Here is a 138,450-nt window from a genome sequence, read left to right on the forward strand (position 1 = left end):
TTGGTCTTGCGTTGATTTGGAGGCTTGGAGAGGTTCACATACACATCTCAGGTAACTGGTGGACACTCAGCAGGTGTGAGGACAGGAACAAACAGGCATATATGGCACGCAGCAGTTTCTCTGTAAAATGCATGGGGGTGAATAAGGATGATGGAGGGATGAAAGGACGAGTGGAGGATAGGGGGATGAGTGGAGAGAGGTTAATTGTGGCTGAATTATTTACATTGGTTGAATGGGTGAAATGTGATGGTTGGAAAGCTAAAAGTGTGACTTGTTGCTCTGTAAAATGCATGGGAATGAATGGGAGGATGGAGTGATAAAGGAGCAGTGTGGGAGAAAAGTGAAAGAGAAAATTAAGTTGACTTCAGATGTGAGGAACGGAGGACAGGTGAAATTTGTGTTCTGGTGTGGCCATTTGGGGGAAAAGTGAGTGAATGCAAAGAGGGTGTAATGGAGATGCGTTTTTTTTTTAGCTACAAGTGTCTACCATAAAAACTGTAGATGTGAGAGCTTGTCAAAAAATTGTCATATGTAAAATTTTAGCCCCGCCCTCTACCATTTAACCCCGCCCTACTGACACATATTCCCAGCCTACCTTCTAACCCCGCCCCTCTAACTCACATTCCCAGCCTACCTTCTATTCCCGCCCTCTACCTTCTAACCCCGCCCTCCTAACGCACATTCCCAGCCTACCTTCTAACCCCGCCCTCTACCTTCTAACCCCGCCCTCCTAACACACATTCCCAACCTACCTTCTAACCCCGCCCTCTACCTTCTAACTCCGCCCTCCTATCACACGTTCTCAACCTACCTTCTAACCCCGCCCTCTACCTTCTAACCCCGCCCTCCTAACGCACATTCCCAGCATACCTTCTAACCCCGCCCTCTACATTCTAACCCCGCCCTCCTAACACACATTCCCAACCTACCTTCTAACCCCGCCCTCTACCTTCTAAATCCGCCCTCCTATCACACGTTCTCAACCTACCTTCTAACCCCGCCCTCTACCTTCTAACCCCGCCCTCCTAACACACATTCCCAACCTACCTTCTAACCCCGCCCTCTACCTTCTAAATCCGCCCTCCTATCACACGTTCTCAACCTACCTTCTAACCCCGCCCTCTACATTCTAACCCCGCCCTCCTAACGCACATTCCCAGCCTACCTTCTAACCCCGCCCTCTACCTTCTAACCCCGCCCTCCTAACGCACATTCCCAGCCTCGGCCACGACTCCTAATAATGCACCGCGGGTCCTCATTACCAGCCAGTGGCGGATATGGATCTTCTGCAACAGTTACAGGAAACTGACCAATCAGCGCTCAGGACGCCCGCCCTTCTCTAACCCGCCAGTAAAAATGATCAGTAAAGATAAAGAAGTGGCGTGGGCGGTCTGGAGCGGGTCTGGATCCTAAACCCGACCCACCCGACGGGGACTATAAGACGGGTTCCGTCCAGCCGCACGGAGCTGCGCGCACCATGGAGCTCCTGTTCCGGGCTGCGGGGAGCGTCGGCTCCTTCGTGGCCGAAACCCTGCGCTCCTTCACCGAGCTGTTCCTGGCGCAGCCCCTGGGGGCCAGTCCGGTTCTCCTGGAGGAGGCCGACCTGAAGACCCTGGACGGAGGTCGGGATTTCTGCCTGGTCAGGTTCTGCGCTTCAGTCCGAAAGTGACGTGGCTTGTAAAATCGCCCTTTTCCCCCCTCGGTCGCGCAGAACGGCGGGTTTTTAAGGCGAAGCGCCTGTGGACGCGATCCGGAGCGGTGATCATGGCCGTGCGCCGACCCGGATGATTCTTGTGCAGAGAGGTAGGCTGGAAAAAACTGATCCCAGATCAGCGTGGTTTCCCTCCGTAAACTGTTCCCAATCAGAATGGCGTTTATAATATAATCCAAATCTTTTTTTATACACGAAGATTACCGAAACGGCGATATACGATGTAATCCAAATATTTTATACACAAATATTACCTAAACGAAGATATACAATATAATCCAAATCTTTTATACACGAAGATTACCGAAACAAAGATGTACAATAAAATCCAATTTTTTTTTTATACATGAAGATTACGGAAATAAGTAGCACAAGTGCACATAACGAGTGACCGTTCCGCTGTTTAGGAGGATGATGGCGACGGGATAGAAGTGCTTCCATCATCCATGTGGCCTGTAGGTGTTTCTAACTGAAAGGTGTGTGTATGTGTGTTTTCTTGCAGGAAGCCTCTGAGCTGTCCTCTCTGTGTCCCCAGCTTGACGAGTTGGGTGTCCCCCTGTACGCCGTGGTGAAAGAGGACGTCGGCACAGAGGTCCAGAACTTCAGGCCGTATTTCAACGGGGAGGTCTATCTTGACGAGAAGGTCCGTCCTGTGTGCTGGACCTCTTGGAATCTTGGGAATGTCCTAAATAACAGTGCTTCCAAATCTCCTTCCAGACTCGTAAGCCGGTTTAGTCGGTTTGGGAATAACGGCTGTAATTATTTCTCCCGGCAGAGGTGCTTCTACGGGCCGCGCGAGCGTAAAATGGGCCTGACCGGGTTCCTCCGGGTCGGGGTGTGGAAGAGCGGCCTGCGGGCCTTCAACAACGGCTTCCTGGGAAACGTGTTCGGCGAGGGGTTTATCCTCGGAGCGGTGTACGTCATCGGACCAGGACAGGAAGTATGTCCCCCTGCTGTCTAGCTGTCTGATGGTAATTTGCGCTTTTGGTGCTGAATGGTGTTGGTTTCTCAGGGAATACTGTTCGAGCACCGGGAAATGGAGTTTGGCGACAAAGTCAACGTCCAGGATGTGCTGCACGCCGCTCGGAGGATAAACTCCCAGCTCCAGCTGGCGTCCTAAACTCCGGGGGACGATGAAGAAACCCGGAGCCTTTACTCCACCGCTTCCGGAATGTTGTTGAGAAACTCCTGCAGTTACGAAACCAGAAATGTCCATTTTCCCCTTTATCAGGAGTGTGGTGTGGGGGGTTAATGATGGTCTGTCCCTGAACTCTGACGGAGGGGACAGTCCGGATGTTCTGCCCTCTCACCGCTCCGGTCGGCACGGACATAAAATGCATCCTTGTTCAATAAATACCACGTTAAATCGCTAAGGCTGCATTAGTCTTTTATTTATCTTTTGCTGGAGATCAATATTACGACAGCAATTCGAAGGTTGTTAATTTGGAATATTAAAGGACCGTGATTGGCTGAAAATCTCCCTTCTACCAACCGCCAAGTGTTGATTCACAATCATCCTGTGAGCGACGCCGTAATGTACAGAACCGCCAGCGTGGCATTAATCAGAAACAGACCCACGGTTTGTACTTTTGCCATTAATTTGATTTTAGGCCTCATTTTGCGTGACTGAGATTATTTGCAGTCTGTGTGTCGGTTATGGGAATTATTTTCTCCAAAACCCTTCACTGTGTCTAAATCTGTTCTTGTAATGGAAGGAACACAGACCTCTGAACTACAAATCCCGAGATGGTTCCATATGTGGCGCGGACAGCCACGCCCGTCAGGCCGTGACCCGTTCCCTGACAGATTTAGTAGGATTTCCAAATTCAGAAGAGTCCATTTTCGGCAAGATGTGCTTCCCATGTTGTCATCTAACGGTCCATATCGATGAGTAAATTGTGCTTGTGAGAGACTCGGGGTTCAGTGTCTCACAATTCTAGTAAGAGGGGTTCGAATCTGGGACTTCTGGTTCTCACGTGCTCGTCTACTCCCCCTAATGTCTGTGTACACAAGAAACCGACCTTTAGTCTCGACATGAGACCAGCGCAGAGGGAAATACCCTCTGTATTATGTATGTGTGTATATATGTATATATATATATATATATATATATAAGGGTTTGGTTCTGAGTTATGTGTATTTGAAGATCGGGTTCTAGTGAACCAAATGGACGATTTCAAGGATTTTAAAGCACTTTCGTAAGTCAGTCTGGATAAGATCATCTGCCAAATGCTGTAAATGTAACAGTCGCTAAGATATGACATTCGCTTTGCATTTGTTAATTAATCTCATATAAAGTTTAATTGCATTGTAGTTTGCAATCTGCAGCATGTTATATTGCCAGTCGTGTAAGGAGACCCTAAAATGATGTGTACTTCATTTACACATGTCCCTTCTGTCGCTGCTGTTCATCAAACCGGCCACTAGGTGGCATCCACGATGTTGGGAACAAGACATCGTTTTTAATTAATTATTTTTTGGGTTTAGGGGGGAAAAAAATGAAAATGGTGTCTTGTCCTAGCTTGTGTATTACTTATTGATCCAGGGCCAGTGAACAAAGGGTGAAAATGAAGAAATCTAACGATCAGTTTAAACATTCGTTAACGTGATTTGACACCATGCTTATTACATTGCGAACGTTTACGAGTTATCTTGGCTGTAAAGGCTGTGGGCGGAGCCGTCTGCGTAGCGGCGAATATTAATTAGCAGGGGGCGTGGCCGCCACACCTGGGACGGGGCCACGCGGTGGAGAATCAGAATCGGCGATCCGGACCGACGGCCAGGTACCGGCTCCCACCCGACTCCCGCAAGGCTCCGCCCGGACCCGGAACGCCGCCGCAAGAAGGTGACTCGGGACTCTGGACTCGGGATCTGTTCCCCGAGGTGCCCTTTAAAATACCGCAGTGTCCGTCCGGAGCGGCGCAAGGTCTGTTCCCGACGGCGGGGCGAAGTTGCATCGTCTTCTGCGTTCCGGCGCACGTACGTACGTACACGCAGGGATGCTGCAGTGCCCGTCCGATCGCTGCCACCGCGCCTTCCGATCCATTTATATTATTATACTTTTATTATACGCCGAGGTGTGCATAAGTTCATGCAAGTTTCTTTTTCTTTTTTTTTTTACCGAACGTCCCAGAGTCTCGGGTGTCGGTCACAGTCGTCGTCGTGGGTCGTTTGCGCCACCATTCGGGGTATTTTAGCAGAAAGGAATCCTCTGCTCGGCTTTCGGTGCCCAGCGTTCGTGTTTTGCACGAAGTGTGTTCGCACAGAAGCAGACTTTGCTTTGGGGACAGGAGGGGACATGGCGTGTTTGAACAGAACTGGGGCTGATGCTCCTGGTGATAAGGGAGTCATTCTGTCGTCGTTTTTGGCCTGAGACTCCCCTTTACTCTCTTTTCACACCACCAAAGCCTAATCCACGCCTGGGACCGCGCCACACGGTGAAACATCACGTCACGTCACGGCGGCGACAGATTGAAGCCATTCAAGCCCGTATCCAGAGCGACTTACAACGTGCTTCCATGTCACCATGGATGAAGTGGTCAGTTCTGGTTCACTAGGACCCCAACTATGAATACATATTCTTATATTCACTCTTTTCTAGTTTCTATACATAATTCAGGCAATAAGAAGGTTACAAGATCATCTAAATATTCTCAATAATAAAGCTGGTGAGCCGGCGGCCACGGGATCGAAGTGGCCTGTGTGTTTCCCGTTCTCGCTTTTAACTTGGTTCTGTGCTCCGGACTGAGAAATGGCTGCGGACTTGGCGTGTTTTTAGGGCCATCTGCAGACATGTCTGGCCCAATAATCCCGCACCGGTTACGCTTTACTTGATAGATGGGTTTACTTCTCTTTTTTTTTAGGGGGGGGGGGTTATTTCAGGCTTAAACAGGCTATGAAATAATAGGCCATCTGATCACTAGTAGCTCTGAAAATCCTGTCTAGAGTCCAGAATGAAGTTCCCACAGCAGACTGTGGCGTACCTGGAATCCATGAACTAAGAGACTCATCCGTCCCTAACAGATTGATAATTATTAATATTTCCAATATTTCTAGTGGGTAACACACTCGCCTACGAACCATAAGACCAAGGTTCAAACCCCACTTACTACCATCGTGTCCCTGAGCAGGACACTTAGGGGGGGACTGTCCCTGTAACTACTGATTGTAAGCCGCTCTGGATAAGGCCGTCTGGTAAATGACATAAATGTAAATGTCTCTGTGATCTTTTTGGTTTTCTGGTTTAGTCCAGAGGTATTTCGAATAACTAAAATATTCACGTGGCACAGTTCAATTCAAAGAGTGAATGAGAGTTGTGGATGCATGTCACAACCACAAACGTCACATCAGAACTTCGGAACAGTAATAGGTTGCTCTGAATCGTTACGCTAAATTCTTTTATGTTGATAGAACATTTCTATCCCCACCTTAAAACTTAAAATCTAAAATTTATTGCATAATTAAATTGGAAGAAGCGAGTCTTATTATTGTACAGTTGTTATTTTAGGTTCCACATTGTCAGTGGTGCATCGCATGCATATTCAAATTAAGCCCGATGCGCTATTCAATATACCGTACAAATTGCATGGCCAGTACAGGGATTGAACCCGCGACCTTGCCGTTGTCAGCACCAAATATTAGGACACGTAAAAGTGCAATTATTACAGAATTTTTTTTTAGCATTTTGGTTTAATTTTCCAGAGCTGAATTGAATTAGAATTTGATTTAGTGATGAGTGATCATTTTAGCGCCCAGCGCGGTGGAGGACAGTCCCGAATGTGAATTATGTAAAATATATTTTACAACTCTAAATGCAAAGCTGCTTTCTGAGACGTTCTCTCCCTCAACGCAGAGCCAGTCCCTCAACGCCGGGCGGGCGAGCTGCTGCTGAAGACGAGCGGGGAGATGACGGCTCCCGTGCTGCCTGCCTCGCTGCTGGTGGCGTGGCTGCCATTGGCTCTGCTGGGCTTCCCATTCGGCCCGGGCCTCGACCGGGACGCCACGCCCAGAACCACTGTCCTGTTCGACCGTAAGTCTCATTCCCTCAGCTTCTCCTTGGGAAGCTAATAGGTCTCCAAGGCATTCCAACTCCAACGAATTGACCTCCCTGGGTTGGGGTTCCTCTGGGTTCATCGGTTCTTCTTGTCCTGTCGTATGGCGACGGTTGTTGGGTGCACTTTCGTGGTGCTGTTCTTCAGGAACCCAGTGCTGAGCCCTCCGGTCCCCTTTAAACACGGTGGCACACTTCTGGATCCGCTCAACCAGCTTGGCAGCAGGCGGCGTGGTTATTAATGGCCCATCTGAAGTCCTGGCCTATTTCACGCAGCTCGCAGGGCCCCGGCACCGCGGAAACGGCTCCCGAGCCGGGGCCCGAACAGCTCGGCGTGGGAGAAGAGTGCTGAGCGTGGCGCTTCGGCAGCGTCGCTTTTAAGCGAATTCCCAGCAGGACGCTGTCTAGCTGTTGGACTGGGTTGCCGCTGCAATGAACAGTTCCGGAATCTCCGTAGCTCTCGCCGGTTCCGTACCAAAATCAGTCATTTAATAAATAAGTGCAATTATTTCGGTGTCATTTAAACCCTTATTATAAGTAAGACTCATGAGAGGGATTGGGATTTTGAACTAAAATTTTACAATATTTTGAACATCTTTATTGTCACTGTAACAAGTTTATTGAGATTAGGTGCAGTCCACATGTCAGAGTGATCTCTATAAAAAGAGAAACGTACCCCTAAATACTAATATAATAGAAAAAAAGAATGAAGTCCGTCTGCTTGAGACCTTGAAGTGGAATAAAATTAGAGATTGCAACGGTGTAGAAGCTGTCTGTCCTGGTTTTTTTATGCTCCTGGATCTTTTGCCTGATTGGGGTGAGAAGAGTCTTTTAAGATAATAGCATATAAAGAGATATTTAAAGAGACCCCTAATCTACATATTAGGTGAGATTGTTCATCTGAAGTAGATGTAAATGTAGATGTAGTTGTGGACAGCAGGTCTGGTTGTACGTTCCTGGTCTGCTGTGGTCAGTACCCACCAGCTGGAGAACTTTGGGACTTTTTGAGGGTCAGAACTGCACCATGAAACAGAAGAAGGAAGAGCCCAGGATAAGTCGCCTTTAGTCTTGAGTATGATTGCGTATGCGTTTCTCTTACTGGGTGAAGACAAGGCATCTGGATGGATTATCAGGACGGCAGTTTTTTTTTTTTACAATGCTTCATATGCTAGTCACCAGGAATCTTCTCCTCTCCTTTAATATCTTATTTAGCCTCAGAAGTGACTTGAAGTCCTTGACCTACATTCCTTTCCACATGGGAGGCTGTGTGGTTGGATAAACGTGCCGCTTTACAGTCAGTCAGTCGGCCCATATAACACACATGCATCATCTTCTCAGAGGCTGATGGTGTTGGTCAGTGTGAACTCTGCTGAGATTCTAGTGGGTTTAGTGGTCGTTGGTGCTCGATGAGGTCTGATTTTGACGCACGGTGTGAGGTATAATAAGGATGGCGAAACCCCATGTTTGGCTTTGTAGGCATTCAGAGGCAGACCCGCTGGTCGTGAGATTAGTAGGGACTGAAGGTAATGACCTTTTAAGTGGACAGCTTGTAGCGTGCACAAGAGTTGGAGAGAAAGCGTGACCTCTTGAACCCTGACTTAAGTGTGGGTTGAGGCACTTGTCTGCAAGTTAGAGGAGTGCGCCAGACCTGCAGTAACGCGGTCCTGAAATATTGATGCAGGCGTAACACGTCTGCTGCAGCGAGCGCCCGGAGACGAGTGGATAAAAAACTGGGCTACTTTCATTGGCTGAACAGGATTCGTCTCTTTGAGAAGAAGACTTCGTTGGGGGATAAAACATCAATTTGTCACAGTGAATGTATGCGTGTGGCCACCGTTAGTGCTTATCATTGGTATCAAGTATCAGTGCTTATTCTGGAAAGCGAACACCAAGATGTGTTTAAAGGTCCAATGACATGAAAATGTCCCTTTGTGGGATTATTTTTCATTATTCCCCCAGCCTGTCCTGCAGTGGCTGGAAATGCCGATGGGTGTAAAGAGTGTTTGGTTATTCTGCTTCACCGTCGCTCTGGATAAGCGGCACCTCCACACCTGCAGGTGGCACTGTGACTCCCTGCTCGCCTTGTTTGGCATCTAGCTGTCCTCCGCGAGAGGAGTTAAACACGTCATTCTTCCCCAGCCTTGGCTTTTCATTGGAAATGTGCGCCGTAGAGGGGGTTTGGTAGGAGCCTAGTGGGTAACCAGAAGACCCGGGTTCAAACCCCACTTACTACCATCGTGTCCCTGAGCAGGACACTTAACCCTGAGTGTCTCCAGGGGGGGACTGTCCCTGTCACTACTGATTGTAAGTCACTCTGGATAAGGGCATCTGGTAAATGCTGTAAATGGTTTGGGGTACGGCCGTTTTACGTGCGGCTGGATAGATCAGATAGAAATGTTCACGATTTCGGGAAAAAACGTTCTCATGTGGCTGTGTTCGGGGAGTCACCAAAAGTCACCAGCTCACAAAACCCTTTATATTCTCGTTTTTGTACAGGCAACCAAAGGTCCAGAAATGATGGTAAAAAATGAAAACCTCTTCCGTTGTTTGAGGACTTGTGTTGATATGATGTTTAGTTGTACGAGTCCACACATCGTGCCGAGTGGCCGCCAGGCCGTGAGCCGTGAGCGGGAGGCGCCCGTTTCCGGAGGATGACGGTCGCGGTCAACGTTCAGCACTGGATGGGTAAACAGCAGCATTGTGGGCAGGAAGCCCGGCGCTCGCCGCGCTCTGTTTATTTTGCCGGCGTGTTAACAGCCCTGGCTGCCGTACTGTGTGTGTGTGTGTGTGTGTGTGTGTGTGTGTCCATTCTTTCCCCTGAATGGCAGGGTATTTCTCATGATTAGCGGGCTGTAAGGCCGGTGACATTTCGAAAGCGTTGCTCAGCACATTTTTCCCCGCCGTCACCGTCGGCCTGTGAACACAGAGCCGGTTATCGGCAGCCGTGGGCGGCGGCCCGGGTCGGATTTAGCCCGAATGAAGGCGGCCTGTTGCGTCCTCCATGTTTTGTTGACCCGATATAGAATGTAGTACACGCCTGCCCCCTTTCTACCGGAGGGACCCTCTTCAGGGAGACAGCAGGGCTCTGCTGGTGTGCGTGTCCTAAATAGAGCTGGACAGCTTAAAAACAATGCGAATTCATGGCAGTATATGTAAATAAAACGGTGTCAGTGCCTGTTTAAAAAATCAGTGGGGTGGTAGTGGCCTAGCGGGTAACACACTCGCCTGTGAACCAGAAGACCCGGGTTCAAATCCCACTTACTACCATCGTGTCCCTGAACAAGACACTTAACCTTGAGTGTCCCCAGGGGGGGGACTGTCCCTGTAACTACTGATTGTAACTCGCACTGGATAAGGGTTACGGAGACTAAGATGGAGCCATTTTGAAGAGTCCACTGCAAGAAACATATTTCGTATCTGTTGTTTCGGGAGAAAGTGAAGTACGTTTGATGAATCTGTTTGTGCCTCTTTTTACCTTCATGGCTGATTCACTATTGTTCATCCTCTAATGTTGATGCTGGAACAGTGGGGCTGAGGAAGCGGCCCCGTAATCCGCCGAGGTGCCACTGAGCAAAGGCATGTCATGGCTGCCCACTCTTCACCAAGGGCGATGGTTAAATACAGAGGACACGTTTAAACGTGTCACCGTGTGCTGCGCTGCAGTGCTTCACAATGACAATCAGGTCAATTTCACTTGAGAGGCTTCATGAGTTGAATGGGACGGTTCCAATTAAAAGAGTGGCGCCAGAACGTGGCCCGCGGAGTTCTAGAACGAACTTTTTAATGCATAAATATGTGCACTAGATTGTATCATTCTAGCCAAGTTCTCACGACACCCGTCCCAGTCCCAATGGCCTCGTCTCCGTCTCACGTGTCCTGCCTTGGCTGCCGCGCTGGACACTCACGTGTTCGTTTGAGCCACAAGAGCTCTGCCGGGCCTGGAGTGTTGCCGAAGTTGTGTTTACATTTCCTCGCTGGCGAAACGTGAGTCACCGTCCGCGGGTGACGAGTGACGGGCACGCGCCCGCACCCACCCCCTCTCCCCAGCAGAGGTCCTCGGGGCTGTGACAGGGCCCTCTCTGATTGGAGGATCTTCTGGAGCGAGAACATGCGTGCACTGCCCTCAGAAGAAGTCATCATGTGTCAGAAAGACTTCGGCTCAAAGACTTCAGTTTTTGCATCAATTTATTAATAGACTCATGCTTTATTTATCAATTATAAATATATGAATTATAGTTATAATAAATACTTTTGTAAAAAAAAGGAAACTCCAACTCATCATAGACTGCGTTGACCTTGTCAATTCGACCAATTAATTGTGTATTTCAACTCGTTACCTGGACATACAGAGGCGTGGCACAATGGAGGTTACAGGAATTAACCGTTTAAATCCACAGTGTGCCGCTGATATTGTTGCTTATGGGTTAGAGTGTGGAAGAGCTGGGGGTTCGGATGTCTAATGTCCACGATTTGATCTTTATTGTTTTATTGGTTGGAATAAATGGACTTTTGTGAAACACAGTGACCTCTTGAGATCCAGATTGCATTTTATTCACTGCAGTAATTAAGCAACACAACGCGTGACACAACGCATGTGCTGCGTCTCTAAGGGCCATCTGTGCAATTAACATGCAGCACCGGTCCGAGTCCAGACGTGTCCCCGGCCATCATCTCCAGAAATAGCTACAAACATCCTCATCTTGGTGGCTCCGGAACACCATGAGATGTTTTTTTTTTTTTTTTCTCTCTCTCTCCTGTCAGTCGCCAGCTCACTGACTCCGGATCAGATATGTGTTTCCACCAAGGAGGGGGGGGGGCAACTATAAATAATTCACAACGAGAGAGAGGCCCTGGACCTAATAAAAAGATTTTTTAAAAAAGAGTTTGTGAAAACCAGCAGTTTTGCCCAGAAGTGGGCGGTGATGCGGCTTTGTCAGCTGCCTGCAAGGTCCAGAGTACGTCCTCATTTACTTCATTCTCACCTTACATAATGCTGCAAGTTTTTTCGCTCCGTCAGCTTTTTCTGAATCTTCCCTTGGCGAGTGTGGTGGTTTGGTGGGCACGGTGTGGGGGACGGCACGTTGCTGTATTGGAAGAAGGGCATCGGAAGGTTGGCCTACTCCTGCCAGCTCGCATCACAACCCCCAACTGAGCATCCACATGCATCGTGCGCGTGTGTTAATATGACCCAGCAGTGTTCGTCCCTAATCTGCGGCGACGAGTTGCCATGGTGGCCGTGAGCGGGAGAGCACATTTCATTTATTTCATTTCATCACAGCCACTGACCGACTTCATTCCGTCGATCTCCTTAAAGGGCCGGTCTTGCCTTTTTGCCCATTGCTGCACGTTGTCTAGCTCCACCCACTGCTGTATCGCTGGTCCTGGCGGGGTTGCCAGGTTCTGTCCAGAGGTGTGAACCTTCCCTGGTCTCACGATCCGGTTCGGTTATGATTATATCACGGTGCATCCCATACATATTTCTACATGCTTTCAAATATGTCAGTGAGGTGATGGTTAAACCCTCCCCTCCACTAAAGTATCCCCTTCCGGAACTTTTTTTTGTTATAATCGATTACCGCACTGGCCCGCATATAATAAATGCTGCAAAAAATATATATATATATATATTAGATCACGAAACGCTGGTAACAGAATATTGCCGTCAACTGGTGTTTTGCATCTTTTGGTCACGACTGTGAACGTAAGACGACGTGCGCTAATGGGGGGCTGGGGTGACTTGTTTGGAGAGAGGAGATCCGAACCTAGCGGCGCTATGCTAACTCCACACAACTTACTCAAATCATTTAAAACAAAATATTCAAATTCAAATTTTATTTGTCACATACATAGTCATACACGGTATGATATGCAGTAAAATGCTTTTTGCAACCGCTACAGACCACAGTATTGCAAATATACAATGAACCAATAAACAAATATTGCAAATATTACACTTGTATGTCTTTAACATAAAATATGTGTAACAGGTAAGGTGAAGGTGTGCAAATGAGTGAAGTCAATGTATAAGATTAAAAAAAGCAAACAAAAGAGTAAAAAGAGCAGAGATTTTGTGCAAATTGAGTTTATGCAAAGAGTCCAGAGAGGTTGAGAGTGAAAGTGCTGGAGAGTGTATTGGAGTTCTATGTAGTGTTGTTCGTATAACCTGCGGGAAGAAGCTCCTCCTTGTCCTCTCTGTGTTGGACTTCAGGGAGAAGAGTCCATTGTTGGGGTGGCTGAGGTCCTTCACCATCTTCCTGGCCCTGGTCCAGCACCGTTCGCTGAAGATGCATTGAAGGTCAGGGAGCTTGGTACGGATGATGCGTTCGGCTGATCGAAGCACCCTCCGAACGCATCATCCGTACCAAGCTCCCTGACCTTCAATCCATCTACAGCGAACGGTGCTGGACCTATTGCCAACAGGAGTCAGATTTGGAGACGCTGATTAACAGCTCTGCTGGGGGTGGCGGCCATGTAGGCATACAAAAAATTTAACGTATTGCATTTTAATATGACAAGATCATAATAATCTTCAAATTTAAGGCTACAATGGAAGAAAAAAAACCATACAATCCAATTGTTGTTTAATAAGATGTATTTTTGTCAGAGCGCTTGTGAAAGTCCTTCTTCCTTCTGTCAGGCCTGCTGCGCTGTAACCGCCTCCCGGCTTCGGCGGCGGTGGGCTACAGCTCGCTGCTGCTGGAGGAGGACATTCTGTACGTGGGCGCCAGGGAGGCGCTGTATGCCGTGGACGCCCACAACGTCTCCTCCGTCTCGCGGAGCCGCATGGTGAGCGCAACGGGAAACCGGTCCCTCTGGTCTCCATCCGACACTGGGGCAGTGGCGGCCTAGTTTGGGGCAGTGGCGGCCTAGCGGTTAAGGAAGCGGCCCCGTAATCAGAAGGTTGCCGGTTCGAATCCCGGTCCGCCAAAGTGCCACTGAGCAAAGCCGTCCCCACACACTGCTCACACCCTCCGCCTGTCATGGCTGCCCACTGCTCACTCAGGGTGATGGTTAAATACAGAGGACACATTTCACTGTGTGCACCGTGTGCTGTGCAGCGGTGTATCACATGTGACAAAGAAGATAAAATAAAAGAAATTCTGGTACAAGCCAGGAGCGTAGAACGTAGTGGCAGCCATGTTAAAAAGCGATAGTTAGTGGCTGAACGTACGGCTCCTGCTCCCGTTCGGGTGTGTCAGTGATGGTAAGAAAGCGATTAATCCCGCTGTCTTTTTGTACAGATCGACTGGCCGGCTTCAGCAGACCAGAGGCGACTGTGTCTCAACAAGGGAAGAAACAATCAGGTAGCAGCTGCTGGGTTCTGAATGAGGAGAACGTCAGTAAGATTCCACAGTTGAGAAGAAAGCGTGGGGACGTGCTAAAAGATTTAATAAAAGATTTAATCAAAGAAACGATTGAAATGCATTACGAAAGGCAATGCTCAGTTGTGGTGGATGGACTGAGTGAGCCTGTCCAATGTCCCCGTTGTTCGCAGACAGAGTGCTACAACCACGTTCGGTTCCTGCAGCGGCTGAACGAGACTCACCTGTACGCCTGCGGGACCAATGCCTTCAGGCCGCTCTGCTCCTACATCGTAAGGGCCCTCCGATTCCTCGTTTTAACACTCGACGGAACGCTGCACCGCAACGGAACCGAATCTCTTTCTTCGTTCCTGCCAGGACGTGGAGCGGTTCGCGCTCTCGCGCTCGGAGGACGGCCGTGAGCGATGCCCCTACGACCCGGCCAAGCCATACACCGCCCTTCTCGTAGGTAAGACGCGTTCGGCTCGACACGCGGATCTAATGCTCTACGGGCCGAGGGCATCAAGGATGAGGACATCTCTGTATCTCACCACAGACGGGGACATGTTCTCCGCCACCCAGTACGAGTTCCGGAGCACCTCGGACATCCGGAGGAACTTTCCCTTTCCTGTGCTGAAGACGGAGGAGGCGCCCACCAGGTGGCTCGTGGGTAAGATTACTTCTCACCTAACAAAAAGAGTACCAGCCTAGTAGGGTGGTAGTAGCCTAGTGGGTAACACACTCGCCTGTGAACCAGAAGACCCAGGTTCAAACCCCACTTACTACCATTCTGTCCCTGAGCAAGACACTTAACCCTGAGTGTCTCCAGGGGGGGACTGTCCCTGGAACTACTGATGGTAAGTCGCTCTGGTAAATGCTGTCAATGTAAATGTAAGTATAAATAATTACAAAAAGGTCACCGTAACAATTATCTGTTTTCAAAGAGATGCCTGGCTTTCAGATTCTGTGTTGTATGTAGTTAGTAAATGAGAGAATTGAGGTGTGCAAGCGAGGAAAGGGCGGGTCTTTGGTAAACCGTGGCTTTCTTGCCGACAGAGGCGGAGTTTGTGGGCTCGGCCCTGCTGAGGGAGAGCGCGAACAGCTCGGTTGGGGACGACGACAAAATCTACTTTTTCTTCACTGAGAAGAACCAGGAGCAGGCGCCGTACTCCACCCACACCAGGGTGGCGAGGGTGGCGCGAGTGTGTAAGGTGAGCCGCGTGATGAACCCACGCTTGTATGCCGTCGCCAACACAAGCTATGTTGCACTTCTGCACATGTACACTTGTGATTGTTTGTAAGGACTGAAGGCTGTTTATGATGAATCCAGTTTAATCTCAAATCAACTCTACTTTACTGCAGTCCTTACTGCAGTGTTGCCAGATATATAATTTTTTCAGGCAAAATTGTCAAAAGAATGGTGTAAATTGCACACATAAAACCACCAAAATTCAAGTTTTTATGTTCAGCATTTCAACTGTATTTATTTCTTAGTGGGAATACACATGCTCCTTTTATACGTGTTTTAAAAATGTTTTAATTTAAACGTGTCCAATCTGGCAACCGCGTATTTGACTACACAGCCTGAATACATGTATCCTGCTGGGTACAAAACACATAATTATTATTGAAGATTTTGAGGCTTCAAGACATGTGAGTAGAATAAAACATAAAATAAAAACGACCAAATACATACATACATACATTTATATATATATTTAATTAATTATATCAAAATCATTATTTCACTCTTGTATACCCTCCTGTTTTATAAACTAATCTTATTCCACTTTCTTAGTTTGACGCCACCATTAAAAATGAATGTGTCTGTGAACCAGGTCAGGTCCTCTTGCTCTGGTTGTATGATGTGTTATGGTGTGTGTGTGTGGGGGGGTGTGTGGGGGAGCCATGAGGCTCCCCAGCTCAAACTAGGCCACAGAGCCGCGTGGGAGCTGAAACGCCTGCAGACGCCAGGCAGGGACTAGTGCTCTCTCCCCCGTGACGGTCGAGGCCACCAATCTGTGTCCAGAACCCACAGACGTGGGATTAGCGTTGCCAGATCTGTTCTCAGAGCTGCCGCCTCTGTCTTGGTGCCACTGGCACCCGCGTACCATCCTCCCTCCGCATTAGTCACACGTCCAGAACGTGCGGTACTTTAAATCTCATTTTTGAGATTATGATGCTCTTAATGGATGCTTTATAGCTTATTAATTTAAACAGAAAATATCAACCCCCTGTAGAATTGTGTCTGTTGGGGTCATTTGGCATGTTGGGGTCACATGTCTCCTGCATGCTGCATTTTGAATTACAATTTATCATTTTGCGTTCATCAAATTAGCTCATAGTGTGTGAGAGTTATGGTGCGTTTTTGTCATTTTTTTTTGTAATGCCACATTCGCCTCCCCCGTCTCCCAGCGTGGTCTTTATGGTGATAGAATGCGAAGTGACAGCGCAATTTCCTGCCGGCGCTCGCTTCTCGGCGGCTGGCAAGACGGGCCTTTCAGCCCCCTCCCACAAGGGGTTGTGGCTTTTGAGCCCCTCCCACAAAAGCCTCTGGCTCTGAAGGAGGATTCTTCTGGAGCGCAGCCATGGCCGCTGTCTTGTGGGTGTGCCAGCAGAGAGTGGGTTCTTAATTCACCTTGCGGTGTGTCGGCACTCTGGACGCTGGTGAGGTCAGGACCCACAGGAGAGCAGCGCCATCACCGATAATTAGAATGGCGATTTGGTTCTTATCCAGGGTCCTGGATAAAGATTCCAATTCGCCTGTTCTGGATGTTCTGTGGCAGGCTGCATGCGTATGTACAGAGGTGGGTAGAGTAGCAAGAATTTTAACTCACGTATGAGTAGCATTACTCAGGAAAAAATTAAACGAACCCGCTGGTTCTTCAGAGTGTCACGTCCAATCACCGAGCAAGTGCAATGCTTCACACCCATGACGGTCGGTGGAGAAAATGTTTTAGAAGAGGGGTATAAAATTCTCCGGAGGGAAAAATCATGAGAAAGGGGAGTTAACCTTTGACATCATAAGGGGACAACTTCCAGATCAGACCGCCTGAGCTGCCGCTCTCTGAACAATGAAGCAGAATGGCCAAAACACTCTTTACACCCATCGCCATTTCTAGCCACTGCAGGTCCAAATAATCTCACAGTGGTGGAGCAGTGGTGGCCTAGCGGTTAATGAAGCGGCCAGTAATCAGAAGGTTGTCTGTTCGAATCCCGATCCGCCAAGGTGCCACTGAGGTGCCACTGAGCAAAGCAGCAAAAGGGCGCCTGTCATGGTGCCCACTGCTCACTCAGGGTGATGGTTAACAGAGGACAAATTTCACTCTGTGCACCGTGTGCTGAAGGACTTCTCAATGACAATCACTTCACTTTAACTTCACTTTCAAAGTCACATTTTCATAATAGGGGACCTTTAAAGTACAATTTGTAGTAATAAATAAATTAAACCTTATATATGCTAATTATAGTCAATGAAGTAAATGTATAGAACTATGTATGATAAGCAGAGGATTAACTGTGATCATTTTAATGTCTGGCCAGGGGGACATCGGTGGCCAGAGGACACTGCAGAAGAAGTGGACGTCGTTCCTGAAGGCGCGGCTGCTGTGTTCCGTCCCGGATTACGGCCTGCAGTTTAACGTGCTGCGCAGCGTCGCCGTGCTACATGCCCCCAGCGTTCATGACAGCGTTCTGTACGGCGTCTTCAGCCTCGAGTGGTGAGGAGAATAAACGCTGGTGCCCGAGCTGCACGATCGTTTTTCAATGTCATCATCCCTGAAATATAAAACTCCTTGCATGATCAGTGGAAGTTGCTGCTCTGGGTCTGTGTAGAGTTGTAGAAAACATTTGTGCATCGCACAAGTGAAAGTGACGTGATTGTCATTGTGAAACACGGCAGCACAGCACCCTTGGTGAGCAGTGGGCAGCAGTGTGTGGGGACGGCAACACCCCATAATGACAACATGAAAAAAGTTTAGTTGAGGTTTTGGCAATTTTATAAAAAAAATAAAATAAATGAGGAAACACATGTATATAAGTATTTACAGCCTTCGCCATGAAGCTCAAAATCGAGCTCAGGTGCCTCCTGTACCCCCGGATCATCCTCGAGATGTTACTGCATCTTAATTGGAGTCCACCTGTGGAGAAAACAGTTGGTTGGACATGATTTGGAAAGGCACACACTGTCTATATAAGGTCCCGCAGTGGACCGTTCACGTCAGAGCACAAAACAAGCATGACGTCAAAGGAATTGTCTGTAGACCTCATAGACAGGATTGTATTGGGGAGGGTTACAGAAAAAATTCTGCTGCTTTGAAGGTCCCACTGATAAAGTGTTAAAGTGAGGTGATTGACAGCAGCACAGCACACGGTGCACACAGTGAAATGCGTCCTCTGTATTTCACCATCACCCTTGGTGAGCAGTGGGCAGCCATGACGGGCGCCCGGGGAGCAGTGTGTGGGGACGGTGCTTTGCTCAGTGGCACCTTGGCGGATCGGCAACCTTCTGATTACGGGGCCGCTTCCTTAACCAGTAGGCCACCACTGCCCCCAAAAAGGCCACTAAGCACAGTGACCTCCATCATCTGTGAGAGGAAGAAGTTCAAAACCACCAGGACACTTCCTAGAGCTGGCCGGCCACCTAGGACCCGATGGTCACTCTATCAGAGCTCCAGAGGTCTTATGTGGACAGAGGAGAACCTTCTAGAAGGACAACCATCTCCGCAGCAATCCACTAATCAGGCCTGTATGGAAGCCACACAGAAGCCACTCCGTAGTAAAAGGCACATGGCAGCCCACCTGGACTTCGCCAAAATGCTCCTGAAGAACGCTCAGATCATGAGAAACACAATTCTCTGATCTGATGAGAATTGGTGTGAATGCCAGGCATCACGTTTGGAGGAAACCAGGCACTGCTCATCACCAGGCCAATACCACACCTACAGTGAAGCATACTGGATAAGGACAACTGTCCTTGAGTGGCCCATCCAGAGCCTAGACTTGAATTTGATTGAACATCCCTGGAGAGATCTTAAAACGGCTCCACTGACGCTTCCCATCTAACCTGATGGAGCTTGAGAGGTGCTGCAAAGAGGAATGGGCGAAACTGGCCAAGGATCGGTGTGCCAAGCATATTCAAAAACACTTGAGGCTGTAGAAGAAGTTCAAAACCACCAGGACTCTTCCTAGAGCTGGCCGGCCACCTAGGACCCGATGGTCACTCTATTAGGGTGACCATTTCTGCCAAAGGTGCATCGGCAAAGTCTTGAGCAAAGGCTGCGAAGTAGTGATGTTACGGGACGTACCGGGGCTTCGGAGCGTGTATCGAGTAGTGGAGGGGGCGTTTCCGCGAAGTGCGTGTCGAGGCTTGCTTCGTTTAGGGGAGGAGCCTAAAACGATGACGTCCAAAGCCTCGCTGCCAGCTGTACCACGTGACCGCTTCGCGAAGCGGTTCAGATTTTGCCACGAGGCTCGAGGCAATATAAACCCCTCAGGCTCCATTTAAAATGTGGGGTTTTCGATTGAGATTTCTGGTCAGTTGAGAGTTTGGATAGTTTTTGGAGATATTTTGGGGAGTTTAGAGAGAAAGAGAGAGTTTGAAGATTTATAAGAGTGAGGAGAGAAGGAGAGGTGCGAGGATGGAGCCAGCTCGGAAGAGGAGGATTTCCCCTGTGTGGGAACATTTTGAGCAGATAAGGTAAGCTAAATTTAACATCATTTCAGGTGCATTGTTTTTGCTTTTCAAGAACTGTACTTTTCTCTGATTCTTGTTTCATTCAAAGGTGAGGTGCTTATTGTGTTCCGAGGAGTTATAATAACAACACCTCATCCATGCTGAGGCATTATCGTGCCTCGCATGAGAGTAAGGAGGAACCTGGAGCTTCACCCACACAAGGGAAGTAATTACAATATTTCAAATGCACAATTTGTCCATGTTTACTTTTGTTTATTGTGCAAAAAAAAAAAAAACTTTATTCTCAGCCAGCAGGAAACAAGAGCTGGATAAAGCCCTTGTCTCCATGATAGTGAAGGATACACAGGCCTTCAGTATTGTGGATGATATTGGATTCGGGACATTTGTTTCCAAACTGGATCCCTATTATGTTCTCCCTGCAAGGCAGGTATGTATGGGTGCATGCATGAAATACATCAGTGCTTTTCAGCACTATATACAGGGAGTGCAGAATTATTAGGCAAATGAGTATTTTGTCCACATCATCCTCTTCATGCATGTTGTCTTACTCCAAGCTGTATAGGCTCGAAAGCCTACTACCAATTAAGCATATTAGGTGATGTGCATCTCTGTAATGAGAAGGGGTGTGGTCTAATGACATCAACACCCTATATCAGGTGTGCATAATTATTGATTTGTTTTTGAATGTCAGAAATGTATATTTGTGAATGTGGAGATGTTATATTGGTTTCACTGGTAAAAAAAAATAATTGAAATGGGCATATATTTGTTTTTTGTTAAGTTGCCTAATAATTATGCACCGTAATAGTCACCTGCACACACAGATATCCCCCTAAAATAGCTCAAAATAAAAACAAACTAAAAACTACTTCCAAAAACATTCAGCTTTGATATTAATTAGTTTTTTGGGTTCATTGAGAACATGGTTGTTGTTCAATAATAAAATTATTCCTCAAAAATACAACTTGCCTAATAATTCTGCACTCCCTGTATTTATTTCCTTTAGGCTCTGAAGGCCCTGGTGGAGGCCAAGGAGAAGGCTAAAGTGGAAAAGGTGGCTGCTGTTAGCCTTACGTCTGACATGTGGCCATCCATCAACATGGATGCCTACCTGGCTGTAACATGCCATTTTGTGGGTGAGAAAACCAGGCCCAGTTCAGTGCTGTCGGTAGTGCAGGCATTCCCCCGATCACACACTGCAGAAAATATTCCCCCTGATGGAGGAATGGGGAATCAGTAATAAGGTGACGGGTATGGTCACTGATGGTGCTCCCAGTTGATTTGCTGGTGTGAGAGAGCTGAAACTGGAGCATCATAAATGCATTGCACACACGCTTAACCTGCTTGTGAAGAAGGCTGTAGACCAACACCCTGTGCTCATTGGCGTCCGGGCCAAAGCAAGGAAGCTGGTTGGCTACTTTAGAAGCAGCACCACTGCTAACATATGCTCTTTCCCTTTATTCCAATTTATAAGAACGCTAACAGTTTGTATGTGTTCCTACTGCAGTGATTTAATGGCCTACTCATATTTACAGGAGAAGATTACACGAGTGCAGCTTGAGCAAACCCTTCAGGGTTGCATTGGAAAAGGGAGGCCAGCTCATCCGGCAACCCCCGGGAGAAGCTGCACACATTGCAGTCCATGAGCATCATGTCCCTGGCTACACTCCTGGACCCACGATTTAATGTCACTGGAGGTCATATATTATTTTACATTTTGAGATCAATTATTCCTATTAGAACAGTTTCTAACATGATCTGTGGTTTCCTCTTAGGTAGCAGACTGTGGCATCGTTTAGACACCAGCGTCATGGAGGCATGGAGGACACAGAATGTAACGGCAGATGCCACTGTGGAGGTCCAGTGCTACCTTTCCAAAACAAATATACACAGGCTGGAGAACCCTCTGGAGTACTGGGAGAGGCAAAAGGACCGTACCCCAATTTGTATAATCTTGCTCTTGCGTTTTTGTGCAAGCTGGCATCTCCTGTGCCAGGTGAAAGGGTGTTTTCAAAGGCCGGAGAGGTTGTGTCAAAAGAAAGGAATAGTTTAAAACCAAAAACTGTTGAGAAACTGTTATCTCCTAATAAAAATTCATAAAAAAATTCCCCTGTTCTGTACATCATTGTCCACGTTACACAAGCCATATAATATAACAGTATTTTATTATTTATATAATTTATGTAGAACAATTATTTGGTCATACATGCTTTGCAATTATACACCTGGCCAGTAGAAATGAACCCTTTCTCGAACCATTTGGCTCAAGTGGTGCGATGCCTCATGAGGCTTCATCTCACCATCACTACTGCGAATACTTATATACATGTGATTTAAAAAAAAATGTATTTTATTTTTAATAAATAATAAAAAAAACCTGAAGTAACTTTTTTTTTTTTACGTTTTCATCAAGGGCTGTTGTTGTGTGAAGAATTCTGAGGGAAAACATGAATTTAATCCATTTGGGAATAAGGCTGTAAAAAAAAAAAAGAGATGCACTGTATATACTTCTGTAATTACAATTGTACAATTGTTAATGTATATATTTGTAAAATAATAATATAAAAAAAAACCTTAAAGATCAGCTAGGAGGAACTGAATCAGATGCCTTTGTTCTAATCCAGTGTCGTAAATGACCCCAGAAAAAGAAAGAAATCCTGATCTACTCTGCTTCTTTCATCCTGTAGGAAAAGTGTGAAGGTGTCTGCCATGTGCAAATACACCCTGTCCGACATCCAGAGGGCCTTTGAGGGTCCATATATGGAGAACCAGGACTCCAGATGGCGAGAATACACTGGGAAGGTTCCAGAACCAAGACCTGGCTCGGTGAGATGCTGAAGTTTCTATGCTGTCGCAATTTTCTGTTTTCTGAGTATCATTATAGTTTTTTATTTTTTTATTTTTATAAGTTATAAGCACACAATGACACGGTGAAACGTGTCCTCTGTATTTAACCCATCACCCTTGGTGAGCAGTGGGCAGCCATGACAGGCGCCCGGGGAGCAGTGTGTGGGGACGGTGCTTTGATCAAGGGGACCTCAGTGGCACCTTGGCGGTTCGGGATTGGAACCCGCAACCCTCCAGTTACAAGCTTGCTTCCTTACCAGTCCAAACGTACCGCGTAGTAACCATGACTCGTCCCTCGGACAGTGCATCACAGATGAACACCGCAGCCAGCAAATCAACTCGTCCCGAGATCTCCCCGACAGCGTGCTCGCCTTCGCCCGCCGCCACCCGCTCATGGCCACCCAGATCCAGCCGGCCGGAGGGCGCCCCCTGGCGGTCAAGAAGAGCACGGACTACACCAGGCTCGGCGTCCTGCCGGTGGTTGCCCTGGATGGGAAAACGTACACCGTCCTCTTCATGACCACCGGTACCGCCTGCTGCCCCCCAAACATATTGACTAATGGTTTTATCCAATAATTATTTACTAGAAGCTCCAACTACTCAGTACAAGTACATCATCCTTAAGATGGGGCCAAATTATTTGAACAGTTTTAAATCAGATTGCACAATATATATACATATATATACGTATATAGCAGCTTGGTAGTAGCCTAGTGGGTAACACACTCGCCTATGAACAGAAGACGCAGGTTCAAATCCCACTTACTACCATCGTGTCCCTGAGCAGGACACTTTACCCTGAATGTCTCCAGGGGGGGACTGTCCCTGTAACTACTGACTGTAAGTCGCTCTGGATAAGGGTGTCTGGTAAATGCTGTAAATATACAGTACAGGCTGAAAGTTTGGACAAACCTTCTCATTCAACGTGTTTTCTTTATCTTCATGACCATTTACGTTGGTAGATTCTCACTGAAGGCATCAAAACTATGAATGAACACATGTGGAGTTATGGACTTAACAAAAAAAGGTGAAATAAGTGAGAACATGTTTTATATTCTAGTTTCTTTGCTCTGATTACTGCTTTACACACTCTTGGCATTCTCTCGATGAGATTCAAGAGGTCGTCACCTGAAATGCTTCTCCAACAGTCTTGAAGGAGTTCCCAGAGGTGTTTAGCACTTGTTGGTCCAGCTCACCCCAAACCATCTGGATCGGGTTCAGGTCCGGTGACTGTGGAGGCCAGGTCTCCACTTTTTGTTAAGTACAGAACTCCACATGTGTTCATTCATAGTTTTGATGCCTTCAGTGAGAATCTACCAACTTAAATGGTCATGAAAATAAAGATAATGAAAAATAATGTCCAAACTTTTGACCTGTACTGTATTTTTATCTGAATTATCGTTATATTTGATAAGTACCGATTAAATCTTGTTGAATTGTTGCATTTGTAGTATTAGCGTTACAGTAGATATATAAATGTGTGTGTGTGTGTGTGTGTGTGTGTGTGTGTGTGTTTAGATGAAGGCTGGCTGCACAGGGCAGTGGAAGTTGAGGAGCGCCTCCACATCATCGAGGAGCTGCAGCTGTTTAAAGAGCCTCAGGAGATCTACAGTATGGTGGTGTCTCCACAGCAGGTCGGGCCTGGGTGCAGCACCCATCCGTGATCCCGCGGCTGCAGTGGTCACGTGACCCATGTCTGTTTCCTTCGTTACAGAGGAGCGTGTACCTGAGCGCCCAGACGGGCGTGGTGCAGGTGCCCCTGTCTGCCTGCGAGCGCTACACCTCATGTTGGGACTGCGTGTTCGCGCGGGACCCCTTCTGTGGGTGGGACGGAAGGGTGTGTGTCGAGGCGCGTCAGCGCTCAGGCAGGTGAGGAGCCTTTTTTTTGGGGGGGGGTCAGAATTTCCTCTTCAGATCTTTCCAAAACAAAATTCCTTTTCTTTCGTCCTGCAGGTCTAATCTGATCCAAGATGTCCAGACAGGGAACAGGGGATGTGAGAAGAGCTCGGGCGATGGTAAGCGCAACTGGGTAATAAATAAATGTTACCAATAATGTCACAAATATGCTTTCATGAACAAATAAATTACTTTTTTTTTTTGAGATGACATATTTTTGTATTCTGTTTTTCATGTAATCGTTTGAAACGAAATACAACCCTAAATGCAGAGATGCTTCATTTTGAGGTGACGTGAAAGTGAAGTGATTGTCACTTGTGATGCACAGCACACGGTGCACACGGTGAAATTTGTCCTCTGCATTTAACCCATCACCCTGAGTGAGCCATGACAGGCGCCCGGGGAGCAGTGTGTGGGGACGGTGCTTTGCTCAGTGGCACCTTCTGATTACGGGGCCGCTTCCTTAACCGCTAGGCCACCACTGCCCCCTTATGTCGAGATTTTAGACATAAGATGACTAAAATGAGTTATTATGAATTTCGGCATTCTTGAGACGAGGAATTTATTTCCTTGCAGCGCACGTCGCCCACCGCACGCGCTCGGTGACGGCTGGAAACGACATCCTGCTGAGGTGCGAGCTGCGCTCCAACCTGGCAACCCCCCGCTGGACACTGAACGGCAGGGACCTGCAGGGCTACGGCCTGGACTCCGGGTACCGCGTCGGCACCGACGGCCTTCTCGTCATCGGCGCCCGGGTTCGCCAGAGCGGCCAGTACCGCTGCTTTGCCCTGGAGAACGGCGTGCAGGTTCCGCTGCGGAGATACACGGTGAGCGTCCGGGCGTCGGCTCCGGACTCGCCCAGCGCCGCCCCGCCCTCCGAGGACCCGGCGGAGCGGCCGCTGCCGTCGCCCCCCGTCCCCCTGCCGGTGGGCCCGGAGTTCCACTCCTACCGGCACATGGAGGCCCTGTACATGTCCCTGGTGGCGGTGTTGGGCGGGCTGTGCTTGGTGCTGACGGTGGTGCTGCTGTACGTCAGCTTCTGCGCCCGCCACGCCCGCCACAGCAGGAAGTTCTCGCAGCAGGGCCTGTGGGTCACCGCGGCGGCGGAGAGGAAGAGGAGCTCCCTCCTGGAGCTGAACACCGTCTCCAGCCACTGCAACGGCAGGATGGACGGCCTCCCGGCCAGAGAGAGGCAGACCGTGGTCCGCGAGGAGAGCAGCTTCCTGCAGCTCGTCCCCGGAGACGGCCAGTCGACGCGCAGCAAAGATGCCCCGCCCCCGGCTCCGCCTCTGCCCATGCCTCCGCCCCTCCCGGACGCGGAGTACGCCAACGGGCTGTCGGCCGCGCTGCCCAACATGCTGCGCAAGATGAACGGCAACAGCTACGTCCTGCTGGGACAGCCGGAGGCGGAGACGACGTCGCCGCTGTGCCACTCCTTCGCCGAGGAGCTGAACCGGATCCTGGAGAAGAGGAAACACACGTCGCTGGACCCGGAGCCGGACGAGAGCTCGGTGTAGGCCCCATCCATCCATCCCTCCCTCCCTCTGTCGCCCCCTTGTGGTGGACGCTGGTGCAGTACGCCGTTGTTTTTGGACGTTTACAGCAACATCTAACCCAGGACGCTGCTCTGAAGGCTTCTTCTGGAGACAGAGGTTGACCGTAGTCTGGTGACGCGCACCAAGGGGGAGCTGAGTGCCAAATAATTTGGACGAGACCCCGTTTCTTTTGTCACTTCACACTTTAAAGCATTTTTTGGGGCACAAGGTTCACGTCTTCTTTGTCGTCACAACGTAGCTCAAAACCGACATGAACTGCGCAGGAGATTGGCGGAGGAACGTAGATCCAAGCCATATAGATCCTGGTGAGCTGGTCACCGTGGCCATTCCATCAGAAGACGACCGTGGACGGGAGCACCAGCCCGTTTATATAACCACCTTCCTGCGTCACTTGCGTTATAAATGTCATGGCCTGTTTCAGCTGACTTGGGACATCTCGTTATCATGGAACGTTCTTACACAAAGTGGATGAAGAAGTTCGGCGTTCCATAGCTGTACTTAGCTGCTGCTTTTTTGGGGGGTTTTGTGGTCCTTTTCCCCACATTCCACCAAGTGTGTGTGTGTGTGTGTGTGTTTTGTAGGCGCATGACCTGAACGTTCTTCTGCAGGACATAACAACCGCGCTCACGCCTCCACCCCCAGGGACGCGTTTCCCTCTTTTTAACGAAGACTCCGCCTTTTTAGGCCGAGACAGGAAGTGACCGATTACGGCTCGCCGCCCCGCCCTCGTTACTCCGGAAGGGCCAGTTCAGGACCCCGCAGGGTCGACGCAGGGGCCCCACGTTCATGCTGCCGTTTCTGAACATGGACAGAGCGTCGCTGCAGCTGTTGCTACCGTCCAGCAAATAGAGCCAATACGCACAAACATATAGAGCATATTCAAATAGAAAAAATGTCAATCATTTCAGTGGGTGGGGGCATATTTTCCTTTTGGAATATCCTTATGGCCGGAACTGTACCAACTGGCAGATTTCGTTATTGATTATTGCTAAATTAAGTATCTTGACTGCCGGTAATGTTTAATACAGGCGAGCGCGACTGTGGCAATAAATCCACAGAAACTTTCACCCGTTCGTATCTGCAATAAAGATGTGTTTTTTTTTTTTTAAACGAGCGTGTTCTTCAGTAGAACTCTCAGAAATGTTTAATGATATTTTACAGTGTGTAGCCTTATAGAATTAAAGAATTTGATGTTTACCCCCCCAACACCGAGGCCGCCAGCGCCGGGTTACGCTCTTCCTCTTCCCTCCCGTTTGTACTAAATGTATAATGTTTCTACATGTAACCGATTGTGATATTTATTGCAATAAGCACATAAACCTGTGTAGCCAACGCAAGTTGTTCCGAAGTGATGTTTATTTTCGCGCTCCGGACCGGAGCTCATTGGGAAAAGATGCCAGCCGGTTCCGCGGTGGCTGATCCGGGCCGGATTCCCAGCCTCTGGGGACGCGTGCACGGAGCTGGCAGTCCCTTAAAAAACCTGTTACTTAGCAACAGGGTTCCGCTTTTAGACATGCGCTCCGATGCAGATGACAGGGCCAGCTTTTTGTTTTTATTTTTTTACATTTTTTATTTCTTTTTGAGAACTTCGCTGCTGGTCCTAAAATGAAAAACCCAAATTCTCAATTAATGATGCTGCCTAAAGCTATCATGCCATTCCACTTTCGGTCAGTTTTTATCCCAGTTTTACAGAACGCGGTTCATAACGGCCAGCGTCCCTGGCTCCAGATTCGTCATTTGTCCTCTCGGCCGCCGTGCCGGATGGGGCCGACCGAGGGCGGCCTGTTGGTGAAGGGGTGCCACTGGCCCTGAATGCTGGGACTGTCCGTGTGGAAGGGCTTGCGGATGCGGATGATGTCCAGTCCGGACTGGTTGGCCAGTTTGGTCACCAGGTCACCGATCTCCCGTGCAGTCTTACAGGTGACGACCTCCTCCTTCACGTTACCGTTCACTATGTGAGGAAATATAACGGTTAATGTCTAATAATAATGACACAGTATGGGTGTCAGAGTCGTGTATATCACTTACGGTACTCCGCTACAATTTTGGGGATCCTGCAGGACTCGGGGGAGACGTACACCACGGTGCCTGGATGCTTCTTTGCAAAATCTACCACTCCTTCTTCGATGAAGCCTCTGAGAACATACGACATAAGGACACCGGCGTTTCACGTTCCCATAATACCGATCTTCACCAATTACAAACCGGGATATTGTAGCAGGGCTCTTACACAGTCTTTACTGAAGAATTTCCATGACTTCTCAATCACTCTAAGGCAAAGTGTCATGATCACATGTTCTCTGAAACATCTGTGCAGATGTGTTAAAAAATGAATATAAAAAAGTACCAAAATACTGTTAAATACTGTCCCTGTAACTACTGACTGTAAGTCGCTCTGGATAAGGGCGTCTTTTAAATGCGGTAAATGTTGGTGAGAGTGCAGCCTCCATCCTGGACAGCAATACGGACTTTCAATTAAGGAAACTCGAAGTGAAATCGTAAAACATAGATATACATTACATTTACAGCATTTATCAGACGCCCTTATCCAGAGCGACTTACAATCAGTAGTTACAGGGACAGTCTCCCTGGAGCAACTTAGGGTTAAGTGTCTTGCTCAGGGACACAATGGTAGTAAGTGGGATTCGAACCCGGGTCTTCTGGTTCATAGGCGAGTGTCTTACCCACTAGGCTACTACCACCCTATATATCGTGACGAGTATCGTATCGTATCGTGAGAACCCTACGTGATCATTTCAGTGGCTGAACAGCATATGAGATATTAGACTAGCGGCAGGAGCTCCGTGAACGGGGTTCACCGGCACCTCGCCTCGCCTCACCTCACCCCCAGCGAGCTCTGGCCGCTCCGGGAGAAGACGAGCGACAGCCGCTTCAGCTGGCACACGTAGCGGCCCACGCCGTTGCGCAGGACGCCCTGCAGGAAGCGACTCGCGGTCCCCCGGGCCGTCATGCTGCAGGCGCGGAGCAAACGACGCTCTTGGGCGGCGGCGAGACAAGGACGCTGCCGGTGCGCCGCTGGAACGCTTCCGACGGGCGACAGACGCTCGGCGGCGACCGTTCCGCCCCCACCGATTTAAAACCCGCCCGACCGTCGACGTCTCACGCCACATCTTGATTCGATTCCACTTGTTTTCGTCGTCAATTCAGCCGCCTCGGTGTGCCGTCCGCACTATTCCGGTGCCGTTTGGTGTTGACGTGCCACCCGGACGTATTTTCCGGGTGCACCGCGGAGATGGCGCGCAGGTCGGCGAAGCTGTCGACACGTGGTGCGGTTTTTCCGATACTACGCTGATTTATTATTTTTTTTTACATTTTTTTTATCGTTCGCGATGTGCATGTTATGCATGCGCTCAGCAATACGGCATCCGAAGCAAACGAACGCCGGCAAAAATGTTTAAAACGGTGCACAGTCTACGCACGGTGATTACTTGCAGTCTGCATGCGTGGAGATCTGCCTGAGGAAGGCTGGAGTGACTTTGAAGAGGACATGCTTCCTTTCCTGTCTGTTTTGAGCAGGAGTGCTGAATGAGTTCCAGGCTGAGGGCCGCAGCCGGTGTGCTGCGGGTGGCAGGCCGCTGTTCCTCCAGGTCGCCTCGAAGACCCCTCTCCTGTCTGGCTCGCGCTCGGCCGCCACCATGGCACTCGGGTGCGAAGGCCGCCCCGCCACGACACACCCTGAACCCGGCCCGGCGCTTCAAAAAGGACGCCAAGTCCACGCTGGACCTCCTCGCCCCTCCTGTCACCGTGACGGACATCAAGCAGTACCTCCGTTCCAAGGACATCCAGTTCCACGACGGGTACAGCTGCCTCCACGTGCCCAGTGCCGGGCAGGAGAGGGTGTCGGTGTTCATCAACAAGACCACCGGCCAGTTCCTGTGCCCGGACAGCCGGGCGGAGGGCAGCTGGGAGGACCTGCGGGACTGCCTGGACGGCCACCCCGGCGCGCTGCTGGCCTACGGCGAGGGCGCGGAGGATGAGGAGGAGCGGGAGGAGACGCGGCGGGAGCTGAGCGAGGCGCAGAGGATCTGGTCCGGCGCCGCGCCCCTCTCGGACCTCGACGACGAGGAGGCGCGGCTCGTCAAGGCCATGTACCAGATTCCCAAGATCAGCAACGGCACGCTAAACAAGTTCGGCGTCCGGTACTTCAAGCCGACCAGGAGCCTGGTGTTCCCGTGGTTCAGCGGCCAAGACTGCGGCCTGCGTGGCCTGAAGCTGCTCTCGGCCGGCACCGAGGGGGATGGCCAGGTGGTTTACGCCGAAGCCACCATTCCCAAGGTCGCCAGGTACCACAACCTGTTCGGACTGCCCCTGCTGGGCCGGAAGGACGCGGAAGTGGTGCTGACCGGGTGCGAGCGGGACAGCTTGGCCGTCAGCCAGGCCACCGGCCTGCCCACGGTGGCGCTGCCGAGGGGCGTCGGCTGCCTGCCCCCCGCCCTCCTGCCCTACCTGGAGCAGTTCAGGCGGGTGACGCTGTGGCTCGGGGGTGACATGCGCTCCTGGGAGGCCTCCAAGATCTTCGCCCGGAAGCTGGGGCTGAAGCGGTGCTCCTTGGTGCGGCCCGGGTCCACCCAGCCCTGCCCGAAGCAGGCTCTGGCCCAGGGGAAGAACCTGGCGCGCGTCGTGAGGGCCGCCATCCCCGCCGCGCACAAGTCCATCGTGTCGTTCAAGCAGCTGCGCGAGGACGTGTACGGGGAGCTGGCCAACACGGAGCAGGTGGCCGGCGTCCAGTGGACGCGCTTTCCCGAGATGAACAAGATCCTCAAGGGTCACCGCAAAGGAGAGCTCACCGTCTTCACGGGTATGATGCTCGTCCTCCTAGAACCAAAAGCACCAGAAAGACAGGCAGGCCGGGAGGCAGGGGCCGTGGTGGCCCAGTGGTTAAGGAAGTGGCCCCGTAATCTGGTTCGAATCCCGATCAACCGAGGTGCCACTGAGCAAAGCACCGTCCCCACACACTGCTCCCCGGGCGCCTGTCATGGTGTCCACTGCTCACCAAGGGTGATGGGTTAAATGCAGAGGACAAATTTCACTGTGCTGTGTGCTGTGCTGCTGTGTATCGCAAGTGACAATCACTTCACTTAGACACCCGATTTATTTCTCCGCAGGCCCCACCGGCAGCGGCAAGACCACCTTCATCAGCGAATTTGCCCTGGACCTGTGCGCGAGCGGCGTGAACACCCTGTGGGGCAGCTTCGAGATCAACAACGTGCGCCTGGCCAAGGTCATGCTGACGCAGTTCGCCCGGCGGCGGCTGGAGGAGGACCTGGAGCAGTACGACGCCTGGGCCGACAAGTTCGAGGAGCTGCCCCTCTACTTCATGACCTTCCACGGACAGCAGAACATCAAGTACCGGAGAAAAGATTCTTTTTTTTTTTTTTTTCTTCACTTCACCTTCTTCTGACCCAGCAAATTTTGTTCTAACATAGACATAAATCAGCTTATGGACACTATTAGAACAATGCAGATTCGTATTAGGAATGTTGAAATCTTTGTCATGGACGATTCGGGTCCGTGGCGGCCTAGCGGTTAAGGAAGCGGCCCCGTAATCAGAAGGTTGCCGGTTCGAATCCCGATCCGCCACTGAGCAAAGCACCGTCCCCACACACTGCTCCCCGGGCGCCTGTCATGGTGCAGGGTGATGGGTTAAATGCAGAGGACAAATTTCACTGTGTGCACCGTGTGTTGTGCTGCTGTGTATCACGAGTGATAATCACTTCACTTTCACTTCATTCTGCATGGATGCAGTGCAGAACATAATCGATTACATCGTATAAAAATTCTCATTAAAAAGTAGTGCCGGTAGTGGCGGCCTGATCTGTGTACGGCGTCGCTCCAGGTCTGATGCATCGACCAATCGAATCGTGAATAATTTCACGCCATCTCTCCCTGCCTTTAGGAGCGTGCTGGACACCATGAATCATGCCGTGTATCTGTACGACATCGGCCACGTCGTCATCGACAACCTGCAGTTCATGATGGGCCACGAGAGCCCGTCTGTGGACAAGTAAGACTTCCTGCGGCTTTGGCGGTTCTCACGCAGCCGTTTTAAGACGAGATGAGATAATAATCCTTCACACCAGTGGCAGAAAGTGGACAGTAGAAGTTAAAAGTATCAAAAATAAATGGAATTTAAAAAAAACAAAAAAAAACAATACTTACAGTATAAAGAATATACTATACAAGCAATCGGAAAATATGAAATGTGTATATGTAAGTTGTTTTAAAAAAATGTATGTGTGTAGACACATACATAGATTATATGTTCCTACGTTGGAGAATTTTCCAGGAAATCTGACTGATCTGATGAATGTATAGAGAAGTACGTAGTTCCCGTACTCCCGGCGTGAGAAATGTTTTTCCGCGTTTACAGCTACTACTTTCCAGAATTTTCTCAGCCGTGTGTCTCCTTTTAAAAGTCGTGTAAATTACAGCTGATGATCTACGCCGGAACATGAGTGCTTCATTTTACTCGGGGCTCAGGCTGCGCGAACTTGGAGGAAGAAACACTGTCCTTTTCAGGATTGCCATAAGTTTAGTTTTATCTTTTCACATTTGCACAGAAATGTGTTCATGAAATTCATGGAAATTCTTTTGAAAAATTGTACAAAGTTTAGCCGCTAAACAAACTAAACAGTACAGGCCAACAGTTTGGACACCTTCTCATTCAATGTGTTTTCTTTATTTTCATGACCATTTATGTCTCACTGAAGGCATCAAAACTATGAATGAACACATGTGGAGTTATGTTCTTAACAAAAAGTGGAGACCTGACCTCCACAGTCACCGGACCTGAACCCAATCCAGATGGTTTGGGGTGAGCTGGACCAACAAGTGCTAAACACCTCTGGGAACTCCTTCAAGAGTGTTGGAGAAGCATCAGTTTTCAGTTATTTCACCTTTTTTGTTAAGTCCATAACTCCACATGTGTTCATTCATAGTTTTGATGCCTTCAGTGAGAATCTACCAACGTAAATGGTCATGAAGATAAAGAAAACACATTGAATGAGAAGGTGTCCAAACGTTTGGCCTGTACTGTGTGTGTGTGTGTGTGTGTGTGTGTGTGTATAGCAAATGTTCTGCACATTTATTGATTTCGTCCGTCCTGTGTTATGCAGGTTTGCCATGCAGGATCACATCATCGGGACCTTCAGGAAATTTGCCACTCACAGCAGCTGCCATGTGACCCTGATTATTCACCCCAGGAAAGAGGATGACGACAGGGAGCTCCAAACTGCGTCCATTTTCGGCACGGCCAAGGTTAGGGGAACAAAGCGTCCGAGCATCCGGAGTGCTGCAATAGAAACCTGTTCCTTCTGCTTACATACAAATTGAAGAACAATTTCACATATTTTTTTCTGTGTTTTGTCTGTTATTATGCAGGCCAGCCAGGAGGCCGACAACGTCCTGATCCTGCAGGAGAAGAAGCTGGTGACATGTCCAGGCCGCCGGTCCCTGCAGGTGGCCAAGAATCGCTTTGACGGCGACGTGGGCGTCTTTCCCCTGGAGTTCAACAAGTCGTCTCTCACCTTCTCCACCCCGCTGAAAGGCAGGAATAAGCTGCGGAAGGTCAAAGGGGAGAAGCCAGACGATCCCGACGCCACGGCGGAGCCGCCGGCCAAACCGAGAGCTGAGAAGCCCGCCAAAAGTACGGCGAAGGCGTCCAGGACGACTGCTAAAGGAGCGGCTGTGGACAAAAACTCTACCAAAGGAGATTAAAAGAAGGACCGGTTATGTAAGGAAGGAACAAATTAATGGCCTTATACCAATAATGAATAGCTGTGAACAGTGAAGGGCGACACGTAGTGTCGAGTGATGGAATGATTAAAAGTTAGGTTTTTCTAGATGTAAGAAAAATAATCTGTCTGTAATTAAATTTGGATATTCGTTTTTGGATCCGACTGTAATGAGCAGCATTCTGGCTGTTCGAATGTTGACTGTGACTGGTGGCTGAACACCGTTCTTAACTTTGTGAACCTATAAAACGCTTGTTTCTCAGAGGAGACGTTATTTTGATGGATTACTTGTGTATGTAGATCACAAACTCGCGTGCATGTTGTTGATTTCGCACTCAAATAGCAAAATCCTTTTTCACTTTGGCAGCTCTCTGCAATTCACCTTCAAGCCTCTAGGTGGCAGTAAAGTTCAAAAATTGATCCGTTTGTGAGCCAGTGATTCCGACTGAAAAGCGCATCAGGTCAAAGTTCATAGTTCAAACTTCTTTACAGTGCAGTTGAGATATGTACGGTTGGTTTGTGGTGCTCGTTATCTGTTAAATTTATCATGAATTTGCATTTCAATGTAACTTGACCCTGTTCCTCCAGCTGTGTGACAACCATCTAAAACCGCTGATCTCTTAATAAGGACCAGATGTTTTTTGAATGGGGACATTTCACCGAAATGCTTACGTAAAACACCAAACCCGAATAGGCACGTGTTATTACCATGGTCCTCACAAAGCTGCAAATGCCCCAGACAGACGTCGTGGTCCGTCTGCTCACTTTGAAGCCCGGCGTGATATAGCCGGCGCCTTCTCGCGGGCCCACCGCTGTTCTGGTGGCTCTTGGACTCGCCGCGCTCCCTCTGTTTTATCTCCTGATGTATTTATAGCCGGCGCTCTGTGAAAAGTAGGTTGAACCTGAGGGAACGTTGCAGTCGTGTTATTCTCTTTGTAAAAACCCTTCCCTCACCCCGGCCGTCATTTGTTGTCTCGTGTTCCACGAGCAGCTGTGCACTTGAAGAAACAAAAGGCCTCTTGGGAGGACAGTGAGTCTCTATTGTTGGACGGCGAGAACAGAGGAGCGGCTTGTTGCACCCCTGTTCGGAGCCGGAGGTCACTCCGGGCCGCCGAGAAGAAGGCGTGTGCGCCACGTGAGGACTCGGTGGGGACCGGGAGCCTTTTGACCCACAACGCCTTTCCGAGGACATAACTGGAGAACAACAAACAGACCAGGAACCTGAAAAACCAGTGACGGGTTCCTCTCCGGCCTCCGCACCGTTTACACTGGCCCCCCGCCCCCCGTTTAGCCTGGCTCCGCCTCCTGGGCCGAAAAGTGCCACTCTCACTGATGGTGTGGAATAAAAAAAAAAGCTACTTATCCTGCCATTTAAAACGCATGTCAGCCTCCTGTTACAGGCTGCAGCAGAAAAACAGTTGCAAACCAGATGTAATTAAAGTTCATTTATTCAATAAACGTCTACTTTATGCACTAAGTGTTTCAGTCTTAACGTAATGTAAGTCAGTGGCATAAATGTAAATGTGCTGTCAATACTTTGCCCACGTTTAGTGTACAAGTAGTAATAATTGAGTTATGGAGGTTTTATTCTGTATTGCATCTATGCAGTGCACTTATTAATATTAGTTGTGAGCTTCTAGCTCATTTTTTCAGGGATATCAAGTATACAAGTTTACATGTACTTAGACTTTGTAATTATATCTTAATCAAACGATCTATTACTAGTACAGGTGAAATATACTTAGACTTCACGGGTACATTAACAATATACTTCAAAAATCTTTTTTTTTAGTGGGGTAAGGAAACGGACCCGTAATCATAAGGTTGTGGGTTAGAATCCCGAACTGCCGAGGCATGTCATGGCTGCCCACTGCTCACCAAGGGAGACGGTTAAATACAGAGGACACATTTCACCGTGTCACCGTGTGCTGTGCTGCGTTTCACAATGACAATCACTTCACTTTCACTTCACTATAGAAAGGTGATTTGAGATGTATTATGCGTTTGTAGCGTCTATCAGACATGAAAGGTTGTTTGCTGTAACTTTTCTCACTACCTTCCTCCCAACTTCCGACAGGTCCTTTGATCCGAATTTAGATGAACTTTTCAAACTTGTCTTTTTTTATTATATTGGCTCTTTTTTAACCTGAGACCCTAAAAATCCCAGATTTTGAGTTTTTAAAAATTCTTTGATCTTCTGGAAATGTGGTTGAGGGGTTCAGATGTCAATTTCGTAAATGGGTCAAAGGTCAAACAAAGAGAATTTGTCTTTGCTTAATTTATCGTCTGAGGAATGTTTGCAGTGGAGCCCTCAGGCCTAAAAAAAGAAGTCTGGAAAAAAAAACTGTGCTTCTGTCCCCATGCAGCCATACAGCTATGACAATGAAATCAATTTGACAGCTATGTCATTAAATGCCATTATGCACTACTGACAATAATTCTTTATTGTCTTTAATCTTTCTTCCATTATCGGTAATGCCAAAAATCGACATCAAAACGACTGTGAGATGAAGTTAAAAGTCACCAAAAGTCAGATTTGTTTCGAATTATTGTTACTAAAATTCACATTACATTGCCTTAATTTGGTTGGATAAGGTTTTTATCCAACAGAAATACAGAAATGGATCAATATTCAAGCCGCATTGAAACACGATTGAAATTTGATGTGAAGGGTCACCATACACGACCCCACAGCCCAGAGACACCAACAGCCCAGTAGTTTTGCTCCTGTATTACGAACTGTGCATTGTGTCGACAGATTTGTGCCCTCCTGCCCTGGGCTTTCAGGACGCTTCTGTTGTGCTTTAGCGCGCCGATAATGAGGTCTCCTCCCCAGGCTGCCATCGGGCCCTTCGTTCAGCCTTGGTGCCTGGCGTATGCCCGACGTTTGACCCACATTACCTGCTGTCCCGCTGCGTTCCGCAGCTCAACGTCTGCAGCTGGTTTGTTGCTTATCGCCATACTAAAATACGACCTTTGTTACAATATGACTATTGACTTTGTTACAGATATGACTATTCTTTTAATACCAGCTAGTTACAATTGTACCCATCCTCATGACTTTCAGCATGAAGAACGTCTGGAAATGAAGAAAGTCTGGGCGCGAACAGAACCCCCGTTCTGATGAGGCCGGAAGAACCCGGGGCTTTTTAAAACTCGCCGTTGGGGAGTAATCCCCCTTCTTCTGAGAGAAGGGATTTCAGAGCTGCCGCCCAGCATGGAGACCCTTCCCAGCATCCCCTTCTGCCCAAGGAACCAATTCAGGCGCAGACAACCTGCACAATGGAGCTGAGGGCTGCAATTAAGATGCCAATGGATTTAGACAAAGCCGGCCAGTGTTCATACTCTTTGGTTTTTGGAGCTGTTGGTGTGCTTCTTTGCAGTTTTGTGCAAAGACAGGGAATTTTAAAATGAAACTAGTCCATAAGCCTTTTTATGCATACAAGTCCAAGTAGCTTTAAACTTTAAGTATATAACCGTTGAGTGCCTATATGGATAAAATATGAAAAATAAAACAAACGTTTCATTCTTTCCTTTTTAAGATGATGTCTGACGTTATCAAAATGACAAATAAAGATGGTCCCGCCCACGTTTTGAGAAGCTGTACGGTGATTGGCTCGGCCGCGCGGTGACGTCACGGGGAGGGCGGAAGGGGGCGGGCGTGGAAAAGTCCTGCCTCCCGCAGCAGCGAGTGGGAGAGACGCAACGACGCGGACTCCTGTATTTTTTTTTTATTAAAAGCGGAGAAAAAAGTTCTTTTGGAATCTTTGGCCGAGGTTTTTTTCTGCCGCCGACTGGCTGGAATACGTCAAGACGCGGATCTTGGCTCCAACGCGGCGGGGTGGAGCGCGTCGTCCGCGCGTTTAGTGTCGGGTGAGTCGGACTCGTTCGATTTAAAGATGAAATATGCGAATAAGAAAACGACAAAAAGCGCGTCCAAGAACTGATCCGAGGATGTAACTGCACGAAGGTGGTGCAGAGGTTGGTTTACGGGCTCGTTTGGCCCATAACGTGTAATATTTCATGCATTAAAAACACATTAAGGAAGTTGTAATGGTTCAAGTTTATTAGAAAATGGTGCTTGCAGCGGTGGCAGTTTGTGAATACCAGTATGTGACACATTCCTCGTTCTTTCTTCCTTCCCTTTATGCATTCAAAACCAAAATTTCCTATTAAAAACCAACAATGCAGTGATGATTTTGTAACTCGAATCTGCTCCAGACTCTGGATTTCTGTCCTGCCTGGCCAGATGTGTGTGTGTGTGTGTGTGTGCATGTTTCAATTTTTACGCTTCACGATGAAACTTTATTACCCGAATCAGAACTCCATCCTGCTTGCTTCCTGCCCTGTTGAGCATGTTTGCAGGACCTGGTGTGGATGAATAATTCATCACCAGCTTTTGGTGGCTTGAAAAAAAAAAAGTTTTATTGTCTGTTTTTAATGGTTTTATCGTCTGGAAATCAGCTCTGTGATTTATTTTGCACGTAAGGGGTTTGCCCTCCGCTCATCTGTAGGAAGGTGCCGCATCCCAGGCCGTCTCCGGCAAGTCTGTCCTCAGCATCCCTTTTCTCACAATAAGCCAACGGGAGGCGTGTGTGTGTGTGTGTGTGTGTGTGTGTGTGATGGTTCGGTAATTAGCAGCCCACGCCTTGCTCGTTCATCAAAAACGGTGACCTGCGTGTTGATTGGACACATCGCCGTGTTCTCGTCCTCTGAGCTGATGCTGATGCACCAGGACCAAACGTCTACGTCCTTCAGCGTCCACCCAGCAGTATAAATATACATATCTCGCCGTCATCTGAAATCTGAACCTCGTCAGCTTTCCGGCACTCAGGCCGGGCCTGCCGATCCATCTTGTCCACTTAGACGTTATCCGTAATCCGGATATTTTATGGGGGAAATAGCCGATACCCACCTGTTCTCACATATGAGTGGATGGGCAGATGAATTGGCCCCGCTCCTACTTTTGAAATCCCGATTAGGCCATCTGTTTGACGCCGGGGCGAGGGAACCTGTCATCCTGCGAGGGTTCGACATGTCTGAGTAAATCTGCTGTTTTATTAATCCGCTCTAATCTGTTCTCCGTCCCTCACAGAATTCATCTGGGTACCAAGTTGTCTTTATTTTCTTCGGTTCTGCCGGTCGAGAACAGATCCTTAATTAGTGACCGATTGAATGTCACTGTATGGGGCGGAGCTTTATTAGCTAATGGTTGGCCCTTGTCAAGTTACAAAACCCTAATTTACCCAGAATGCCATTGGTGTTGGTCAAGATGAGGTCCGTACACTATGTGTCTCTGTGTCCTCGTTTCATCGCAGAATAATTCCTAACGGAACGGAGACGGGACTTTGACGTGGCCCGCTGAAGCCCCGCCCCCTCGCAGTATTTATGGGGCACGTGGCACTCGGTGGCTCCGCCTTCCACAGGAACTGGTGTGCACGATCGTTTCCTGGCCTGTCCCCGTGTCTGAGAATTATCCTCCTGTTTGGGGTGTAAACATGTTTAAGAGTCTCCGAGCCCACGATTGAACAGGTTTAGCGTCTCACCAACAAGACCTGTGATGAATATTAAAAAAAAAAAAAAAAAAGAATAATGTGTGCATATTATAATGGTTCAGTCTTTCGTTCGACAGGCTTGGTGAGATTTACACATTCAGTAAATCATACGCTGATTCTTTTTAAATATAGTGCTCAGAAAAAACTACGAGGAACAACATTGTCATGGAAAACATCACAATAATAATGCTTTAAGATTAAAGATGAAAAACTTTGCTGTCATTGCACATTACTTTGTGAGATTGTGGTCCTGTCCACCACTCCTCAGTGCAAAACGGCGTCAAATATGTCAAAAGAAATCGAAAATTAAGAGGTCATTCATTTATAATACACATAATGCAAGTTGAATAGAAGATGCTGGTACGAATGGCGTGTGATTTAATGCAGGATTGGTGAAGGAAGAGTCGTTTTTCTGATGAATGGGTGCCGGTTTTGGGACGTAAATCACTTGTAGGCCTATCTAGAATAATCTTTTTGAGAATTTCTGTTGCAGTCTGTGAAAATCGGGTCGGGATCGTCTCAGGCAAACAGGTCAGCAAATGATGTGACAGGGAACCGGCGTGGTCTGCACGCGTTCGAGAGAAGTGGGTTTGGCGAGAGAAGCTGGAGCGCGAGCTCACCGCTGACTGTGGCCGCCGACCTTCCGTTTCCTGACCCAGAATGCCGTGCGTCCTCCCTCGCGTGTGGGGTTGGTACAGTGCGTTCCTCCCGCGTCCTCGATATTCCCTTCCGGAAGGAGGACTGGCTTCCAGTCACCTCCCAGCATGCTTTGTTGCACTGAGAGTTAAGGTGTCCACCCATCCCTCTTCAAACCTCACTTCATTCGAGCTGAACGCTTCTGCAAAAAAAAAAATTAGTAATATTGACATTTACGCCCATTTACACCCTTATCCAGAGTGACTTACAATCAGTAGTTACAGGGACAGTCCCCCCCTGGAGACACTCGGGGTTAAGTGTCTTGCTCAGGGACACGATGGTAGTAAGTGCGATTTGAACCTGGGACTTCTGGTTCATAGGTGAGTGTGTTACCCGCTAGGCTACTACCACCCTACATTCAGTACCCCACCACCCTTACAGTCAGTAGTTACAGGGACAGTCCCCCCCTGGAGACACTCAGGGTTAAGTGTCTTGCTCAGGGACACGATGGTAGTAAGTGGGATTTGAACCTGGGACTTCTGGTTCATAGGGGAGTGTGTTACCCGCTAGGCTACTACCACCCTACATTCAGTACCCCATTCGTTCCATGTTTCATTCCGCATCCTCAGAACTTTGTCAACGATTGACGTGGATGCAGAATGAAACATCTCTAGCTTAAAGAAAGAAAGTCCAGTTGCCACGACTCAACTTTGAGACGTTGTTTGGGGAGCGTTACGGCCTAGTCTTCAGCACTTCATGGGTTAATGGGGATCAGGCCTGGGTCGTCTGGGACCCCTCCATCCTGAATAACACTCAGACCACCAGATCTAAAGAACCAGCTACACAATGCGTTGGTTTTTCTGTGTGTGGCAGACGATGGAAACCGCCATTGTCTGAAGAGGACAGGAAGGACGTTGTTGAGGCTGAGGAACACTGAGTTCCTCGGGGGCGGGGCGGGGTTGGCGAGGGGCGTGTCCATCTCACTCGGACACGCCCCCCCCGGTCACAATCACAACAACATCAAACCTGCGCCGTTTGTGATGTCTTCTGCGATCCGGAAGGACTCTGGACTCTCTGTTCACTTTTTAATAGGTTTCCAGGTTCAGGTCCCGCCCCGCTGTGACGCGTCCCCACCGTCACCGTCCAAGGCTCCAGGCGTCATTCCGTCATTGTGACAGAAGGTCAGCTGACCTGCCGGTAAAGCGCCCTGTAAGGTACACGTGACCAGAGGAAAAGGAAGTGCGGGACTGAAATGGACTTTTAACTCTTCTGGACCATAATAATGGTAGAGACTCTAGATTAGAACTGTTTAGGGCAGAAGGATTCTTCACCTTTGATTGGTCGTGTTTAATATTCATCTGAGATAAAGAATTAATTAAATTCCCGTGATATTCTCTCAGATACATTAGTTGTTGAATGGGCTTCATTTACTGTGTGTGTGTGTGTGTGTGTGGTGTTTGACCCACTTTGTAGAAAGCCTGGCACCAGCTGAAGTGTACACCGCCTGTAAATGTGGCAGTGATTGAATTATCACACTGACGTGTGAGGAGAGGAGCGGTGAGAGATCAGAGGTGCTTCTGGATATGTGACATGCTGACACCTTCCACACACACACACACACATACACACACACTTCTCTAGTCATCTCTGTATGTGTGTTTTTGGTGTGTAATACTCATGGTTGACACCTCTCACAGTCCCTACGTCCTCGTTCTGGACTATTTTCTGTATATATAGCACAGGCCAAAAGTGTGGACACCTTCTCCTTCAACGTGTTTTCTTTATCTTCACGACCATTTACGTTGGTTGATTCTCACTGAAGACATCAAAACTATGAATGAACACATGTGGAGTTCTGTACTTAACAAAAAAAGGTGAAATAAGTGAAAACATGTTTTATATTCTAGTTTCTTTGCTCTGATTACTGCTTTGAACACTCTTGGCATTCTCTCGATGAGCTTCAAGAGGTCGTCACCTGAAATGCTTCTCCAACAGTCTTGAAGGAGTTCCCAGAGGTGTTTAGCACTTGTTGGTCCAGCTCACCCCAAACCATCTGGATTGGGTTCAGGTCCAGTGACTGTGGAGTCCAGGTCTCCACTTTTTGTTAAGTAAGAAAACTAAGCTTGTGGCCTGTACTGTACGTTACAGGTCCGGGTGCGGCGCAGCGTCCACCCTATCCCTCCGTCCTCTACGCCCGTAATACCTCTTGGGTGTGTGAGTGGCTGTCACAAACGTGGCCACGCCCACTGCCAACAACGACAAGCAGATCATCAGGCGCATTACTTGGAGACTCCTGGTGGGGGAACTGGCGAATACGACATTGTTGAACATGCCCCGTGCGCCTTACAATAACTGTATGATATTATTATAGTGATGATAATAATATCTCGATATTGTAACAAAGGGTTCTCACACGTCCCTGAGTCGCGCCTGTCTTGGTGCGGTTGACGGCGCGGTATCCATGGCAGCTGAAGAGGACGTCCTCTGACTCTTGACTGTTGGCTGGTCCGGAGCTGCGATGTCCAGGTGGCTGTTGGACGTGTGGAGTTTGACGCGTCGTCCCGCTTTCGCGGCCGTGTCACTTCCGCACCCACTAGCCCTGTCGGCGGCACCGGCGAACTCCTTCCAGAGCTTTTCCGATCGGCTGGACGTTGGAACCTGCATTTCTTGCTGTCGTTTGCGTTCCGGTTCTCTCCACAGCGAAGCCGCAACAGCGCCCCCGGGTGGACGTCCTGAGGCGTGGCGTGTACATACCACCCGCTCCCCCTGCTTCACTCGGGCCTCCTGGAGGTCAGTCCTTCACCTTCTCACTGTTCCTCAAACCGAGGACAAGGACAAGGAGGACACTTTTTATTTCTCTTATTTTTAAAAGAAGTTGTCCAGGATGAGGAAGTAGGGCGTGTGAGAGCTGTCAATCATGCCTACGGGCTCCTCTCTCTTCGTTAATGTTCATTACGCCGGTTCGGGTCCATCTTCTTCTTCCGAAGGGTTCGTATTGAGCGTTTTACTTTACTTTACTTTACTTAGCAGACGCTTTTATTCAAAGTGACTTACAAGAGTTTTTCTGCGCATGCGATTCAGTCGTACAATTTGAGTTGGGTGTTAACCAAACGACTGGGAAAAATCGCTTAACCAGCTTAACCAGCTTAACTAGCTTAACTAGCAGGCAGCCACTTCCTGTTTCTGACATTTTGATCATGTGATGTCTGCAGCTTGTTTGTAGGCGTAAGTAGAATGAGGGGAACCCCGTCGCTTAGTCGTTTCGGGTGACTTCGCTCGTACGAGTATTGGTGGAACGCGGTGTGGCGCGGTCCCTCTCGGCGGGGCAGCTGCTGGTTTCGCTCGGCGGTCTCGCGTTACAGCGGCGCGGATCACGTACCCTCCGCGCAGGGCCGGAACTGGGCGGGGTCCGCAGGAGGTCACGGGTCGCCATGGCGATCTGGGGCGCCGAGTCATGGCTCCTCGTGTTTACGGTGTTTAATGCGGGTTTATGATGTGGCCTTGGGAAGGATTAATGAACTGCAGTAAACACGCGCGCCTCTGGCCGTGCGGGGACCATCCAGTCCCTGTCTCGCGTAATAAAACGTCCACCCCCTGTTATGCAACACCGGCGCCCTCAGATTCTCCTGGTGGTGTCACTTCAGGCCAAGTCAGTGGGAATTAAATCTTGAGCCAAAAAACCGCGCACGCACGCACACACACACACACACACACACACATACACACGCGCGCCAGAGTTTGTCTTTGAGGTGGTTTTGGAGCACGGGCCCTTCGGGGGCCGACTCCAGCGCTGGATGTGGACGCTGATGGATATCTCCTCGACTGGAAACCGGATAAAGCTGCGCCGTAGACCATCTGCGGTTCCCCCCCGCAGATCAATACACGTATGAACATGTGCACGACTCAAAGCAGCTTGGGTGCCTTGTGCTGATTGGCTGGTTAGGAGTCACGTGACTCTTTGTTGAGGAACACGCTGCCTCTGCCTGGCTAGTCTCTCTCTCTCGCTCTCTCTCTCTGTGTAAGTATAGACTATGTCCAGAACTAGAAGACCACAAAGTCCAAGGTTCGAAACCCGCTTACTACCATCATGTCCCCGAGCAAGACACTTAACCCCGAGTGTCCCCAGGGGGGGACTGTCCCTATCACTACTGACTGTGTGCGAGATCCTTCACATTCTTTATATGTTGTTTGTTGTGTGTGAAGTTTATAGTCCTCCTATGTTCTCCTATGAGCTGCTGTTTATACCAACCCTCTTGTTTAGTGTGTGTGTGTGTGTGTGTGTGTGTGTGTGTGTGTGTGTGTGTGTGTGCGCGTGCATATATACCTGAAGGGCAGGACTGGCGTTGGCCAGCGTGACCCACTTGCGGCAGCAGCAGAGAGAAACTGTTCTTCAGCCTACTTCCTGTACCCTACTTTCCTGTGTGGGTGAACGTCCATGGCGTTGGGGGCGAGGAAGTGTGCGTACACACGCGTGTGTGTGTGTGTGTGTGTGTGTGTGTGTGTGTGACCAGATGGCGGTCTGTCGCATCAGGGCTGAGTGCCGTCTCTGTCAGGGAAGAAAGCCCAGAGGAAATGTCAGTGTGATCAGGGTAACCTGAGAACTGGGTGTGTGGTCTTTCTCTCTCGCTCTCTCTCTCTCTCTCTCTCTCTGTGTGTGTGTGTGTGTGTGTGTGCGCGCTGATACACTCCACATGCAGGAGTGTGTGACTGCTGCACAATGGCTTCATAATGCGTAACAACAACAACGAGTCTCTTTTACTTGAACTTGTTTGTGTAAATGACACGTGACCCTCACACACACACACACACACACACACACACAGACACACACCCACGCGGCCGCGTACTTTGTAGGGGGGGGCAGACCGAGCAACGATGGCAGCGTCCAGATACGTTCAGGGTGAACAGGGAATATTCCCACTCTGGTTGTGGTCTGGTGTGTGTGACCGGTGCCCATGCAGTTACTGTAGTGTGTGTGTGTGTGTGTGTGTGCACGCGCATTCCTTTCCGAGTGCGTATTGCTTGTGGGGTGGGTGGGTGGGTCGTCGGGGGGGTTATATTTCAGCATCTTTGTCCGTTTTCTGTGTGCGCTGTAAAGCGGCGTGAAGAAGCAGAGCGTCCGAGCGCGGACGTCCCCGCTTCTCTGGCAGGCAGCAACACACAACAGCGAAGACGAATCCGAGCGGGGACATGGAGACAGGGGGATCTGGCGGGGGACCCGAGGGGCCGGAGGAGTGACGGGAGGGGCAGAAAGCAGGGGAGGGAGGAGTGTGCGAGGGTTCCAGTCACTTCGCGCGGCGCGCCGAGACGCCGTTGGAGGACAGGACAGGACGGGATCGTGGGAGCCGGAGAGATGGAGCAGGATGCAGGAAATGAAACTTTGGACTGAAGAGAAGAGCGCCATGTCGGGGTCGGCCGGGGGTACGAGACCGCTCTCTCTCTCTCTCTCTCTCTCTCTCTCTCTCTCTCTCTCTCTCTCTCTCTCCCCCTCTCTCTCTCCCCCTCTCTCCCCGTGTGTGTGTGCGGGGTTTTTGGTCACAGGGCCCAGAGAGAGCTGAGTGGTGAGCGAATGCTCAGGCTCCTTTATCGGGCTGCAGCCGCCGGGCATGCTGGGTATTTTTGTGTTGCGACCATGGAAAATCCATACGGGGTTTAAATCATGGTTGGATTAAAACACGAAGAGCGCTGGATTTATGAACTAAACTTTGTTTCGTTTCTGTTTCTTCAGTCTGCAGAGATCATTTTTTTCTTACATTCCTCGTTTAGTTGGTTTTAAACTCAAATTTGTTTATATTTAATCATTAATGGGATGATATGCATTTTTAAATAGTTTAAGAAGTAATGTTATATAGTACTGATAAGGTGTAATTCTATACATTAACTAGTAAGCGTGTGTGTGTGTGTGTGTGTGTGTGTGTGTGTGTGTGTGTACGGTAGGCCAGACGGACACAGGTGGAATGTCGTGCGCATGATTACAGAAACGTGAGGAGGCCAACTCCCCTCCCCCACGTACCCCGAGCTCCGGAACTTTCCCAGGCGGACGAGGAATTTTGCGGCAGAAAACGTTTTTTTTTTTTTGCATGGATCCGGTATCTCCCCGTTAGCATGAACGAATAGTCTGCCCTGAGAAGGCCACGCCTTTTCTCGGTTGCGCTTAACGTGGCCTTCGCTGGCGCCGCTCGCCTGGCACGGTGCTGCTGGCACGGGCCGAGAGTCAGGCCCGGTGCCCGGATGGTGCCAGCCGGGCCGGTATTAATTAGGTGGCTGATTTAAGACTCTTTAAGACCCCACTGTCCCCCGGGCCAATATATGGGCGGGTGCGTCCCCGCATGCTGCCTTCAATTTCCGGGCAGGCCTCTAATCATAAAGACGTCTGGATTATTCAGGACAGAGAAGGACATCTTTTAAAAGGTAAAATTAAATACTAATACTCACGAGGTCAAACCGAATGTAAGACCAAGGCCCCGTCCACACGGCTTGTAAAAAAAAAAAAAAACCTGCGTCCACACAGGAGCGTTATCTGAAATGTTGGTGGCCTAGCGGTTAAGGTAGCGGCCCCGTAATCAGAAGGTTGCCGGTTCGAATTGTAAAAAAAGCCTGTGGTAGGGAGAGACCAGAAAAAACTCTTTCTCCCTCCACACAAAAGCACTGTATTCAAACCACTCCAATTTGATGTTACCTGGCAGAAAGAGGCGTGGCACAATAGAGGTTAAAAAGGAACAGTTTCTAATTTATAAATAATTATTGTAGTTACATGTGAATATTGAATGTAAAAAGGTACCAAGGTTACAGAGAAAATAAAAATGAGAAGGAAGAGTAAAGGGGGAAAGAGAGAGAAAGAGGCAGAGCCATGAGAAATAATGAGATGATAGAGCAGGCTTGAAAACCAGAAGATCCAGTTTCGATGGAAAGACAGCTGGAAAAGAAAAGAAAAAGTCCCTTCCCCACATGTGAACAGACCTTTATAGCCCTGGCCTACAGGAAGTTGTCACTGGCCTACCGGATGTTTTCACAGACCAATCAGAACCTGTTGTTTCTGATGTCACGCCCCCCCGGTGCCTCCCATCTGGGGAAGACAAAGAGAGTGGGCGGTCCTGACAGCCGACACTTCACACGTTCGGCTCGGGGGCCTCCTGTCTGCGCAAGACAAAGAGGGTAGGCGGCCCCGGCGGCCAACACCTCACACGTTTGGCTCGGCAAGAGGCCGTCCGACAAAAAGGCATGTGAAACAGAGGTGTTGAATCTTCATGCACAACAATTGGCACAGGAAGGTCACATTTCTTGTAGACGGCCGCTATGCAAAACAAAAGCATGTTCCTGCGACGCCCAATCTTACAGAATCCCGATCCGCCAAGGTGCCACTGAGCAAAGCACCGTCCCCACACACTGCTCCCCGGGGACGGTGCTCCCCACACACTGCTCACTCAGGGTGTGATGGGTTAAATACAGAGGACACATTTTCAGGAGCATTTCCCCGCAGAACCAGCGTTTTAGGCGACCCAGTGATTTTATTTGGAATGATTGACAGACTGTGGTCGGTTTCACTTATTGTATTTGTTGTTTTGTTTTTTGCTTTTTTTTATCACTTTGACAAATTAAAAAAAAAAAAAAAAAAAACTCGCAACCTCCCACCTGACCTACGACCCCAAACGCGTTGTGCATGACAACAATGGCAGATTAGACGTTGAAAGGGCACGCCGACTGTATTGTCTGTATTGCTATTAATTGGTGTTTTCCGTATTTTTACCGGTCCCGCGCGACATGCAGGTATGGCGTGAACTTCTTTGCTGCTGATTCCACGGTCATCGGGTGTGGAGACTCCCGTCCACCGCAGTCCGGTGGGCGTTCTTGTCCTCGCGTCAGCAGGGAACGCGTGGTCTCGCTTTAACCGCGGTTTGCTGCTGCTATTTGAAGTAGATTTGGCCATGCGGCCCACCACAGCTTCCTGCAGAGCCCAGAACGGCGCAGTACCTGACGGTGCAACATTACAGCGGTCTCAGAGTAACCTCAGCTTTACGGCTAAATACGAACGCATTTACGCGCAAAAAGAAAACGAAGAAATTGTATGTACAACAATGCGCGAGTCTCGTGTAAGTGCAGGGCGAGCGTGGGCGTAGATTTCACGTTCAGGCTGTGAATGAACAGCGATTGACTGCAATGTGCACACCGAAGGTGGAGAATCTTCCCGTTCGTACGATTAACACGATTCGTTTTACGTTTCCAGGATCTGGCAGAGCGATTCGCGCGACATCCCTGATCTGTAAATTCCGGCTGGCTTAAGTATATTTATTGAAAGAAAAATTAAAGTTATTAATCCCGAAGAATTAGTTTTTAGGAGAGGAGAGATCAGAGGAAGGTTGGCTTGGCAGCCGTACGTCGGCATTTCGAATCCGAGCTACGGGAAGCCGGCGGAGGGAACGCAGCGGTGGAGTGGCGTTGGGAGAGTTCGGGAAGGCCGCAGAGAAGGAGTCCAGATTGGAGACGTGGGACGAGTCCATGGTCGGCCCGAGGTTGCGTGACAGATGGAGAGGTCGGAGAATCGTTCGAGGGAGATTTTAAGATCCCGGCGTGGGGATGAAATATCAGTTCAGTTTTGCTGGGGTTGATTTTCAGATCGATCTGCACAATCAATCGAATTTTAATGACGATCACGAGTGGCTGCCGCGATTAAACTAAGACATTAACTTTTGAACTGTGGTAGTAGCCTAGCGGGTAAGACACTCGCCTATGAACCTAGAGAGCCAGGTTCAAATCCCAATTACTACCATTATGTCCCTGACACTTAACCCTGAGTGTCTCCAGGGGGGGACTGTCCCTGTAACTACTGATTGTAAGTCGATCTGGATAAGGGCGAATGTAAATTTGAATAGCGGCTCTGCTACATATCAAATCAACGACTTTCTCCACCACAAGGGGGGCGAATGAATTAACAGCTCTAGTTACAAGCCCGTTCAACCGCGCTTCTCTGACGGTACGAGGCTGGACTTCTGCGCCGTGTGTGGCTGTAATATCCAGTGAACGAAGAATCGGTGCATACAATTTTATTTCATCGTCTTGTGTGTTCCGAATTCGACAGATTACGTTATTCACGTTACCGACCAGAGCTTCTGTCTTCCCACCCCTGCGCTGACACCTCCTATATATTGCAGTTCTTTACAAATCTATACAAAATTCCTCTGTATATGGACCTGCCCTGTCTAGAATGTTTTTTTTTCCCCAAATAGGCAGGTAAATGCATGTTCAGTTTTCATATTAAGTATAAAAAATTAAGTATTTTCATAGTGACCAAATGTTTAGAGGATGTTTTTATTGCCATAAATCTGCAGGCCTATAGCATGTTCCTGTTCCTTATAGCATGTGCCTTTTCTGCATTGGCTTTTTTGTCCTTGTCTGCACTTTATCATTGTCTTGGGCAAAATTTTAATTTACGACTTATTTTTATTTGCGGTTTCATTTTGAAGTGAAAACCTTGTTAATTTACAGTTTGTTTCAATTAGAAAGTGCAATTACCTAAAACAATGAATAATCATGATTAATAATCGTGAATATCATTTTGGCCACAATCGTGCAGTCCTATTTTAAGAGGATCCGATGATGCGATGCCAGACAAGCAACACATGTGCATCTGGTGTAAAAGAGAGGAAGACGGTTCAGCGTCTTGCTCAGGGACACAATGGTAGTAAGTGGGGTTTGAACCTGGGACTTTGTGGTCTTCTACCAGTTAATAATTCTAGCAATAAAAAAGTTCGGAGCACTTTGGTGACCTTTCTTTGATGAAATGTGATGCAGACTTGCCTTGCCTCACTTCGTCAAACGTGTCCAAAAGACACGAAGAATGAGGCTTTTGAGGTCAGACGAAAAGGCCAATGGTGTCACACCCCGCTTGTGTTATTCCCATCTCTGGGAACGGCGTCTTGTGCAAATTTGCCCCAGTTCTGGTCTATTTCTGTCACCTTCATTAGAAGCGGCGTTCGGCTCGCCCCTCCAGTCCTGGGTTTCGTTTTCGTGGCTTTGGGCGCACAGTACGTAACGCTTCCTGTCGTTTCCCATCTCAGGGCGCGCGGGCACGTTGAGTGGTCGCCATGGCGTTGGTCCAGCCGCTGCCCGTCTCCATTGACGACCACACGTCGGGCGTGGACGTGAAGCGGAGGCCGCCCGGCCCGCCCTCCCCCCCTCCCTCTGGGGCCATGGGGTCGGTCAGTAGCCTGGTAGCGTCCCGCAGCGTCCACCACGTCCGCACCAGCCTGGAGGTCGGCGTTGAGCACCGCAGGCCCGTCGCCCCGGTGATGGGCCGCTTCCAGGACTCCGCCCACGAGGCTCTTCTGGCCACGCCTGCTAGGAAGCAGAAACCACTCGCCAACCGCACCTACTTGACTGAGGACTACACCGCCGACTGGAACGACAATCTCCTGACCGCTGGGAGTCTGGGAAGTGACATCGATGATGTGAGGGACGATCCCACCCTGGGTGGGAAATCTGGGGTGCCTCCGCCCAAACTCGTGCCCATATCAGGAAAACTGGAGCGGGTGAGAAGTCAATAAATCAATTTATTTAATATTCTTTAACTTTTTTTAATAAATTTGTTTTACTAGAATTAACTTCTTAAAATTTTCCTGTTCTGAATTATTCATAATTAAGATGTTTTTTTACAGTATTCTATAAATTAATTTTGTGACTACATGTATATGCTATTTATAAAAAAATGTCCATTGTAAAAAAAAAAAAAAAAAAAAAAGTTGATTTAATTTGTACTGTGATAATTTGATTCATTTATTTTTTTGGAACCTTAAAGAATGCATTTAAATTTAATGCAAGTGTCTCGCTGAGCATGCTGGGAAATGACATTCTTTCTTTCCCGCTGTGACCTGCAGAATATGGAGAAGGCCGTCCTGAGACCCACCGCTTTTAAGCCGGTTGTGCCCAAGAGCCGCAGCAACATGCAGTACCTGTCCCCCCGCCTGGGCAGCGGCCTCTCCGGGAGCCAGGGCAACCTCAGCCTGCTGGCCCCGGGGCCCGGAGACGGCGGCCCCGCCTGCAGCGAGAGGCGCAGCTCCTACAGCGGCAGCCGCAACGGCCTCACCAGCCAGTCCTTCACGCTGTCCGACTCGGGCCGCAACTCCCTGTCCAGCCTGCCGACCTACGCCAACGTCGGCTACGGCCTGGGCCAGGGTGAGGGGCCGGGGCCACACCCGGACCCTGTGAAGGCCCCGCCCAGCCACGGACACTCCAACTCGGACAGCGGGCGGTCCTCTTCCAGCAAAAGCTCCGGCTCTCTGGGGGGCAGGGGGCAGCCACTGTCGGACGGGGGCTGGAGCGATCGGCCGCCGTCGCAGCTAGAGGCGTATGAGGCTCTGGTGAGGGAGCTGGAAGACAAGTTGAGGGAGCGGGAGGCGGAGCTTCAGCAGGTTCGAGACAACCTGGACGAGAACGAGGCGGCTATTTGTCAGGTGAGCGTTGCACACACACTACACTTGTTTCTGGCGGCCTTAGTCTTTGCATCAAGTTTTTATTACGTCCAGACTCATTTTAGTCGACTAAAACTTTTCGTCAGAATTACCCATGAATATTTCAGTCTAGCGTTTACCAGACGCCCTTATCCAGAGCGACTTACAATCAGTAGTTACAGGGACAGTCCCCCCCCGGAGACACTCAGGGTTAAGTGTCCTGCTCACTCAATGGTAGAAAGTGGGGTTTGAACCTGGGTCTTCTGGTTCATAGGCGAGTGTGTTACCCGCTAGGCTAATACCGTTTTTTATTTTTTTTTTGTATATAATATTTTGTTTTATATTTTTCGTCCCTCCGTGTGACCCCAGGTGTACGAGGAGAAGCAGAAGCGCTGCGAGCTGGAGATGGAGGAGCTCAGGCAGAGCTGCGCCTCCAAGATGCAGCAGGCGTCGCAGAAGGCGCAGCGGGCGCAGCAGCTGCTGCAGCTGCAGGTCTTCCGGCTGCAGCAGGAGAAGAAGAAGCTGCAGGAGGACTTCGGCCACGTCCTGCAGGAGAGGGAGGCGCTGGAGGAGCGCTGCACCTCCTACGAGAGGGAGAAGACCCAGCTCGGCCCCCGCCTGGAGGAGACCAAGTGGGAGGTGAGCAGGGGGAAGTGACGTGAGAAATTTTTTGGTTCAGGAAGTGGACTCGTAATTGGAAGGTTGAGGGTTCACGACCCTGACATAACACGACAGAGGTTATGACCGGCAAGGAGCTACGTTTTGGTTTAACCAGCGACACAGAGCTGCGTTAGAAGTGTTTGCTTTGCCGGGTTCGGTGGCAGTCGCTGTGTTTACAGATGCTAAAATTCCGTTTAACCGCCCGGATCCGGTTACCGGAAGGCGTGGGAGAGCACGAGAGCAGTTTCGTCACGACGTGCTGTGTTCATATTTAAATTAATTTTTAAAGAAAAAAATGCACGGTGGGACTGCGGTTAGCGACTTGGCCTCGCACCTTCGAGGTCGGGAGTTTGAATCCCGGCTCGGAACCATGCGTGGGTGGAGTTTACGCGCTCGTCCCGTGTCGGTGTGGGTTTCCCGCGGGCTCTCCGGTTTCCGCCACGGCCCTGAGCATGCAGTACGTAACCAGTTATGGAGCGAGGTGATAAAAGCCGATCGTGATTTGAACATCATGATTAACACGAAGAACTGAGCAACGTGATGCTGAGTGATTGTCACAGCAGCACAGCACACGGTGCACACAGTGAAGTGTGAGCTCTGCATTTAATCCATCATAATCCAGTGAGCATGACAGGCGCCCGGGGAGCAGTGCTTCGCTCAGTGGCACCTTGGCAGGTTGGGATTCGAACCGGCAACCTTCTGATTACAGGGCCGCTTCCTTAACCGCTAGGCCGCCACTGATCCGTGTGAAAGACCATTCTGGCGTTGGGGACTCGGTGTCAGGAATGTTCTGCTGATCCCGCCAGGGAATGTTGATCAGCGGGTCCATCATCCGCCAACAGGAATTTACTTCCTGAAATCTCGCCCGCGCCGCACGTTTTTATCGCCGCTCCCTTCGGCACTTTTCTTGCTTGTTATTGATTATTTTCGTTTAATTTGTCAAATGACTTTGTGTCAGGACGTGCTGGGATTCGCTTGACCTACATTTTGGGAGCGGACCAGCATAATGGGCTTTATTCTAACCGCAGTAAAACAGTGCGGAGACGTAAAAATATACATAAACAAAGAAGCGTCGTGATGGAGGAAGAAACGTTTATGATTCGCTCGCTTTCATAATTCAAAAGGCAAACTTGCGCCAAGACGTCCTTCTGCAATAAGAAAAAGAAGACTAGCCTTAAAATGCCAGAAGGGGAGGGAAGTATAATAAATAATTCCCGAAGCTGCGGGAAATATTTTCTATATTTCTCTTCTTCTGCAGCTGGGTCCATAAACTCTGTCTCTGAAGAACTCTGAAGAACGAGTTTTTGAAAGATGCCGATCATGACGTGACGCTGCGGTGCCGTGTACAGACGTGAACGGTCACTGGTCTCGCGATGCAATTACGGTTATCGATTAATTCATTTTCTACATTACTTCTTGTTGTGTTTTCAAGTCGGTCGGTGAGAATAATAATAAATAAGAAAGTGTAGTGATTGTCACATGTGATACACAGCAGCACAGCACACGGTGCACACAGTGAAACGTGTCCTCTGCATTTAACCCATCACCCTGAGTGAGCAGTGGGCAGCCATGACAGGCGCCCGGGGAGCAGTGTGTGGGGACGGTGCTTTGCTCAGTGGCGGATCGGGATTCGAACCGGCAACCTTCTGATTACGGGGCCGCTTCCTTAACCGCTAGGCCGCCACGGACCATAGAGCACTGCCTCCCTGTCGGGGAATCGAACCCCGGTCTCCCGCGTGACAGACGGGGTTACTCCCCACTATACTAAGGAGGAGATGGCAAAGACGCGTATGGCGTTCATTTCGACCTCTGACCCCGGAGCGGCACTGTTCTCAGATCAGGACGCCACAGTCACAAACTTTTTAACGTTATTGATTAATCATCGATTACGCTCTGCGTCCGGTTATTCGATTATTTTGGGTGCGGGGGCGTGTGGGGAGGAAGGGGGCGGGGTTAGATACAGGCTGTGCCGACTGGTGACTCGGTGTTCGGTCTCTCTCAGGTGTGTCAGAAGTCCGGCGAGATCTCCCTGCTGAAGCAGCAGCTGAAGGACCTGCAGGCGGAGCTGGCGCAGCGCGTGGGCGAGGTGGTGACGCTGCGCGGCCAGCTGCGCGAGGCGAGGGCGGAGCTCCAGGGCTGCCAGGCGCAGGTGCAGGAGGCGCACACCGCGTCCCGGACGCGCACCCTGGAGCTGGAGGTGTGCGAGAACGAGCTGCAGCGGCGCAAGAGCGAGGCGGAGCTGCTGCGCGAGAAGCTGGCGCGCCTGGACGACGAGACGGGCCGCCTGCGCGACGCCCTGAGCGCCTACGTCGACGCCCCGCCCACCCGCGACGCGCAGGACGCCCAGGAGGCGGGCCTGCGCGACCAGTCGGACCAGCTGAGGGCGGAGCTCGCGTTCGAGCGCCAGCGGCTGGCCGAGCAGGCGTCCTCGTTCGAAGGCGAGCGCCGCGGCTGGGAGGAGGAGAAGGACAAGGTGATCCGCTACCAGAAGCAGCTGCAGCAGAACTACGTCCAGATGTACCAGCGCAACCGGCAGCTGGAGGCGGCGCTCCGCGCCATGAGCCTGGAGCTGGAGACGCGCGACGACGAGGGCAGCGGCAACGAGGTCACCTTCGACGACATGGACGACATCGCCGCCACCGAGATTTAGCCCCAAGAGCACGCGCTCATGTAACTAGTAAACTAGTATAACCAGTATACCGCGCCGTACGCAACACAAGTGGGCTTTTCCCTCTTTTAGTTTTATTTATTTTTTGGTTTAGGGCCTTCGCAGCTGAGAATGCGCCATGCGCCACGGGCCGATATAACCTCCTTTTATCTCGGCGCACAACCAGTATAAAGCGCCGTACGTCTAATGCAGAATACGGCGCGGATCCGGCCTCACCGCGTGCGCAACACAAGTGGGCTTTTCCCTCTTTTAGTTTTTTTTTTTTTTTTTGGTTTAGGGCCTTCGCAGCTGAGCATGCGCCACGGGCCGATATAACCTCCTTTTATCTCGGCGCACAACCAGTATACAGCGCCGTACGTCTAATGCAGAATACGGCGCGGATCCGGCCTCACCGCGTGCGCAACACAAGTGGGCTTTTCCCTCTTTGGTTTTTTTTTTTTTGGTTTAGGGCCTTCGCAGCTGAGAATGCGCCATGCGCCACGGGCCGATTTAACCTCCTTTTATCAGCACTAAGTCAGCATAGTGCACAATGGAACCAAGTATGGCGGGCATGTGGGGGGCGGGGTCAAACGTTACGACTCGGATTGTGCCACGCCCACAGCGTTGGGCCGCCGCCCGAGACTGCCTTCCTGTTAGAAACACACGCCGCCATTATCTGTGTATGTTGGCAGCGCCACTTCCTGTTGACACGCCGTCCTCTCTCTCTCTCTCTCCCTCTCGCTCGGCCGCACTAATGAACCCGATTACTAATTCAGATTTTCGTGGTTTAAGAGGAGCAAGGTTACAACTCGACAGTGGGAACCGTAACGTGCAAGTCACGTATTATTATCATTTATTTTTTATGCAATACATAAGCCAAAACGTGATAATTAACCATTGAAGCGCCAGTGTGAGCCCAACCCGAGTAACTTTCCAGAAGCCTGGCACGGGGGATAACGGGGCCGAAACGTCATGTAAATACGCTGTACAGGGTTTTAGGGGCTGTGTGTGTGTGTGTGTGTGTGTGTGTGTGTGTGTGTGTGTGTGTGTGTATACACCTTTATAGAGAGACGTACGAGTAAAGTTAGAGTAGCAACTGTGAATAGACCAAAGTGCTGTCACATCTACTGTCAGATGGATACGATTGTGGGGTTCTTCTTCTTTTCTTGGTCTATATTCTTGTATCTGTGAATGCTACTCATGGCTTTATATTGTACATTTTTTTTTGTATTCACGGTATTTGTATAAAGCCATTAATAATGTATATTTTTCATGCTGTAAATTTTCTTGTTTATAATAAAATCTCTATATAAACGCACGTTTGCTCAATAAGCCCATTCAAACACATATTTAACTTACAGAAGAGTCATTCTGTTCATGAAATAAACACACCACACATCATCTCCTGTAATTTGACCGCTGGTCTTGACCCCGCCTTCCACCCCCAAAGAGTTTGACCAGGGCTGGTAAAACATTTGGCAAAAAAGACCGGAGTCAGTGTTTAATCGTGTTATCCTGAAGAATAATAACTCTGAGGTTCTCTGAGGTGAAGGTGATTTCCAGCGTCCACCGCTGTGTCCTCATCCGGGGACCGGCAGGGATCGTCCGCGTCCCGCTGTTCGTCAGGAGCCGCGGGCCACTTTCACCACCAGCTCCATGGGGTCGGTGGCTTTGTGGCTGAAGGCCTGTCTGATGGTGTCGACCGCCTGCTGGTGCGTCACGCCCTGCAGGGAGACGCCGTCCACCGACACCAGCTCAAACCCCGCCTTCATTTGGGGATGAAGCATATGCAAATATTCAATTATGCAAATATGTAATATTATATATAGCTAAAAAACACAAAAGGAACTGTTTACACTAATGTTGTCCAGGTTTACACATTTTTTAACCCCGGATCTGGATTGAAAGTAGAACGTGATAAAGTGAAGTGATTGTCACTTGAGATACACAGCACACGGTGCACACAGTGAAATTTGTCCTCTGCATTTAACCCCGAGTGAGCAGTGGGCAGCCATGACAGGCGCCCGGGGAGCAGTGTGTGGGGACGGGGCTTTGCTCAGTGGCACCTCAGTAGCACCTTGGCGGATCGGGATTCAAACCAGCAACCTTCTGATTACGGGGCCGCTTCCTTAACCACTAGGCCACCACTGCCCCACATGCAGACCCACATGCCTTTGTCCCATATAGTGACAGTTCCTCCTCCTCTTATTCTCATTAAGATGGAATGTCGGAGCCGTTGGAGTGGAATGCGCTTTCATCAGCGCGTAATTGAACTTGAGGGCGCCCTGCAGCGCCCGCCGTCGGGTGGCCTCAATGCCAAGGCTAGAAGGTTTGTGCGTGGGCAAGACGAGGGAAGGATTCTGTGAGCGCGGCTCATGTTTAACGTAGGACAATTGAGACGTCAGCGCCGTTTACCCTCAGGACGTTGCTGGTGGAAGCGGCGCCTCCCTGGAAAATCTTCTCTATCTTCACCACCGGCTGCACCCTGGACTCGACACCTCCGGAGATACTGATGCCTGAAGTGTGTGCAGAACATTAGAATGCGAACATCTACGAGGAAAACCTCCTTCATTTCACAGGACGGTAATCGGGTGGGACACTCGCCTATTAACCATTACATTCACATTTACAGCATTTACCAGACGGCCTTATCCAGAGGGTCCTACGGTAAGTAGTTACAGGGACAGTCCCCCCCTGGAGACACTCAGGGTTAAGTGACTTGTTCAGGGACACGATGGTAGTAAGTGGGGTTTGAACGTCGCCTATGAACCAGAAGACCCAGGTTCAAACCCCACTTACTACCATCGTGTCCCTGAGCAAGACACTTAACCCTGAGTGTCTCCAGGGGGGGACTGTCCCTGTAACTACTGACTGTAAGTTGCTCTGGATAAGGACGTCTGGTAAATGCTGGAAATGTAAATGTAATCGAACAGAATGTGAGCTTGTGCTGCCATCTAGTGTTGAAATGCTGAACACAGCAACTAACAAATAAAAGCTGATAAGAGTATTTTTTGAGGAAATGTTGGTCTCACCCAGAGACTGTTTGGTCTTGGAGACGCAGACGGTTCTGAGCTCGTATTTCCGTGACCCTTCACCCCCGTCGTGCCCCTGGTAGGCCGCGAGGCGTTCATCCAACCGCTGATTTGCTGCATGGCCTGCGGGGGGCGCCATAGACTCAGTCGCCACGTGAGGCCCAAAGATGTTGGACAGCGGTGGTCTCCTGTAACCGGACGGCGCTCCAATTGTAAACACCGTCTCCCCCTGACCTCCTTTATTGCCCCTCCTCTCGGTGAGGGCCCGGCCCCGGGCGGCCGTACCATTTCCCTGACCGTGGGAGGGGGGTCTTTCAGCCAGCAGCCAGTTGGGGAGCAGCGGGCTGATTCTGGGGGCGCCGAGACCCGGAGACGCGTCCATGACAGGGTCAGAGGTCCCGGCGTGCCGAGGCGGGTCAGGGGTGGGCTGGATGCTGGGGAGGGAAAGCCGCAGCGTCTCCAGCTCCTCGAGGAGACGACTCTCCTGCTCACAATCCTCCGCGGCGTGGAGCTGGGAACCGCCACGTGAATCTGGACCGACCAGAACCCAGAACTATAAAAGTGATTCCGTGGAGGGACCACGGTACACCGCAGAGGAGGACCTGGAAGCATTGTGATGAGGGGCGACCGCAGTGGTGGGGTTCTGACTATAGATCAGAATATTACTGATCCTCAGTTCTACTGCGTTTGAATGGCAGCGTAACTAACAGAAAAGAAATGACCTTGATGGGTAAATTCTGGTATGATGCTGCTCATATGAAATTATTATCGTTATGGTACCAGGGTCCCAAATCGGATTTGTCAGCCAATGCTTATGACGTGTTTTAAAGCCTGGTAGGACATGATAGGATATGATATCTATGACAAGATATGATAGAAAGGAACCCATCTAAGCAGCCGTACGGCTACTGATCCAGTTCAGGCTTCGGCCCTCATTTATCCATCCTCCTTACGCACAGATTGATGCGCAAGACCACTTTCACGCAAGGTGTGGACTTTACCATCTTCCTCTTGTACTTATGCTTGGTTCAGGTTGAGGTGGCATTACCAAACATGTCCACCTGGTTCGGGAACAGCACCATGAAGGACAGGCGAGCACTACAGAGGGTGGTTCGATCAGCCGAACGCATCGTCCGTACCAAGCTCCCTGACCTTCAATCCATCTACAGCAAACGGTGCTGGACCAGGGCCAGGAAGACAGTGAAGGTCCTCAGCCACCCCAACAATGGACTCTTCTCCCTGCTGCGATCAGGGAAGCGCTTCCGCTCCCTGAAGTCCAGCACAGAGAGGACGAGGAGGAGCTTCTTCCCGCAGGCTATACGAGCTCTCAGCAACAACAGTACATAGAACTCCAATACACTCCAGCACTTTCACTCTCAACCACTCTGGACTCTTTGCACAAAATCTTTGCTCTTTTGACTCTTTACACAATACCTCTTTTTTTATATATTATTTCAGTCATTTGCACACCTTCACCTCACCTGTTACACATATTTTATGTTAAAGACATAAAAGTGTAATATTTGGTTATGTTTGCAATACTGAGGTCTGTAGCAGCACTGCATATCATACCATGTATGTCTGTGTACCTGACAAACAAAATTTGAATTTGAAATATGGTCGAAATGAGGCCGTTTCTGCAGAGCACCAGAATAAGAACGTGAGGGATTTACCAACAGTGGGTTAGAAACGTGCACATGACCGATAAAGAACAGCAACATTTCTATCCCATCTAACCGCCGTTTCTAAAACGGGTCCAGAGTGAATTTGTCTTTTCCGCAAATCCGCGCGGTATTCATGCATGAATTCCTAATGAAAAAGAACAACGGCATGTTGAACTCACCGCGGGGGACAACTAGACGTTTTCTGCGTCTCATTGTGGACGACAACATTTCAGATATTTATTTCAGAAACCGAAAAGCAGAGAAAGGCGTTCTCGTGTAGGTTGATAAACGGTTAACGGTTAATAAACGGTTGAGGGCCCTGGTGGGTAGATCAGCATTAGATTAGTGGAAGGTGCATTCTAGGAAGATGATTGGTAATGGTCGGTAGTCCATATCAAGTAAAGTGGAGACACTCACGTGTTCGGCTCTTCAGACTGTGATAGGCCTCCTGCTCAAAAGGCTCCACCAGGCTGTTGAAGAGCTCCAGCTGATTGATGGGAACCAGCATCCTGCGTAGGGAAGAGGAAAGCAGCTCAGGTGCAACCGCCACTGACCTCTGGCCTTCCGTTCTTCTCAACCCCACCCCGACTGGTGCCCTGCACCCACCTGACGTCCCGAAGTAGCAGGAGCTTCTCAGGACAGTCCAGCATGGCCAGCAGGTTCTCCGCTAAAGTTTCCACCACTCCATCGGTCAGAAACTGGAAGAGGAGATAGAGATCCCATTCAGCCAGAATCTCGTCTGTACATATTTAATGTCATTTTGCTTACTTGTCCACAGAAGGTCATGACAGCGGCCACCTCGCTGTCTCCCAGCAGCCTCCAGGCCATGTCCTCCACCGCAGCCAGAGCCTCGGCGTCCACGGCGGCTCTGACTCCATCAGCTCTGTCTGACCAACAAACAAACGGCGGCAAAAGTCAAAGTGGTCCGCTTCCGTCCACACCAGACAGACAAGAAGAACCGGAACCAGTGCCTCACCCCGGTTCTTCCTGGGGGGTGACCTGGAGCGTCCCGCCGACGAGTCTCTCTTGCGCGCTCCGCGGAACAGCAGGCGGAAGAACGTCTTCGACCGCTGCAGGGGGCTTCCCTCCGACGGGCCTCGGTCGCCCTGCGAGGCGCCTGGGAAGAAACGGCGGGGCAAGATAGAATCCCGCCCGACCCGACCCGGCTAGACAACATGCGGAAACGAATTTATAAGCAGCAAATCACATGGAAAGGATCGCTACTATAGACTGGAAGTTCGTGTTGGCTGACTGATCATTTACTGCTCGAGACCGGCCCGGCCCGACCCAAGCCGAGCTGGGCAGTCCCGAGCCAACCCGACTCGACCTGACCCAGCCCAAGCCGACCCAACTCAAGACATCTGACCTGACCCAACCCAACCCAACCCGAACCGAGCTGGCCCGAGCCGAGTTGATATGACCCAACCTGACCTGACTCAAGCCATCAGAGCTGACCCAACCCGAGCTGGGCAGACCCGAGCCAACCCGACTCGACCTGACCCAGCCCAAGCCGACCCGACCCAAGCCATCTGACCTGACCCAACCCGAGCTGGGCAGACCCGAGCCAACCCGACATGACCCGACTCGACCTGACCCAGCCCAAGCCGACCCGTCTCAAGCCATCTGACCTGACCCAACCAGACACAATCCAAGCTGGCCCGACCCGAGCTGACCCGAGCTGGCCTGAGCCGATATGACCCAGCCCAAGCCGACCCAAGCCATCTAACCTGACCCAACCCAACCCGACCCGAGCTGGTCCGAGCCGAGTTGACATGACCCAACCTGACCTGACTCAAGCCATCAGAGCTGACCTGACCCGACCCGACCTGGCCCGACCTGACCCGACATGACCCAACCCGACCCCACACCACCCCACCACACCCGACCCGACCCAACCCAAGTCAACCTGAGCAGACCTGAGCTGACCCGAGCCGACCCAACCCGACCCGACATGACCCGATCCCGATCTGAGCCGACCCGAGTCGACCTGAGCTAACCCGAGTCGGCCGATATAACCCCCGCAATATAATATATTAATTATCTCACATTACCAACTTGTTTACTCGTTTAATTTGGCAGCAAATTGACAGCATGTTTAATCATCTGGTAATCATCCGGCCGAATATCTATTATTACTCAACCCCTTTCTTTTGAGGGGCGTCAGGCCAGTTTTTAGAGTTGTCTGTTTTTTTTTGAGGTCACGTCATGGGCTTCCTACATGCCTGATCTCGCACGTGGATCATTTTTTAGTGCACTTGTTCTGGCATTTAAAAAATGCCATATTTTACGCCTATGATTTAGAAAAGTGTGATGGTGACCTGTAATGGTTTTGTCCGGTTACTCAGGGTTTAATGACACCGGGTGCCGGGTATTATTCCCCTGTTCCTTTCTTGTTTTGTCACAGCACAGCACCCAGTGCACACAATGTATTGTGTCCTCTGCATTTAACCATCACCCTTGGTGAGCAGTGGGCAGCCATGACAGGCGCCCGGGGAGCAGTGTGTGGGGACGGTGCTTTGCTCAGTGGCACTTGGCGGTTCGGGATTTGAACCCACAACCTTCTGATTATGATATAATATATAACCGTATTGTAATGGTTAGCACACAGCGCGTCATGTGGGTGGAAGTGTTTGAGCCGCGGGGACGGGCGTCTCACCTCCTGCGCCCACGTGGCCCGGGGCCTCCCGGATAGCGGTGTCCCGCAGCAGGACGCGGGGTCCCACGGCGTGGCTGGTGTCGGGGGGGGCCGCTCTCCGCGCGCTTGGGCAAGGCGGGCAGCAGCGCCTGAGAGACGGCGCTGATGGTGCTGGGGGTGCCGGCAGAGGGGGAGGAGGCTGAGGAGGCGGAGCCTGAGTCCTGGGAGACGGCGTCCTGTACTCCGTTGGCTAAAAGCCATCAACACACACGAATGAAAAAAAGTTCGATTTCTATGAATAAATATAAATATAAATATAACATCTCTTACAGCGGTCGGCCTCGCTGCGTTCCGCCACCCTCTCTTGGTACGCCGGATACCTCCCCACTTCCTGCCGTCGGACAGCGTTAGAGACAAGCCGGAGCGCCTCCGTACCGACTCTCGCTCGCGGGTTCGCGTTTTACCTTGATAGTCAGTGTCAGATGCGCGTGAGACTTCAGAGCTTCCACGGCCTCGTGGTGCGGTACGTCCAGGAAGCTGACGCCATTGGCCGCCAGGATCTGGTCGCCCATCTTAATCCCGCTCTGTTCCGCAAGGCCCCCTGGATCCAGGCTACGCCGGGAGGGGGGTAAAGAAGAGCGTTTATCACGTGTACGCAGTTTGATGAGTTCATTGAGGGCTTCCAAAGCTCTCCTAGCGTGCCTGGAGACGTAGATGCCGAGGCCGAACTCGCTGCCGCCGCGGATGTTGAGGCCGAGGCGTCGGTCGGAGGGCGTGGTGCGGAGGTGGACGACCCGGCGCAGTGCCCCGTCAGTGCTCAGCGTGGAAGGAGAAGCTCCGCCCTCTTCTACCACCATCCTGCGGTGCGTAAGGTCCACCCTGGTGCAATTATCATCAGATCAGTTATTGATGCTACACATCTAGTTTTTTCTTCGTTGTTTGAGTTCAGTGCTGGTTGTCTGTGTGTGTGTGTGTGTGTGTGTGTGTGTCTGTTACGTCCCTGGACATACGTTCCCACGTGTTCTGTGTGTCTGGCTGTGTTTTTGTGTCCTGACTCTTTCAGGTTGACTTTGTGGGAGGAGTTGAAGCCTACAAGCTCCACCTACCATCTGCCTATTGGTCAACTCCACCTACACTTCGGATGGTGTTTGTGTGATAGACCCTTTTTTGTTAGCCTAGGTTAGCCTGTTAGCTTTATGTGCCCTTTTTGTTAACTTGTGCGTGTTTGAGTTGTCCCCGCTGGACCGTCCCTTCCTTTAGTCTGTGCTGATGTTGGTTAGCTGTGCTGCGTCCTGTTACGGTTGTGTGTATAACAGGGGACGTCCTCCTCTCCACACCCTCGTCACGTTTCTTAGACCCCTAGACTTAGGAACGGGACAGTGTCTCACCAGGTGGTTTTGTCCTTGCTGTGGTGCATCGTGGGTAATTTCTCTCCTCTCTGCAGTAGGACGTGCAGCCGCTGGCTGCTGGTGAGGAGCTTCATTGCAGACGGCAGACTGACGCCGTCCAGCCTCACGCTGTTCACCTCCAGCAGCTCGTCCCCCACGCACAGGCCCGCATGAGCTATTACACACACACACACACACACACACTGTTGGGCACGCTACAAATCTGTTAACAGCCTCCACTGCCGCACCACCTGCAGGACCGCCGCTCTCCACAGTGCCGACGAAGACGCCGTGGCCGGGTTCCATGCCGCCGCTCACGCTGAACCCCGACCTCCCGTCCGCGCTCCTCTCTACGTACGCCCTCATGCGGCGGGCCGGCCGTGCCGTGTCCCGTCCATCTGCAGAGCGTGGAACACCGCCCCCCCCCATGACAAACATGCCAGAGGTCGGTTTCATATTCTCACCAATATAAATCATTTTTAACCCTGTACTCTACCAGTCAAAGGTTTGGACGCCCCTTCCTCATTTACAGGTCTCACACAACAGAAAATGAACAAAACTGAAGACGCAGGACTATAACGTATATGTAATGTGCATGTTGTGTAATTAACAAAGAAAGTTGAATATTTGCGTTTTTTTTGCTGTGACGGCAGCGTTTCACATGCTTGTCTTCTCCCCAACACCTTCAGTTGGACAACGGGGACGGTTTCCAACTGTCCTGAACACGTTCCTATCATTCACTCGTGTTAATGAGCATCTCATTAAGCAGCTTTTGATGATGATGATAGTGAGCAAAGCAGACGTGAAGGTAAAAAGAGGAAAAAAAGGCTCCGGATTCTTCAAAATGGCTCCATCTTAGTCTCCATAACCGCCACAGAGTCGGGGCGTCCAGACTTTTGACTAGTAGTGTATAGGACAACTGACCAACTATTGGAGCATTTGACGACAGGCCTGCAGGTGATGGACAGCGGGTTCCATGATGACCGTGTTGCTGAGTGGGCAGGGTTGCGAGGAACCCCTGGGTGCCAGGGTGGGGCTTCCTGTCCACAGGACCTGGGTGAGCCATGGCACCGGAGAGCACCACCCCTCACTCCCCGTCATCTGCGCCGCTCTAAACAGGGAGACACGACCGGAATGAGGAGCTGGCATCTTAACCACTTACAATGTAGGAAAGGCGTCTAAAGAGGAGATGCAGAAGCAAGCCCTCCACCTGAGTCAGACCACACAGACCTCGACTCCTCCTTATCTGCAGAGAGGACAGGAGGAACGAGTTCAGCGGGGAGAACGACACCAGATCCTGCTGACCCGTTACCCAACGGAGCCTGTGCCCGGTGCGGCGGAGTCACGTGGTCTCCGCGTCTCCGCTTACCTGTGCCCGTACGGGCTGCTACGTCACTACGGGGCGCCGGATTTCAGGGTTGCCAAGACCGCTTGTTACAAAACTTTTTTTTTTTTTTTAAACAAAATCGTGCATCGTGATAAAACCTCAAACGCGACGAAATGTATATGCTGACAACGTATTTATAATTACAGAAGTTACGACAAACCCAGAAGTTAAGCACTAACTCACCAAATTGGGCCCTGATACTTGGCTTGTTATTAGCAACCGACATTTTGGCTCGTTAAGCTACTTTGAGCCGATTTGGACAGGCGTGTGGTTTACTCCAGGAACGCACCTTGCGCCGCTGCGTACTTTCTCGCGAGATCTGGCAACATGGCGGCCCGCGGTCAGCACCATGGACAGTCCTCGGGCTGGCGAACAAAACTTCACATTTCCACCGCAGCAGAGTTCGTGGCAAAGAGATTAACATAACACTGCGTTTTATTTCAGCCATCGAAGCGGCAAAAGACACGGGCCGACAGGATCGGCTGTAACATAATCACGTCCTGATTCCGGCACGGGAACGCCCCCTGGTCTCCGAGCCCCGCCCTTCCCGCGCAGAAACCCGACCCGCGTCGCCGATTGGCTGCTCATTTTACATTATATTATAACGACACGTTTATTCGATCAGTAAAAAAACAATAAAAGAAGTAGAAACAGATTTTAATGGCAAGTCTAAATCTCTCAATCCAGCCGCCGCCGGTTTGGTAGCGTATTCGACACGCCCACTTCGCGGGCACGCGCATTAAAGGGGTCACATTCGTGAAACCCACTCCACTAATCATCAGCACCACATCAGACATACTCTGAAAATCACATCAGGCTATTAATAGTCTAGTGTATTACAATATGTTTACAGAATCAGTCAAAAGGCGATAATATTACAGTATTAATTTGTATGAGCATCAACATTGGGCCTTCACGTTGTTTCATCATTGTATCTTTTTACAAGATATTCTCCAATACTGCCAGTCAACCACAGAAGAGAAACAGACCCACTTTTAACCCACGTGAGATATTCACCGAAGAGCCACAACATTAGCACCACTGGAAGAGGGGTGGTAGTAGCCTAGTGGGTAACACACTCGCCTATGAACCAGAAGACCCGGGTTCGAATCCCACTTACTACCATTGTGACCCTGAGCAAGACCCTTAACCCTAAGTTGCTCCAGGGAGACTGTCCCTGTAATACTGATTGTAAGTCGCTCTGGATAAGGGCGTCTGATAAATGCTGTAAATGTAAATGTAAATGGAAGAGGAAGGGAAAAACATGGATATCGCGCCTCGAACGAAAGCTTTAGTTCATTTGCCTTCATCAGGGGCCATAGTTGATACATCAGGGCGTGAAAGAAGCATCGGTTCCAGTTTTATTACTGAAGTGTCGCTTCATGAACCCTGACACTGCAGAAGAAGACATGTTCATACTCTGAAAATCAGATGATGCTTACTGGAGCAGATGAACTCCAAATGAGTGTGTCACGATTGCAGCCCCAGGACGGTGGGACCGTCGTGGTAAATGTTTTTCCGGGCTTTTCCGGGCAAAATCCCACGCACATCAACCAGATTCATGGATGAAAGGGGGTCTTCTGAGAGTAGCTCCAGACGTTATATCAGGTCCTGTCAATCTGAGGATAATGGTCGCAACACCGCCATTTGTCCAGCAGGTGGCGCCGGGGGGTTATGTTCTTTCCAAAAATTAAAAATAACATAGTAGAAGTGTTTTTTTTTTATTATTTCCCCCATGAGGTCATTCCTGTCCCGACAGCGTGGAAAAGAATTCCACTCTTCATCCCAACACAAACCACTACACGCGTGTACGTAGTTAGGGCGCCAGCCCGCTGCTGCACAAATTTACCATTAAAGCCACGTATTTGTGTACCGGTTGTACAACATAACAGAGGGTCACCACAGCCACCACCACCGTAACATCTAAAGCTAATAAATACGTAATAAATACGTAATAAACCTACTCTGCACTGTCCAGTACCTCCAAACATGGACGGATGCTCTATACTACACTGTGGACCTCTCCACCACTGCAACTGTAGGACTTTTTCTCTTCTTCGACCCTGCACCGACACCAACTGCAGGTTCACTCCACCCTGGAAGGACGTCCCTCTCTGTACCACTCCTTCCCAACGTTTCTTCCTTTCTTTTTTCTTCTTGTGTGCAGAACAGTCAACTGTCAAAGCCCATTGAGACGAACTGTATAAAAGTTGTTGCAAACTTTTACTCATACAGTAAAAACGACTTTAACTCTTCAGCACATGGTTTATATTTACAGCATTTACAGTATTTACCAGACGCCCTTATCCAAAGCGCCTTATAGTCAGTAGTGACGGGGACAGTCCCCTTCTGGAGACACTCAGGGTTCAGTGTCCTGCTCAGGAACACGATGGTAGTAAGTGGGGTTTGAACCTGGGACTTTTACCTACTTCACCCACCTCTGTCCACACACAGACAGACAGACCGACAGAGAGCAGGTGACCGTTGGACGTGGGAGGGACGGGGACGGTATGTCCTCCAAGGTGACCTTGACCCTCTTATTTCTTTTATCAGACACCTGCACCTCCATCCAGGTTCCTATACGTCTTGATGTCGGGGTGCTTACCCTCACACACTGTCGTGTCCCCGTCGCAGGGACACCCAGCACGTCCAATCCTGGTGACACCTGCCTCTCAGCAGGACACCAGACACCGCTGCTGTCACCGATCGGGCACGAGATGTGGACTGCTAAAAAACTCGAGCGACCTCACAGTTAGAGCCGAGACCAGGCGCGGTCCTGTCCCCGGTCACGTCCGCCCGCCTACATAACGCCGGCACCTGTCGCGCGCAGCATCACCCGACGCCTCCGACCCCCGGGGCGCGTGCGCGCGCTCCAGTCCGTGCGCGCGCCCGTCCGGGGGAGAACGGCGGTGGCTCGAGCCCGCGGAATGGTCTCGGGAGGGACCCGCTGCGTCCGACAGGTAGGAGGGCGGCGGGAGCTGCGGACGGGGGGGTAATGAATGAACATCGTTACTAATGAGCGGAGGAGGAGAGTTTGGAAGCAGGGGATGGAGGGAGAGAAGGAAGGAGCGCTCAGGCGTTCCGATGGCACGTTCGGCACGTAGGCCACCCAGTGGGCGTTCCCATCTGTCTCGTCTGTCAATTTAAGATTGACGGGTCCCAGTATCGCCTCTGAAGCCCCTCCCCCCCATCCCACGTTGCATTTACATTTATAATCCGGAGAGCTTCACAATGAGTAGTGACGGGGACGGTCCCCCTGGGGACACTCGGGGTTAAGTGTCCTGCTCAGGGACACGATGGCAGTAAGTGGGCTTCGAACCTGGGACTTTGTGGTCTGGTTTATAGGCGAGTGTGTTACCCGCTAGGCCACTACCACCTTCTGTCCTTCCTAATCCCTCCCTCAGGACCAAGCTCACGTCCGCCCTGTTGCTTTTCCTTCCAGTTCGAACTCAAGACCTGATTAAAGATTATTATCATTTTTTTAAATGTACAGGCTTAAATAGACTTTAATTACGTTGTCCGCCATCATGTGACCTCACACCAATGCATTGGGATAAATCCGCAGTTTCACAGTGAAGCCTTCAAACATGAACTAGAAACCTACCAAGAAGCGAGTGAAGGTGCTGATGTTTCCACTTTACTGTGGTACCTCACCCATGGACGGATGTGTCACAGGCAGGAGGAGAGGGGACCGTCTCGTCAAAATGGACACCGCACCAGCAGGCAACGCACGGCTTACGCCGAAAAGACACTAATTGCTCTGGACAGCCAGGCCGCGGGGCCTAATCAAATCCCGCCCGGGTCAGCTGACCGCACGTCTCCGTCCCCTGGAAGGACCCCTAACCTACGGACGCCCCGTCATAATGCCTAAGGTCCCCGTTTCATCTGTGTCACGTCGGCCAGGAGCAACACCAACGTGAACCGGAGGAGCGATAAGGTTTCGGCAGCCCGTTAGACCTGGCATTAGTACGTCCCCCGAGGCGGGAAATGTCAGGGTCTTATTTTAGGGGGCGGGTGGGTGGCGCCCCAGCAGAGATGCAGCCGGGTTCTAACGTTTTCCAACATTAGGGAGCTCCGCCGGTAAATGGGGGTTTGTGTGCAGCTCGCTGGGGTAAGTCTTCACCAGCATCCCCGAAACGATTAATACTATTAATAACCTTGTTTATTACAATGTATTTACTGAATGAGTCAGAAAGCATTAATATTCCAGTATTAATTTTTTATGAGCATTATTGGAAGGCGGGGCTTCGACGTTGTTCTCTAATACTGTCAGTCAACCACAGAAGAGCCACAACATTAGCACCACTGTCAGAGGACGGGAAAAACATGGATTAGAAGGGACATTTTAAGATATCGCGCCTCAGACGGGAGCTTTAGTTCATTTGCCTTCATCAGGGGTCATATGTGATACATCAGGGCATGAAAGAAGCTTCGGTTCCGACTTTTTTACGACCTGATGGGGGCGGGACTGAAGCAGTGATATTAGATTCCATTTAAACACATACTGTAAACCGAATATCGAGAACCCAGTCGCATGTTTTCAGTAGAAAAAGCTATTTTAGTGGTAACCAATAAGAGCGTAAAATGATGTTCTGTCCCTGAACTGTGACACTGTGGGGTTGCCTTTGAGTCTGCACTGGGGCAGGCTATACATGCTTTGCCCCAGCATGACCTTTACATGCTATTCAGGTTCGTCTATTTTAATGTTCAAGGTGTCATTTGGGCAGCCGTAAAAAAAAAAAAAAAAAAACCCACATTCACGGAATTGACGGGGAAGCATTGTTAAGTCACTTCAACTTTGACATATTACAAAGGGTTTGGCCTCTTCCGAGCAAATGTCACAGGGCCAAACCTTTGGCAGTGTAAACCGAGACAGGCTAAAGCGCTGGCGCCATCACTCGGCATTGTGGTACCAGGCTGGTACGAAGCCACCAGGATCCAACGCCGCCGGTCCATGCACACTGATGGCATCCGCTGCTGCATGCTGAACGAGCGGCTGACTTGCCCCCCTGAATCACCTTCTCCGCACTCACGCTCTTTCTATTTACGGAACGCGAGGTCAAGTTGGCCAAGATAATGCTATAATATTGGCCGCAGAGGTTCGCGTGAATGAGATAATGGTCTAGGGCTAGAAATTTTTGGTTCGGAAATATTGAATCCATATTGAAATGGTTCTTTTGGTCATGATTCAGAATGGATTAGTGTACTAGAAAGCTCCACCGGTAACAACGCAATCATGGAAGACATCATAATACCCTAAACGTCTGAAGAAAGACATTTACATTTACATCATTTACCAGACGCCCTTATCCAGAGCGACTTACAATCAGTAGTTACAGGGACAGTCCCCCCCTGGAGACACTCAGGGTTAAGTGTCCTGCACAGGGACATAATGGTAGTAAGTGGGATTTGAACCTGGGTCTTCTGGTTCATAGGCGAGTGCGTTACCCACTAAGCTACTACTCACCCAGCATCCTTCCTATGCAGGTCCTACAGAAGATAGGAGAGTCTCCTTCCAGTTGGATGCGCAACGGAACAATCTAGCAAGTTTTCAGGTGAAAAGTTTGAAGTTGTCCTTTCTCGATACTGAGGGTCATCGTGCGTGATGTTCCACTAACCCTTTATGCAGAAGTGTTCTGCCCATTTACAGAGTAACATTGCGTGTCTCTTGGTCCTTGACCTTTGTTGGCATGTTGCTTTCCCCCACAGGGCCATATTAAGTGAACAAGGCCAAGGATCATGGGCGGAGTTGCTGTGGACTCCGGGTCGAGTGGGGTGAAGGCTCCGGATGGGGGATGGGGCTGGGCCGTGCTCTTCGGCTGCTTCGTCATCACAGGCTTCTCCTACGCCTTCCCCAAAGCAGTCAGCGTCTTCTTCAAAGAGCTGATCAAAGACTTCGATGTGGGCTACAGCGACACCGCCTGGATCTCCTCCATTCTTCTGGCCATGCTCTATGGCACAGGTGCAGACGCTCATCCATAATCCACATGCATCATAGCAGCTTTACTGATGAAGGTTCACATATGAGGTCAACTGGGTGTTCCAAAAGTACCGATGTAATAAAAATCCGATGTGTTCCTACGTAATACAGGCCCACTTTGCAGCATCCTGGTCAACCGCTTCGGATGCCGGCCTGTGATGATGATGGGAGGCGTCTTCGCCTCCCTGGGGATGGTTCTGGCATCGTTTGCCACCACCATCTATCACATTTACCTCACCACTGGCGTCATCACTGGTAAGTACCAATAGCCAAGTTGTCCACATTTGGCCCACTCCCCTAGAACCTTTTCAAGATGACCGAGAATGCCAAGGCGATTTTGGTGGCTTACTGTACGTGCTTCTTCATCATTTCAGGATTGGGCCTCGCACTGAACTTCCAGCCTTCGCTCATCATGCTCAACAGGTACTTCAGTGAGAAACGTCCCCTGGCCAACGGTCTGGCGGCGGCAGGCAGTCCAGTGGCCCTGTGTTGCCTTTCACCGCTGGGCCAGGTTCTGAGCTACAAATATGGCTGGCGAGGTGGGTTCCTCATCCTGGGTGGCATGCTACTCAACTGCTGTGCGTGTGGGGCTCTCATGAGGCCCCTGGTAGACCCCAAGAAAAAAGAGGATGATATGGAGAAGGCAGTCGAAGAAAAAAAGCCAACGCCCAAGGCCAGGCTGCTGGACTTCAGCGTCTTCAAGGATCGCGGGTTCCTTATTTACACAATAGCTGCGGCCATCATGGTCCTGGGGCTCTTTGTACCTCCTGTGTTTGTAGTAAGCTATGCCAAGTCCATGGGCAACGAGGACACAAAGTCAGCGCTGCTTCTAACCATCCTGGGCTTCATTGACATCTTTGCTCGTCCCACGTGCGGAATCGTCGCTGGCCTGAAGTGGGTTCGCCCAAGATGCGTCTACCTCTTTGGCTTTGCCATGATCTTCAATGGCACAACAGACCTGGTGGGTTCCTTCTCCGAGGACTACAGCGGTCTTGTGGCCTTCTGCATCTTTTTTGGCATTTCCTACGGCATGGTGGGCGCCTTGCAGTTCGAAGTGCTCATGGCCATCGTGGGGACAGAGAAGTTCTCCAGTGCAATCGGCCTGGTTCTGCTGGTGGAAGCCATTGCTGTGCTTGTTGGGCCACCTTCTGCAGGTCAGTTCTCATAGAGCAAATTTAAAGTACATTCTGGAAGGCTCATGAAGTGCCATTTTGGAATATGTCTTTCATGCTTATCCTCCACAGGGCGACTTCTAGACCACACCCACAAGTACCAGTACGTGTTCATGCTGGCGGGCTGTGAGGTGGTCCTTTCTGCTTTGGTGCTGTGCATCTGCAACTTCCTCTTCATCAAGAGGCGAGAATCCGAGGTCCCAGCTAAGCAACAGGACGCTCTGACCAACGCAGAGATGGAGGCGCTGAACAAAGCTCTCCAAGAGGAGCACGAGCAAGGCGGCAATCACAAAGACAAAGATGTGGACAAATCTTACAGTAGGCAGGACGGTGTTGCACCCGAACAAAAAGAAGGCGAGAAAGACCACCAGGAGGCGGCGGTAGCAAAGAGTGTCGCGGTAGAACCCGAGTCGGCGGTGTGAATATTAACCATAATAACCGAACTTGACCTTCCTCCAAAGGACCAGGAAACTCGTAGATCAGAATTTTTGGAGTGCTGTGGTGTGCTTTCATCCAGGGAAAAATGCGTGGCAACGTAAAAACAAATAAACCGGGGGGCTCTAGACACGTCGCCGTCTCATCCGTAACCGGACGGAGGTGGCCACGTCCACTTCGGGAGCAAAGATCTTTTCAATGTGGCCCTAAGCGTAAATATGCAAAAACCGGGGGAGCAGTGACGTGGCTGAACTCAACGCCATTTCGAGTGAGACGGAGCGGCGAAGATGGCAGCGTGTGAAAACGTGTCTACCAACAACCAGGCTGGTGCTTCTGCCTGGAGCTTCCAACTACACTTTTTTTAAGCCCTTGTGAAAACGTAGTTGTGGCCTGGCGGTTAAGGAAGCGGCCCCGTAATCAGAAGGTTGCCGGTTCGAATCCCGAGCCGCCGAGGTGCCAACACACTGCTCCCCGGTCGCCTGTCATGGCCGCCCACTGCTCACCAAGGGTGACGGTTAAATGCATAGGACACATTTTGTTGTGTCACCATGTGCTGTGCTGCAGTGTTTCACAATCACTTCACTTCATTTAGTAAAATACTGGTATACAATGGCATTCATTTAATGTACTAGACGTACACACAGTCTACTTCTATTCTTTTGACCCAAGGGAGTTTATATTTTCCCAACCAAATCCTGTCTAAATGCAGAGTATTTTAAAATAGAAGTGTTCAGTATTTGTTCCCACTGTATACTGTACTGTATCTATTTCCTGTATTGTGACTTGTGAACATCTGAATTAATGTGCGCAGTTACCCGTTTTACCGTTTATTGTTCACTTTTAGCCATTTATCATTTCAGAGCAGGCTGTAAGTCATTAGTTGACTTAAACATTTTACATCAGGTCTTTATTTCCCTTCCAAGACAGGACGTTGGAATGTCTCATCGTCCAGTGCCTTATTCGGACGCTCATGTCCAGAACAGAAATGAATAAAGTAGTCCATTTCTGGCACGTTTTCTACCCGCTGTCTGTCATCGTGGTATAAATGTGGTATAAAGTAAGAACACACATACATAGTAAATTTCTTTATTTACAGCTGTAAAATACACAAATACATCGGTGATATAAATCCGTTCAGGGCTTATATATTGGCATAAGTTCCAAGTTGTGGTAGTGTGAGTCCCTGACCTGATGACCTAGAGGGGACAGATGGACTGGATGGAATGCCTCATCGCAGCCCTGGACACTTGGGCTTTAGCGTGCGGGCAGGTGCCGGAACAACGTCCTAGAGAGAACCTGACTTCGTATCCACCCGCTGGACCGGGATGGTCCACACGACCCCCTCAGCACTGTACCTACACTGTACTTAAACTAGTCTTAATTCTTTTTTAATAAAAACCGGGCGTCCCTGGGAATAATCCTGCACGCCAATAATAATAACCGGGATCAATAATCCCGGCTGGGTTTATGCACCCCAGCTGCTCTTAAATTAATTGCAAGGAAGGAGGAGAGGAGACGGGAGAGGAGGAGAAAAAGAAACCCCACCACAAATTCACAGCTTATAGAAATATAAACTGAAACTGTACAGTATGCTGGGTAATGAGACGCCCGACGACGTTAAAACCCCTTCGTAAAAATCCCCAAAATAAAACTTATTAAAAAAAAAAAAAAGTAAAACACGCACACAGGTGGTCTGTTTCCCAGAATAATAATAATAATAATAATAATAATAATACATCATCTGTAGATACATACGCGAGAATGCTGTAAAAACGAAAGTAATAATTTAGCAACGCAGGCTGGCGTGGTCCGTCCTCGCAGGGAGCGGGCGAGAAGTTTAGGTTATTTGGGTTGTCAACAGAGCGGGCCGGTCGTTCCCGGCGGACTTTTGGATGCGCCGTGCTGCAGGGGGGGCGGGGCCCGGAGCTGTTGTGCCTGGATCTACGGTGAGGGACGGAGCAGAGTTTTCCTTCGTTTTCATTTGTTCCGGTTGTTCCCGGCTCTATGATCGGAGCGGTCTGGAACTTACCCCCCCCCCGGCGCCGCCTTTCAAACGAGGGCGTGGTGCGCTGCTACTTGCCGTGGTGGTCGAAGGGAATGCTATTCTGAGGTGAAGAGAGACAACGTTACAGCATCTACACGTCTGGCGTCCCCCGCCACCCAAATTCATTTCATTTCACGCCCCAACCCCCCCACCAGTCAGGAGGAAAGGTGACGACTTTAATGTCAGACGTCCTCGGCCATTAAACAAGCGTGATGGCAGAATGTGCTAGAATCAGACTTGAACAGCGGTTGCATACAGGCAACATGCAACAGAGTCCATGTGGTCAGAGCGCTTCGCTCAAAGCTTTTTTGTTCACGTAAAAAAAAAAAAAAAAAGTTTACAGTTTAGGTCAGTGCTGTAGGAGTCTGGGTTGGGCTCGAAGGGGGGGGGTCATCCGGTGGGCGTGGAAGGGGCAGGGCTAGCCTGTACCTGTGAAGTGGACATGCGAGAGGCGTCCTGGCGGCCCGTCAGGTCCGAGGAGGAAACGTTGACGGGGGCGCCGCGGTGCAGCCTCATGCTGACCTTCCTCTCCCGCTCCATTCCCGTCACCGGCCGAGGGGACGACGTGTTCGCTGCAGGACCGGAGCAGGGCGGGTCCGATGGGAACAAGACCACAACCACCACAGGTGAGATCATATATAATAATAATAATAACAATAAAAATAATAAAGAAAATCACTCTAGTTTATCACCTAGTTGCTTAGACATTTCCTGGCCAGCAAAACCCAATCAAGATAGAAAGAACAGAGAAGCGTGAACGAACCGGAAGCCCCCCCAGGACGGGGGGGTGAACGAGTGATGGGGGCCTTCCGTAAAACCACAACCACGCCAAGTCAGTGACGTCATTTCAGCTGGTTTATGAGAAATCAATAAAACGCCCACTAACGTGACTTCAGCTGCTGGCAACGTGCAGATGTATTAAAAAAAAAAAAAAAAAAAAAAAAAAAAAAAAAAGAGCAGCAGAGACGTAACGCTGTGCTGTAGCGTTAGAGAATATCGACACGGCAACATATTACGATATTTTACATTCCAGATTTTAAAATAGCGGTATTTTCGTATTCAGATCGAGCTCACCAGGTGGCGCTGTCGAGCACTCTCTTTGCCGTGAGGTTGGCAGAGACCTCCACACCTGTAGATGGCGCTGTAGTGCTGGGCGCTTTAAATTGCTGCCTGGGACTGTGATATTTTGACCGCACCATTTTCAGTGGCGTTTCGCATCGCGTAGCGCAGTAGAATCGCATTAGTAGAATTCGCAACGGGATCTCGGAGACTCACCGGTGTGGGAGGTGGGCGTGAGGGGCGCGGCGTCCTGGGCGGCCCTGGGCCTGCCGGAGGCGCCGGGGTTCCTGGCGTGTCGCAGTCGCTCCTCGCGCTCCCTCCTCTCGCGCTCCGCCTCCTCGGCCGCACGGTTGGCGCCCTGAGAACAAAACCCGAAGTTCACGCCTCCGCCGCTCCCGCACTTTCCGCGTACGTAGCGCGCGCAGAACGTACGAATTTGAGCATGTTCCAGTCGAAGACGTAGTCGTAGGAGAAGCCCTGGCGGTGGAACAGGTTCCGGAACAGCTGTCTCAGGTACGAGTAGTCCGGCTTGTCGTCGAAGCGCAGCGAGCGGCAGAAGTTCAGGTACGTGGCGAACTCGGCTGAAACCAGCGGCCGGGTTAGACAAGAAAGCGGCACGAAAGTAAAAGCGGACTCGCGCCGTACGTACAGGGGTAGCCTTTGCACAGCACCTCGATGGGCGTGGACATCTTCTTCTCGCTGATGCGCTCGTACTTCTGCCTCTTGGTGGCGGCCTTGAGGCCCTGCCACGGCAGCGAGCCCAGGTTGAAGTACATCAGCACGTAGCCCAGGGACTCCAGGTCGTCGCGGCGGGACTGCTCTGCGGGAGAGGAGCGTAGCGGCGCTGAGACCCCGCCCCCTTGCGGCTCGATCGCTCGGTTCGCCGGCCTTACCGATGCCCAGGTGGGTGTTGATGGAGGCGTAGCGGGCGGTGCCGGTCAGGTTCTTGTTCTCGCGGTAGGGGATGTGCTGGTGGGTGCGGGCGTCGCGGTACTTCTTGGCGAGGCCGAAGTCGATGATGTACACCAGGTTGCCCTTCTTCCCCAGGCCCATGAGGAAGTTGTCCGGCTTCACGTCCCGGTGGATGAAGTTCTTGGAGTGGATGTACTCGATGCGGCTGATCTGAAACACCAACGTGCGCCGCGTTCGCGCTTTTTAGCCTCCATTTTCCTTACAGGAAGCGGCGGGCCGGCCACTTACCATTTGGTCCGCCAAAAGCAGGACCGTCTTAAGGCTGAACTTCCTGGAGCAGAAGTTGAAGAGGTCCTCCAGGCTCGGGCCCAGCAGCTCCATCACCATCACGTTGTAGTCGCCCTCGGCGCCGCACCACTTGATCGTCGGAATGCCCACTGGGAAGCACGCGAACAGGCGGTGTGAAAACTCGAATACTTTTAACCTGCGAGTAAATCCCAGAATGCACCTCACCTCCGCCCTGCATCATCTTGTAGATCTTGCTCTCGATGTGGAGCTGCGGATGCTTCGTCTTCACGCACTCCAGCTTGATGGCCACCTCCTCCCCCACCGAAATGTCCGTGCCTGCGGCGCGGCGAGGAGGAGAGGAAGAAGAAGAAGAAGAAAAAAACAACGAGAGGTCGTGGTTACGCGCCGTTTATCTCGCCGGTCTCGAATTACCGCCGCACAACGAGGTGGCGGTTACATAACTGGGGGGTGGGGGGTCCCCCCACTCCGCCCGGCGCTTTTACCATCACTACCAGGGCCAAACAGAGGAGCTCAATCCATAAAGGGGACCTGAAGGAGAGGAAAAAGGGGTGCCATGGCACTGGTCCCCCACAAAAACAGCTGGGGGGCGGGGTCAAAGTTCACATACAGGACAGCAGCACCTGTAGTAACGCCCAGGCGACACGAATTATTCTAATTTATTCTAATTATTGTAATTTATACACTTTGCCACTTATTTTGGGGCGCCAGATGTCACCCACTCGGCTGACGTCGCGGGGCGTGTCCCGCGACAACTCCGTCCGCGTTCCTGTACTCACCCAGATAAATGTCCCCGAAGGAGCCGCTGCCAATCTTGCGGCCAAGCCGGTACCTGTTCCCGACCCGCAGCTCCATGGCCGTCGCCCCTGTCGCGGTGTTAATGTCGCCCGGCGCAGGCGGCCCAGCCTACGCGCTTCGTCTCTCCTCCCAGCGCGGCTCGCCTGTCACCATCGCTTTCTCCGCCCGCCGCGGTCGGAAGCGCCACAATATGGGTGCCGGCGGGGAGCTGCGGACGCGTACTCGGTGCTCCGCGTGTTCGCCGGGTCATTACGCGGCCCGCGGCCACGGATGGCGGCGGATTTCGGCGGCGGAGCCCGGCGGGGACGAGGCGACGTCTTCTATGGAAGCCTGCGCAGTGCCGCCGTGACGTCACTTCCGGGATCCGCCGAAACAGTTATTAATATTTCACACAGACTCTGGCCGGAATAAGTCACATTTAGGCGTGATGTAAATGTCATTTACGTGTACGTTTTCGTCGGTCTAGTGCGCAATGAAACAGCCAAAATGTAACAGCTGATAATATTATTAACAGCTGAATAAAAATCTCTTTTAATTTGGGTTTGTAATTCGCATGAATCGGCACGCTGGTGCCATATATAAATATCTCATGAAAACGTTCTTCTTTTCTCTAAATAATAATTACTAACATGTATCTGCCAATGCCAATGCCAATGCGATATATTAAATATCGTAAACAGGACGTAAACGTTGTTAATGTATTGAATGCATTCATGTATTTGGATTAACTAATAAATAAATGTATTTAATAATAATAATAAAAAAACAACTTCATTGTGTTTCTATATTCCCCGCCCTCTGCGCTGATCTGAATTCCGATTGGCCGACCCGGACCCCGCCCAGACGCTGTTTTCATTCCGATCACGTTGTTCTCTTACGTAATCCTGGCGGCACGTGTTCACCAACGCGCTGCGATCAGCTTGTCGATTACAAAACCGACCAATAAACATCATAAAGGAACAACACGAAACGTTTATTGTATTATTATTATTATTATTTTTAAAGCAGTAATGAATTAAAACTCATAATTTGAAAACTCATATTTGAAGAACTGCACTGAATTCGAAATAAATACACTTCTTTTTTTTTATTTTATTCTGTACATATGACCGTCCACGGGATCTGTTGTGATTCGATGCTGACATCTAGTGACAACTTGGAGCAACGACACCTGACAGGCGCGCATTTGTCGCATTTACCAGTCGCCCTTGTCCAGAGTGACAGAGGGGCAGTAGTGACAGGGACAGTCCCAATGGAGACACCCAGGGTTAAGTGTGTTGCTCAGGGACACGATGGTAGTAAGTGGGGTTCGAACCTGGGTTCGAGTGTCCTGGTTTTAAACTAATTAATGTACAATTATTTCTGGTTTTCGTATCATGCAGCATTTCATTCATTACAGTACAGTACATGAAATTAGACATGTATTTTAACTTGAATTTTATAAAGTTAATTAAGTTATATATCATTTAAGTTATTCCCTATATTTGGGGGAAAATTAATGTACGACAGATCTAAGCATGTTTTCCACTAAAGTACCTACAGTGGAGTAAACAGTGGAATGAAATGCAAAGAAACAGGAGATAAAAAGACTTCCAGACCACAGACGGAAAACCAAACGGTTGATCAGGTGAAGGAAAAGAAAATCAACCAGATGTTTTCATCGAGATCAGAATAGTTTTTTTCTCCAAAATTTGAAAAGATCTAAACAAACTAATAACATGCTACGGATAAAAGAAAAAGAGCCCAGGACCCCTGATCCAGAACTTTAGAACCTCTTCTTCACCTCCTGAGACCTGCTGAGCTCAGGACATAACAACACGTCTAGTAGGTGGTTCTACAATAAAAAAAAAGAAACTTTATGGACAATTCCTTGATTGTGTGAGCGTGTGTGGACAGGATTTACCGTCTTGAAATAGTTTAGGCTGCGAGAGGACAGCTTGACATATTCCAGAAGGATATTCCCGACTCCTTCTTCCCCCCCCCAGTTGTTTTCCTCTCATCCCTCCCTCTCGTGCTCCTCCCTCAGCCCTCCTCCCGTCCTGCGGTCTTCCCAGGCTCCCGGCGGCACGCTGTGTTTGGGGGGGGGGGGGTGTGTCCCTCACGCACTGGCGCTCCGGCCCTCCGACCCGAAGGCGAGTCTTGACCAGGACGCCGTCTGGAGCTGCAGAGGTAGGTCTTCTTCTTTCCCCGGGAAAAGCTGGCATCTCCGCCGGCGGTGATGGAGGAGAGCGGGCGATGAAGAATTCCAAAGCATTCCCGCCTAGCTTTGCCAAGTATGCAGCGTTAAATTGTCCATGCTGCAGGAACAGCGCCTGTTGGGGTCATGGAGGGCCACTGGAGGAAATGTAGCAGCCTTGTTTCTGTTATTATCGCCCGTTCGTGCTCGGAGCTTCTGTCCTGGGGGCACAGTAAAGCCTCCCAGGAGCAGGCCGCATCGCATTGGCGCGAGGTTGTGTCATCGCTCCGTGGCGCCGTGGGCACGTCCGTCACGTCAAGGTTCAAGTTTCTTCCTGCAGAGCTTCTGCGAATACGGAAAAACAGCATGTGGGTTCTACATGTTGGTTTAGTCGATGTTGTGCTGATGGGATCTGATGGTTGCTCATGGTCTGGACGGGCTGGAGACGGCGAGAGGAACAAGTCAGCGCCTGCCTGTGCCATCGTGACGCCATGGCCGGAAGCCTTCTCGGTGAAATGTAGGTTAGTGACGTGACCCAACTGGCGCCATCCCAGCTCAGTTCCTGTTGCTGGTCCCCTCCCGCTACCCCGTCCAAGCCAGCAGGACTTGTTGTTCTTCAGCCTGCAGATCTTAAGACTAGAAGCGGTTGGAGCCACGGTTGATAACATTGGGTGCGACGCGGTTCCTCGGAGAACAAGGAGGCACCAACACTCCCCAGGTTATGTAAATGGTCCAGAGGGCGGTCGGAACAGACGTTGCTCCGTGGCCTGCAGAACGGATGAACTGTTGAACCCGTTCCTCCGGAGGGAGGAGAAGTGGCTGCTGGGAAAACGTCCAGCGAACAGGACTGAAGAACGGAGGAGCCTATACACCCGGTGGCTTAGCGGGGGGAAATGAAAGGCTGCAGGTTCGAATCCTGAGCCGCCAAGGTGCCGCTGAGGTCCCCTTCAGCAAGGTCCCCACATGTCACGATGACAATCACTTCACTTTCACCGTGGATGGAGGCGAGCTGCGGCTTCTCCCGGGTTAGCTGGAGGAAACTCGCAGAACTCGTCCCTCAGATGATGCACGAGCTGATTATCTGGGGATTAGCACGCTCCACCATCTGCGGCCTACGGAGAAGACTTGTGGATCCTCTCGTAACTTCTATTTCTTTTCCTGTATTCATAATTTATTTTATGCATATAAAAAATATGCATAAAAAAATGATATGCACAAAATATATATATACGGGTTCCATGGAATAAAATAGACTATTAAAACAAATGCGCTGTGATGCAATCGCGGCGCTAACAGGGGCAATTATTTTATATATTCCCCATGTCAAATTACAGTATAATATTGAACAACCTTTTCATTAGGGCTTTTTGGCCCAGCATTTAACACACTAAAGTGGAAATAATTATTTGTAGAAGTAGATAGCTGACATGCTGCGCCTCTCAGATATACGGTCAGATCACTCGGCGAACTTGTTTTCTAAATGCATTCGCCTCTTTTTTCAATATATTATTACAATATATATATATATATATATATATATATATATTAAATAACGATCGCTTGAAATATGCTAGTGTTTATAACATTTTGACCAAAACCTGTGACATTTAAATTAGATGTATAAAAATGACAGTTTTTTCAGTGCATTTGCTGTATATTGAAATATGAAATAGGAAAAGATCATTAAAATAATGCACTGAATATTTGTTAAACATGTTAAATGAATATGATAGTCGTAATGTTGGTATGTTAAATGTACCCAATAAAAGTTTGTATACAGTTATTTCCACAATAGCTGTGTCGTGATGCTGCCTATAATATGAATATTCCCCAGTTATTTTCCCAATGGCCTGCCATGCCTCTGTTTCTCTGTTTTTGGGAATTTGGGATCAGTGTCGGCTGTCACAACGCTCAGCTCAGCGATCTTGAGTAGCTCAACAGCGAACGTTCCCTCCAGTCGACCGACTCTGCTTTGAAATGCCACTTCAAAAAGGATCAAACGCTGGCCAAGTGACCCCGGGTTAAAGCCACCGATTACGCTTGACTGCTGCTGCTGAGGTGGAGGTGACGCGGCGAGCGCCGTCCTGGGCCCGATGGGAAACACTCAGCTGCGTGGACAGAGGACTGATGTCCTCTTCTGGAACCGGGTGTCTGTCCGTGACTGGGACATGGTAACACACCCCGTGTTAGGGCTGCCATGGAACACCGAATGTCACGCTTTATTTCTTTTTCACACCCAGAGCCATCTGGTTCAAAGTGGCATCCCGAGACAACTGTGAAGTGATTGTCACATGTGATACACAGCAGCACAGCACACGGTGCACACAGTGAAATTTGTCCTCTGCATTTAACCCATCACCCTGAGTGTCAGGCGCCCGGGGAGCAGTGTGTGGGGACGGTGCTTTGCTCAGTGGCACCTCAGTGGCACCAGTGGCAGATCGGGATTCGAACCGGCAACCTTCTGATTACGGGGCCGCTTCCTTAACTGCTAGGCTGTCTTCCTTTGTGCCTTCACAGATGAGCTGGGGGAGCTGTGGATACAGACCCGCTCTCACGAGCAGCGTGGGCCTACTGGTGCTCTTCTGTCTGGGCCAGGCGGATCCATCCTGGACCCCACGCTCCGCAGAGGATGACGCCAGGCGCCCCAGGTGTGCGGCGCGACCTGACGGTCCCTCGCGAAACCGCATCCGCTGGCAGAGCGGAAGGCGGCGGTCTAACTGGTGATCTGTTTTACATGTGCATGACCGGAGAAGGACGGCGTGCAGGCGCTGCTGTGACCCTGGAGAGGAGCCCTCCCAGTACAGATACCCTGAGCCACAACACCAGGTGGTGCCACACATAAACCTCACCATCCTCAAAGGTACAGAGCTTCTTGTGTACAATATGGCTGCAGTCATATTTCTCAGAAGGGTTCAATGGAATTCACTGACTAGAAAAAAACTAATTGCTAAGGAAATCTTCAGAAAATTCCATTCATAGTAGCTCCGAGCATAACTTTCCATCCATAGTAGCTCCGAGCATCACTTCAAGCACAGCTATCTTACCTTTTAATGTTACGGGTAAATGGTACATAGTTGGTGTCTCACCAATTGCACTGTCATCAGCACAAAATATGTCTGATAAACGATCAAATCGGTGCAACTCGACTACTGATTATGTAGGTTCCCACGTACACATATCCTGCACGATGTTCGAATGCGGTGAAGCACATGTACTCAGCTTTTTAATGCTGGCTGGAGAAGAGATGACATAATAGGTGGCTGTTGAAGTATGAAGTTTGTGGACCTCAGCAGCGCGGCTCTTGACTGCTGGCACGTTCTTGCCGCCACTGACCTCAGGCTTGGCCGGAGAAGTGAGAAGGGTTCTGGATGGGGACGGCTGGTCCACTGCGCACGACTGACACGGATTAATATTTTGTGGCGACAGCTCTCATGTCCTAATATTCTACTAACGTTCTATTATTTGCATTTATTAAAATCCCATTTACAACAATATAGCAGATTTACAGTCATAAAGAAGATTATAAATGGGAGCGACAGTAAGTCTACAGGTGGCCAACTGAATGCAGTTATATTTATCAGAAGGGTTCTATGGAATTCACTGACAAGAAAAAAATCTAATCGCTCTGGGTCAGTGGCGCCATTTTCTCCGCCACACTTCCCCTGGCTCCTCCAACCAGCCGTTAACACTGAAAAACTGCAATTATCCAGCCAGACCAGCAGCATAAATCACAAAGCCGTCTGAATCCACGGCTAAATAATGCAGAACCGTTTCCCATTTGCTTCTTGTTTTTAGCATTTAGCATGAGACAGCTAGGAGAAGGACAACAGAATAAAAGGAGGTGGACCTGGGGACATTTGACATTATCATGCGGTGTGAGGCTAGCAAAGGTTTAAAGAGTCCAATTATCAAAACCCACGATTTAAATAAAACCATGCAAAAAATGTTTGCTAACTAGCTACGTAAAGAGCGACGTGGTTTTGAGTGACAGTGTTGCGTTTGCAGATAAGTCTTTTCTGATGGAATTGGTTCAATATGAAGTCATTTTGTGGCATACAGACTTGCCATTACACCATCGTTGGCGCTTCATTAACTAAAATCGATGCTTTCACCGGTATTTAAGAGTGTGGTATTAATATTCTCTTGCTGTTACAGGTGAGAAGGGTGATTCTGGAGAGAGAGGGCCTTATGGGAAATCCGGCAGGCAGGGTCATATCGGTCTCCGAGGGCCCAACGGCTTGAAGGGCTCAAAGGGGAGCATGGGAGTTCCTGGAGATTCCTGCAAGTCCTACTATGCCGCCTTCTCGGTGGGCCGCAAGAAGGCCTTGCACAGCAACGACTACTACCAGACGCTGGTCTTCGACACAGAGCTGGTCAACCTCTACAACCACTTCAACATGTTCAGCGGCAAGTTCTTCTGCTACGTCCCCGGGATCTACTTCTTCAGTCTGAACGTGCACACGTGGAACCAGAAGGAGACCTACATGCACGTGATGAGGAACGAGGAGGAAATGGCCATCCTGTACGCTCAGCCCAGCGACCGCTCCATCATGCAGAGCCAGAGCCTGATGCTGGAGCTGGAGCACAATGACCAGGTGTGGGTGCGCCTCTACAAGGGCGAGCGTGAGAACGCCATCTTCAGCGACGACTTCGACACCTACATTACCTTCAGTGGACACCTCATCAAGGCCAAAAGCGATGGGTAGGAGCCTGGAGTCCCCAACACCTTCAAGATTTCCTTTTTTTTGTGGTATACTCTGAACCGGATTCTGAAAATGTATGGCCTAAAACCAGCGACATTCACCCATTTATACACCAGAATCCAAACATTCACCAGCTTTACCTACTGACCAATTAAAAGCGCACTTCGTTCCATTATGTACAGTACTGGAGTTTAGGGGGATGCGGAGGGGTGTCACCAAATCATGTCAATGAATGCAATGAGAGCGAGAGGGCATAGTAGGTGACAGCATAGGCAGTATAGGCCAATGCTAATCCAGGGGGCGCCACAAACACTATTCTTAAACCTAGTTGGCATTAGAGTGTTGTACTATGAAAAGAACAAACCAACATGATTTTATCTGCTCAGAAAAGCCTATTAAGTAGTAGTAGTAATATATAATGACAACTTTCATATCAGGCCACCGCGGGGCGCCTCCCCTTCCACGCTCCACACCGCCCCCCTCCTCCATCACCAGGGCCCTACACCTACAGAGTGGGACAGTCACGTTTTTTTAGTCTTTTGTTACGCACTCCCAACACACATTGTAATACTCGCGCTGAAAAATTGTTTGCAGGCTAATATACCCCCAATATTTCTCAGACCGCGGCACAGTAGCGCCTCACTATGAAACAAGCGCATCTCCACTGGGTCCTAAAGTCTGTCCTTTACCAGCCAATCAAAAAAAAGAAGAAGAAGAGGGCTAGACAATAACCAATGACCGCCTATGAAAAGGCATCCCTCGGAAATCTTCGGAAAATTCCATTGAGCCCATCCATAGCAGCTCCGAGCATCACTTCAAGCACAGTTATCTTACGTTTTAACATTACAACAAATTCACAAACTTTTTTTGACACAAACACTGATAACAATGATGAAAAGGGTACACAGTTGGCCTCTCATCAGTTGCACTGTCATCAGCACAAAATATCGGTGCAACTCGACTACTGATTATGTAGGTTCCCGCGTAGGTTCTAACGTTCTATTATTTGCCTTTATTAAAATCACATTTACAACAATATAGCAGATTTACAGTCATGAGGAAGATTATAAATGGGAGCGACAGTAAGTCTACAGGTGGCCAACTGAACGCTGGAGTGCGGGACGTTCCACAACCGCCGCAAAGAGGCATGCACTTTTAAACATGTGCATTCAGAGGGAAGTCGTTTCAAAGCATTCATGGTGTGGTGGTTTTTTTACTTTGATTTCAAATGTTATTTGAATGCTTTTTTTATGCATTTCATGCACGTTTCTGAGTTTCATTCTGACTCGATGCCTCATGTTCGAACTGGGACTCCACACGAAGGTGCTTCATTTTGACTGGTGCTATTCAGTACAATAGTGCAGTAATCAGGAGCAAAACATTGTTAATCCACATCCTGTGAATCTGCGTATTACAATATGTACGAGATTATATTCTTACAAAGGACCTTTTTTTATTATTAACAGCCAGATGCCTACATGTACTACATGTGCACACACACACACACACACACACACTGGGGTTAACAAAAGTCACTGTTCAGACTTCGGTTGAGAAATAGGTTCAAACAGGAAGTGTTTTTTTCTTTATGTTCATGGGAAAGCTAATCAGATAGAAAATCCCAAGGGCCACTTGTGGCCTTTCAGGCCACGGCCCACAGCAGGAAATGCTTTGCATGAGTACTTATTCACCTAGGAGGAAGCAACTCAACATCTGTAAATGTTTTGTTCCTACTGCCATTAAAGTCAATCGAGTTTTCTGCTTTTGGATATTTTTTTTTTGCTACGTAATTGCACCGAAAAAGCACAACAAAGGCTAATGAGCAGAGTGAAAAATAGACATTGTTTGGTGTGTGTGTGTGTGCTTCTGTGTGCATCATCTTATGATCATGTGCATTTTAAATGCTGGCCATTTTTCTGTCTCTGTTTGACACCCAGGTCTGTCCCCAAGTGACACAAAAGAACGTGGCAGATTTAGCGACCCCGGAGTCGGGACAGATTGGCCTCACCCGGCCAGACAAAGCAAATAGTATGCTTTTCTGCACACTCCTCAAATACTGCAAGTCTCCTCTGAGACACTCCCGTTTCCACAGTAAAACCGTCCGTAGCAGTTAATACGCGCTTTACGAGTGACAAGCAACTGTGCAAATGCAAGTGCATGTACACCTACACAGAAATAAAGGCACAGCCAGGATGCAACATCTCTCAGACCTTCTGAGGAATTCACGTGTAAAAAAAAAAAAAGAAGATAGATGGGTCTGAAGATGTTCTTAACAGGGTTTATGCCATGAGCAAGTACTTTTAATAACGATGCTTTTCAACATCAGTCGATCCCAGATGAGCTTGAGGTGTTGCCACCTCCTGGTGACAGAATGAATGACATCATCCAGAATGCGTAGGTCCACAGCATTGAGTGGCTCTGGTTAAACCCAGATTATCTGGGACACTGAATCTCCATCTTGGCCCCTCGGTGGTGGAATGAACTTCCAGCTCAGTCACTGAGCACCTTCACACGGCAGCTCAAGACCTTCCTCTTTAGAGAAGATTTAGATGAACTTGTAACCTTCTTCTTGTCTGACTTCTGTACAGAAACTAGAACAGAGTGAATAAAAAGATTGTATTCATAGTTGGGGGTCCTGGTGACCCAGAACTGATCACTTCCTCTATAAATGATCTGGGGTCATCGGCGTACCACACTGGTTTTCCTGACATGGGGCATATTCCTGGTGTATTGTTTACTTGTGCGGCAAATGAGGCGCAGCGATGGAAAAATCGCCATTTCCATTTTTCGTAATCAAACTGTTAAAGTATAACTGGCCAGGAGAATAAATAGAGCGTGAGCGGTCTGTGTTTTGGCTGTGTCTGCACTGACTGTGCTGTGGGCTGTGCGTACGTGTCCGGTCCTGGCTTGTTTTTCGTCTTGGAGTGGACTTACGAGCTCCTAAAGTCTGGGCCGATGGCTCACGCCCTCTCAGACTCGGACAAACATTACGCCTTTCTTTGCCCACCGCTCCTACACCAGCACCGTAGAAAGCATCTTTTCCCACCCGGATCCTTGCTCAATTTGTACAAAATTTCATTATGGCAAAAAAAAAAAAGAGCGTAAAATGATGAACAGCAACAAAAAGAAAGTCAGCGAAAGTGCTGCCATCTACTGGGTACCAAATGAATCACATCAAGCCAGAGAGTGCAACAGAAAGTGCATTGCTGTATTGTTATATATAATATTATTTCATAATTTAATGAAACATGCTAAACCTTGTTCCCAAAATGTATTGTTCTGCTCAAGCTGTATAACACAATGTACAATTTTAACGACAGTACACAAAGCAGCATACAATTAATGGGTGTGGGTGATTCATTTTTGTGTGCTTCTCTTTGAAAAGAGGACCGTATTGGTCAAGCGTTGTGAATCATGTGGATGAATATGTGCAGTCTGGGCTGCATTACGGGGAAGAAAAGCCGCTACCGGCTCCATTCGGCTAGATAAGGCCGGTGGGAAAATAAATGTATAAGGGAAAGCGGTAAAAGCTGGTCGTGTTCCACACTATCAAGGCCGACGTGCGGCGGGGGATGAACTAAAAGCTCGGGAGGCTCTTTAGAATCCCCTTTCTGTTTCCTCGGAGCATCTCGGAGAAGCACGCGCTGACAGGCCGTGAGCGATTTGTTGCCGATAAGTGCTTCGCCTCGGCGATACCTCGCGTGGTAGTGATGGAGTTACGGGGGGGGGGGCGGGACGCCCAGATGGAGCAAAATGGGGCATAAAATTTGTGAGCTGAGTGCAGAATCCCTTCCAGCAGCTTTTGGCCCCAGTTTATCCAGTTGAGTGGGAGTTATTCTTTTGGCCCCCCTTCGCTCTTGTGTCTCAGTTGAGCTGATGTTACAGGAGGCGCATTTGGATGAGCTGGGCCCACAAACTGGGCCCGGGGTCGCGAGGGTCAGCGGTGAGATCTGATTTACGCCCAGGCTGCAGAAAAAGCCTCTCGAAGGAGGTTCCAGGCTGGGCCCTGGAGCTCTGCCACTCAGCCACTAGCCAAGATGAGCTGCGAATGTCTCGTAAAAACCCAGCGAAGCAACCAGCAATCCTTTTTTGTCTCATGGCCTTGATGAAGATACACAGTCTGGAAAAAAAAATGCTTTTATCCGCATTCCAGGACCAAACGCAGCATGAATCAGACATAAAAGAAGATTAGTGTCCAAGCAGACAGAAGAAAGGAATTCAAACCAAGCACTTCTCCAGTGTAAGAATTTACATGAATTAACGGCTAGACAACAAAGAAACTCGAACTTCAGTTCAGTTTCAGTATTTGATGCACTGGAGCTCTCCTCCTAAAATGGAGAGTTTCTGAGGATGTCTGAAGGGTTCCTTGTCCAGACTTCTCCAGCTCAGAAAATGTTGTTATGAGACATGGGAAGGAGTGAAAAGAACAGTGATCTGCTGCGTAAAGGCATCGTTGGTCCACCCCAGGGACTGTAGGATCTCCTGGAGCTCAAACCGAGGAGCCCGCAGAGCATCGGAAGTGTGCAACACAGTCGGAGAACAATTCGCAGCCTTGCTGGAACAGGCAGTGAAGGTGTGGAACTCGACAGACGTGTGGTTGGCAGAAGTGCGGAGTGACAGTTCACGGCTGCCATGCTTTGAAGCCGGACGTCCCATCATGCAAGCTGACAGTTGACACAATGCCTTCAAAACCAAAGTATGAGTTACCTTCCATAGGAGCACATATCAACCAGGACGTGAAGAGCGGGCAGGTTTTCTCCATGGGTTTGAGCTGAATGCAATCCAACCCCTGACAGTCTGGAAAGTTGGGCTGGTGTTTCTTTCATCCTCTGCTCCATCCATCCATCCATCCATCCATCCATCCAACATACTGTAAGTGATATATTCTAACAGCATCAAAAGGACACAACCCCAAGATGCGTCTACACAGTTTTTTTTATTAGTTGGACTTACGTAGTCTAAGTATATTTTACTTTCCTCTATTTATCATATCATTATAATGGTACTTGTCAGTGGGATATATTATACAGCCAACAAGTCAACATTTTCCTTTAAGGGTGGTAGTAGTCTTCTGGTAGTAGCCAGAATACCCAGGTTCAAATTCCACTTACTACCATCGTGTCCCTGAGCAAGACACTTAACCCTGAGTGTCTCCAGAGGGGGACTGTCCCTGTAGCTACTGATTGTAAGTCGCTCTGGATAAGGGCGTCTGGTAAATGCTGTAAATGTGAAAAGTTGATTTGCTGGGAACAGACATAGAACGGGCTTTAAGAACGTTTAGCATGTGGCCACAATGTTACGGCTCATCAGTGAATGTGTTGTTCTGCAAAAGAAGAAAAGGAACCGTCACAACACATGGTGCATGTCACATTCGTCAGTTCACCAATCAGAACGCTTGAGTTAAATCTGTGTGTGGCCGTTGATAGTGGGCGTGGTCACGTTTGGGTATAGGGAGTGTGGAGGGAAACGGAGGAGAAGGGGCGCCTGGGCGTGTCACGTATTGACAGGAATGTGGTCCAGAATGTGGATGTATGGAGTGTGAGAGCTGTCAATCATGCCTGCAGGCTCCTCCCCTTTTATTCTTGGTTTATAAAAAAAAATAGTTACACGCCAACAAAAGGCGTGTATGAATATAGCAACGTTAATGAACACGCCCACAGTCCACAGTTTAAATACTCGACAGTAAACAATTGTTTTCTTGGACAATGAACACTTGAAACATACCATTTTACAGATATCAGGCTGTCACATGTTTCATAACTATAACTTACACACGCACATGACTACACACTGCACAAAATAATACAAAAATATATATATACATTATAATTTTTTCTTCGTCTAGCACTTAACAACCTCCGAGCATGTTCTATTCCTGACAAGTTGGCCCCTTATCGGGGCTCTTAGTTTTGTAAACTCAAAATTCTATAGAAATCGAACGAGAACTGCTGGTGTCTTCCTCTTGTAAGTCGCTTTGGATAAAAGCGTCTGCTAAATAAAGTAAAGTAAAGTAAAGTAAAGTATTATCAACACAACGTCAACCAGAACACACATCTCATGTTTTTCCAGACTACAGCGATGTGAATATAAAAGCTGGTCCGGTACAAGCCCAATTTCCACCAGCCATTACACTCGTGCGCTTTTCCAAGGAGACAGGACAGACGGATGGAGAGGAGCGGCAGGAGAACAATTTGTGCTCGCCGCAGTGTCTCACCTGTCAAGTGACGGTCCTTGAAGTTGGAAGGCGCGCGCTGGCACCTGCTTCAGTGCCCCTCGTCTGTGCGGGTTTAATGTGACGGACCCCCGGGCCATTTTAGGGGCCCTCAATCTGCAGACATTTCAAACAAAGGGACCTTGATCGGCCGTCTTCCCGAGACGACGGGGGGGGAAGACCCATCACATGGAATGCTTTCCTGACTTCTTGATCTCCTGGATTTTCGGGGGTCGGAACACGTGGCCACATGGCAACGTGAGTGCGCTTTTAACACAGAGCCAGACCTCATGCCAACGCTCCCAAACGAGCCGCTGCACTGCTGGGAAACAGCCACATGGTGGCGGGCTTGGTTGCAAATCGGTGGAGGGACATCACTGTGCATCACCAGTGCGAGGCTTTTATTATGTTCCCGTACAGACCGCAGAAGTGCATGGCGCATTTTAACTCGCCGTGTGCCACAACAGACTCATAATGAACTATGAATGATCCTGTGAAAAGTGTCACAGAACCTCCGGAGAACAAGTGCATGGCCCAGGTTGCCAGATTCTGCACGTTTTCATGCGAAACGATGCATGGGTGGCACTTCCTGCCACTATAGTGGTCGGCGTTTAAACAGATCCGTGAAATTCAATCATATGTTTCCGGAAAAGGAATGAAGCTGAGTGAGAAATTCACAAGGCAGCCGGAAAGCCTGGCCCCCTCCCACCGGAAGCCCCCCGAGACGGCTAAACCGACGGAATGAGGAGGAAAAGGCTGATGAATTAATACACATCCATGATTACAGAGCAACGTTTCAGCGTTTGTAAAGTAGCTTCTGATACAGATAACTGGTCCTCCATGTGGTCGCGCATTCACATCGGCTGAACTCCCGCCAGTCTGTCTGCCTGCAACGTTCCTGCAGCTCACAAGGTGCTGGCTGCATATTCTATATGTCACGGCCACAAGCAATATCAATTTTTAATTTGGCATGCACTTTGAATACATCGCGGCCGTATTTATTAGCATATGCCGATACATAATAAATAATCCATGGCTGAAGCCTGCCGGCCACGTTAATTTTTCATGGCAAATGTACCTAAATGCGCCGGGTTTAATTTTCATTACGGTTTATTATAGATTAAAGACTGAACTCCGGCTCGCCTCGGCGAGGAACGGAAGAGGTGGGGACGTGCAGATGTGCTGGCCGCGGTAAATCCGGGGAATATTGCAGCACGCCGCGGCCCGTCCACCCTCGCGGGCCAGACGGAAAACCGGCCGGGCTGCAGAGTAATCGATGCGGAGCCAGGCAGCTGACGCGCCTGTGTGATGTGGCCATTTGTGTGTCTGGGCGCGGGGGTGCCTGGGTAAAAATGGTGGAAAAAGATGAACTTCACGCGGTGCAACGAGGACCTAGAGTTACTGCGCCATGGTTGTAGGCCTGCAGTCAGTTACAATAATCAGCGATGTTCACCTTCGACCCCCGAAAATCTAATCAGCTTGCACATGAGTAATGAATTTCATCACGTGTCATGCTCCCAGGAACGTGAGGTCACAGTGGTCTTGACCTTTGACCACCGAATGGGCTGTGAAAGTGAACACTTGTGCCAAGTTTGAAGACACACCTCAAATCGCTCTCGAGATACCATGTCTAATATCATAAAAATCCCACATGACCTCTGACCCAAACCTGAACTCCCAAAGGAACTATTAATCTCGCCTCCAGGCAGCAAAAAAACGAAACAAACGGAAAGTTTCCTGGCGCAAAAAGTCCCTCTCCCTCCGAAGGGAGCCGCTCCACGTGCCATTTACTTCACAACCAAACATTAACGTTAGAGCAACATTCCCGCTCCCGCTCGCCGGAAACCGGCCCTCTCCGAGGAGCCCTTGGCTGGAATTTTCCTCTTGGATGATTTGCTCTTAATTGTCAACAATTAGAGTCGTGGGATTCGGAGAGCGACGGGCGACCGTCCGTAAAACTTTTATTATCCGTTCTAACGCGGCGGTCACGGCCCCCCCCCGACGTGTGCCGGGGTAGTACACAACAGGGAAGCATAAAGGAGTGTGTGGGGGGGTGAAGAGCGGAAAAGCCTGTTCTACCACGCGGCCTGTCCGGATGCGGGGCTCCGAATTAATTAAGGCGGAATAATTAAGCGGGTAAACTCAGCAAGTTTGGACACCGCTGGCGCCGTATGATTGTTTCGTACTATTTACGGCCGCTGCCCCTTTTAAAGGCCACTTCCTTAATTGCGGCGCCGAGTGAAATGCATGCGTGCGGGTGAGTGGTTTATGGCTGCCGCTCCACCTGGACGCGGAACGTATCGCCGCAATTAAGAAATTGATCACGTTGGTCAATTTGTCCTGTGGGTTTGTGCTACATGATCATTGGAGAGCATGAATTACACAGGTGTGTGTGTCGATATGTGTGTGTGTGTGACTTTATTAAAAACCTGCCACAACCTTTTTATAGGAGCCACTAGAACAACATAAGAGGGCAAATTGTCAGAATCTTTGGTCTGAATCATGCACTTGAACTGCTAAAATGGTTAAAACCCAAGATTTCACCATGTCAACTATTACGGTGCCGTTAAAAAGGCTGTTTATTAAGTAATTACATTGCCATCTAGAACAAATTCACAGCTTTTGTGCTGCCTGCAAGCCTTCAACAATCACTAAGAATAATAAGAATCGATCAATTCTACGACTTTTCGTTCCCTAACATTTTTATTCACATTTTTCTATTACGTATGCTCGAAAATATAATTAATTTTTCTGAATACCATTCTTTTGACACATGTATAATTAACACATCAAATAAATGAAATAATACACACAATTTTTGCAAGAGTTAAATGTTACTGTATTTCATACAGAACGAAGTGTAAAGCAGTTTTAGTAATTAGACATACCCCTAACCAATTATTCCCGTCAGAGTCGGTGTTGCCAGATTGTTGCTTTGGCAAAGCATTTAAAACACTGAAGTAAAAATTGATCAGAAATGTATCAATAGTTATGACCCCTGTGTGAGTGTGTACATCCATCATCTGTGTAGAGTTATATCGACAATATGGGCGGAAGCCAAAGCTTTTCTAAATAGATTGTCCGAAAAAAAAATTGGTCCTTCTGTTTGTTCAGGACATTCCTCACAAATAGGAACAGGTTACATTTACAAAAATTAACCTTTATTTTAACATTTAGATATTTTAAGAAGAGTTCAAATATAAGAGTTAAAACTATTGCTAAGCATAATTCCAGAGAGATTCCTACCGCACGTACAGAAAAGGCCAAAAGTTTGGACACACCTTCTCCTTCAACGCATTTTCTTTATCTTCATGACGTTGGTAGCTTCTCACTGAAGGCATCAAAACTATGAATGAACACATGTGGAGTTCTGTACTTAACAAAAAATGGTGAAATAAGTGAAAACATGTTTTATATTCTAGTTTCTTTGCTCTGATTACTGCTTTGCACACTCTTGGCATTCTCTCGATGAGCTTCAAGAGGTCGTCACCTGAAATGCTTCTCCAACAGTCTTGAAGGAGTTCCCAGAGGTGTTTAGCACTTGTTGGTCCAGCTCACCCCAAACCATCTGGACTGGGTTCAGGTCCGGTGACTGTGGAGGCCAGGTCTCCACTTTTTGTTAAGTACAGATCTCCACATGCCTTCAGTGAGAATTTTTGGCCTGTACTGTATGTTCTTATACCGCACCCCCCCAAAAAGTTGCAAGGACGCAGTATCTGTGAACACGCTTCAGGCCATCACTGGCCATGGGTCTTTACCCCCAACTTCAACTCAGACGCGGGAACAATAAACGCTCATTTGGAGAAAATGAACATGTCTGTGCCTGCCGAGGGCCTCTAATCGCGTGGATGTAAATGAGCCCGCGGCACGGAAGAATAAAGCCGGGGGGACGCAGGAGACGGGAGGCATCGTCTGTCTGCACGTCTGCTTCCTCCGTCTCCCGCATCTCCGCGCTGCGCCAGGGCCGCCGAGCCCTGACACCCTCTTCATCATCGTTGCTCCTCTCGCGCTCGCTTTTTCGCTCATATTTCCCGTCCGTTGAACGAGGTGATTGTGGGTGACGTTCGCGGCTTTTTCGGCGTTCTTCTGTGTTCATCGGGATGAATAATTAGCATGCCCGCCAGTAATGGCGGAGGAAAGCGGTCCTCCAGGACCGCCGGTGACTTGCCGGTCCCCTACCGAAACGCAAGGATGTGTCACTCGCCGTGCGGAGTGGGGGGCTCTTGCGCTCCCACGCCGTGTTAATTAATGGCGCTACACATTCGTTTCTTGTCAGACAACACATGCCATTGAGGGCAGGGCTGTTCTCCCACTCTGCTCTCCTGTCCCCGTCTCCCAGGACTGGCGGTGACGCGGCGCACAAGATAATTACGGAAAGAGACGCACCGCAAGACAAATCTAGAGGACGAAACCCCAGGATTCCGATGTTTTACGTGCGGAACCTTGCAGATGAACGCAAGCACATGCGGTTTAATCTCGTCCTGAAGCTCCGTCCATCTATCCATCCTGATCTGGATGAGTCAAGCAGTGCAACCCAGTCAGTTCTCGCTTGGACTCCTCTTAAGTGACCTGGGGGTATAAGGTCATGGAGGTCAAGGGAAGGTCCCCTCAGTGGTGAATTCCGACTCCTCCTGGAGTGCTGTTTGTCCATCTGGACTTGCTGGTGGAGATATTTACTCCAGATTGATCTAGATTGATGAACAGCATTTTTTTTGTTGTGGGCTGAACTGTGGGGTTCTTGCATACTTGACATTTAGCCCACAAGTCGTCTTTGAACCAAATGTCCCCTCTGGAAATGAGTCTGAGGGCACTATTTTGGCTAGTGTAGGGCCAAAGACGTCCTTGGGAGTCACTTAACCAGATAAAACACGAAAGGTCACGACGAGAAACAAACCAGCCTTTTTGTTGGTGTGTAATTAGTTATATGCGCAGCGCCTTTATGCTTAGTGCTGCTTTGAAAATAGTGCCCTAAATGATCAATCACAGTGTCCTCTTGTCTTTTGTAGTTGACTAAATTTCTGTGACATAGATAGATAGATAAATAGACAGACAGACAGAGGAGAGAGAGAGATACTATACAGTTGACTATGTAACAGGGTACCAAAAACCATTTGTATTTTACCGTTTTACCGCCAATCTGGCGTATACGGTGGAGGGGTACAGGAAGAGGGACTGAGGTTACACAGCAAAGAGGACGACAAAAAAAGCCTTGAAATCGAAGCAAGAAGAGAAGCAGCGTTGATATACAGGAGCAGAGGGAGGAAGGCAAATAAAGAGGAGACTACAATAGTGTAACAAACAAGCTGTGGCATCATTGAACAATTGCATTCTTCCATTTTAAATACCTGCAGCGTGAGGCAGGTCCGGCGGTATTGAATGTGACTGAGATAGATGGCCGGCTGGAAATAGAACGATTCCTCACGGCCGTGAGAAACGCCGAGCAAATGCACCCAGGGCCCGACACGTGTAGCAAAAACACACACACACACACACACACACAGTGTGCTAACCACTGCCACTCTGTGTAGTCACAAAATCATGCATGTGACTGGTCATTCTTCTAAAAAAAAAAAAAAAAATGTTTATTAAAATTTTTTTATTATTCATGATTTATTACTTCTGCACAAACCGTTATTGTTATTAGCTGTCATACATACAGAGGTGGCAGGTAACCAGAGGTGAGTGAATGGTATGAAACGTTAACGTTGAATTGGTGCCCGTCTGGCTTGCCTCGGGTTCATGGTCTTCATGGTCCAGAGGTTCTCCAGCTTACCGTGGTCCATGTACACCGCCCTGTCTTCAGTACAGGTCAGCACGGGGCAGTGAGGTGGGGGGGAGTGGCGCATCCTTTGCGAAGTGCCTTCTACACATCTCGATACTCCGGTGGCACAGCGGCTGTGGAGGGCTTGGTGGGGCTCTCAACGGAGGTGGCACAGAAAGCCAGAGGATTGCGGTGACACCCACATTTCTAGGACCAGGACGTAATGCTGCTTGTGGCCCAGTCATTTACATTTTACAGCATTTATCAGACGCCCTTATCCAGAGCAACTTACAATCAGTAGTTACAGGGACAGTCTCCCTGGAGCAATTTAGGGTTAAGTGTCTTGCTCAGGGACACAATGGTAGTAAGTGGGATTTGAACCCGGGTCTTCTGGGTTCAAGTCAACGGTCGCTGGTGGTCGCATGGAGGATTGGTCTGCGCTGGTGTCCACAGCTATGGGTGACGATGGAGCGATGGAGCAGTGCTCATAATAAGGGGCAGTGGTTGACCTAGCAGGTAAGAAACGGACCCGTAACCAGAAGGTTGCCGAGTTTCCACTGAGGTGTTACATGAGGTGAATGTTACATGTAGCACCAGGTTCCATGGGAATAAAATGTGTGTGTATGTGTGTGTATGTGCCGCAAGACTCAGCAGGGGCGGCGCCAGGCGTCACACGTGCCCCGTATGCACTGCAGGTTTTAGTCATTTTGTTTTACATCGTGTATGCAGATTTTAGTGAGAAGAATCCACATTGATAATCAATAATATTGGTGGGGTGTGAGTAGAAGGTGTGTGTGTGTGTGTGTGTGTATGTAAGTCTGTAGGAACGGCAATTAAAGCACCACCTGCGGTGCCACTGTCTGTGTTCTGGACTCCCGACCTCAGCTCAGTTAATCACACCCAACAAGTTCGTGCGGCGAAAACACGCTTTACCAAACAGTACCGACGGTTCTCTCTCTCGCGCGTGCGTGTGTGTGTGAGAAGGTGTGTGCATTGCCTCATACCCATCTACACACCTCTGACAGTAGGCTGTCCAGGGTTGGCCGGTTAGTTTGCGGCAGGATTTGTGTGAGTGTGTGTGAGTGTGAGTGTGTGTGTGTGTGAGTGTGTGTGCGGAGGGGAGGACATACGCCCGGGACCCGGCTGCTGTTTGCCCCGGTGTCTGCTTAGCCCGTCTGTCAGAGACCAATAGAGTCATGACAGCAGATTAGGGGCGCCGGAGGACCGCAGCGGCGGCGAAGGAGGAGGAGTGACCAGCGTTTCTGATGTGGTGTGTGTGTGTGTGTGTGCGTGTGTATTTCTGCCTGGCAGCCTCGCACACTCGCCAGGCTCTCCCGAGGACCTGGGTAAATATTTATTACTCCCCTCCATTCGAGGAGAGTAATCCTAGGCCCGGCTTCACCGTCGACCCGCCCGCTTGCCCGGCCGTCTCTCCATCTTGCTTGTTTGTCCCTGTTGCATTTTTCCCCCGATTGGCCGCCGACTTGATGTGTAAATTATTAACAGCGAGAAAGGAGTGAAGGGGAGGAGCATTAGCTGGGGCCACCACGTGGAATAAAAGGGAAATCTCTCTGGCAATCATGTCATTTCTGTGCGGTTAATCTGTTCTTAATAACACGCGAGGCGAAGCGCGGTTCTGTCGTTCACCGCTTCACTCCTCTGTGACCAACGCACGTGCGGCGAAGGCCGCGGCCTGATCCTCAGCCACGACGGCCGCTTTGGCCCGATTTGACGGACAGGTGGAGATGGGGGGGGCACGTCTTGTCGCCGCCACGTCTCTCGATAACTCCGCCCGCAAGTCAGTCGCCGCGCCTCGGCTTCAAAGGAGGCCATTTCTGAAAGGGGTGGGGTGGGACGGGGGGGTGGTGGGGGGTGAATTACCAAGTATAATTAAAGCCTTAATCTCCCTTTTCCCCCTCAACAAAACAATTTCGTACGAAGCCAGAGAAGCAATCCAAAATTAATTTACCGCACCAGTGATTAGTATTAATGCGTTGCCAGTTTCTCTTTATTCCCCGCGCCGCTTTTCGCACTTCCGCGACGCTCAGATGAAAGGATAGGTCGTGTTGTAACATGTGATATTCATGTGCAATGAACGGCGGGCGAACGGCACACGCCATGTTCATCTTAATGGCCTCTTCCCCGCCGCCGCTGTCTCCGAGGTGGTCAGCCGCCGCGATTCCTTGAAAGCTGAAGGCCCACGGTGGTGGCTGGTGGAGAATCTGCTCTATGTTCCTGATGGCCACAAATCTGCAACTGTGCCACTGTCTCTGGATAAGAGCGCCACATAACATCGCACCCCTCGGTTCCCAATCCTTCCCAATGGTACAGCCCAAAGATAATTCGGCAGAAAGAAGGCCATAGCCGGGACTTTTTCAAACACCAAAGCCAGTAATGGCCAATGTCGTTAAGGCACGGATGACTATGAGGACGTGAAATAAAACGACTAGCTGCTGGCATAACATGAAATATCAAGCGTTCCAGGGGCAGTGGTGGCCTTGCGGTTAAGGAAGCGGCCCCCGTAGTCAGAAGGTTGCCGGTTCGAATCCCGGGCCACTGAGCAAAGCACCGTCCCCACACGCTGCTCCCCGGGCGCCTGTCATGGCCGCCCACTGCTCACCAAGGGTGATGCAGAGGACACATTTCACTGTGTGCACCGTGTGCTGTGCTGCAGTGTATCTCTTCACTTTCACTTTATTTAGCCTCTTAACAATATGTTAACAGAAAGTGATAAGTAGATAAATTGCTAAACTGCGGTAACATTTTGCGGCAACAGATAAATTTTTATTTCCTGGTGCACAGTGGCAGCGTAAGTGTTCATTATGTAAATTTTACTATACTAATATCCGTATTAAATATCCGTATTTGCCAGGCGTTGTCGTGCATGGCAGGATTACTTGTGAAGCCACCACTAGGATTAGGATGGACGATAGACGCGGTGACGAGTAGCTTTTCCGGTATATTAAGTGGCCTGGATAGTCCGGTGTGGCAGGCGTCAGGCTGAGGGACAGGGCGGGGCCCGGTAGAGTGACACGGCTTAATCTGGTGTGGCAAATGCCGTTAACCTACGCTACCCGAACGGCCAGCCAACAAAGCAGGGCTCTTCTTGGCAATAACTTTATGTGAACTCGTCTTCCTCCTGGCTTCATTAGTAGAAACATCGGAAGGGTTGAAGCGATTTATCCGCGGCATACGCCGGCATTTTATACGGCTACAATCTTTCATCATTTTTTTCCTTAACGGAGGCTCAAAGCGCGTTTGGTATGGATTTCCGTTACTTCTTTTGATTTGCAGGAGAAAGTAAAGACCTGGTTCTTCAGGGCTCAAAACGAGAACCTGGGTTTTGAGGAAAAGTGTGCCGTTCATTCCCAAGCCAATTAGTCAAAGAATCCCGGCATTGGGTTGCAATTCCAGGATTCTCATAACCACAATCGATGACGGCGCTTTATACATGCTCGTGAAATGAATTGACAGAACCACAAAACCAACGGCAGGTTTTGTTGAAGATGCAAGATGGCCGGGAGCGGGAAAGACTCCCCGAAGTCTTCATTTGGCAGAAAGTTGTCGGGTGCGCCACAAGCTCCTGTTTAGCTGGCCTCTGCTTCCTTGCGGAGAGCCATTTCCTGCGGCGCCGCGTAATGGGGGACATGACAAAGTGCACGGAGGCGGGATCAATGCTTTGAAGAATGGAGGACGGCGTGGTTACTGAGTGAGAGCGCCTCTCTGTTGTTTTGTAGGGCGGCGGGGGATCGATGGCGCATTTGCTTTGTTTAGGTAAATGATCGTTGTGGAGATGGACAGGCGCACTCTGTCATGTGGCCCTCAAGGGACCCAAGACAAATGGGGCCGGAACGCGATCTCAACTGCCGGCGCCTCAAAGCGGGGACTGACTTTCTACACGGACCGGCTGTACCTTGGCGTAAACTTGCTTGGTCGCGGCCCGACATGGCTGCTCTCAGACCGCAACCCACCGAGGACACGATGGAGGAAGAAGGCAGTAACGATGAGGGGAACCGAATGGAATTAGCCGGAATCCAAACATTCTTTCAGTCCTGCAAGATGCCCGGTGGGCACAACTTTGTAATGTTTATGAAACCACTCATGATCAAATTTAACAGAGCCGAATCATATCAGGGTATTTAAGGATGTAAAAAGGTGTCCCACCAGAACATAGCTACAACATCTCACTACCTCCACTAGCTTCTCATCCTGGTGCAAACGAAAAGCGGATTCATCAGACCAGGACACCTTCACTGCTCCATGGTCCACTCCTCATGTGCTCATTGTAGGACATTTTGGTGGTGGACCTGTTGATCTTCTGGGAAATCATACTTTAATGAGGTACTGGTTTCACCGGTTGTCCTTGCTTATGTCACTTTTGGTCCAGACTAACCACTACATACCAGGAACACCCCAAAACACCCGCTGAGATGTTCTTACCCGGTTGACTAGCATCACAAGGTCACTCACACCTGGCCAGTTTTCCTGCTTCCATCCCATCAGCTTCCATCCATCCCATCCCATTCACATGCTGCCGTGGTCACCAGATGATCTACGTTCTTCACCTCACTGTAGAGGATTTCCTGTTCTAACATTTAATCCATTCCACGCACCAAACAAACAAGCTGCTATCACAATCATGACCGTTTTATTATTGAAGAATGAAATGTTTATTAATAATCATATTAATTATGACGGCAATAATAATCATAGTAATAATAATTTAATGATATAATAATCATAATAAATAGTATTGTTTCTCTGAAGCACATTGGAAGCATACAGAAAGGGAGAGGATAAAAAGAAATGCAAAGTTAAGAGTACAGATCCCAAAGAGCAGAAATGTTAGCTTTTTTTCATTTTTAATATCTTTATATATAGATATATTTTAACCTATATGTATTTGAAACAATTGCAAAAAAATATATAGATAAACAAATTGCTGAAATTAAACAAATTGTCTTTTTTTTTTCTCTCTCTTTCGTTACACAGAGTCAGTGTAGCACATGAAGAAGTTTCGTCTGAATGTCGTATAGGTTTTGTACTGAGCCGACGGAGAAAGAAGATACTGTACATTTAATATAGAAAAGGCTGGGCGGGGCAGGAGCGGCGGGACAAGTCTCGCGCGCTGAGGTGGGGGGGGGGACATCGGCCCTCGGCGAAGGCCGCCCGCTCAGGCGCCGTTTCAACCTTTGTGCTTTGGGGAGGTGGCGGAGAAGCCTCGGGTGGGGCTGAAGGGCGGGCGGAGCTCGGGTGAAACCGGATAAGTGAAGGTTCGCGCGGGTTTAGGATTAGTGACCAGGGATTAGCAAGGCTTGCGTCGAGGGGGGTGCTATGAGGCGTTATTGGATTTAGCCTCATTGCAAAGGGGAAACCGGGACTCTGGACTAAAACATAGAGGAACGTGTAAGATCAAAACACACCAAAGAGGACACTTTCGTATGACAATGACCAAGAAATGAACGAGTACGTAAAGTAATCAAACGGAACCTGACAGAGGATCGTGGATCTCTGTGATTTGACATCTTTTTGTTAGTTTGTTGGTTAGTCCACAGTCTCTTTCAGTGCAGAGTCCCTGAAATGTCTGAGAGTCACCAGGAGCACTCCCGGCCACCACCGCTGGCACGCGACGGGGCTGAAAAACACGTAGTCCGGCGGTGGCGGTCTTGGGAGCGGACGCCGTCCGGTATCAAAGGTGTACAGTCGCTAAGTCGCCATTTTTCTAGAAAAGAAAACCGAGTTCTGAGGAAAGGAACAAAGCAGCACGAAGTAGTTACGTCTCTGACCTAAGGAGAGGTGGCTGCAGGGGCGTTCGTCACCTGAACCCACGGAAGCTCTCGATTTAAGTGTTTTTTTTGTTTTTTTTCTTCGTAGCGTGACATCTTGGGGACGTTATCTGCAGTGGTGGGCCGATGCTGTGCACTCGCTGAAACAATCCCGATGGTACGAGCTCGACCGGCTCGAGGCAGTTCAGTGGCATCTCAGTCGTCGGCTCCCCCATGATCAGAGAGACAAAATAAAGATTTGAAAAAGGAACGGGACTCCCTTCCCGTCGTCGCGTCTTCTCCCTCAAATGAAAGCCGATTGATCCAAAAGTGATTCTTCGTAACTCTGTCTTCTGTTCTTGGGCAGCTTCCCATGGTTGAAGACTATGGATGAGCGGACAACCTGGATTCTTCATACGTTTGGTCTTTTGCTCCACTGGGGCGGGGCAAATTATACAAATATGGTAAAAAAAAAAAGGTACAGTACACACATACACAAAGCACTGCTTTAAAGACCAGGACATTTTTTTCTTACAGTTTTAGAGCAGCAATACATTCAAGAGGTGAACCAAGGAGACAGGAACAAAAAAAAACAAAAAAAACTTTCCATGTACGGACAGTGCGTAAATCTCGGCTGAAAATGACGAAAAAAATATCGCCTGGAATTTCGAAGGGTCGCAAATCACAAATAGATATTTCATATATAAATGTTTCTCATACTAGTAATACAATAATACAACGTTAGTAAATGGCTACAATCGACTCATTTACCATGCACTGCGGCATGTGACCAGTACAACATTTAAATATATAAGGATGTCACTAAAGTGGAGTTTGTTAAGACGTAGAAAGGCGACACACGCTAATAAAATCGGTGCCCTTTTTTTTTTTTTTTTTTTTTTTCTCGAGATGGACGGCGCAAGTCCTGCGACAATCCCGACAGCTGCAATTGTCTTCGTTTGTAGCCCCTTGGCACCATGTACAAAAGTGTTTTTTTTTTTACTACACAACACAGCCACCTCTACAACAACACCGAAATGGAATGGGTTTTGGTAGCACTGTAAATTTTTTTTTTTTTTTCAATTTTTAAAAATTATTATGATTTTTTTTGTTTTTCGTTGATTTCGAGACGCGACTCTTTGGAGCCCTTTCCCCTCACTCCTCAAAAGCCTGGATTTCCTTTCCCATTGCCCACCCCTCCCCCCGTTCGTTGAGGGTCGTTGAGTCATTGTGCTGCAGGAACCGCGAGGGCCCATGGGGCTCGAAGGAACCTCGTGTCCAACTGTGGTTCGACTGCCTGTGCTAAGCGACAGAGCGAGTGTCAGGGATTCGGTGAGTAACCTGAAGAAAGTACCTTACGCTCTCGTATGGTCTAGTCTTCGGTGGTACGTGGATCCTGGATCTTAACCTGTCGGACCCCCTTTTCCTGTTCTAACGTGCAGTCCGCCTTGCACTGAATTACACTACACGGGAAGTGTTATTTAACCGTTTTGTTGGGATACTCTCGTCTTCCAAGTACATAACTGAGCTTGACATCAATGACATTAAGGCCCTCAGCTCTCTAACACAGGAAGTAGTTCTGTTCAACAGGAAGTGGAAGACGCTGGGCCCAAATAGGCCTTGGACATTTGGAAGAAGAAGAAGCGGAAGCGGGATGTGAGAATCATGTCTGCTAGGACAACAGCTTGGTTCTGGTGGACTCCTTGTTCATCCTGTTGGGGTCAACGGGAAAAACAAGGAGGGTGGAGTATTTGGGGGAACGGAGGGTTGAAAGGTGAAATCAACACCCCCGGTTCCCTGAAACGACAGCAGTGCTCTGATGCATTCATATCATCTTCTCGCCATTTTTTTTTTCATTTTACCAACAACTTTTCTTATAATATACTCATACATACATATATTGATATTTATATAGATATATACACCCATCCAAACTCTTTTTCAAACCATAAACTTAAAAAAGTTTAGAAAAATAAAAAGTTTTTTTTTTTGTGAGTGTGTGATTTCCTCCCTCCTCTTCCTCCTCCTCTCTTCCATCATCATGAGGCTGTCCCAGGTGAAAGTTGCCGTCCTTCCATACTCTTGGGGTGGCTGCGTGGGTTGACCCGTCGCCATGGCAACATCATGCCCGACAGCCGCAATGGAAAGATACCTTTGAAATTCTGCCATGTTTATATATTTTTCTTTTTTGAAATCTTTGAATGTGGTGTTGTTTTTTTTTAAGCTGCTCACTCTCCTTCTTCGTCACCATCTTTTGCGCTGTTGTCCATCTCTTTACACAGCCATCCACTCTTTTTCTCATTTACTACAAAAAAACAAAAAAAAAAACAAAAAAAAACAAAAAAAACAGAGAAAACAGGCATAAGGAATAGATTAGTATAATCAGCCAAAAAAAGTACAAACTCATAATTATTTTTAAAAAGTTGCATTTAAATATCTTTACATGATGTTACAATTAAGAACACCCCTTTTATATATATATATATGTGTGTGTGTGTGTGTGTGTATATATATATACATATAACAGTGGAGAACTGACCAAATTCTGAGATGTTCACCAAAACCTCACTAAATGTCACAACACATTTAAAATGGAAATGTCAGTCAAATTCACACCATTTGCAGACAATAATCTTAGAATCCCATCATGTCTTGTAGCTAAAAGTGGTTTTAAAGTTTGGGGATGGTACAGTGTTACAAGATGCAAGCAATCTGGAGTTTCCACTTTTCTTCTGAAATGTACATGAAAATTAATATCAAATGCAAAAAAAAAAAAAAAAAAAACTGGCCCCACACTTAACCCCCTAAACATTATAATTAAATGAACAGTTTTTAATGGTAAATTGCAACAATTACTGAACAATTACTGCAAGAAAAATAATTGCAACAATTAATGAAGAAAAAAAAAAAACAGTACTGTGTTGTTCGGTGTGTGTCGAGTGCGTATCCATGAGTGGAGGCCATGTTTTGACGGGAACGGGAGCCGGCGTCCTTCTCCTCTGGTCTCACGCCGCAGTTGGATCTCCCCTCGTTCCACAACGAAGCCCCCCCTGGCAGCTACGGCAGCCATGACGCCGGCATATTCATTACCTGGGGTGCCTCCTCCTCATCCTCCTATAGTCTTTCTGCTTTGACCACGGACATGTGACTGTCAGCCCTTCAGCACTTTTCCGAGGAAATGGCGTCTCGTCTTTCATAAAGGAAAAAAAAAAAAAACTGCCCACGGTCACGCTTTTCTTGATGACCCCGCAAGCGTCTTTGAGTAAAGAGACAAGGAAGAAGTGCACCAGCCAGGGTTGTTTAAAGACAAGTATATTGGGTCGTGAGGATAAACAGTTATGATGTCGTAAATTTCATAGCTATAACCAAGAAAAAAAAAAAAGACAATAAAACAAAGGAAAGCAAAAGCTGAACCGTGTGTTCAAATAAAATCAACCACAGTCCATTTGATGCTGAGAAATACACAAATACACACTCAACATGAACTGAGTTACACGCACCAGAACCATGACAGAATACACATATAAAAGAGAGTTTGTAATATATGTTTACACATGTGTAATATATATTTATATTTATTTACAAATACGGTATATGTTTTTTTTTTATTTTGCTTTTTTTTCTTATGAAAAAACATTTTCTAGAAAATTACAAGTGTAAATCGGGAGCAATGAAAACCCAATTTTAAATGACCAGTGTCAGACATGTTCAACAAAATGAATCCTAGTACGCCCCCCTGCTGTACAGTTTAGAGGTATATTGCAGATATTAGCACATAATTGCATATACATTCTAGCACTTCCTGCAAATGGACCCGATGCAGGGCTGCCTGTCAGTCCAAAGTGAAGTGTGGTTAATCCTGCATATAATAATCGATAGTGGAAATGCTGGGAATTGGGAGGGGGGGCGAGGGCCTGTGGCCATTTTCTGCTGGACACCGGCCTGTGATGCCATCTTACAAATGGCTGCATTAACGGAGCCAATTAAACCGGCCATTGCGTAATGGCCAACCGCAGCGCCCATGCAAGACGGGGATTTTTTTTGTCTTGTCAATCTGGGGGCTGGAAGATTCGCTGAGACATCCGGAAAGATCTCTCCCTCACCGTGACTCTGTCTCCCTGAAAGATGGGTGTACGCTGAACGGACAGGTAAACATTGAAACGACACGGTAACGCGGAACTGGAAGCAGCAGTGAATATTACACAATCCTGCATAGATATTGAATCACTGCACCATTTTTCATCCTCCTTGTAAACCTAAATCCCGTGCCCAAGTTGCATCACCAGAACGGACACAGAAGTCATTTAAAATTGTGCGTAGAACTACAAAAGAACAACAAAATATCGTCTACGGACACAAACATAGCTTAACATCACACTTTATAGAGTTATTTATAGAGTCATAAACACGTAAGCAGCTAGCGCTCCTGCTCAGAAAACAGACGTCCTGTTCTTTTTACCAAAGATGATTTAAAGCTTGTCTCTTAATCATATAAAAATGTCACCATGAAGTAAATACATACAATTTTTAAATGACAGTTTATAAAAGGAATAACAGTTTGTGTTGTTTTCACATTTCTATACGCTATGTCATAGTTACGATATGCTAACACTTCATTAAATAGTCTAAACACATCGCTATTGTAATGGCTGACGTACGGGATGGCGTTGGTTTTCCTGCAATATTTCAAGCTGACGTGTTACAACTGTAAAATAAACGTAAAAGTCTATTTACAAAAGTTCTTCCACAGTTATTCCATTCCCACAGAAAAATACGGTGTAGCTAGCTGCACAAAAAAGGTCAAATAAAATATTTACATGATTTTTTTAATTTAACGCAATAATACAATGAATGCGGATCAATAATAAACCGTTAATAGCAGACACGATAGCGCTTTAATTCAGCGTGGAGGTTTTTACGTGTAAAAAGCGGACGTTGTATCAACGGCTTTCCTATGTGAGCAACAGTGGCGGCGGAGTTCCTCCACTTTATCTTCAAATGAGATCAGTAGCTATTGACTGAGTGGCGTTATCTTTAATCTGCCGAGTAAATTGCCTTGGATGCGGCTCCTCCGCAGCTTTCCTATAACTCCCCCTTTTACAATTCCATTTGCGGCGGGTGGTGTGGTGCCTATTTACTGGGCCGTGGGGGCTGCACGAGAGCGACGGCCCGGGTGGCTCTGAATCGAGAGGGGCCCTTTCTGTTGGCCGACTCATGCACGCTCCCGTTCTCAACGCCCCTATCTCGCCTCGGACGAGGCTGGTGAGGTGTGACTCCGCTAAATGCTGTTTATGGCCTCGCCGCGAGACGGAGTGAGTGTCGGCTGATAAGGGTCGATCGATCCCTCCCCAAACCCGGAGTTGTTTATCCAGTTGCTGCACGATGGGACTTTTTACATCCCTCTAACTCCCGTTAACACTCAGCCGCTACGTTTCCCCGGCAGGTAATAATGCTGCGGAGACGGATGAGTCTGAGACGAGCGCCAGCCAATTACATGCAACTCGGAGAGCGGATCAATTACCAAACATGGCGCCATATTCATGTGGCCTCTGGTTTCTATACTTGCAATCTGTGTGTGTGTGTGTGTTGAGTGTGAACTGGCTTGATAAATTTGCACGTCTGCTCGGACAGGTTTCAGCTAGAGGGGGCACTAGACCATCATGCGCAAATCGGCGCACTTTTCTGCAGCAAGCGAGAACAGAAAAAAAATTACATCCATTCAGTCGAATACATAAAATACAAAGTAAATTAGAAAAAAAACCAAATAAAGGTCACAACAGAATGGGCTGAGGCAGGAGTCTGTGGGAATGGAACACTTTAACATGAAACAAGTGGCGCTCGAGTGGGCTGAACGACAGAGGGGCGGAGCCTGTTTAGGATGCTGACGAGTATTCTCACCTCATCACACTCCTCTGAGTAATTTACTATGCCACAATGTTCAATCTCTTTCATATTGTCCCAATTAAACATCTCTGCTGGATTCAGAGGGCGGAATTATGAATCGTCTGACTATTATAACTGTGTAATTAAGAGCTCGTGGCTCCCTGCCCCTCCACTCCCGACATAAATCGTCCGGGTTCCGCGGCCGTAAATCTGGGAGGGGATGAAACCAGAATACTCTTCACCAGGCGCCCGCTCCGCCGTTCCCATTCTTCACGCTCATCTCTCTCGCTGTGGCAGAGTTCAAAAACCTCAGACATTCTTCAAAGGGAAGGTCAAGAGTCCAAAAGAAACAACAGCACGAATGAGGAGAGAACGACAGAAAAAAAAAAAAAAAGTCACATCAACTTTTGTGACCCGGAAGCATTTTGTTCTAGTTTTTTCTTTTTGTTCTATTTTGTTTCCCAGGGAAGCAGAAGGTTGTGTGTTTTCTAATGTGTATCGGTTCTCTCTCTTAGTACGGAGTGAAGCGACTGTACCCTCCTCTGCATAGGCTAGCCTGCAACATCAAAGATGAAAAACAAAACAAAAAAAAGGATCCAATCAGTATTAGGAAATCTTTGGCTTCTATGTTCCTGAACAAATTTTCATCCCCTCCTTCTGCATGTTTCATGGCGGGAAATGAACCTCCGGAACTTATCCGCCGGGCGGGGTTTAGGGGAAAGGCGGTGGGGAATTGGCTTGGCGACGGGGGGCTTCGCCCGGGCCGGGACCGAATTTGTGAAGAAACCGTGGATTACCGCAGAACCCGCGGCAGATCACGTCCCAAACTTCGCCCACAACCCGGAAACGGGAGATTGGACTCTGGCCACCGCCCACCATGCTGCATCCCCTCGCCATACAAGGTTCCCACAAGAACCACAAAGTTTGGATCGTGGGCTCTTTACGGAACTACACTCTGGCAAACTGCAGTTGAGAGAAAGGGAGGAAAATTTGTAAAGCAAAAAATTAAAAATAAGGGAAATAAAAGAAGGAATGAAAAGAACTTCAGCAACACAGGCCACAGTTTTAATTAAGTAAATGAAGAGGAAGAAAACGCTCTTAATTAATGAGAGCTTTTAGCTAGCAGCTGCACCGGGGAATAGCCTGGGTTTGGGAATCACACGCATGTCGGCTCGGCAAATTCCAGTCATTTGTCTTAAGCGGAGTGTTCGTCCAATAAACCTTGTGGGCAGGGGGAGGTGGATGCGGCGGAGTCTGTTTTCCTCCTCCCTTCCTCCTCCTCCTCCTCCTCCTCTTTCCTTTAATCTCCCACGGCACGCTGCTGCACGCGCTTGATGCTCGTTAATCTTTTTTATTTCAAGAAAGTCACTACCTGCGATCGCAAGAAAACAAATCACACCGCTCTCTCTCTCTCTCTCTCTCTCTCTGTCTCGTTCTTTCTTTTTTCTCACTCTGCTTTACGTTTTAGATGTTTTTTTTTTGTTTTTTTCATCTTTGATGTTAGCTGCAAAAGCTAGCTAAAAACAAACATTAACGAATCGACTGTCCCTGCAAGTTCTCTCGCAAGGAAAGAACAGTGGAAGGGGGTGGAGGGGGCGGAGACAAGAAAAAAAAAAAAAAATAAAATAAAAAATGGGAACACAAGTCGAGAACCGGCCTCAGATTGAATTGATGCAGAACGTTTCAATTCAACGGGCCGCTTCGGCAAAAATGAACAAGTTCAATTCAGTCAGCAGCGCCATCCCTTTTCATTTACGGACGCGCCGAGAGGCGGCGGCGGCGGTGGCGGCTCGAAGGCTCCCGGAAGATTAGCCTCTCCGACCGTATCAGAGAGCTCACCCACAATATCTCCAGCCAGCCTCATTAACACCGAAGGCCTAATGGTGACCACGCGAACACAATTAGCCCCGCCCCCTCCACCTTTTAACACGTGTAACATGCCAACGTAGCGTATCCCTTCTTTTTTGGGGGGGGGGGGGGGGGGGGGGGGGGGGGGGGGGGGGGGGTAAATAAGGAGCTCTCTGACAGATTAAGGGCATTTTCATTCAATCCGGCCGTCGAGCGGCTGACTGAAATGAGCCCCAGATCCGTAATCTGTTCTCCTAACGCGTGCACGGCGAAGCGCCGTCGGCACCGCAACGGCGCTTCGCCGCCAGGCCGGCGGGGTGGTGTTGCAGGGGGTGGAGTCGGGCGGAGCTCAACTCACCATGGTGCCCACGCTGTAGGTGGCAGCCGGCCCGATCGTGTGGTGGTAGGGGTCTGCTGTTGCATAGACTCGGCCGTAACTGCGGTGGAAGAGAAAGAGCGGTGAGGCCGCCAGCATCCTACGGAAGCGCAGTTGGCGGCTGGTCGTAAAAAACGCACAACATGATGGCGAGTGCGTGCCACAGTGATTTGTGCTCCCTGTTTGTGTTTAGGTGTAAAAGGGCCACGCTTTTTATCTTACAGGATGTGATAAAAGTTATATTGGCCTGCGGGACATAAAGAGACAGAGAGAATAAAAGAGCGAGACAAGTGATGAAGTCGGAAAGCAAACGGCAGAGTGGCTCGGGACAAAGGAGACATTCCTTGTGTGCGTCTGTGTGGCTCTTGTTTACCCAGCGTGCACTTGGGGAAGGTTTTCCTCTCTCCCCTCTCCATTCAGTGCCGCCGGTTCGTAACTAATTCCACCGGGACGGGTCTTATTTATGCAGCGCCTCATTTATTTATTTCTTTACCCCCCCCCCCCCCACTTCCTCTTTGCATTTGTTTACTCCCCCCCCCTTCTTCTCTTCTCTTCCTCCAAACACTGCCTTGCAAATGAGGGCCTGTGGGGAGCAGATAAGGCGGTCGGTGCCAAAGGCTGAGGGCACGAAGCGAGGGAGGAAGCGGGCGCCCAGACACAGCCATTACACATGGAAATACGGCCCAATCTGACCAGGTTCTTGTCATCCGGGATTAAAACATCAAAGGTCACCAAATTGAATAAAAAAAAAAAAAAAAAAACGCTCAGCTTTTCTTCTTAGCTCGTCTCTGGCGACAGGGAGTCCCAGCACCTCTTAATGGATGGACGTGAAAGAAGGTGTCACCAGGAGCATTCCCACCATCCGGAAAATTAGGGGCTAAACCGAGGGACGTTAAGGAACACTTGAGGACATTTCCACACATGATGGGACAGCTTCACAGCACAGGGTGGGGCTACATTAAGGGGCTATGGACATCATCTCTGACGATGAAGGTCCAAGATCCAATTGTCAGTCCAAACATTTGCAAGTTCACAGAGACACTCAAAATGGTGCAAGGCAAACGTAAGGTTTTAAGAGCCAAAATAGTGCAAAACCTGTAGTGCAAGAAATTAGCAGTGTCGACGCGAACAGGTCAATGCTTGTACTCATTTTTGTCACCTTGAATGTAAAAATACGGCAACAATCGTCCTGCTGTCAACCCCAAATGCTTTTTGGTTGCTGTTAAGCACACCAGGGGACATTTCCTCAGTCATTTTCGCTTGTCTCACTTTTAAGAAAAAGCTATTTAAGGTAGAGAAAATGCACTGGAATTACAGGACACTGTTGGCATCAACAATTGGTTACGGTTTTGCATCTTTTCCACATTTTTAGCAATTGAAACCGTTAAAATTTGTTGACTCCGCCCCCAATTAAATATCTACCATGTTAATTATTGTCAAACTTTTGCCAACCTGTGCACAGTTGTATCAAGTCTTACTGACTTGTTGGTCTCCCCGCAGGAACAGGGAGGGAGGAAGTTTAACCCAAAATCAAAAATTCCTGCTTTTCCTCTGACCCGTGGTGCTGTTTATCCATCAAGATGGTTTTGTGCTGCCAGGGTTTTTGGAAATATTGGCCATAATTCTCCAGACTAAACGTCACTCACGGTTTCAGGAATGTCAAGCACCAAAAAACACATGTGAAAAATTCAGCTTCACTGAGTCTTCCAGCCAGATGAGAACAGGATGGTCTTAGGGGTTGGGTCACCTGTCGTGTCTACTCCAGGAAACGGCTCGGAGATAAACTGCAAGTAAGTGGTGTCAGGATTTCTGGAAACTGTAAGCTGAGTGCCATTTAGTCCGATTATATTCAATCTCCACCAGCACTCCGAAACTCGAGAACTTCAGTACAAATGCATATGCTTTTTAGACTCTGGACAGGAAGGTTCCTTTAAAATTGTTGATGAGGCATAATAGGAGAATGTGGAATTGTGGGTTTGATGGTCATGTAGCTCATTCCAAAAGAGCTACACTCCCCAACATTCCCGCCAGAATTTGAACCGCCACCAAAAATTGACAGCAAGAAGAACCAAGTGGCAAAGTACGATTTACATGGTGAAGGGATGTTGAAATAAGGTTTAAATAAGGCCGCACACCACCCTACAAAACCCCAATCTCGATCCCTGTGCACATTTGATAAATCTTACATTATCTGGGCTCCTCAGGCTCCCGGGGCAGGAGCGTCCGTTATCGAGAGTGACATCTTCAATCACGCCCAGATTAGATTCCAGCCTGGCCTGATCCAGCTTGACGGGGTCCCACAAGGTCCGGGATAAATCACTGACGACCCCGCCCCTCCCTCCTCGCCCCTTTCCCCCTATACTCCCAAGCACCGACTCTTAAACAAAGCAAGGGTGCTAGGTGGGTATCTTCACACGACATACCTACGAGCCAATCAGAACGCCGTTTTCTTCCAGGCGTTGGTATAATTGTAATAATAAGTTGTTATGGGGTATAGCATATTTCAACCTGAAAATCACCTTGCGGTGATCTCAACCTACATAACGGGGCAGGCTCAATAGTTAAAGACTCTGTTCCTGTTCGTCCTGTCCTCTGCATGTCTCTTCCAGATATCCAGGAACTGTAGGAACGCTGTCGGTGACGTCTGTCTCTTACCTGTCACTGTAGGCTGCTGCGGCCGCCGCAGCCGGCTGGGCATATCTGTATGCTGCATAGCCTCCCTGTGGAAGATGTGGGACAGAGAGACGGGGGAAAAAAATGAGACACGGTCTCAGGGGTTTGAAACAGTGTAATTTAGAACGAGACAACGCGACAAACTAGCGGGACGCCAGAAAGTGTGCCGACAGGAAACAGTGCACAGACTCGGCGGGGGGGTAAGAGGTGAAACCAGGATCTCCACTGGCATCCCTGTTCAACCAGACATAAGAAAATCCACGTTTTCACTCAGGAACTTGGTGGTGTTTATCCATCAAGGTGGTTTTGGGACTTTGGATGTTCTGGGTGGTGACATTTGCTCGGACTGGGTGGAAAGTTCTCAAAAGAGTGAAGCAGATGTTTGGAGGGTTGGTGCCGTAGCGTCCTACGCCTACACAGTTTCAAAGAGAATAGTTCACCAAGCATGATCCAGCTTAGATCCCATCACACCTGGTTCAGCTCAAGAGCCGGGTGGTAACAAGTAGACAAGTCGAGTCAGGTGTGTTAACTCAGTATAAGACGTGAATGATGATTTTTTCCTCTTATTGTACAAACCATCACCAGCCCTGCACTGACACCACTTGCAGGCTCACTCTACCCTGGAAGCGGGTCCCTCTCTCTATCACGCCTTCCCATCGTTCCTTCCTTTCTTTTTATCCTCTCTCCTACTGTTTTTTTCTGTGGAGTTTTTCCTTGTGTGCAGAAGGGTCAAGTGTGGGGGGTGTCAACTGTAGGGCTTGTTAAAGCCCATTGAGACATACTGTATGTGATTATGGGTTATATAAGAAATAAATGACGTAGTTATTAGTCATAATTAGGCACAAATTGTGTAGTCTGATCCCGGTGTATTGAGTTTTGATGATTTTTCACCCTTCCACGTGACGCTAATCAAGCTGCACTCAACTTTCCTCAGAGCTGCTTACAGGCTATGAGGTCCCTTTGTCTGCCATGCGGTTTCTTTGATTTTTCAAACTTTTCTTTACACCACACAGCCCCCAAATGCACAACGCATCATGTTCTATATGGAACGGGTCCTCACAGGGCCGTCTTCCTGCAGTCAGCACCCTCTAAGGCCCTGTCCACACAAGAAACGGGACAATTCCTGTCCGATCTTGTCCTGCGTCCACATGGAAATGAACGGTTATTTTCCGACACAGGTTCCAGAGAGAATGTGGACAGTTTGTTAAAACGCTGACATATGACCTATAAGCCCAAACACGTCCTACGTATGACAACGGCCATGACACGTTTCTGGTTGCGCTGCAGCATCTGCAGAACCTCAAAATGAAAAGACAAGGCCGGATAACAACGACGCGCTTAACTCACCGCGAGAGGAGAACTAGACGCCGAACAGGCAGAGCGGGGAGTTACAGCGCCACCTACAGGTGTGGAGGGGGGGGGGGTTCAAACAGCGTTCAGCGTGGCTCCCTGCATCTCCATGTGGATGAGGACATTTCAGATAGCGCTCCCGTGTGGACGCAGGTTTTTTAGAATCTGAAAAGCCTTCTCACGTGGACGGGGCCTGAAGTAGGTTTTGAAGCATCCGAGCTGCGTCCGCCATTGCCGAACTGGTATCTGACTACAACAAACGTGCCCAGCCAAGGTGGGATGATCTAACACACAAAAGAGAGCTTAATATTCATAACAGGAAGTGGAATGAACCAGTTCTGGAAAATACCAATTGTGGTATTTTCAGTCATTTTTTCTACCATAATGGCTAACATTGTCTGCTAAACTTGGAAGCGTTTAAAGTGGATCTGAAACCATACAAAATCTGAAACCATACAAAGGTGTGCACCAGAAGCGGAGGGACATGAAGGCGGACGTGGTAAATCAGCGGACCACAGCGCCAGTCCCGCCGCGTCTTTTATGAGTTCACCCGCCGCCGCCATTTCTGCACTTTGTGAATAATGGGCTGAGCGGAGCTGCGAACGCAGGCCCACTCTGTGAATAATGGATGCCTTCATTTATTTTTCAGCTCGGGATTAATGTCCGACGGGAACTCGGCATGGAGATCAAATGTTAAGCTGACGGAGCCCAGGAGTGAAATCAGGTCGTTTGAAGCTGCTGCCTTCCTGCTCCTGTCCTGCCTTTCTCGCGTTCTCTTACACTCGTCGTCAAAGCACCTCCATCCATCTCAAAAACTTCCTTCATCTCCAGTCGAAAGGGTAGGGGGCCAGAGGCCGAGTCAGACGGAGAGCGGAGGAAAGTGATGACTGAAGGAGGGCAAATGCGTGGATGATGGTGTGTGGACAAAGCTCCGAGGAAGGTCAGCGTTGGCCAGACTCCACGTCGGGCTCTTTCTACCTTCGAACTACTTCCTGGACAGCTTCTAGAAGTCGAATTCATCTCGGACTCTCTCCTCCCGCCACTAGTGACATAATCCTGGGCAGGGAGGCCGCTCTCCGACTCTCTCTGATCACCTGACTGGGTAATGCCATCTGACACGCTGTCGGAAATAATGGGCCTGTGATTTTTGCCCCGGCGCGTATCTCGCAGGCCCTCAGGTTGCATTGTAATAGGAGCTGAGAGGGATGTGGATCAAATGCATTGTGGGAAAAATATATATATAAAAATCCGACAAAAACGCTGTTGGAGCTTGTCGTTCATTTCATAAGAGTAGAGTTCCACGCGTTAACCGCCCGGCGGAAGGCTAAACCTCAAACAGAATTTATTTAACCTGCACAGTCCACCACCGGATCAGAACCATTCCGCAGTCTGTTAGGTGACCATAGCTGTACTGAGACAGGAAAAAAAAAATCATAGATAACGGGGTGGTGGGAGCAACTGTGCCCCGGGCAGAAGCCAGGCAGGACTGGCTCTACATGGGTGGAGAACAAAGGCGGGGTTAAAAGAACGGACACTCACGTAAATTTCTGCGCCGTAGAAGCCGTCCTGGTACACCACACTGATATGGAGGAAAAAAAAGAGGGGAGCTTTGATTCCATATAAAACATTTCCTCACGTGTTATTACAAGAAAGTGTACTGATACTGTAATAAATGGGACTGGCGAGACACAGAAGTCACTGTTTTCAAACTGGCGATGATTGACAGCTGTCACGCATGGCACTTCCTCACTGAAGGTGATGTCAATTCGTTCCTGTCAATGCGTCACAAACAACTTCGAATATTATGTTTGTTCCTTTTTTTTGCCATTTCTGAAAATTGTGAGAAGGCCTTTGAACTTAGAATATATCAGTTTGAAAATAGAGTCCTCAGTGCAATGTTGCCAGATTGTACTAGATTGCTCCACCCTCAACGGCACCAAGAATTCCCCAAAATGCACACACAGCTGCCAAAACTAGTATTTAAATGCTGCGACTGCTTACTGTTGAATATTTAACAGAGAATTTTACCCAAAACCATCCATTTTAAACTAGCAATATGGCAACATTGGACACATTAGATGTTTATAGTAATATGTGTTTCTTGCTGGGTACAATGCATTGAATTATGAAAACCTTTGAACATTATTATTATGGCTTAAGATGTGTATAATTATGATTATTATTTTTTAAATGCATTACACTGAACACAAATATATCAGAATTGACAATTCTATTGTTAATTCAAATGAATATATATGTGTCTAGATATTTATAAGGTGTGTGTGTCTCTGTTCTGGCTGACATTCACCCTGCATAAAAATAAAAAAATAAAGAGCGGTCCAGCTGCGATGGAGTCGACAGAAGAGAAAATATGGCCATTTTCAAATAAAGCAGCAATTTTCTGCTCTATTAGGGGAGCGCTGTTTGGCGATGGCCTCTCCTCCGTCTCCGGGCCGAGAGACTGGCAGGATGCAGTGGTTTGAACGAGTCACCTGAGCGTGACACATAAATCAATCTGACTCCGGGCGACGCGAGCAGGTTAGGGCCCCGGCGCGTCTCGCCGCCTGTCTGATCGCGGAGACAGCGCCGAACAGCTAACACGCCATCGCCGCTATCGCGCCGTCGGCCCATTTGCACCCGAAGGTTCAGGTTACACCCGCCACGAGGCAGCATCTGTCAATCTGGAGATCCAGGCAGCAGATTCCCTCCGTCATGCCGGATTCCATCCATCATCACCCTCGTTCTGGGTGATGGTTCCGGTATTTACATGATTTAACAGCTATTACGTGGCAATCTATTGATAAAAAAATATATGAAGATATATTGGGAGTCTGAAGAATTGAGGGTGGTAGTAGCCTGGGGGGGGACTGTCCCTGTCACTACTGGTCACTAAGGCGCTCTGGATAAGGGTCCCTGATGAAATGCTGTAAATGTAAATGTGATTGACGACTGTATATATAGTGCATGGTACTAACGCTCCATAGGCCGGGATGGGAGGGGGAGGCGGAGCCGCACGGAACGTGTTGTACACGGCCCGGCCCCGCCCTCTCAAGTGAGCTCCCCTGTACGCCACGGCAGCCCCTGTGGTCGGGTAGGGGAATCCTGTCACTGGGGAGAGAGAGAGAGGGGAGAGAAGTTATTAGTTGAATCTTTTTTTAATGTTTACAGGGTAAAAACAGAAATGGGCGGTGGAGGACGTGAGAAGGTGAAGGGGAGGTAAACTCTCGGGGGGAAGGCCTATACGCGTGTGCAGAATTGCTGCTGATGCGTTGGTGGCGGAGGCGGGTTTTGGCAGCGCTGGCACGGCGAGACGGGGGAGCTGGTAGGTTGTTGTAGGTGAGAGCCGGTGTGCTGGCACGCGGGCCTACGCCGAGCAGATGGAGGGCATTGTTCAGAATTGCCGTCTCAGCCCGACCCTCCATCCCTCATCCCACAGGGGCCAACATTGCCCCACCCTGGCCAATCACAACCCATTATCATCCCAACCGCCAACTGGACCAGCCAATGGGAGCCCATGGACGCGATGGCCGCAGGGGGCGTGCAGCTCCAGATTGACTTTGGTAGTGGAACAGATAGGGACCGTGTGGCACCTGGAGCCCTTGCATGACCTTCAGCCCTGTGACGGAGCACAATGGGTAGCAGGGGGGGCAACGCCTAATTATGTTTGCAAGAACGAGCAGATCAGGACACAGTAGGAAGTGCCCTTCTGTCTGAAGGACTGAACGTCTGGAGCTACTGTTAACTTCATGAAGTAGCTATCAGGGATAGATCCTTAAATCGTATTTTATTCCTATAGGCTACAAAACAGAGGTTTCGTTTTTTTCTCTCGACATTTTTTACGTTTTCTTGGAAAAGACTTTGCAACTGTGATAGTCGAGGTTTTTATCCTGTGTTCTCACCTGTTAATTCTATCTGCAAAAAAAAATAAAAAATCCGCAGCGAGGCCTGAGATTGCAAACACATCTCTGCTGTCTGAGAGCGGATGAGTCCGTGGCAGAAAATCGGGAGGAATATGTATTGGGGACGTCCGTCCTTGCTGGCAGAGCTGGAGCAGCTGCTGAGTTGGGGAGGAGTAGGGTGGCGCTTGGGCCTACTGCACGGCTGCACGTGATATTTAGACGGTTTATTTGACCGTGGCTGATCGCTACAGGGATACTTATCAATAAAGTGAGTAAATACATCTGTGCATTTTGCAAACTCCTGCGCTCGTACTCCTCTGGGTTTCTGGCGGGAAACGTGCTGCTGCGTGTGCTGCGACATACATGAATGTAATCTCATAATGAGAAATGGGTCCCATAATAACCCATTAATCACTGCAGCCAGTCACGACGCTCCATACAGCCGCGCAGAGCACACAACCGGGCCGAATTTGCCCAACTCTCCGACTCGCCGTGCGCTTTTTTTATACGGCCCACAAACCCGCAGCGACGCGGTTCTCGGTTCCCAACGAGGTTGGGAGGTTAGCACGCGCGTGAATGCTCGCTCTTTAAACACCCGATTTGGTAATATAATGCCGAGGTCACTCGCGGTGGCTTTCCTGGTGCGGTTTCATGTCAAACTAAGGTCACCCTTTCCACTTGCAAATTTAGTGATTTTTTTTTCATTTTTTATTTGCATACATTAAAAAGAATGAAAAAAAAATCCCCGGCCTGCACTAATACGTCCTCGCGCTGCTTTGCATTTTAATCTTATTTTGTTGCATTCGGCTCAACATGCTGCCAGCCGGCGAGCGCGTTCGCCGAGGACGCAGTCAATCAATCAATATTACATTTCTCTCCGCGCCCTTCATGCCTGTGATCCTCAGCGCGGCTGCACCAGAGGCGGGAGAGAGAGAGGGGAAAGAAAGACCCCCGGATTACACAATTAAGCCGGCTGGGAGGAGGTCGGGGGTCATCGGCGAGCAAGCAGAGCCTAGGCTCGGCTCCGGTTTATCTATTCGGGCGGGGAGAACAGGCCCCGGGCTCGGAGTTGGGGTGGTGGCAGTGGTGGTGGCGAGGGAGCAGGGTAGGCCCCCCCCCCCACCCGGAAGAGGTTAAAAGCCGCCGGTCGGCGGCCCTCATCCGTCATTCTCCTGAATGGGATTTGAGGACAATAAACCTGTAGCGCCAGGACGAATGGAGACAGAGCGCGCTGTCAGCGGCGCCACGATTTATTGCGCCCAATTTCGCTGATCTCCCGCACAGAAACTGGGACTGATAAACAGCCATTAATCACCTTTACGCCCCTCCCGCCGCAAACAAAAGTACATTAAACGTAGCCATAATTATTCTACTGTAAATCCATGGGACACTTGTAGCATCTTGTAGCATTTATTATGTCCATATAATAAAAAGAAGCGGGTCAGGCGGCCACTTCCGACGCAGTCCCGGGGGGCGGAGTCGGAATCCATGCCTTGTTCCCATTCTGCAGGCTCTCTGCACCCGTCCCCGGTGAGCAAAGGGAAGCATATGGTGTCGTTTAGGCTTGGCAAACTTTAGTGGCGTGTTAAGACGACTTGAAAAATTAGCGTCCAATAAATCACGGGGCTCGCCTGCCCCCCCTTGGCGCGGGAGCTGGATGGCTGGACCGCGGTGCGTCTGATTTGATGGGCCCGGGTCCATATGTGGGCTGAGTCAGCGTGCATGACGGCTGTTTAGGAATTAAAACTCCGCCTCTTCGGTTCCGTTACTGGCATTTTAATCGTATGCGAGCGCGCAGTGAAGCGCGGCGCATGCCGTCCTGTTTGTGCATGTGGGGGTACGCATGTGCATCACGCTCGAAGTGCCAGAGCGGAGGCTGGGACGAATGGGAGAGCAAAGCGGGAGGGGAGTGAAATAAAAATGATGGATGGCTGCTTTCTGTCACCAACGGTTATTTAGAGGTTCGCTGTAAAGCTGTCCAGGAACGAACAGATTTTAGTCTAATGAGCAAAAAGGCCGGCCGTTAAAGCAGCATGATGCTCTCAGCACTTCTTCCAAATGAAATAATAACATTTCCTCCTCATTAGGATGCAAAGGGTTCAGAGTACACACAGCAATAAAGAAGGGAACAGAGTGAAGGGGAGGGAGGAGGGCAGGAATCAACATGGAGGAAAGAAAAGTTGCACCTTGAGACTAAATGATTGTAGAATTGCTTTTTGAATATTGGCACGGCCCTCACCAAGAATTGACATTTTTGAACTGACAATCCTTTTTTGATTGTCCCGCGGTCCTAATTATCACCGTGATCATTAAACCTAAGAAATATTATACGTTATGTGTGACAAATGCGGCATACATAAAGCTTTACCCCGGCCCATACACTACACTGGCCCTTTTTTTCTACATAATATGCACTAAAGCAAAGACTAATGCCAATCTCCCACGTTCATCTTAAAGGGCCACTGTAGCGAGATTTTACAGCGTTTAATCAAGTTCTCAAGTTAAACCGCATCAGCTCCAGTTTACCTGCATAGAATTCCGGACCGTAGACGGCTCCCACCACCGGATTCAGCTTCCAGCCTGCAGAGAGTAGTGGGTTAGAGAGAATTAGCTTTAAATACTCGCAGCATTAACCTGTCTGCCTAAAGAAAGATCTCCCTGTGCAGCTGCACTTTTACTGGGGCGAGGGGAGAATAAGAAAGAGCTCAATAATGAGGACAGCTAGAGGGGAAAAACGTGGGGAAGGAGCGTGGGGAGGACGAGAGTGAGACGCAGGGAGGTACAACATCTGATACAGGAAGGGAGGGGCCGAGGTGGTAAAGTGGAGCCGTGAGGATAGGTTGGTAGGTCAGTGGTAACCAGCAGGCCAGGCAGCTGCCAGGACAGGGTGGTTGATTGGACAGGGCCGTGGTCATGCCGGAACCCTGTCGCCAGGGGCAGGGTTTCGGCTGTAATGACACTGACAGTCGGAATGAGAAGTGCTGAGACCCCAGGAAAAGCCCCGAGCTGAATGAGACTCGGCCCTCCATTAGCTCCGTGACCTCTACACCCCAGCCCCAGTTCCCCCTGCTCTCCAGGACCTGCCTCCTCCTATCAGGACTCTCCGCTGGTCACTGTGACTGCTTAATGATTGGGCTTCAGATTGATGTTGTCACTGTGCTCTGTTTTGCAGAGTTGGGATGGAGAAGGTGCAGGCCTACAGCGTTCTGCTGCATGCAGCCAGACTAAATACAGAAACTATCAGGTCCAGTTTGCAAGCAGACATAAACACAAAAATAATTGTTGAACTGTTGGATATTTAGCTGGTTAGCTAGAAACAGAAAGACTAGTTACATAAAGCACCAAACATGGCATAAAGGAACGAGGGGATATGTGTTCTGTTGCATTCCACTACCCACTAAAGAAATGAATGTATTCACATTACACCCCGTTTTTAAGTTTCTTTTTAATAGCATTCAAAATGGTCCAAAGAATGAAGATAGAATATTAGCAATATTAATATCTGTCTGATACATAGACTAGGAATGGAAATGGAGCCCTGTCCAATATGGAACATTGTTGGAATGACGTCAGTGGGACAAAACCTTTTACCTCTCTGCTACATGCATGAGTAAGTAAGGGCCTCTCTAAAACTCTAGATGACAAAATGAAAAACATTCACCCGGAGCCCAGTCGTTTTAACCATGCAGTGGTCAGACAGGAAGATTCTGAACACTGTAAAAGAATGCACTAATTTAACAATGGATCCAACTTTGCTTATAAGATTAAAGGTGCAACGTGTACGAATGTCAAACCAAGACAGGTTATATTCTGTCCAGCAGGGGGCAGTATTTCACCAGAATGGATCCAACCTCGCTTATAAGATTAAAGGTGCAACGTGTACGAATGTCATACCAGGACAGTTTATTTTCTGTCCAACAGGGGGCAGTATTTCACCAGAATGGAATCAACCTCGCTTATAAGATTAAAGGTGCAACGTGTACGAATGTCATACCAGGACAGTTTATTTTCTGTCCAACAGGGGGCAGTATTTCACCAGAATGGATCCAACCTCGCTTATAAGATTAAAGGTGCAACGTGTACGAATGTCATACCAGGACAGTTTATTTTCTGTCCAACAGGGGGCAGTATTTCACCAGAATCATCACCTTTATCATAAGAAACATGGGAATGTACAGATCCGTGGGTGTGAGTGTGTGTGTGTGAATGGTGTGTGTGGGCTGGCCCCTCACCCTCAGCCACGTGTGAGCTGGCTAAGCGGGAATGGAATGGGAGTGAGTGAACATGGAGCTGTCCGGGGTGCTGAGACAGGAGTCCGGGGGCTCTTACCGTTTGTGTAAGGGTTGGCCACTTTTTTGTTCGTCATTACTCGCGCCGTTGCATTGTTCACCTGCATCAGAAACAGGACCCGACGTCAGATTGCAACAAACCTTCGTTCGCATCCACCCACAGAGCATGCATGTGCAAAACAAAAGCCCGTACAGATCACGGTGATGGCACAGAGTGACAGTCGTGACTCTAGGGTCCTTGTGGACAACGTGCACCGTCCTGGGACTGGGGGGGGTCGTACGATTCTTGTAGTCTAGGATTTATTGTAGCGACACCCCCCGACGCGGCCCCCGCCCGTGTCCCAGTGTGGTTCTCCCCGCTGGTTTGGGTTTATGACAACAATATTTAACCTTGGGAGCCCCTCTTCTGCCTCCTCTTTGCCGGCGACGCGGGGCTCACTGGGAATTCCACACGGCCGCTGGCAAGAGGAGGCGTGTTAGTGTTTCACCCCCCCCCCCCCCCCCCCCCCCCCCCCCCCCCGTGTTAATTAGCGTTAATGGCTTTTCATTTCCACCGGGCCAGCGCAGGTTATTTAGCTTCAGGAAACAACTGGCCTCAACCTCCGCTGATGTATAGGCCGAGGTACTGTTTATACGTCATGTGGATGATCGTAGCGGCTCGGAGGAAGGATGGGGGGCGTCGCCGGCGTCTCTTCACCCCAGAAACAAAAAAAAAAAACCGCGGCTGTTCGGGGTAAACAAGTGGGATTTAAAGTAACGCTGGCGGCGCTTTGATTTTCAGCGGCCTAATTAATTAAAACATATATTCCGTGCAGCGCCGGCAAAGTTCAAACCTCAACAAACTTGCACGTACATCAAGGGTCTGCGCGATCAAACCCGGCGCCACACGCTGCCGCGCGAAACGCCTCTGATCTTCTGCACACGTGCAACAACATCAACGGAAAAAACTGCATGCACACCTCACAAAACTCAGGTTTTTACGCGCACCAAACCGACAGTGACATGCGCAAGTCCTCAAGGCGCATGCAGGTACGAGGGAGGTGGGCAGCAGGCTGGGGGCAGAGGGCGGTGGAGAAAGGTCGGAGGAGGAGGAGGAGGAGAGAAAGGCTGGAAAGGCACCTCGATTTTTCGTCCCTCTACGATGGTGCCGTTCAGTTTCTCCCGTGCGCGGTCCGCGTCCGCGCTTGTTTCAAAGGTTACGAAACCGAAGCCCTGGCCAGGTGGCAAAGGTGGGCCAGAAGAGGGAAGCGGGGAGGAAAACAGGGGAAAAGAGGGGTGTTAAGGCAACACGGTTGTCTTGTAACTCAGCAAGAAGAGAAAGTTAGTAGGTGAGGTCAGACAAGAGAAGGAAGCACGCTTTCTAAAATGACCTACGACCCCGAAACCCCATTCACTTTCACAATGGGCCGATTGGCATTTCAACCTACGAGCCGCATTTTTCTATTAGAACATATAGAACGTGGAATGGGTGGAGCCATGTGCTCCTATGGATACGTTGGTCAAAGGGGAAATTCAGGACGAGATCTCGAGCAGACTAGGGTGGTAGTAGCCTAGTGGCTAACACACTCGACTATGAACCAGAAGACCCGGGTTCAAATCCCACTTACTACCAAGACACTTAACCCTGAGTGTCTCCAGGGGGGGGGACTGTCCCTGTCACTACTGATTGTAAGTCGCTCTGGATAAGGGCGTCTGGTAAATGCTGTAAATCTCTAAATAATGCACATGACTGGGCGTGGTTGGTGCGAATCTGCAACAACAAAAAAGAATCCTTTTGGCGTTTCACCACACCCTCCTGCTTTATTTGCCTTTTGGCCATGCATAATATAATAACTAGCTTCAAATGAGATACTGAACGCAAATGGCAAAGGTTCAATTACAGGAAATGCATTGTGGGTAAAATCACTTTCTGTGAGAAGCTGAGTCAGCTTCTGGGGTTCCCGGCTAGGCCCAGAGGGAGGTGCTCGGCTTGAGTGCATTATGTCAAAGGTCAGCCGCCCCCTCACCCTCATCTTCGATACACCTTTGCACCTCTACTGACCGGTCGAAGGACCAGAACTCCAAGCGTCCGGCTGGAGTTTCCAATACAGACCTCCGGAAACCCGAGCGCCACAGTGAGCATCAGGAACCGGGCCGCTCGGCATTAACCCAGCAAGTAGTGAGCCTCGGAACCACCGAGACGCAGACGTGGTAATTATTCAACACATGGACGGGAAGCGGGGACGAAATCACGCAAACACACACACACACACACACACAGAAAAAGGAGTTCCTCCTGACAGACTTACCTTTGAGCCCCGCTCGTTAAAAATAATTTCCACATCTAAAATTTTGCCAAATTGCTGCAGAGAGAAAAGGAGGGTGGGGGAGGAGGGAAAACAGACAGGAGAGATGGTAAGTGGAGGGGAGAAAGGGAATAATTAGAACTTGTCACCTTAAAAAAAAAAAAAAAAAAAAATATATATATATATATATATATATATATCCCCAAAAAATATATAATAAAATTATTTTATTCAAAAATATATTATATTTTCAGCAACTCTATAATCTTCAATGCCAGTATCCTGACTCTCTCTCTCTCTCTCTCTCTCTCTATATATATATATATATATGATAGATACTAGAATTAAAAAATATATAATCCCTGACCAGTGGTGGTATTAACAAACGGCTTATGATGCACTTACTTTTGCAAATTTAAGTCACAGCAGACCACCAATTACAGCGACGTTGTCACTTAATAAAGATAAAACCTTGGCCTCGAGTGGCTCGTTACGGTTATTAAATGTTTCTCGGTGCAGCGCAGCCAACTAAACGAATCCAGGAAAATCCTACGAAATGAATAAAGATCAATGTTACCCGGCAACACGTCCGTGTGCATTCGTTTAGAATTCGACTGCGATGCGGACACAGGTGTGTGATCAATGAGCGCCGAACGCGGCACAACCGATCATATTTCACGTCGGCAATATGCTACAGTAACAAAAAGCAATTACTTACAAGCAAAGCGCACAAATTACACGGTTAGCTAATTAACAATTAGCGGGGCCTGTTTGTACCTGGACTTACAATTCTGTTTACATTCATGTATTCATTCACGGGAAAAATATGTCTTACTCTGCAAAATTGAATTGGGCGTACCGTGCTGAGACCCGCACGGCCGTAATTATTGCTGAATAAACCCTGGTGTGAATAGAGAGGCGTGTTCCATACAGGAATTAAAATAGGTCACGGTGGCCCAATAGAAGTTCGGTTAAGGAGTATTCCTAACTGATGAATCCAGTACACGCCGCTGCTTACGCCGCTGGCTAGGTATGCCAGACTGCACATAGAGCATAAACATTTGAATGGCCGCATCCTCTGTAATGGCTGTATTGAGGAACCAGCTGAGAGACAGGCCTGCTGAACGGCCTCGCCACATCTGACTCTGGAGCTGGTCTGGGGGGGCAGGCCGGGGATATAGTGCTGATGGGCGGAAATTTGAAAAGTGCACACCACAGTGCGCTGCTGTGCATGCACCACCGCTCCTAATGACGGACGGGCGGCCTTGTTATTTCTCACCGCGGTTTTCACTGATAATGGCTGACCAAGAGCGTTTCTAGCATGGCTTAACATGGACCATCCCTTTCTCAATTAGAAAAAAAAAAGGGGAAAGGATAATTGGACACGGGGCAGCCATCGCGGCTGGTGATAAACCATATATTTGTTTATTATCGGCCCGATGAGTACCGTCCTCGTAATTACCTGTCACGTCGCTTATTATTTTCCGGCCATTTGCGCTCCATTTTCCGACATGAGCCGGTGACCACTCCCTCGACGTAAAACTGCAGCTGTGGCCTTTCATCAAGAAAAGGACACGTATGGACCCAAAATATCCACACGAGAGGCGTCTCCGAGGCGCCTCCTTCTACTGCAGAGGAGCACGGATGCTCCGCATTAACCCCGCTCGCCGTATGCTAATGAGCGGCCATGACTCGGCCATCTTTATTTCAATAAATAAATAAACATGGCAGACAAGGTCAATCACACCTTGGGTAGAACGTTCCGGAACGGCGTTTTAAAAGAGCTCTCCTGGAGTATTTCCCCCCTTCCGTCACCGCGCCCGTCACGTGGCGGAGGAACGCGACGACGGGCAGCCAGGCGGACGGTGGCTCACCGGGGGGGTTAACGGACTTAAGTATTCGATTTAACGGGCCTGCCTCGGAGATCATTACAGAATGGAAGCGAAACCTCAAGTTCCCCTAATGGACGGAATGAAAGCGGGTTTTAATTGCTGTCTACGATGGCTGTATTATTTCATTAAAACTAATTACGCTGTCAGGCGGGCCGCGTCGGCTTCATTTCGGCACAACAGGGAAGAAATGGGCCTTCCAGGCACCGGCGTCGCTCAATGGGATTGATCGTCGGTCCGGGTCACTAATAAGGTTAAGAAGAGCCGGCTTTTATTCGTCGGGGGGGACGCTGGGAAACGCACTCGGCGGCGTTTCCGTCTCGGCCTGGCGGAGAAAGCGCGGCCGAGGGGCCCGACTCTGGTTAATTCTCCCAGTCGCCGGAGAGGAGGAGGGGCCGACGGCCGAGAGTCCCTCTATTTGTTCAAATTAAAAGCTTTCCTCCTCCCCCGTCCGCGCCGGAGGCGAAATCAAGCGGGAGGCGTTCGCGGCGCAGCGTGTGAACTCCGCCGGCAGCCGGCAAATGCACTCCAAACAAAGTCCGCGGCCGCTAATCGCTTTAACCCGCCCTAATGAGTCCGCGGAAATGTGTCTCCCACCGTAGGCACCGTCGCCGCTGTTCCCCACGTAGCGCCGAGCCGCCCCCATTAACTCGACGCCGGCGAACTTAATAAGCGCGCAAATGATATTAAGATCAATGGGGGAGGCGTGATGGGACCCACAGGTAGTTCCCACTTCCTCCGTCTTCCTTCCTTCCCTCCTTCCCTTCTTCCCTTCTTCCTCGGAAATCGATCAGTCACGCCTTCTGGGACGATTTGCCGCAGAAGGAACCGGCTCTTGACTTGATCGTCTCGGAAACTCCCGCGAACCCGCAGAGCGACTAAGGCGAGCAATTAGGCGCGAGCGGGCGTCGTTATAAACTCATTACGGATGCGGCGCCCATGCCAGAGTAATGTGCTTAAGTCCACCAGAGGCGGGCACCGGGCGAGGCGGCGGGCCCCGGTTTTCTCCCGGGGTCCGCGGCGAGTTGCGGGGTCTCTTTTTAAAGGCCAGATCGTGCGTCGGCCCCGGTACCTGAGCGAAACCCCCCCGTACCGTGCGGGACCGCGTAGCGCCGCGGCGGGCGGCCGACTTTATTGGCTAAGTAGGCGGCGTGCGGCCTGCAGACAACAGCTGCATGCTGGGAGTTCGGGGAACGTCGGGGGCGGGAGGCGCTGTGGAAAATCTGACATTTAATACACGTCCCGGCAGCCCCCGTACTTTAAAAGCCATTCTGCCGGCTAACATTAAACCCTCGAACCCGCCGGTTTAACCGCCTCAGACGTCCGTGTCTAATTATACGATCAAGCTGAAATAAGTTTGCGTAATGTCACCGCTATCCCCCCTTGTCCCGTCTCTGTTTGCCGATGTCCGAGTCTAATTCCTGAGCTGTACAGATTTAGACTGCCGAACTTCCACATACAACTGCACTTCTGAACAGGAATTCTGATCGGCTGAGAGGAATCCGGAATCTGAAGGGTGGTAGTAGCCTAGCGGGTAACTTACTACCACTTACTACCGTCGTGTCCCTGAGCAAGACACTTAACCCAGAGTGTCTCCAGGGGGGGACTGTCCCTGTAACTACTGATTGTAAGGGTGGTGCGGTACTGAAAGTAGGGTGGTAGTAGCCTAACGGGTAACTTACTACCACTTACTACCGTCGTGTCCCTGAGCAAGACACTTAACCCGGAATGTCTCCAAGGGGGGATTGTCCCTGTAACTACTGATTGTAAGGGTGGTGCGGTACTGAAAGTAGGGTGGTAGTAGCCTAACGGGTAACTTACTACCACTTACTACCGTCGTGTCCCTGAGCAGGACACTTAACCCTGAGTGTCTCCAGGGGGGGACTGTCCCTGTAACTACTGACTAAGTCGCTCTGTATAAGGACGTCTGGTAAACGGCGTAACTGTAAATCCTACGAATCCTACGGTCATCGTCATTTAACCAGTGTTGGTTAAACAAGTGTAGTGCAGCGTCCATCGGCGTTCTCCTCTGCACCCGTCAGTTCCAAAATAACCATCCGGTGGCGATCGCTTTCATTTCTGGTGGGGCAGAAGCTGATCTCCGGCATCTGGATTTAACATTATTTGCGTCGGCATCAGAGCGGTGAAAACGCTACATGCCTGTGCGTACAGCCAGGCCGCGTAAATCCGGCTAAATGGACCCCGGCCGCTCCGTTCTGACATCCGTTCTGCACGCCTGCGCCGCGCCACCGAGCAACACCGCGTCCCGATATTGCTTTTGTTTGGACAGTGCCTTCTCCCCGGCGGAGCGGGCCGCCGCACAACGAGCCTCAGTCAGGCCCTTTTGTGAGAACAGAGCGAGGCAGAATGCTCAGGCGGTACGGCGGTCCCGCCCAAAAACCACCCATCCGGACCAGACCATCTCGAGTGTGACCGGGGGGCAGACATTAACGCACACTCCATTCTATATTTTTTTGGTGACATGAACGTCATTGTGATACACAGCAGCACAGCACACAGTGCACACAGTGAAAATTTTCCTCTGCTTTTAACCGTCACCCTTGGTGAGCAGTGGGCAGCCATGACAGGCGCCCGGGGAGCAGTGTGTGGGGACGGTGCTTTGCTCAGTGGCACCTCAGTGGCAACTTGGCGGATCGGGATTCGAACCGGCAACCTTCTGATTACGTGGAAGATTGTGAAACGCTGCAGCGCAGCACGCGGTGACACAACAAATTGTGTCCTCTGCTTTTAACCATCACCCTTGGTGAGCGGTGGGCACGTACTACATATCGTACACGGTGCCATCCACCAGCGTTACGTACTTTAAGAGAGAACTCTAACCAGTACGGTGTCTAGACACGCCCACGCCAGGCCTTCTGAAGTGTGTTGCTGCGGTTTCGAAAAATTCTTTCCCTCTCAAGACGGAAACAGGGGGCCGAGCCGGTTTTAATAAACCGCTATTTGTTTCTTCTCAGGGCAAGACAAGCGGAGAAGCCGTTCTCCAAGCAGCTACTTAGAATCGAGCGCGGCTCCCCGTCCCCCGTTTGATTTTTCTGATGCGCGGGAGTCGTCCCCACGAGCTGGGGCTCGGCGGCGAGCGCGCCGCTTTGTTCCCGTAGCCGGAGGAGCTTTGCTGGTAGGAGATGGGACGGAGTGCACCGCTTGTCCGTCTCTCCCGGTGCAACTTCTCCACCAGTGACACGGGATAATTGCTCCTCTAGGTCCCCTGGAGAGTTCAGAGAGAGAGAGAGTTGCAACAGCCGCTTTTTTCCATATAAACACACACACACACACCGAGGTTGTTGTCCCCGGCGCTGTCAGCAGACACACACCTAATGAGGATAAACTCACACTTTTTAACCGCAGCGAGAACCACTATTAATTACGGCTCCACTGGTGGGACCTTCCGGCAGCGACTTGCTCGTCACTTCTACGCCGGGATATCTCGTCGGGAAGAGGCGGGCGGGGACAGGCGCCCGCGCACAACAAAGGGCTGAGGGGAACAGATGTTCTCGCCGCTCGGCGCCCGGAGTGGATCCGAAGCTCCCCCGCCCCATCCCCCTCCGTTAGATTAAACGTTCTAGGCCGGCGACGCGCCGCATTCGGTAAACAACAGCTCCGAGTCTTAACAAGGCCGGACCACCGGCACTCCGCTCCCGCTAACAAGCTCTCTTCCGGCTCTCTATCCGTCTCCGTCTCGCCGCTAATTCGCAAGCATTCCTGAGTTATGCCCCATATCTCCGCCCGACAGCGGAAGACGGACGCGGTAATTTCCAGCGAAACAGGCGGCGAGTGATTCAAGGTGAGGCGGGATCATTATTCCCGGCCGCGCCGAATTAGCGGCCGTACGTCTTCTCAACACAAAGAAGCGTCTCACGGAGGCATAATAGTTTCTCAGGGCTACAAATTCCCGGCTTATGAAATAATAAATGTGAAATTAGTGTCATGTGTCACGGAGCCAACATAAATACTAAATGATGCCGGTGGTGGTTGGGGGTTTAATGATGTTTTATAACGATTGCGAGGCCGAGGGACGTGATTTATCCCCGGTCCGTTCTTCGTACTCAAATTTCGCCGCCTGTGTCAGAAAGTAATAGGCGTCGCGGCTACGGTTCTGTCATTTTTGTGGCACTGTAATGTCAAGTTTTCATATCCTGTGTAAATTGCGCGGACCTGGGCTACGTGACAGCTTTATTTCAAACATTCTTTGAAAGTTCTTCACTTTCTGAATCTACCAAAAAAAAAATATATATAAAAAAATGGCAAAATTGGTGACACTGTGGTACTACAGGAAGAAGTCTTGAGTTTTAAAAAGTAAAAAATGTTCGCTTTTTAAAAAAAACCCAAACAAACTATGCATTCAAACAGCAAGCGGTAGCGGGTTAATCTGTTGGCGTGTTTTTAAGTGCAACTTGACTAATTCACTTTCCCCGGCTACTGAATGTCAGCGCTTAATTGAGTAAAAAAGGTAGCGCTGCATGACGTCCTGATTAGTCCATGACCCATTAATGGTGCCGTAATGATACATCGTCCATTAAAGCGGATCTAGCGAGGGACTGGTGTGAAATTGCATGTGATGCATGGTGCGCTACGCTTTATGTGTCATGGGTCTGCACCTCGTATAATGGTCTGTAAACTGGCGAGAAAACCACACGCACACCACAAAATTCTTTTTACACGACTGTGATGCTATTAATTTGTGCTGTTGACTTCACAGTCACATTCGGCTAATGTGGTCACTGTAATAATCATTCATTAAGAAGTCTCCGATTGAGAATATTAAGTTGCACATTTCATTCTTTGCTTGTCTGATCTTGGTGCTACTAAATGTGAAGAAATCAGCTTCCTTACGATGTAAATGTTCGGTTGATTCCTACTTGGAAATGCTGATGTCATAAAAACTTTGGATCTGTAGTCTTTCAAAAACTCACTCATGAAAACTAAAGTTTTACAGTAGGAAGGGTATTAAATATCAGTATTTAAATTTTAGTGATAAGAGCTCCTGGAGACCACAAGGGGGCGATATAAATCTACAGGCATTGCATATTCAATTCCCTTGATCACCTTGTAAGATGGGATGTCGCAGGGCCATGACATTTCTGCACCTTTGTTTTTTGCATAGAGGTTCAACACCTCCGTTTTCCACATCTTTGCAAGCCATGTCTTTTGCGATACCCCGCCCTGCCTTTGTCTGCCCCAGACGGGAGACACTGGGGGCGGGACAAGACAGAAACAACAAATTCTGATTGGTCTGTGACAACTTTCTGTGGATCAAATGTATAAAGGAATGTTCACTTATGGTCTCTGGGCTTTTTTAAAAATTTTCTCTTCCATTGGGACCTGGGCCTTCCAGCTCCTGAGTCTTTTCTCTCTACACATTTTTCTCCTGGATCAGGTGATGTCTCTGAAGCTTGGTTCAGGCTTTTCTGTCTTTTCCTGCTGTCTTTCATTTTGGTTTTCTCTGTAACATCTATACCTTTTTTTACACACAATATTTACATGTAACTGCAATAATAATTTACTGGTGTTAACAAATTATAAACTGCTCATTCTTTTAACCTCTATTGTGCCACGCCTCTTTCAGCCAGGTAACATCAATTTGTAGTGGTTTTAATACAGTGCTTTTGTACTGTGTTAAAAGAGAGAGAGTTTTATTCCATTCTCTACAGTTTTACAACCTAACCACTCGTTTGCAGGTTTGGATGTTCTCAAACAGCTCCATCCAGTGGTGATTCCTTATATGACATGGAATACAGATAAATCTTTGCACCTTGCATAAAGAAAGGCTTTACATGTTTTGGGGAAAATTACATCAGTGCTGATCGTGCAAGAGACCTACCTGTTTTGGTACTGGCAGCTAAACATTTTGTGAAGATGAGCAAATGTTATGAACATCTGAACAACATCTTCAACAAATGAATTTCTGGAGATACAGTTCTGGTCTTTCATGTGTTGAGGATGAATAGCCTTCCACAACCGTAGATGGTTCACTTTTAGACATTTGACATTTGAAAGTCGCAAGAGAGGCCTAACGCTCTTTTACTCCCGTAGTTTCCGGAGCTGCACTCACCCCAAACATTTGCCGCAGGTCGGGGTCCCGGAAGCGGAAGGGAATGTTGGAGACGTGTAACCGCTTGGGCTGCTGCTTCTCTGAAGAGTCTGAGGGCTGTAGCTGTAGCTGCTGGCTGCCCTCCGTCTGCACCACCTCGTCTGCCTGCCGGGGGGGGGGGGAAGCACGAGGCACGTTATTTCCTGCAGGAACCCCGCGGTGACTCCCGCGACCGCCTCGGCCCGGTGGCAGGTTACAAATTCCCCCCGTTCGCCCAACATTTGTATGTGGCGCCGGAGATTAAGGAAGCTGTCAGGACGGGCGGATATAGATTGAAAAAAACCTCTGACACGGCGAGAGCGAGCGGAGGATTCATTTAGAGAGCGGCCGAGTATGAAGACCGGAGGGATGGTGCGAGAGAGAGAGAGAGAGAGAATGGCTCAGAGGTGGTACACTCGTCTGTCCATCATAGCCAGAAAGTGGTAGTGACACACTCCGTTCAAGGATGAGCCGCTCTTGGTGACAACCCCATTCATCCCGACTGGACCCCGGAGCAGCAGATCCCACAATGCAGCGCCGCAGCCCGTATTATTATCTTTACATTTCCCGAGGTATCCAGTTGAACGGAAGACCCCGAGTATGCATATGAATCCACGGTGATCGTGGATCAAGACGTAAAGATGGCTGGAGCTCAACCGCAGGGGCATCTGCATTCAGATTTACGGCCTCTTACAAACAACAAGACCCCTCGGTGTGTCGGCTTAGGCCGTTCGCACGGCACCATTACACGGCGGCATTGCATGTGTAACCAGGGCCCGACGTGTAGCACAACGAGAGTCTAAAATGGCTCCTTCCAGTGGCTGATAACATATCCTCATGTCATGCCCATTTTTTTTTAGAGGCTGTCAAAGCCCATTGATACGTACCGTCTGTGATTTTGGGCTATTTATAAAATAAATGTTGTTGTTGCTATTGACAACCTACCTCCTCTACCTCATTTAAATCTCCTCCTGTCAATAAGTCTCACTTTCGCTGCGTAAATACGATATTGGCAACACGGCGTGTCATGAAGACAACAGGTAATTAGAAGTGATCCGTTTTTGTCGTTTGCTATCGTCCATCTTATCAGTTTAATTTACTGTAATTACACTATTGCACCCCCCCCCCCCCCCCCCCCCTCTCTAATTCTCAAAAATAACAGGCCTTGGCCTCCAAATTGGTGCCCGGGGGGAAATGAGGAAAATGGAAATGCACACGTCCTGGAGAGGTGTAGTTAACAGACCATCCTACTGGTGCCGCACAGAAGCCCCTTGTCCTTCTGCCTACTGCGAGAACGTCAGGGACCACAACTCACAGCGTATCTGCAAACCTTTGCGACTTTTTACGTGTCTTTGGGAAAATTGTGTCAGCGCTGATCGTGCAAGAGACCGACCTGTTTTGGTACCGGCAGCTAAAGATCTTGTGAAGATGAGCAAATGCTATGAACATCTGAATTGCTGCTCAGTGTAAAATAAAGAGCTTTTATTGAGGCCTCCAACAAATGAATTTCTCTTTCGTGTGTTGAGGATGAATAGCATAGCGCAACCGCTGATGGTTCACTTCTAGACTAATGCTCTTTTACTCGCCGTAGTTTCCAGAGCTGCACTCACCCCAAACATTTGCCGCGGGTCGGGGTATCACGTACATAATGAATCAGAAGAACACGGGGAAGGGAGAGGAAGCGGTGATGTCAGCCAATCGGCTCGGGGCTCGGCAGGATCAGTGGGAGGGGTGCCGAAGGCAGATGCGGCGCGCTCACATGGTGATGGGGGCTGCGTGGTTAAAGGTGGAGAACAGGCAGGAGACGGACCGAGCGAAGGAGAAGGGGAACCGAATCTAAGCTTAAAAAAAAAGAAGAAAAGAGCATGCGGATTCTCCTCCGGAAGAACTTTAATTTTGAATGAATGAAAGCGCCTGCCTCCTTGTTTGCCAGAAAGTCAGCGTGTGGCGGCGGGGGGGGGGGGTCCGTGGCCCGCATGGGGCCGAGCAGGCGGAGATCAGTCAAGGCCTCCCTACCCGCGAACCCCCAGCACAGCGCCACCGCGTGAAGCCACCTCTCCGCTCGCGGCGTGGGGTCCAGAGATCCGCCGCGTGGGCAGGCCCGGCGCCACGGGCGGGGCCGTTCCAGCAGGTGCTCCGGAGTTCCACGGAACAGACGCCGCCGATCGTTAGTTTAAGGCTCAAGGCCGATTTCAGATTTTTGGACATGCGGGAAATAAAATAAACCATTAAAAAGAAGACACCCAGCTCTGCGGTGATTATCCACCATCCATTCCTAGCGCCGAGTAGCCCTATCAGTGGGTGCTCATTATTGTCACGCCAATGATCTGCTTATCCTCGCCCTCGTTAAATTTCCTCTTTCAATTGCCACCGCTTGGCCCGATTTCCTCCTCCACTCGTCCAAATCGCCTCTTTCCTGCTCCGTTCTTAACGCCCGCACTCGTTTTAACCTCCGCTAGTCCTACTGAACTCAGTAAGGGGCAGGAATGTTAAAAATGGAGACGTACAAAAAAAGTACATTTTTCTGTATTAATGATGTGGTTGTTCATGTTGATTTTCCTTCAAAAATGGAAATGATCAAATAAACATACAGATAAGGAGAATATTGCTTTAAAAATTCATTCAGAATTAATGTAATTTTTAAAAATCATTTTACCCCCTTTATTTCTTAATGCATGTCTTTAGTTTTTGTTTATGTTAAAAGCTCTATTTATTAATATTATCAACCGTAATATTGGACTTTTTTTTTTGCCAACATCGCTGAAGTCCGGCAGCCTCTCTGGAGAGCTGCAGTCATCCGCTTCGCCGTGCTGCACTGCGACCTCCATGTCCGGCCAGAAATGCCGCATCCCGCCGTCATCTCAGCGTTCTGCTGCCCCCGCCGCCCTTGTCCCGGTGTCATGAAGTCTCTGGGTCGGTCCTGGGCTCGCCTCCAGCCCGGAGACCCCAGGCATGGTTGATTGGGGGCCTTGCGGGTTAAACACACCCGCCGCCCAGCAGAGAGCAGCAGGGATCCCCACTGGACTCGAGAGTGGCCGACTCAGCACTTCACAGGTAGAGAGGCGGGGTGAGCAGCGGGCCAATGAGAGACGGGGACACGACCGGGTTACAGGCGGGCTGAATGAGTTCTGGGTATCAGCAGGGGCATCTAGTCTTATTTCTTCTGAATCCTGAAAGGCTCACATACCCCGGCTGTATATCTGATGCATACCAAAAACGTCAGCATGGTACCATGGAGCAACAGTAGCGTATATCAGAGGTGAAATATGGTGATGCAGATCAGAGAAGAAGTGAACTAAGTTCAGACGTACCGATCACAAAGCACCGCTGGGATCACAGGTGTCATAAAATGATGATTTATTGATTTGTGCTCACCTACAATAATCACAATCTACAAGCCTGTGTATTAAATGGCCTTAAATGACGTGTTTGCGTGTTCACGTTTACATCATCTTCTCTTCTGGAGAAGATCTGAAGATCATAAAGGATTCCGATCATGACCTGTTCCAACTGCTGCCATCAGGCAAGAGACGCAGGAGCATCAAAACCAGGACAGACCGACTAAACCACATATTATATTTTGTATTATATTAGTATATGTCTTCTTATAAGATGGCTCTTTTTCTTCTTTAAGATACAAAGTTGTTCTGATTCTGATGCTCTGATTCTTCTAATGGTGTTTCTTCTATTTCTATTGAACTGTCTAATATTTGTTTTTTATTACAACTGCATAGCAGTACTGACAATCCATCTCTTCCGGGCCCCGCCTTTAGTGGCCTTGTACTGCGGGGCGGGTGGATGTTGATATATTTCAACAAGCGCAGCGAGTTCTTGCACTCGAACCGCAGCCGTGCCAGTCCGCATTAAAAACAATGGCTTTGCCCCCGACGCCGGTGTCACCGAGCTCTATCAGGACCCTTGCTATCGTCGGACTCTCCCAGGGGCCTCGGCGCAGCCCCCGCTCCGAGGGCCGGTGTTTACCCCGGCTGAGGAGTTATCCATCACGGAGCCGCGGGCGTTGAGATAAAGCACACTTCCCCAGTTTGCTCTCGGCCGCGCGTTGGGCCCCGGGGCGGCGACGAGCGCCGGGGCCAGGAGCGAGGGTTGGGGCGGAGCGGGCAGATGGATGTGCCGAACGGTGGCGCAACTACCGCCCCCCCAGTCCCGGGGCTGTGCCCCTCCTCGGCGATTTTTGACTCATTCCTCATCGGCGTGCCATCGGTCATTCACGCGCCCTGTCCCGCCGATGCCGCACCGAACGGCGGGCGACCTATCACGGCTAACAGGTGTCTCGTCCTACCGGAGGCGGCGGTGGGCAAAGAAACATGTATTGACTCAGTTCGATATGAGATGGGCCGGATGAGTGTGTGCGAGGGTGTGTTGGCATAAGGCGGCACGCTCATACATACAGTACAGACGCGCGCCGGTATCATGGTCAGGCCTGTAAAAACCGCACCACAAAACCGAGCATTATGTGTTCAGCCGAGAAACCGGGCCGTTTATACACCGCGGAGGCTGACAGAAAAAAAAAAAATCACCCGGGGACTCACCTGTGCCCAATCCAGATCTGCGGATAACAGGCGCTGTGGTTCCGCCCATCGGCGGCTCCGGCACTCTCTCTGCGGACCTTGCAACGTTCTGTTGGGTGTTGGTTTATGCGTCATTCCCCTTTAGTTTCCCCTGTTTTCGGCCATCGCGCCGTGTTTATTTGTGCTTATAAATAAGCCCCTGCTCGCCGCCGTGACATAAACCTTGCGGGAAAGAGGCTCCGCCGAACGTTTGATCGGATCACGCCGGATATCCCCTCATCTAAAGCCACACTTTATCCACCCGGTACAATATAAAAAAGAACCGGTCCAGCGTGCCGGTGTCCAACAGCAGCCTCTAGTGGACAAGGCCCGCATTTACATTTACATTAATGGCATTTATGAGACGCCCTTATCTAGAGCGACTTACAATCAGTAGTTACAGGGACAGTCCTCTCCTGGATCAACTTAGGGTTCAGTGTCTTGCTCAGGGACACAATGGTAGTAAGTGGGGTTTGAACCTGGGTCAACCCACTAGGCTACTACCACACACCCTGATGTTGCATTCATCCCTCCGCAGTGTATAACTGTCCCGATTCTTTCTCTGTTCACGCTGGACGATGAAGATCCCCTCCTCACCTGGAGGTGGGAATTGGAACGGAGGGGTGTGCGTCAGGTTTGGGTTTAATTACCTCATTGCCGGCGCCACCAAGGAGCTTTCTACAGGGGGCTCGCCTGTGCCACTTGCCTTTTAATTTGTGTTGATCGCATATTAATTATGGTGCGACTAGCACACGCAGCATCTGTCTTTTCAGGGTCAGGGTTTCAACGGCTTAACCCCCCCCCCCCACCCCACCCCCCGAACCCTGCGCTCTGTGCCGAAGCTGAGGAGTAATTAAAACTGTCAGTTTTCGGCAGGGGGAGAACGTCTCTTTTTCGCGTGAATTTCCCAACATGGGAGCGGAACTGCATGCTGCAGTCGCATTCTGCCCGCATCTGTCACCACTAGTGACTTCCCCCCTCAACGTGTGGCACGTCTTACATTTACATTTAAGCCGTTTGGCAGACGGCCTTATCCAGAGCGACTTACAACGTGCTTCCATGTCACCATGGATGAAGTGGTCAGTTCTGGTTCACCAGGACCCCCAACTATGAATACAATCT

General features: G+C 49.3%; 9 protein-coding genes, 1 long non-coding RNA gene and 1 pseudogene across 27 annotated transcripts in view; 7 read left to right on the forward strand and 4 right to left on the reverse strand.

Moving 5' to 3' along the window:
- The first annotated feature begins 1,229 nt into the window (after positions 1–1,229).
- On the forward strand, positions 1,230–3,084 carry LOC114784368 (peroxiredoxin-like 2A; annotated as a pseudogene).
- Positions 3,085–4,241: 1,157 nt separating this feature from the next.
- sema4gb (sema domain, immunoglobulin domain (Ig), transmembrane domain (TM) and short cytoplasmic domain, (semaphorin) 4Gb) lies at positions 4,242–27,388 on the forward strand. Of its 4 annotated transcripts, XM_028967535.1 has the most exons (15): positions 4,245–4,694; positions 6,564–6,740; positions 13,399–13,547; positions 14,003–14,065; positions 14,257–14,355; positions 14,441–14,531; positions 14,619–14,732; positions 15,119–15,273; positions 17,606–17,781; positions 22,445–22,583; positions 22,908–23,130; positions 24,123–24,238; positions 24,319–24,473; positions 24,558–24,619; positions 25,077–27,388. In XM_028967535.1, exons 2-15 carry the CDS (start codon positions 6,617–6,619, stop codon positions 26,015–26,017), a joined length of 2,607 nt encoding a protein of 868 aa, XP_028823368.1. In that variant the 5' UTR covers positions 4,245–4,694; positions 6,564–6,616; the 3' UTR covers positions 26,018–27,388. The 4 variants fall into 4 exon arrangements, with proteins under 4 accessions (XP_028823365.1, XP_028823366.1, XP_028823367.1 ...); XM_028967532.1 differs by lacking the exon at positions 13,399–13,547 and having other exon boundaries at positions 4,242–4,694; positions 14,003–14,355; XM_028967533.1 differs by lacking the exon at positions 13,399–13,547 and having other exon boundaries at positions 4,242–4,690; positions 14,003–14,355.
- On the forward strand, positions 18,723–21,942 carry LOC114779865 (uncharacterized). Of its 2 annotated transcripts, XR_003746961.1 has the most exons (5): positions 18,723–19,760; positions 19,846–20,184; positions 20,764–20,893; positions 21,293–21,454; positions 21,533–21,942. It is a non-coding gene; the product is annotated as an uncharacterized LOC114779865 (long non-coding RNA). The 2 variants fall into 2 exon arrangements; XR_003746960.1 differs by having other exon boundaries at positions 18,723–20,184.
- A 207-nt stretch (positions 27,389–27,595) lies between the features above and the next one.
- On the reverse strand, positions 27,596–29,120 carry mrpl43 (mitochondrial ribosomal protein L43). Its single transcript, XM_028967537.1, has 3 exons — positions 28,897–29,120; positions 28,085–28,191; positions 27,596–28,007 (listed from the first exon to the last, which is right to left on the reverse strand). The coding sequence occupies exons 1-3, from the start codon at positions 29,025–29,027 to the stop codon at positions 27,790–27,792; spliced, it is 456 nt and encodes a 151-aa protein (XP_028823370.1). The 5' UTR covers positions 29,028–29,120; the 3' UTR covers positions 27,596–27,789.
- Positions 29,121–29,174: 54 nt separating this feature from the next.
- twnk (twinkle mtDNA helicase) lies at positions 29,175–35,283 on the forward strand. The gene is made up of 5 exons (XM_028967536.1): positions 29,175–30,875; positions 31,183–31,423; positions 31,974–32,081; positions 33,193–33,334; positions 33,458–35,283. Exons 1-5 carry the CDS (start codon positions 29,603–29,605, stop codon positions 33,791–33,793), a joined length of 2,100 nt encoding a protein of 699 aa, XP_028823369.1. The 5' UTR covers positions 29,175–29,602; the 3' UTR covers positions 33,794–35,283.
- A 2,217-nt stretch (positions 35,284–37,500) lies between these two features.
- lzts2b (leucine zipper, putative tumor suppressor 2b) lies at positions 37,501–56,064 on the forward strand. Of its 2 annotated transcripts, none has more exons than XM_028970167.1 (5): positions 37,501–37,683; positions 50,057–50,527; positions 50,873–51,448; positions 51,815–52,084; positions 54,108–56,064. In XM_028970167.1, exons 2-5 carry the CDS (start codon positions 50,084–50,086, stop codon positions 54,753–54,755), a joined length of 1,938 nt encoding a protein of 645 aa, XP_028826000.1. In that variant the 5' UTR covers positions 37,501–37,683; positions 50,057–50,083; the 3' UTR covers positions 54,756–56,064. The 2 variants fall into 2 exon arrangements, with proteins under 2 accessions (XP_028826000.1, XP_028826001.1); XM_028970168.1 differs by lacking the exon at positions 37,501–37,683 and adding an exon at positions 45,285–45,422.
- A 37-nt stretch (positions 56,065–56,101) lies between these two features.
- Positions 56,102–68,705, reverse strand: LOC114784638 (PDZ domain-containing protein 7-like). 7 transcript variants are annotated; one of them, XM_028970165.1, is made up of 15 exons: positions 68,463–68,705; positions 64,396–64,582; positions 63,723–63,869; positions 63,472–63,646; positions 62,786–62,962; positions 62,548–62,695; positions 62,414–62,470; positions 62,105–62,333; positions 60,425–60,565; positions 60,217–60,335; positions 60,055–60,146; positions 59,866–59,957; positions 57,785–58,315; positions 57,168–57,268; positions 56,102–56,518 (listed from the first exon to the last, which is right to left on the reverse strand). In XM_028970165.1, exons 2-15 carry the CDS (start codon positions 64,535–64,537, stop codon positions 56,375–56,377), a joined length of 2,295 nt encoding a protein of 764 aa, XP_028825998.1. In that variant the 5' UTR covers positions 64,538–64,582; positions 68,463–68,705; the 3' UTR covers positions 56,102–56,374. The 7 variants fall into 7 exon arrangements, with proteins under 7 accessions (XP_028825998.1, XP_028825999.1, XP_028825993.1 ...); XM_028970166.1 differs by lacking the exon at positions 68,463–68,705 and adding an exon at positions 66,823–66,960; XM_028970160.1 differs by lacking the exon at positions 68,463–68,705 and adding an exon at positions 65,148–65,567.
- On the forward strand, positions 67,604–73,465 carry slc16a3b (solute carrier family 16 member 3b). Of its 4 annotated transcripts, none has more exons than XM_028970171.1 (6): positions 67,605–67,818; positions 70,346–70,413; positions 70,568–70,820; positions 70,950–71,093; positions 71,213–71,992; positions 72,083–73,465. In XM_028970171.1, exons 3-6 carry the CDS (start codon positions 70,598–70,600, stop codon positions 72,430–72,432), a joined length of 1,497 nt encoding a protein of 498 aa, XP_028826004.1. In that variant the 5' UTR covers positions 67,605–67,818; positions 70,346–70,413; positions 70,568–70,597; the 3' UTR covers positions 72,433–73,465. The 4 variants fall into 4 exon arrangements, with proteins under 4 accessions (XP_028826005.1, XP_028826004.1, XP_028826003.1 ...); XM_028970170.1 differs by lacking the exon at positions 67,605–67,818 and adding an exon at positions 67,869–68,969; XM_028970172.1 differs by lacking the exon at positions 70,346–70,413 and having other exon boundaries at positions 67,604–67,818.
- A 52-nt stretch (positions 73,466–73,517) lies between these two features.
- csnk1db (casein kinase 1, delta b) lies at positions 73,518–77,926 on the reverse strand. Its single transcript, XM_028970174.1, has 10 exons — positions 77,546–77,926; positions 76,974–77,084; positions 76,749–76,897; positions 76,442–76,670; positions 76,198–76,368; positions 75,981–76,129; positions 75,765–75,906; positions 74,919–75,061; positions 74,476–74,550; positions 73,518–74,386 (listed from the first exon to the last, which is right to left on the reverse strand). Exons 1-9 carry the CDS (start codon positions 77,619–77,621, stop codon positions 74,518–74,520), a joined length of 1,203 nt encoding a protein of 400 aa, XP_028826007.1. The 5' UTR covers positions 77,622–77,926; the 3' UTR covers positions 73,518–74,386; positions 74,476–74,517.
- Positions 77,927–79,589: 1,663 nt separating this feature from the next.
- Positions 79,590–86,205, forward strand: c1qtnf1 (C1q and TNF related 1). The gene is made up of 4 exons (XM_028967923.1): positions 79,590–79,733; positions 82,258–82,388; positions 82,494–82,600; positions 83,896–86,205. Exons 2-4 carry the CDS (start codon positions 82,258–82,260, stop codon positions 84,444–84,446), a joined length of 789 nt encoding a protein of 262 aa, XP_028823756.1. The 5' UTR covers positions 79,590–79,733; the 3' UTR covers positions 84,447–86,205.
- A 14,917-nt stretch (positions 86,206–101,122) lies between these two features.
- Positions 101,123–138,450, reverse strand: part of rbfox3a (RNA binding fox-1 homolog 3a) — a 380,882-nt gene continuing 343,554 nt past the window's right edge. The window contains exons 7-16 of one of the 4 annotated variants that reach the window (XM_028966599.1): positions 132,743–132,886; positions 124,787–124,840; positions 123,618–123,710; positions 122,539–122,599; positions 120,736–120,789; positions 117,286–117,418; positions 115,850–115,889; positions 112,943–113,007; positions 110,270–110,348; positions 101,123–104,485 (exon numbers count right to left, since the gene is read on the reverse strand). In XM_028966599.1, the coding sequence (XP_028822432.1) occupies positions 104,483–104,485; positions 110,270–110,348; positions 112,943–113,007; positions 115,850–115,889; positions 117,286–117,418; positions 120,736–120,789; positions 122,539–122,599; positions 123,618–123,710; positions 124,787–124,840; positions 132,743–132,886 (726 nt within the window). In that variant the 3' untranslated portion in view covers positions 101,123–104,482. Of the gene's footprint in view, positions 104,486–105,685; positions 108,382–108,416; positions 108,620–110,269; positions 110,349–112,942; positions 113,008–115,849; positions 115,890–117,285; positions 117,419–120,735; positions 120,790–122,538; positions 122,600–123,617; positions 123,711–124,786; positions 124,841–132,742; positions 132,887–138,450 lie in introns of those variants that run through there. The other 3 variants (XM_028966598.1, XM_028966597.1, XM_028966600.1) reach the window with 3 other exon arrangements.

Source organism: Denticeps clupeoides, chromosome 2 (assembly GCF_900700375.1).
Source record: "Denticeps clupeoides chromosome 2, fDenClu1.1, whole genome shotgun sequence".
Classification (NCBI taxonomy): Eukaryota; Metazoa; Chordata; class Actinopteri; order Clupeiformes; family Denticipitidae; genus Denticeps; species Denticeps clupeoides.

Excerpts from the sequence above, each read along its gene's own strand:
- mrpl43 (XM_028967537.1), bottom strand. The coding sequence starts at position 29,027 with ATGACGGCCCGGGGGACCGCGAGTCGCTTCCTGCAGGGCGTCCTGCGC. Across the intron at positions 28,192-28,896 it reads CAGAGCTCGCTGGGGGTGAG|AGGCTTCATCGAAGAAGGAG; the intron begins GTGAGGCGAGGC and ends GTATGTTCTCAG. Across the intron at positions 28,008-28,084 it reads CAAAATTGTAGCGGAGTACC|TGAACGGTAACGTGAAGGAG; the intron begins GTAAGTGATATA and ends TTCCTCACATAG.
- twnk (XM_028967536.1), top strand. The coding sequence starts at position 29,603 with ATGAGTTCCAGGCTGAGGGCCGCAGCCGGTGTGCTGCGGGTGGCAGGC. Across the intron at positions 32,082-33,192 it reads GAGAGCCCGTCTGTGGACAA|GTTTGCCATGCAGGATCACA; the intron begins GTAAGACTTCCT and ends TGTGTTATGCAG. Across the intron at positions 33,335-33,457 it reads CCATTTTCGGCACGGCCAAG|GCCAGCCAGGAGGCCGACAA; the intron begins GTTAGGGGAACA and ends GTTATTATGCAG.
- LOC114784638 (XM_028970165.1), bottom strand. The coding sequence starts at position 64,537 with ATGGCTCACCCAGGTCCTGTGGACAGGAAGCCCCACCCTGGCACCCAG. Across the intron at positions 62,963-63,471 it reads AGCAAGGACAAAACCACCTG|GGTGGACCTTACGCACCGCA; the intron begins GTGAGACACTGT and ends TAATTGCACCAG. Across the intron at positions 57,269-57,784 it reads CAAGACCAAACAGTCTCTGG|GCATCAGTATCTCCGGAGGT; the intron begins GTGAGACCAACA and ends CACACACTTCAG.
- sema4gb (XM_028967532.1), top strand. The coding sequence starts at position 6,617 with ATGACGGCTCCCGTGCTGCCTGCCTCGCTGCTGGTGGCGTGGCTGCCA. Across the intron at positions 24,239-24,318 it reads TGGTGGTGTCTCCACAGCAG|AGGAGCGTGTACCTGAGCGC; the intron begins GTCGGGCCTGGG and ends CCTTCGTTACAG. Across the intron at positions 24,474-24,557 it reads GCGCGTCAGCGCTCAGGCAG|GTCTAATCTGATCCAAGATG; the intron begins GTGAGGAGCCTT and ends TTCGTCCTGCAG.
- csnk1db (XM_028970174.1), bottom strand. The coding sequence starts at position 77,621 with ATGGAGCTGCGGGTCGGGAACAGGTACCGGCTTGGCCGCAAGATTGGC. Across the intron at positions 75,062-75,764 it reads CACGCCCACCTCCCACACCG|CGAACACGTCGTCCCCTCGG; the intron begins GTGAGTCTCCGA and ends CCGGTCCTGCAG. Across the intron at positions 74,551-74,918 it reads CTCGCATGTCCACTTCACAG|AATAGCATTCCCTTCGACCA; the intron begins GTACAGGCTAGC and ends TCTTCACCTCAG.
- c1qtnf1 (XM_028967923.1), top strand. The coding sequence starts at position 82,258 with ATGAGCTGGGGGAGCTGTGGATACAGACCCGCTCTCACGAGCAGCGTG. Across the intron at positions 82,389-82,493 it reads GATGACGCCAGGCGCCCCAG|GACGGCGTGCAGGCGCTGCT; the intron begins GTGTGCGGCGCG and ends TGACCGGAGAAG. Across the intron at positions 82,601-83,895 it reads AAACCTCACCATCCTCAAAG|GTGAGAAGGGTGATTCTGGA; the intron begins GTACAGAGCTTC and ends TTGCTGTTACAG.
- lzts2b (XM_028970167.1), top strand. The coding sequence starts at position 50,084 with ATGGCGTTGGTCCAGCCGCTGCCCGTCTCCATTGACGACCACACGTCG. Across the intron at positions 51,449-51,814 it reads ACGAGGCGGCTATTTGTCAG|GTGTACGAGGAGAAGCAGAA; the intron begins GTGAGCGTTGCA and ends GTGTGACCCCAG. Across the intron at positions 52,085-54,107 it reads TGGAGGAGACCAAGTGGGAG|GTGTGTCAGAAGTCCGGCGA; the intron begins GTGAGCAGGGGG and ends GGTCTCTCTCAG.
- slc16a3b (XM_028970172.1), top strand. The coding sequence starts at position 70,598 with ATGGGCGGAGTTGCTGTGGACTCCGGGTCGAGTGGGGTGAAGGCTCCG. Across the intron at positions 70,821-70,949 it reads GGCCATGCTCTATGGCACAG|GCCCACTTTGCAGCATCCTG; the intron begins GTGCAGACGCTC and ends TACGTAATACAG. Across the intron at positions 71,993-72,082 it reads TGTTGGGCCACCTTCTGCAG|GGCGACTTCTAGACCACACC; the intron begins GTCAGTTCTCAT and ends TATCCTCCACAG.